This window comes from Dipodomys spectabilis, unplaced genomic scaffold (genome assembly GCF_019054845.1).
Source record: "Dipodomys spectabilis isolate Male_0828 unplaced genomic scaffold, ASM1905484v1 ptg000551l, whole genome shotgun sequence".
In the NCBI taxonomy this organism is placed as follows: Eukaryota; Metazoa; Chordata; class Mammalia; order Rodentia; family Heteromyidae; genus Dipodomys; species Dipodomys spectabilis.
In genome coordinates, this window is record NW_024871228.1 from 309,707 (window position 1) to 453,885 (window position 144,179).

Genomic DNA, 144,179 nt, shown 5'->3' on the forward strand with positions numbered 1-144,179 from the left:
CAGAATAGGGTCTGGGAAAGCAAATTCCCAGCCCTGAGTTGTGGTTTCCTTTTTCTCCATGGTTCTCTAGTAATTTACCTGCACATGGTCTCTCCAGGGTGACTTCACTCTTGTCCTGTGAGTCTTCTGTCCACAAGAATGCTTCTCACCTGAAGTGCTCTCTCTCTCCTAGTCCATGAATGTTAGCACACTGCTCCCTGTGTAAGAGGCACATTGAACAATACCCTCATAGGCCTGGGACTACCTGTGTAACATTCAGAACTGCAAGGTCCATATCCTTCTAATACAATAGACCTATTCCGGAATCAACTAAATATCTGAAAAAGATTTAATAGACAGGATCATCAGAATTTTGCAAGAATAAATGAAAACATCACATTGCATTAGTGTAATTGGTTGGTTGTGTCTGTCTCCAGTACAAATTTATGAGCAAGGACCTGGGTTTATACTGCCTATAGGGGTATAGCAGAATTCAATAATTACCATTTTATAAGGACAAATCAAAAGATGAGGCATAGGATGGCATGTGCTACTTCAGGAGAGGAAAAGAGAGAAAAGAATGATGAATAGAAGAGAGAATCACAAGAAGAGCCCAGGGTCAGTTTATCACCAGTCCCCAGTCAACTGAGGAATGATTATTTATTGGTACACCTGGGAGAGTTCTGCAAAAGCACTTCTTTTTTATTTTTAATAAAATTTTATTGTGGGGGCTGGGAAGGTGGCTCAGTGGTAGAGCACTTGCCTTGCATGCTCGAGGCCCTGGGTTCGATTCCTCAGCACCACATAAGCAAAAAGAAAAAAGCCGGAAGTGGCGCTGTGGCTCAAGTGGTAGAGCACTAGCCTTGAGCTGAAGAGCTGAGGGACAGCACCCAGGCCCAGAGTTCAGGCCCCACGACCGGACCCCCAAAAAAAAATTTATTGTGAAAATACTGTACAGAAGGGTTACAGTTACATGAGCAAGGTAATTATGTTTCTTATTAAGCATTGTTGGCTCCTCCTTTGTGTTTCCCATACCATCCCTTCCCTCCCACTTCCACAACTACACTCACTCACCCCACACCCCCACACCCCTATCTACCCCACTCCTCCCCTGCTCTGCCAAAATTATAAAGTTCGTTTCTCAACGTAGTGTCTTCTACATCTCATTGTTGCAATGGGTCAACCTGTATCCCTATTTAAACATTTTGTTTTTTCCCTTCCCATCCCAAAATTATATCAGCATTAAACACAGTGAAAACAGGGGTTATAGTGTGGGAGAGGGAAATACAAAGCAACAACAACAAAATCACATGGTACCTTATAAATATGTTACAAAAAAATAGAAAACATCACTTACATCGATGTCTTGGGGTTCATTTCGCTTAATGTCATCTTACCTAGTAATATGTATATAGCTTTCTAACTTTCCTACTTGTCCCAGAAATATACTAGATATTGCAAATAAGAGAAACTATGGGACCTATGTTTCTTTGGGCCTGGCTTACTTCACTTATTGTAATTTCTTCCAAGTCTTTCCATTTCCTAACAAATGGGGCGATGTCATTCTTTCTGATGGAGGCATAGAATGCCACTGTGTGTGTATGTGTGTGTGTGTGTGTGTGTGTGTGTGTGTGTGTGTGTGTGTGTGTGTGTGTATGTGTATCACATTTTCTTGATCCATTCATCTACTGAGGGGCATCTGGGTTGGTTCCATATCTTAGCTATGGAAATAATGCTGCAGTAAACATAATTGTGCTGGTAGCTTTAGTATGGTCTTGTTTGTGATCATTTGGGTAAATGCCCAAAAATGGGATTGCTGGGTCATAGGGGAGCTCTATGTGGAGTCTTTTGAGGAACCTCCATACTACTTTCCAAAGTGGTTGAACAAGTTTACACTCCCACCAACAATGGAGTAAGGTTCCCTTCTTTCCACATCCCTTCCAGCATCTGTTGTTATTAGAGTTCCTGATTATAACCATTCTAACTGGGGTGAGGTAGAATCTCAATGTTGTTTTGACTTGCATTTCTTTTATGGCTAGGGAGGTGGGACATTTCTTCATGTGTCTATTGGTCATCCTTCCTTCTTCTTCAGAGAAGTTTCTCTTTAAGTCTTTAGCCCACTTATTTATTGGGCAGTTGTTTCTTTCAGGATTTGTTGTTGGGGGATTTAATTTTTTGAGTTCCAAGTATATTTTAGATATGAGACCCTTGTCCATTGTATGGCTAGTGAAGATCTTCTCCCAATCCGTGGGCTTTCTATTGATCTTGCTAGCTATGCCCTTTGCCATGCAGATGCTCTGCATCTTCATCCAATCCCATTTGTTCAACCTTTCTTTGATGTGTTGTGTTTCTGGGTCTCTATTAAGAAAATTTCGGCCTGTGCCAAGGAGACGTAGGGTTTTTCCTATTCCTTCCTGTAATGTTTTCAGGGTGTCTGCTTTGACTTCCAGGTCTTTCTCCATTTGGAGTTGATTCTGGTGCAGGGTGATATATAAGGATCTAGCTTTAGTTTTCTACAGGTAATTAACCAATTTTGCCAGCACCCTTTACTGAAGTGGATGTCTTTCTTCCATTCTATTTTCTTTTCATGGTAAAGCTAGACTTTTTTATTTCACTTTTATTATTGAAGCCTGGACATCAAAATATCACCTGTTCAATACTTTAAAGATTTATTTTTTATTGTGAAAATACCATACAGAGGGGTTACAATTACATAGGCAAGGTAATGAGTACATTTCTTATCAAGCATTGTTGCCTCCTCCTTTGTTTCCTCTTCACATCCCTTCCCATCTCCCACCCTTCCCCACCCCAACCCCCAACCCCCACCCCCACCCACTCTGGCCAAAGTTGTAAAGTTCATTTTTCAACATAATGACTTGTACATCTCATTGTTGCAATGGGCCCACCTGTATCCCTATTTAAACGATTTGTTTTTGCCCTTCCCCTCCACAAATTATACCAACATCAAATACAGTGAAAGCAGGGGTTATGCCGGGGGGAGGGACACACAAACCAACAAAAAATCATCTTATTAATATGTTAGAAACAATTGCAAGAAAGAAAAAAACATTCGAATACTTATCTTGGGGTTCATTTCACCTAACATCAACTTATCTGACCTTTTCTGCTTGTCTCAGACATATACTAGTTATTGCAAATAAGGGAAACCATGGGACCTATGTTTCATTCTATTTCTTTTATCTCCCTGACTGAAAATTAGGTGGCTATAGGTCTGTGGGTTCATTTCTGGGTCTTCAGTCCTGTTCCATTGGTCCTCAGGTCTGTTCTTGTGCCAATACCAAGCTGTTTTGATTACTATGGCTTTTGTAGTAGAGTTTGAAATTTGGTATTGATATTCCTCCAGCACTGTTCTTTCTGTTAAGGATCGTTTTTACTATTGGGGTCTTTTGTTGTTCCATATGAATTTTTGGATTGCCTCTTCTATTTCCTTGAAGAATGAGATTGGGATTCTGATAGGTATCACTGAATTTAATATTACCATTTTCACAATGTTGATCCTTCCAATCGAGGAGCATGAGAGGTTTTTCCATTTCTAAGTTCTGCTTTAATTTTCTTTCTCGGGTTTTTATAGATTTTGTCACAGAGGTCCTTCACCTCTTTTGTTAAGTTCACTTTATTTTTTGTGGGACTATTACAAAAGGGGTTGCTTTCCTAATTTCAGCCGCACTCTTCTCATTATTGGCATACAGGAAAGCCATTGATTTCTGAGGGTTAATTTTATATCCTGCTACTTTGCTAAAGTTTCAAATCAGCTTGAGTATCTTGGGAGTAGAGTCCATGGGGTTCTTTAAATACAAGATCATGTCATATGAAGAGAAGGAGAGTTTTACCTCCTCTTTCACAATTTGGATCCCCTTTATGTCTGCATCTTGTCTTATTGCTGTATCTAGGCATTCTAATACTAGGTTGAAGAAGAGTAAAGAGAGTGGACATCCTTGTCTACTTCCTAAATTTAAAGGAAATGGCTTTAACTTTTCACCATTAAGTATAATGCTGGCTGTAGGCTTGTCATACACTGCCTTTATTATATTGAAGAGTGTTCTCATGTATTCCTAGTTTTTCCAGAGTTTTCGTCATAAAAGGGTGTTTGATCTTGTCAAATGATTCTGCATCTGTTGAGATAATCATGTGATTCTTATCCTTGCTCTTGTTGATGTGATAAATTATATTAATTGATTTGCATATATTGAACCAGCTTTGCATCCCTGAAATGAATCCTGTTTGGTCATGGTGTTACCCTCTTCTTTATGATCAACCTGTAGGCTTATCTCTGCTTCTTTCTGCAAGTCAATGGTCAAGTCAACTATTTGAGTCAACTTTTCTGAACAATCCTACATCTTCTGTTGAATTCTGCAGTCTCTTAACATTCAAGAGAAATAGGCAAGCATACGTAGCAGTAACTTAAGCATATTTCAATCTTGGTAACTCTGAGAGAATATGGCCATAGGTTTCTGTGACTGCTTTATAGTTCCTTTCTCTATAGGTGAATGGGAAAAAAAGAAATTTGCAAAATAAAATTTCCTAGACTTTAATAAAGTTCTATGGGGAAATTTATTTGTCAAACACATTTTCACTGCAGAGAGGTTATATAGATAATTTCAAAACATTTCTCAAACATAATACCCTTTGATCTTCCCTAAAGCAAATCAGCCCACCTCCTAAAAGCCATCCCAACCCCTGAGCCCTTGCCTGCTTGGCTGGCCTCCCTTATTCTCTGGTCTCACAAGGAAGCACCTGCCACCAGGCTTAGCAATGACTCTTCCTTCTGCGTGGAAATTTCATCCCTGGATATTTGCCATCTCACTCCTCACCTCCTTCATTTTCTCAAGGACATTTACCTTGACTAACCTTTTACTTCCTCCTTCTACATCCATGCTGCTGGGCAATTCACCTTATCTTGCTCTCCTTCACTTTGTCTTGTAACAACAATCAGTTGTCCTGGATCTGCCTCCATCACAAGATGTAAGTACCACAAAGCAAGATCTGTGCCTGTGCTATTCACAGAATCCAGAATACTACCTCACTGTCATAGAGGTTCAATGTCTTTTGGATGGATGCATGAAGAGCACCTAAGACAAACTAGGTTGTGTCTAGGACCACAGGGGAAGGCAGAGCTTGTGGCACAAGGGTGACAGAGGTAAGAGTGAGTACTAGCAACTTCTTTACCTACTTCTTACAGATTCAGGTTATTTCTCCAAGCAGAATAAAAATGCACAGAAAGAAAAGGGCTACAGAAAGAGAAAAGGAGGGAGTAAGAGAAGATGAAAAGGAGAAGAATGACCTTAAACTTCCTAGCTAAGCTGGGAGCAGACTTTTACATTCTCCTTTTCCCTTGCTGAAATTGAAACCAACTGAAAGACATTGTTAAGGCCCAATAAAGCTGCATGATTTAAACAGATACTACTTATTGTCAGCAAGTAACAAGGACTTTCTGGGGCACCATAACCTGTCTTCCAGTTGTTTGCATAGTAAAACCACTCCATCACCTCTGCTTCCAGTCCATTGGCAAAGACAGACTTGATTCTTTTTCCTCCTGCACCTTGCATAATTTTTCCTGGGGCTTGAACTCAATACCTGGGCACGGTCCCTGAGCTTCTTTTTTGCTCAAGGCTAGTGCTTTACCACTTGAACCACAGTATGACTTCCACCTTTTACTATTCATGTGGTATTAAGGAATTGAACCCAGGGCTTCATAATGCTAGGTGAGCACTCTACCACTAAGCCACTTGCCCAATGTAACAGTATCATTTAAAACTGATTAGGCATTTTTCCCAGAGAAAGCTTTTGTTCCCATAAACACCTGTACATAAGCTTTCTGAATAATTTTATTCCTGTGATAGCCATAAAATACATTTATACCATGGACAACTACTCAGAAATATTAAAATTCTTAATACAACAAAACTTGGTCTGGAAGGACTTAGGCTGTGTAAAATTTCTTAACAAGTAATCAATATGTAATTCCATCTATACTTCTTGAAGTGACAAACTTTCAGAGGAATATGAGTAGTTGCTTGCTAGGGGTTAGAAGAAGTGTGGGAAGTGGCTGGGCTAAAAGAAAGGATAGTGTAGAAATCTATGCGATTAAATTGTCTGGCATGTAGCTTGCAGTTATGATCATGATAATCTATGCCTTTGCTCCCTATAAATAGTTCCACTCTTTGCAGATTCAGCCACCTGCTAATTAGAAATACTTGGAAAAAATTTTATCTGTACTCAACTTGTACAGAAGTTGTGTGTGTGTGTGTGTGTTCCCCCAAATAATATGAACATATGCCTAACAATTAACACTGTATTATGCATTATAAATAGTATCAAGAAAACTAAACTATATGAAAGAACTCAACACTGGTTGCTTACATCTAAAATCTTAGCTACTCTGGAGACATAGTGGCAGTGTTGTTGTGTGAGGCTGACTAAGGCAAAAAAGACTTGAGACCTTATGTTTTCTTCCTTCTCTTTTTTCTTTTCTATTTTGGTCTAAGACCAGGACTTGTACTCAGTACCTATTGATTTCACTCATTGGCTGGCACTCTACCAACTGAGCCATGCCTCCAACCTCTTGAAAACCTATCTCAAAAAGAACTACCAGAGAGGACTGGAGTTGTAGTTCAAATGGTAGAGCACCAGCCCAGCAAGGATGAGGCCAGAGCTCAAAGCCCAGAACCACCCTCCTCCCACCAAAAAACCATATGAAAGGTTGTACATAGGTTATATGCAAATATGACTTATATCATCAGAGGGTCCTAGCTGTTTCCTGCAGATACCAAGGCATGACTGTATTTGGGATAAAATTTTATCTATCTAATTAATGTATACAGTAATGAGTTCATGTACAACTGTTGAAATCTGAAGACTGGTTGACTCTGCCACAATGAATTATGCTTCAGTTATGCAAGTTGTTAGTAGGAGAACCCGGGGAAAGATCTGTTGGATCTTGTCTGTATTAATTTACTAATGTTCCTGCCTGTGACTCTGTGAAAGTATCAAAAGTTTTAGACTAATAATTTATACCAGAAAAGCTGACATCAATCACTTTTTCCCCCTTGGGCTGTTCTTTGACCAGGTGATTTGCTAATCATGTCAGATAAAGTTGATCCTGAGACTCCGGTGATAACTGACAAGCAAGTCCTGTCCTTGAATATGGAAAATGTGAGTCAGTGGAGAATTCTGAGTCAGTGAAGAATGCTGAGTCTGTTGACCAACATGCCACCAAGAGAATCAGTAGGAACTTATAGTGTGCACTCAGAAAAGACTAGATGTTGAGTCTTTCAGGACCCTGAGACTTCAAAGTTCTCCCTGTTCAGGTATCACAGACTGCCACTGACTTGAATCTAAAATACTGGGATTTAAAAATATTGGTGTTAACCTGGTACCCCTAGCTCACACCTGTAATCCTAGCTACTGAGGGTGCTTAGGTCCAGAGTGACTGCAGATTCCATCTCCAACCAAATGCCAGCAAAATACCAGACTAGAGGTGTGGCTCAAGTGGTAAGTGCCAGCCATGAGCAAGCAAGCTAAACATGTGTGAGACCCTGGTACTGAAATAAAAGGTGGGGTTAAGAGACTGAAGCTCATTACTAATATAGGATTATACTTTTCTTGTTTTCACAACCATAAATATTTTCTCAGTTCTATAAATGCCTCCAGCAGTAATTACCTTTGCTGCATGGTGCTTATATAATGAAAACATGCAACTGTCAGTCAAGCAGTGTATTAAGCAAATCCTATTTGGTTCCCCATACTTTGGCTAGTAATTAGATAACTTATGTATATTATACTCTGGCTCTCTAATTTTTTCACACTTTGTTGTGTCTTCCTCTTCCTCTCCCCCCATTTACTGGGACAATAGTAAACTGTTTCCAAAGATGTACCCCAGATTAGATGGGGATATTGGGGCAGCTGGGGCAAGCCCTTGTTCTCCTCAGCCTCAGCTACAGTAGCCACCGTGGGTAAGGTCATCAGTCATTTCATTACTGTCTGTGTGCATTTTACAGATTTGTGTTACAAAGAACTTTGTTAATAATTCCCCCTTCCACATTTATTCAAGGGATTTTTTGTTTGATGACAAACATGGTGAGCTGATAGACACCACGACTAGAATTGTTAGCAATTTTTTACTAAAATGAAGTCTAGGAAATGTTATAAATGTCTGGGTTTTTGGTTTTGTTTTTGGGTTTTGTTTTTTTTTTGTCAGTCATGGGGCCTAAACTCTGAGCCTGGGAACTGTGCTTCAGCTCTTCAGCTCAAGGCTAGCACTCTATCAATTAAGCCACAGTGCCACTTTGGCTTTATCTGCTTATGTGGTGCTGAGGAATTGAATCCAGGGCTTCATGCATGCAAGGCAAACACACTACCACTGAGCCACCTTCCCAGCCAAAATGTCTGTTTTTTAGTGATGATATATCAGGTTTTTAAAAAAAAATAATGTTAAATTAAAAAAGTAGTCCCAAGAATTAATTGCCCTAATTGTAAAAATAACGTATCTTATAGCCATCATAATTTTAGACATACACACTTTGATGTTTCGTTTTTGAAATTTAATTTGTTTAGTTTGGGTAACAAAGAGCAATGAATTGTGATTTTTTTTCTTTAGGACAAGATATTTCAAATGTCATTGAAAAGGCAGAGACTTCCCTTGGCATCCCTAGTCCCAGTGAAATTTCAGCCAAAGTCAAGCATGCAGGAGGTCAGTATATGGAAATATTAAATCCTAGAATACTTTGGATTTAGTAGCTATCTATTGACCATATGATACTAAAGACATCCAGACATACTAGAGCTGTGGTGTAATACATTGAAAATCCAGCTTGCCAATTAGAGATCTGTGTCTTGTAACTTATGTCTCTACTCTGCATCTGATTTAATTTCAAAGGACCACTAGACATTGAAATTATATGGCCATATTTATCGAATATGAGATTTGCTTAGCACTTTCTTTGGTAACTAGTGATAGCTGATTTAAAATCTTCCAGGACAAAAATATTTTAGGGTAATTTATTTTATAAATGTATTTAGGGTAATTTTTTTGCCTTTTGTTTTGTTTTGATACTGGGCCTTGAACCTAGAATGTTGCACTTGCTAGGCACGTGCTTTCCCAAAGAGCTGAGCTACATTATTGCATTCTAGCGCTCTCTCTCTCTCTCTCTCTCTTTTGCATTTGGGTTTTTATGAAGGTGAAGGTATAGTCTTGGAAGTTTGTCTTGATCAAAAGGAAACCTGCACTTCCTTAAACCATATAGAAAAGTTTTGAAGACCATGTTTGTTTTCTTCAACTCTCAGGGACCTTATAGCCTCTCGTTTAATACTCTGTGTTCAGCTCTATCATTTTTCTCTGGAAGCAAACTGCTTGCTTCTTCTCTCTCTCCCTCCCTCTTGCTCATTCTCCCTCTCTCTCTTCCTCTTTTAATTTGAACTCCTGTGCAATGCCATCACTCTGATTAATCTCCACTATTTCCCCACTGAAAATACATCTAAGAACTAAGTGTTAATAGGGAAAAATCAGGCAAAATTGTAACCAAAAATCCCAAATGAACATCCCCCTAACTGCCAATCCTAGGAGGTACTCCTATGTATTCACTTTTTCCCTCAGATGTCACATTTTATCATTTATTTTATATTTTTAATTATTTTTAAAAAATAGTTGTGGGGCTTGAACTCTGGGCCTGGGCACTGTCCCTCAGCTCTTCAGCTCAAGGCTAGCACTCTACCACTTGAGCCACAGCACCACTTCTGGATTTTTCTGCTTATGTGGTGCTGAGGAATCAAACCCAGGGCCTTATGCATGCAAGAAAAACACTATACCATTGAGCCACTTCCCAGCCCTTAATTGTATTTTAAATGTATTTTTAGTATTTTTTTCTTGAAGTAGTTGTACAAGGGAGTTACACTCAACAAAGCTGTTTATGAATACAGTGCATTTTGATTCATTTTGTCCCTTTCAACATTTATTAAGATGACATTTTTTTCTCATATTGTTATCCTCACTTAATGACATTGTCTTAGAATTATTGAAAAGTATTAGATAAGACTGGCCTCTATCTGCTCATACATCCTCTCTCTTCTGTCCTTTTATGATGGAAAAATTGTTCGCAGTTCTTAACCAAGGATGCCCCTCAGCATCCCATTCGGTGTGCTTGTGTACCATTCCTGTGAGGCACGAGAGGAAGGTTTCTGTGCTTCCAATGACAGTATTTATCATGTGCCCCCATGTGTTGTGCCACAGGTAGGTTAGCTGTCTTTCTCTCCTTTGAAATTTCTGTCTTGGGTATCATGCATTTGACCTTTCCTCTGCTTGGAATAGTGTTATTGTAAGACAGTACAGATGTTACCCATCATCCCTTCAGAGAAGCTTTCTATAACCATTCTAACTCCAATAGGCTTTATTATTCTTCTAGAGGTGCTATAACAAAGTACAATCTACAGAATATCTGGACAACCAAAATAAATTATCTCATATACCTGGAAGCCAAAATAGTGTGTGGATGTACAGTGAGTTCCATTTTGAACTCAACTGCTCTCTTACCTAGTAATCCATGGGTATAAATTTCAGAAAGTGTTCTCTCAAATGCAGCATTAGTACCAGGAACATGTCAGAAGCGCTTTTCATGATGGGAGCCAGAGAAATAGAAAAATGAGAAAGAGTGACAATGTTTAGGACCAAAGTTAATCATACTCAATAAAGCAATAGGAAGCTCTGAGCTGCTGTGTGCTCTATAATCTAGGTACTTTGGAGGATCATGGTTTTCAGAGGGGGTGAATCTTACACTCTGAAGTGTGGTAAATATAAATTTGTTGTCAAGAGAGTCTCCATTAATGTTTCTTTTAGGTTGTAAATACCAAGTTGACAGCATTTCACCCATTATGGGCAAGGAAAAGAATCTATCAGGCAGGGAAGCAGGCAGTCTAAACAAACTGATCCACATCCATGTCCCCATCACCTCCATAAGCCAGTATGCCTTTACTATTCAGGCAGATCTGTGAGAGATGTGCATGGGGAGGAGGACACAGTATTTGTGGGAAGGTGACCATAGCCAATTTTAGAACAGAAGTGCTCTTAGCCACTTTGTTAGTGAGAAGTGGAAACTGGGGCTGCAAGGGGTGGGGGTGTTAGGCAGAGAGGTCCAGTGTCCCAGCCAAGGCCTCTTGGGGGAAAAAGCAACCCACCAACTTTAGCTTGAGGCAGCACTGGCCTCCAGACAGAGGCTAGAGAAACAACTGAGAGGATTCTGTTTCCTATGTGGTTTAGATCCAGGAAAGATAAAGGACTCCAAGAGACCCTTTGGGACTAGTTTGTGAACAAGCTTAGGGTACCTGGGAACAAGTACGACAAAAATGTAAGCAGTAAACTGTTAGGATGGATATCCAAGGGATGTCAAGGGGTAAAGTTCCAGGGCACAGGTCTGAGATGTTAGGGAGGTTAAAGCAGCAGCTAACACTGCCGATTAGAGAGGGCAAAACTCTGCCAAGGAAGACTTCTCTAAGCCAGTAAGCATCCTTCTAGTGTTGGCTAAGCAGAAAGATAACTTCAGGTTGCTTGTGTGGTACTACACTGCATAGCATGAGTCCAGGAGTCAGATGTGGCATTTTATTTTATTTATTTTATTTTTATCAGTCCTGGAACACATTTTTTGCTCAAAGCTAGCACTCTACCACTTGAGTAACAGAGCTCCTTCTGGCTTTTTGAGTTTATATGGTACTGAGGAATCAAACCCAGGGCTTCATGCATGCTAGGCAAGCATTCTACCATTAAGCCACATTCCCATCCAGATGAGGGTATTTTAAAATGCAGCACTTATCCAGAAGGAGGATGGTATTAAGCCACACCTGCTTTAGTGCAAATGAATTTGATCCACTTCACTTTGGTCACCTCCTAAGGTGAGGATGTAGAGATACAAATTGGAATGAGTAAAGGGATTTATAAAAAAAAACAAAAGGAGGTGGTGCAGCCAAGGCAGGATAAATGAGGGCCTGGGAAGCAAATGGACAGTGGAATTAAAAAAAAAAAAATACCAAGAGGAACGGGAGGTGGAGCAGGTGGCCCATCACCATCCACTGAGGCAAGGCTTGGTTAAACTAGGTTAAATTCATGTCGGAATAGCCAGGTTGGGAGTCCTTGAATGAGTCTGCTCCCTCACAAAATTTCTAGTCCCGAGGTAAACTATTACAAGTAAATGAAGGGTCTGGGAAGGTAGCTCGGTGCTAGAGTGCTTGCTTGGAATGCATGAAGCCCTGCATTCAATTCCTCAGAACCACATCAACAGAAAAAGCCAGAAGTGGCACTATGACTCAAGTGGTAGAGTGCTAGCCTTGAGTAAAATAAGCTCAGGGACAGTGCCCAGGCCCTGAGTTCAAGCTCCAGGGCTGGCAAAAAATAAAAAGTAGATGAAAATGGCTGACTTAACCCAAAGGCCTAGAGTAAAACCAAAGATCCCTGCAGAGTCCTTCGGCAAATTTGGGAAGTGAAGAAATCCTCTGGTTTAACATTGCTCAACCTGGATAACCATCTTCAGAGTCAAACAGACTCTGTTTTTATTCTGAGCTTAGCCACTGGGTCAACTTCCTTGGCAATCTTGGCGGAGGCCCTAAATTCCTCGAAAGACCTCAAGTTCCTCATCTACATATCATAAATCCTTCCTGAATAGGTTGTTGGGAAGTCTTAATAAGACAATAAAGGTGAATATTTTAACATAAAACAAATGCAAAAGATAACTTAGTTACATGCATCATCATCATCATGAACATTGTCTTCATCATCATCATCATTATCATCAAGGCCAGCATGATCACCTGACATGATTTTAGAACTCCTGGCAGTTTCATTAAAATAATGTGAATGAAATATTTTTTTTTGGATCCAGTCATGGGGCCTGAACTCTGGGCCTGGGCGGTGTCCCTCAGCTCTTCAGCTCAAGGCTAGCACTCTCTCACTTGAGCAACAGCACCACTTCCAGCTTTTTTTTCTGCTTATGGTGCTGAGGAATCTAACCCAGGGCCTCATGCATGCAAGGCAAGTGCTCTACTACTGAGCCACCTTCCCAGCCCCTGAAATAGATTTTAAAGTTAACCCATCCTGGTTTCAAGTATGAGTTCTAATGAAGACCAGGTGTTGGACCTGAGGCACATTGCTTATTTTGAGATTCAATTCCTTCATCTGTTAAAGGGAATCATAAAATAGACTACCTTGGAATGAATCAAGAAAATTACATATGTATATATATATATATATATATATATATATATATACACACACACACATATATACACACATATATGTATACACATATGAATATATACATATTTACATATTTACATTGTATATACAATGCAATTGTACTCATCCATTCATAAGAATAGTGGAATCCATTTATTAGAATGGTTTGCCAGCTGAGTGACAGCGGTTCATTGTAATCCTAGTTGCTCAGGAGGCTGAAATCTGAGAATCATTGTTCAATGCCAGCCAGGGAAGGGAAGTCCATGAGACTTTTATCTCCAGTTAATCACCAGAAAGCCACAAGTGATGCTGTGGCTCAAGTGGCAGAAAGCTAGCCTTGAGCAAAAAAGCTCAGGGACAGCACTTAAGCCCTGAGTTCAAGCCCCAAGACCAGTACACACACACACACACACACACACACACACACACACACACACACACACACACACCTCACATAAAATACAAAGAATGACTATCCATAAAGATAATATATTGTTTGTGAGGAAATGATGGATATCATGTTAAATGAAGTTAAGTCAGGCTCGGAGAGACAAAGAGCACATGTTCCCACATAAGTATATATTAACATATATGAAAACATATTATAGTGACATATGCATGTATGCAGAATCGTAAAATGGTATACACAGGGTTGGATTCCTATGGTATAATGCCTTTGAACAATTACCTGACAGTTTCACAAAATTAATACCAGAAAGCTGAAACACTTTTTTTTCCTGAGGAGAGTAAGGCTCAAGGAGATGGAGGGCAGATGAATGGTGGAGGAACTGAAATCATAACACACAGTGTACACATGTGAAAATAGAAACAGTAACTTGGGAGGGGTGGGCTTGGAGAGTTGGAGGAGAATGATGGAAGGGATGACATGGATCACGATGTACAGGGGCTGGGAATGTGGCTTAGAGGTATAGTGCTTGCCTAGCATGCATGAGGATCTAGGTTCAATTCCTCAGCACCACATAAACAAGAAATAATAATAATGATGATATAAATAGTACAGCTACTTAAAGATAATTTTTGTTTTAAAGGCAAATCTAAGTTTTTAATTGTGAAAATCAATTGAGCATCTGTTTATCATCTGTCTATATATTCTATCTATATCTATTATCTATAATCCATCCATCTGTCCATCATTCTCTCTCTTTCTCTCTCTCCTCTCTCTCTCTCTCTTTTACTTTATTGGTGGTACAGAGGCTTGAACTGAAGACCTTGTACTTGATAGACAGGTACTCTATGTTGAGCCATGTCCCCTGGTCCTGTGGCTTTTAGTTTGTTTTTTGGGGGAAGGGGGTGCTCACACTTCTGTCTCGGCTAACCTTGGATCTTGGACCGTCTTCTACCTCTACTTCTCAGTTGGCTGTGATTACAGGAGTGTACTATAACATGTTCTGCTGGTAGAGTCTCTTCTTGTAGGATGCATCCAATCCTTCCATGGCTCTGTCTGGACAGAGAGGCTTTTTCAGCATGGAAGAAACACAGAGAGATGAAGATGAGTCCTGTGGAAGGCAATTGAAGTGGAGGTGGGCAGGGGCGTGGTGGGGGCTCCAGGGGCTGGAAGGGAGCAGTGTGCTGTGGTCCTGAGTGAGCCGAGGCAAAGGATCAGAGCAGTGATGATGGATGAGCAGGTGGAACCAAGATCTTTGAGGAGAGAAAGAGAGGGGAGGATGGAAGGGTGGGGGAGGAGAAGGGGAAGGAGAGGGAGGGAAGGGAAAGGGAAGGAAGGGAAAGGAGGAGAGGGGAGGGGTGAAGATGGCTGGGGGGCAGACTGACTGACAGACCACGGGATCTGGCATTTCTCACACAGATCCTTGTTCCCATTTCTGGTGTAGACAACATTGCGAGATGACATTCTGTGATGCTTTGTATACAATAAAACTTCAATTAACCAATTGCTCAGAGGGGTGGTGTTGTTAATTGAATTATCTGATTAACTGAAAATTAATTAGCCAGAAACCCTTTGTCATTCCAAGGCATGCTGTGAACAGTCTAACCTCTCTCTCTTTCTCTCTTTCCCTCCCTTCCTCCCTTCTTCCCTCCCTCCTTCCTTCTCCCTCCCACATAAGCCACACTCCCAGCCCATTTTGCTGTAGTTATTTACTTTTCAGGAGGGATCTCCTGTTTTTTCCAGACTGGCCTCAGGTGGATGCTCCTTCCTTTGCACAGCTGGGTGTGCATGTGTGTCAGCTGCACCTGACTTGCTCATTAAGAGCAAGGTCTCCCTAACTTTTTTGCCTGGGAAGCCCTAGGGAACTTCATTCCTCCTGATCACTTTCTCTGGAGAAGCTGCGATTACAGGTGTAAGCCACCACATTTGACCAGCCTTTTTTCGTTACAGCTCACCTTCTTCATCTGAAAAATGTACCACCACTTACCCTGCAAAGGTGCTGGGGACCAGAAACGAGTCCTGCCTGAGCTGTGTAGCTTGATTACTAAATCAACATGGCCCACGGGCCTCTTAAAGGAACCAGGATGAAATATAATAAAGACAGAGCAGAGTGATTTCCAGTGTAAGGTAATATCTATGACATTTCCATAAATAAATAATCCATCATCTGCCCATCTGTCTGTCTGTCTTCTATCTGTTTTTGTGAGCCAGGGTCTTACTTTAGAGCCCAGGGCACTCTGTAACTTCAGTGGTGGGATTACAGGTGTGTACCACCAGACTCAGCTTTCAGTCTTGACATGCGTCTTATTTTCTTATTCTTTTGTTCACCTTTATAGATCATGTTTCTGCAAATGTGTATTTGCTAACTTTGCCTTCTTTCTCTCTCTCTCTCTCTAACATTTGAACATCTGGCAGAAGGAAGCACAGAGATCCAGAGAGCTTTTCTCTCTATTCTGACCCCCACCATCAAGCCTTGGTTTGGCCAAATGGCCAGTTGCAGTTGCCATTAGAAAGAGTAGTTCATTTTTTTGGGTCTATTCCTTCTACTTAGCAAGTGAATAATGGATGAGTTGGGTCAAATTCACTTGGAATGAGAGAGCCTGCTGGCCAGAGGCCTCCCTGGGAAGGAGGCCCGGATCTTGTACACTCAAGGAAGTCTAGCAACAAGGCAGAACCGAGTAGCACACACACTTAGATCCCACTGATACCTGGGACCAGCTGTGTGTGGAGGTGTAGGTCTCTGCGGTAGGCGTGTGACCAATGGGACTCTGGGGAGTGCCTTTCCTTCCAAACACGTTGGAAAGCCAGAGCCTTTTCCCTCCCTGCAAAGAGTTCATGGGAAACATCAGTCACGTTGATTGTCTCCGCTGTCAGAGCCATCTATTAAAAATCTAATCAGTGTTGCTTTTTTTAAAAAACCAATTAAATCTTTGACTGCAACCCTTGTCTGATTCCATGCTCAGAACTGTCAGAACAAGCCAAGGAATCTCCCTCAGCGCTAAACCCTGATGTGAGAGAACCTTCTAGTCCCTTCTCAGCCCTCCCTCATGCCGCAGCCGGCCTGGACACTGGATTTATCACAACGGTTTGTGAGGTGTCAAACGAGACCCTGGTGCCATTCCTCAGCTCCCGCATTGCCGGATCAGGGGGCCAGAGCCACATGACGGTTGGCTTCTGGAGTTCCTCCTGCGAGGCCTCCAGTCTGAGCCACCACAGCGGGACATTAAAAACCAAGCAGGACAAAGCTTCGAGTCTGAATCGCTCACTGAGCCAGGTGGCCTGTGATAAACTCACCAAAGTCCCCGGGGTGTGGTGTGGCATGGTGTAGTCTGTCTTCCCTGCCTAGGCTGGCCGTGTGCCCTGGGCCAGTGTGGAGCTGCCAGTAAGACACTTGGCCTCCTTCTCCTCATCTCTATCACCCCTGACATTCTTTTTCTCTGCCACCTTTAGTCCCAGCTACTCAAGAAACTGAGGTCTGAGGATTGAGGTCTAACACAAGCCAGGCCATAAAAGTTCATGAGACTCTCAGCTCCAATTAATCAGCAAAAAGCCAGAAAGGGAGGCAGTTGTGATTAAGAACCACCTTTCTTCTTTTTGGTTGATCCTGGAGCTTTGTGTTTTTTGGCTCAAGGCTGGTGCTCTACCATTTGAGGCACAGCTCCCTGGCCCTTCAACCATATGAGGAGAGCACTAGAAGGCTCCATTTATGAAGCAGGAAGCCTGTCCCTCACTTGACCTCCATCCTCCCCATCTGAGACCTCCAGCCTCCAGGCTCAGAATGGAGACTCCATCCAGACACAGCATCACAATCAGAGCACTGTCCTCTTGAGTTATTACTGAGTCACTCCACAGACCGACTGCATGCTTCCAGCCTTCCATTTGTTCCACTTCTTCACCTTGCTTGTCTTCATAACAGCCATGTGCTCAGTTGCCTCCTTCCTGCCAAGACAGACTCAAGGCCGCACGCCAGGGCACGATCCTCTCAGCCCCGTGCTCAGGCTCTGCGTTCTGAGAGGCCATTCTTTACCAGCCCCATGTCCTAGCCCCTTTGTCAGCTTTCTCCTCCATCCTCCTGCGTTTGCAGGTCATACGTTCAGGCCAGCAGTGAGGCCCTGGCCTGCAGTCTCTCTGCACTATGCTGTTGTCTGTGGCTGGGCTGTGTAGCTCTCCCCTTCTGCTTTCTTTCTGTGGCCATTTATCCAGCCCTCGGCCTCCCTGGTGAGAGCCGGACCATTCTGCATTCATCTGCAGCACGCTATGCCCTGTCCCTCCAAGCCAGGCCTCACATGGTACAGCGGCTGCCAGAGTCCAGCCCCTCCTACCCCCGAGACCTCTCCATCAGCTCAAGCCCTCCTTCTACTCTCGGGGTTCAGATCACGCAGACTTGGGTCTGGGTTTCCCGAGTGTCTGCACGGCCAAGCCCTGAGTACGAGACTGTTCTGGGGCTGTGAGCAGGTGGGCCCCAGGCCTCCACCTCTGTGAAGATTTGGAAAAGTCCACCAGGCATTTCCCAGCCTCCCATCTGGCTTGACTCCTGCTCCACAGAGCCCAGGCACCCCTGTCCTTCTATCCTGAGCCCCCGTCCCTCTGTCCTGAGTTCCTGTCCCTCTGTCTTGACCCTGTCCTGCTGTCCTGAGCCCCCGTCCCTCTGTCCTGTCCTCATTCTCCAAGCCCATGTACCACCATGGCCATGAGTGGATACAGCTTCGGATGCTGGCGAGGTTTGGTAAACATCCCGGTGTCTCCCTGCTGGCTGGAGGCAGTGGGAGGAGGCGTCCTTCAGAGGCAGAAAGTAGAAATGGATAAATGCCCCAGAGACTGGGCAAACTCTACAAATGGGGGACACCCCTCCAAGATGAACCCTGGGGGCTTGTGAGAGGTTTCTGTGCTGTGAGGGGCTCTCTCTGTGATCCAGGGGATAATGGGCTGGGGTCCACTCATAGGGAGAGAATGCCCAGTGAGAAAGAGGAACTTGCTTTGACTTGGTCGAACAGCCAAAACTTAATTGGGTTTTATTCTGTTTAGACTTAGATAAATAGTATTGGCTACGGAGAGTCCATTTTCCCTTTAGCTGTTCTTGCTAAAAAGAAAAATCATAAAAAAATGAGTTTCGAACATGGGTTGGATTTCCGTTTCCCAGGTCCCGACTAGCCAAAATTTGGCCACTGGGGGGGCAGCAGTGCACCACAGACCTTGGAGGACTACTCCCGCCGCCCCGGCCCCCCCATCCCCCATCCATTCATGGGGAACCTTCTCCAGGAATTTTCACTATGCTTCCATCTCTTCTGTCTCATCAGCAAGGAATATCACTTAAGACAAGGGTGGAAATAAAGATGGGTACCACACACAAAGTGCTGTATATATTATATTATAGTATATTACATTATTTTATTTTATTTTTTGCCACAGTCAGTGAATCTTTATCCTTTGAGCGCTGTCAGACTGGCTCACACGCCTTTCCTTTCAGCCTGGCTGGGCCAGAAGGTGCCTCCCATTAGCTTGAGGCTGTTGATGGGAATTCCGGGTCAGGATGGAAGTCTTTATGTTTCAGCTAATGGCTTTTGAATGAAATGCACTGGGCCTTGGAGCATGAGTTACCCCATCTGTGACGCAATTTAACATTCCAGAACATTCACAGTGGTATCCTTATAGGCCAGAAGAGTCAGGCTCAGAGGGATACAACCAGTGGTTGTCCAAAGTCAAGGACATAAAGACACCTTCACATCACCCCTTGTGGGCAGCCGGCCTCGCTCCTGTACATCTGGGGACACCCGGAGGTCAGAGCTGAGCCAGAAGGGGACAAGGGGACAGGGACACGGGATCTGTGGAGAAAGGGAATGGCTGTAGGCATGGACTGCAGGCCACGGTTAGGGAAAGGGAGATGAGGGAGGGAGAGAGACAGAGAGAGGGAGAGAAGGAAACAGAGAGAGGGAGGGAGAGGAGAGACAAACACAGACACAGAGACAAGGAGACACAGAGAAAGATGCGTTTGCATACACACACACACACACACACACACACACACACACACACACAGATCAGCACATCTTCAAGAGCAATTGCTTGCTGAACTAATTCACTAGGAGGAGGAAGGGAAAGAGGCCAGAGTTTGCACACATCAGGTCTCCAGGGTCTGCACACCCAGCGTGTGTCTCCCACCTTACCCTCAGCCTTCCCTCAGTCCCCAGGTTTGAGTCACGCTGCCTGGGCTCTGGGCTGCCCAGGTATTTGGTTAGTAATTATTCTGTAGATTGCTGGATGCAGGTGGCCCAGCATAGCATGGTCTGCGCCTGACACCCCTTCAACCAGGCTGCCTTGCTAGCTTCATCAGTCTCCTGGAAACTACCGTTTCCTACGTAGTTGCCATGTGTCACAAAATTACACATTGTCCTGTTTGTTTCCCTCTTCTCTTCCTTCTCTGCTGTAGTCCCATAGTGAAAGTCATGTTTGGTCTCTGCGTGTGTGTGTGTGTGTGTGTGTGTGTGTGTGTGTGCTTTTGTGCTCAATGCTGGCATTCTACCACTTGAGCCACAAGGGCACTTCTAGCTTTTTGGTAGTTAGTTGGAGATACGAATCTCATGAACTTTTCTATCTAGGCTGGCTTTGAACCACAATCCTCTGATCTCAGCTTCCTGAGTAGCTAGGATTCCAGAAGCAAGCTGTCTCCTCCTCCTCCTGGAGGCCCTCCCACACCCACACCAGGCCCCACACAGATGCTTCCTGTCCTATAAGATGACCTCCAGTGTTGGAAGCCTGCCCTGACCAGCTGAGCTGGACATCACCCGCTGGCTCCCAGACTCCTTACCTGGGCGGACCCGGGTCCAGTGTGTGTCTGTGTCCTCTGGGCATCTGACCCCCATGTCCTCTGGCCCGGCCCGTCACACCCAGCATCGCCATCCATGCAGCGATGGAACTCCGAGGCTTCTGTGCACGCACGTGTCCATCCAGATCCTCGAAATACCAGTCAGCAAGACAAGCGAGATCCTTTAATCCTCCAGATTTATCCAGATTATCTGACCTAATTTCTTTATACTGTACCATCAGATAATTCCATGAGAGCAGCCACAGTGGTCAGCAAGTACCCAGCCCACATCCACCCTGGTGCAATAGAGGGGTGGGATAGGTCGGGAGGTCGGTCAGAGAGTTGGTGTCATACAAGGTGAGGAGTGGTGGTGGAGTTGCTGGTCACTCCTGTGGAACTTTCTGGAACAATGGTGAGACTTGGATTTCCCAGCAGGCCTCGGGGAGGCCGGTGAGTTTCACAGGGGATGGATGTGGTTCCAGCTCTCTGACTGCTGACAATGCTTTGTCTAAAACACAGCCCCGAAGGACACAGGGCAGAAAATGAAGGTTTCCTCCAGAACTGGGGCCTGGCCTGGAGGTCTGACAGAAGAAGTGGGCAGAGTTCCTAATCAGCGTGTGTGTGTGTGTGTGTGTGTGTGTGTGTGTGTGTGTGTCTGTGTGTGTGTGTGTTTATCCCTTCCACACCTGGGGTGCACATCCCCCAGGCAGCCATTCCCACCCGACTGGGAGGAAGCTGACAGGGGCCTGGGCCATGCTGGGGACCTGGCTGTGCCCCGCAGCCTTTCTCCTGTTGGGGTGATCTGCTGTGGGGGTCCCCTGAGGGGGGAGGGGACCCACCTTGCCCCAGGATTGTCAATGAGTTCCTTGTGCTTTGGGGCCTTCTGAATTCTGCATTCTGGTTGTCCCATCATAGTGATGTCAGGCATGGCTGGAACCTGTCCCGTCCTGTGTCCTGTCCCATGGTCTGTCAAGCTGGGTCCCTTGCAAGAACCCGCAGGGACGGGTGGCTACGCCGGCTGGAGCCCGTCCCCTCCCCGTCCCTCTCCACCAGTGCCAGGCACCTTAGTCCGTGCTGAGTCCATGGGCTGGAGAAATGTCAACTGAGGGCAGTGCCAGGTGCCAGTGCCAGGCGGTGTCAGCCATGTGGCACCATGACTCAGTCCCTGCCCTCCCGTCTCCCTCCTCCTCTGGGGTTTGTGTAGGCAGCACGTGTTTATGCACCCCCACCCGGCTGTGCTGGGTTCGAGATGAAAGGCAGATGCAGGCCACACTCAGGGAGTAGGAGAGACCCAGCAATGGGAGCTAGAACCTGCAGCTCAGGCCTGTGGGGCAGAGTTCCAAGAGCAGGGCAGCAGAGGGGATGCTTGGGGCTTGGGGGGGGGTCCCCATAGCAAGCACGATTCTGAGGGCAGAGCGGGTGTCAGGTTAGGCTGCTGACATCTGGGGTGAGGACTGAGAAACCCCTAACAAGTCCCCTGCCTGTGTCTCAGGTCACAGCAGTGGGCGAGGGTGTGGTCATGGGGGGGGTGGTGGTGGTGGTGGAAGAGGCCTGGCCATGTCTGTGGAAGGTGACACTGTGGACAGGAAGGAGAGGACCACAGAGGCCACACTTCCCAGTGTGCTCACAACCCACTCCCCCAAGAATGCATTCTTAGGGCTGGAGCTGCAGGGCTCCTACTAGGCCAGGCCTCTTAAAGGGTCCCATCACCCCCACACAGCCACCCTGGGGTGAAGCCTCTGCCTCATGGATCTTCAGGGGCTGAGATGGCACAGAGGGACAGATGGGCTCCATGGGCACTCTTCCTAAAGATCAGGTGAAAGAGGTGCAGAGAGAGGGGGAGAGGGAGAGAGAGAGAGAGAGAGAGAAAGAGAAAGAGAGGGAGAGAGGGAGAGAGGGAGGGGGAGAGAGAAAAAACGCTGGTGAAGGACTCGCTGAAGCCAGTGGGGAGCCTCATGCCTGCCGTCCTAGCTTCTTCAGGAGGCTGAGAGCTGAGGATTGAGGTTCAAAGCCAGCTCATACAGACAAATCCTAGAGACTCTCACCTCCAACCAACCAGCAAGAAGCTGAAATGGAGGCATGGCTCAAATGGTAGAGCGCCAGCCAGCACCCAGGCAGGCCTTGAGTTCAATTCCCGAGTCTGGCATGCATGCGCATGCGCATGCCCAGGCACACACACACACACACACACACACACACACACACACACACACAATAGCAGGTCTTTCTGCTTCCTGAGCTCTGTGGACGTTGGTGGGAGGGGAAATTTGTCAGAATCTCGTGTTCCTCTATCTCTATTACTGGTGGGGCCCCAGAAAACTCCTCCATAATGACCACCATGCCCCATTCCTCAAGACTTCCCTTCTGCATCTGACAACTCTCCTCTCTATCATCAATGAAGTGCATGGGTGACACTTCTGCCTCTCTGCTCTCGTTGGCATCAGCATTCTAGATCAGACCCCTCAGCCCCCACGGGCTCCAGCATGTCTTTTCTCTGAGATCCAGCGGCTCAGCTCCCATGCAAATATTGATTCTTGGCATGATTAATACAGCTATTGATACTCACAATAAATTTGCTCAACCAGAAGAAATAATAATTAGCACCAGGAGCCTGTGTATTATTAAGGGCCTCATTAATTCAACTAGGTTTATTTGGATGACTGCAGGATGTCCAATCAATAATGACTAATTAATAAACACATCAGAATGCCTTAAGATGAGCTTTTATCACATCAAAATAGCCAGTGTTAGCTAGGTGCTAGTGGTTCATGCCTGTAATCCTAGCTACTCAAGGGGCTGAGATTGGAGGATCAAGGTTCAAAGCCAGCCTCGGTAGGAAAATCCATGAGACTCTTATCTCTAATAAACCACCAGAAAACCAGAAATGGTGCTATGGCTCAAGTGGTAGAGCACTTGCTTTGAACAAAAAGAGTTCAGGGATAACACAGGCCCTGAGTTCAAGCCCCTCAACTGACCAAAAAAAAAAAAAAGAAAAGAAATTTTTAGTGCAGCCCTTGGAGCAAAATCTTTTCTGATTCAATCATGGTCAGATGACCATCAGATTAAATGAGATGTCAGCAACTGGGGTTGTCTTAGCTATTACCAAGACCGTGTAATTTATAAAACATTGAACTCTGATTTTCTAGATTTTTCCTAGAGTTGTGGAATGCCAAGAACATAGCGCTGGTGTTTCCTGTGTCATCCAGGCATGGCACAGGTATCAAATGGAGAGACAGGGGTACTGTGCTAACTCAGAACTCTGCTTCTGATAGAGCCTCTGTTTGTCAAGTATGGTGGTACATACCTGTAGTTTCAGTCCTCAGGAGGCCATGGAAGGAGAATAGTAAATTTTTAAGTCAGCTTGAATACAATGGTGTCTCAGGACTGTAATCTTAGCTACTGAAGAGGCTGGGATGTGAGGATCACAGTTCAAAGCCATCCTGGTCAGGATAGTCAATAATATGCTTATCGCCAATTAACCCCCAAACTCCAGGAGCAAAGCTGTGGCTCAAGCAGTAGGGCACTAGCAAAAAAACAGCTCAGGGACAGTGATCAGACCCTGAATTCAAGATCCAGGACCAGTACACGTACACACACTCTCTCTCTCTCTCTCTCTCTCTCACACACACACACACACACACACACACACACCCCTACATTCTGCGGAGAAAGATAGTGATTTGAGGAAAACCTGGGGGGGGGGGGAAATGAACATGATCCTATCTTAGCCAACAAGTTGGGTGTAGTGTCTGTAATCCTAGCTATGTGGGAGGTGGAGGTAGGAAGATCAGGGTCCAAGGCTGGTCAAGCCTTAAAATGCAAGAACCTCTCTGAGAGATAATTAAAGGCACAAAGAGAGTTAGGGGTGTGGCTTGGGTGGCAGTAAGAGTGGGGGCCTGGGGTGCAGTCCAGGTCCCACCCCCAAATCAGTCTCTCACTGCCTCTCACCTCCCACAGCGCTCCTCTGGGGAGGTGAGCAGGACTTGGAAGGATACATTTCCAATGCAGAAGCTTCTAGAAGATGCAGTGAAACCACAGCTCCCACGTCGCCTCCCTGAGTGATGCCCCTTGCTCCGGCCTCCTGCTCCTTGTGGGTGAGGCACACTTTAGCCATGTCCTTTTCACCATGCTCTCTTGCTTGGGGGGGTGAGCAGAAGGGGGTCATCTCCTTCATTCTCCACATGCATCCTGTCTTTGTGCACAAGTTGCTCAGTCTTGGAGAAAGTCCCATTGGCTTGGAACCTCGATCCTCCAGATCTCAGTTGGGATGGTGGCAGGCAGGTGGGGGTGGGGGCTCAGCCTGTCCTCTTCTCAGAGACTCCCAACTGCCCACTGCCCAGCTCCCATGGACCAAGGGAGCTTGCCTCTGTGGCCCACGCTGATTTATCTCCTGCTTCTGAGCTCTCTTCTTTAATTAAGGGGGATCTGAAAACAGAACATTTTTTTTACAAAGAGATTGTGGGGGGAGGGTCTTTTATAACTGCGCAGAGAATGGAACTGTTTATTAAAAAGAATAATGCGCAATAATAGATGGAATGAAGTGGCTCAGAAAAAGAGAGCTCTCAGAGACAGGCAGGAAACACATGTTGAACTTTGCTTGTAATCAAAGGAACAAATGCTTCCGCCCCCTTTTTTCATGACTGATTTGGCAGATTTTAAAATATGCATGGTATTCCTACCTTGGCATGGTTCATGCTGCAGATGGGCTTGGTTGAACTGAGAGGAGCAAGGAGATGTGTGAGGCCCAGCCATGGGGCAGCAAAGGAGGATTTGGCTATGTGAGGGCACTGCCCCGAATGTGGGTGGATAAGTGGACAGCAACACAGCACGCTCCCTCCTTCCCTGTCTCCCTTCCTCCCTACAGCATTCTCCCTCCCTCCTCCTCCCTCCCCACAGCATTCTCCCTCCTTCTCTCCCTCCCTCCCCACAGCGTGCTCCCTTCCTCCCTCTCCCCTTCCTCCCTGGTGTGGGGGAGGCTCTGCTCCCCCATGTCCTCCCCACCACCAGGACTTAAACCTTGAGCAAGACAAGTGGTTTGTCCCTTACCTTACTGCCTCCTCTGGAGGTCTGCCTGCACAGCCCTGCAGCCCACAGGGCTAGATCAGCCCAGTGCAGTGCATGGCTTAGGATCTTCCTGGGCCTTGTGAGCACCTAGCAACATAGCCCTGAAAATGCACCTCCACAACTAGATCACCTGCTCGGACTCGACTGAGGAAATAATTAAAATCACATGCAAACCTTGACTTCTCAGAGCGCTTTCCAATACTCCTCACACGCTTGAGAAAAAGGAAGGTAAATGAATGTTTAGCAGTACAATGTGGATTCAGCAGGCTATAAAGATATTAAAGCAATCATTTGGGAAGCACTTATAAACAATGAAGATATTCAGAATATATGAATTGAGAATAAAAAATGATCAACCATTTATTTGCAATAGAAACAGGGAATAACAAAAAGTTATGCTGGGCTCTGGTGACTTACAGCTGTCACCAGCCAAGACCTTATTTCAAAAATAAGCAGCAAGCCAGGTACTAGTGGCTCACACCTGTAATCCCAGCTACTCAGGAGGCTGAGATCTGAGGACCACGGTTCAAAACCAGCCCCAGCAGGAAAGGCTGTGAGACTCATCTCCAATAAACCACCAGAAAAATGGAAGTGGCACTATAGCTCAAGTCATAGAGTGCTAGCCTTGCGCTGAAGAGCTGAGGGACAGCGCCCAGGCCCAGAGTTCAATCCCCACAACCAACAAAGAAAATAATAATAATAAACCGGGCGCCGCCAGTGGCTCACACCTGTAATCCTAGCTACTCAGGAGGCTGAGATTTGAGGATTGTGGTTCAAAGCCAACCCAGGCAGGAAAGTCCGTGAAACTCTTATCTCCAATAAACTACCAGAAAATTGGAAGTGGCTCTGTAGCTCAAGTGGTAGAGTGCTAGTCTTGAGCTGAAGAGCTGAGGGACAGTGCTCAGGCCCAGAGTTCAAGCCTCACAACCAACAAAAAAATTTTAAAAAATGAAAATAAGCAGCAAAAGACTGGCCTGGAGGTGTGGTCCAACTGGTAGAGTGCCAGCCTAGCAAGCCTGAAGCCCCAAGTTCAAATGCCAAAGTTTTCAGTACCTAGAAGAAAAATGATAGAAAATCTTTTATTCCCCCACCCCCAACACACATAAGCATGCTTTGGTTGTATGGCTGAGATGAGTGATTACTGTGAATGAGAGCAGGGTCCACACAGAAGAAGGCCAAGAGGAGTCTTTGATGTTTGATGGCAGGGCAGGCTGGGTAGACAGGGTGGGGTGTGGACAGTGTGGTGTATGGACAGGGTGGGCAGGGCAGGCAGGGAGGGCAGGGTGGCTAGTGTGCACAGGGTGGATAGTGTGGGCAGGGTGGACAGGGTAGGGTATGGACAGGGTGGGGTATGGACAGGGTGGGCAGGGCAGGCAGGCAGGGCAGGGTGGGCAGGGTGGACAGTGTGGACAGGGCAGGCAGTCTGGACAGGGTGGACAGTGCAGGCAGGGTAGGCAGTACAGACAGGTTGGGCATCACGGACAGGGTGGGCAGAGTGGACAGGGGGGACAATGTGGACAGGGTGGATATGGTGGACAGTGTGGACAGGGTGGACAGTGTGGACAAGGTGGATATGGTGGGCAGTGTGGACAGTGTGGACAGGGTGGACAGGTAGGGTGGGACAGATACTGTAGGCAGGGTGAACAGAGTGAACAGTATGGAGAGGGTAAAAAGGGCTCTGTGAGGCTGGCCCGGACAGGACTCTGTGAGCCCGGCCTGGGCCAGTCCAGGTGGTGCTGGCTTGGACAGGGCTCTGTGAGTCTGGTGCAGGCTGGTCCAGGTGGCGCTGGCTTGGACAGGGCTCTGTGAACCTGGCACAGGCCAGTCGAAGAAGAGTTGGCTTGGACAGGGCTCTGTTAGCCTGGCTCGGGCGGGACCAGGGGTTGCTGGCTTGGCCAGGGTTCTGTGAACCTGGTCGCGCCAATCCAGGCAGTGCTGGCTTGGACAGAACTCTGTGACGCTGGCCAGGTCCGGTCCAGGAGGAGCTGGCTTGGACAGGGCTCTCTGAGACTGGCCCAGGGCAGTCCAGGTGGCCCTGGCTTGTACAGGAATCTGTAAGCCTGGCCCAGGCCAGTCCAGATGGGGCTGCCTAGGACAGGGCTCTCTGAAGCTGGCCCGGGTCTGTCCAGATGGCGCTGGTTTGGACCAGACTCTCTGAGCCTGTCCTGGGCCGCTTCAGGCGGAGCTGACTTTGACAGGCCTGTAAGGCTGGGCCAGTCCGGTCCAGGTGGCGCTGGCTTGGACAGGACTTTGTGAGCCAGCAATGGGCCCTTCCAGGGTGCGCTGGCTTGAACAGGACTCTTAGTCTCGCCTGGGCCGGTCCAGGTCTTACTGGTTTAGACAAGGCTCTGTGAGGCTGGACCGGGCCAGTCTTGGAGGAGCTGGCTTGGACAGGGCTCTGTGAACCTGGCACAGGCCAGTCCACATGGCGCTGGCTTGCACAGGTCTCTGTGAGGCTGGACTGGGCCAGTCTAGGAGGAGCTAGCTTTGGCAGGGATCTGTGAGGCTGGCCCGGGCTGGTCCAGTTGGCACTGGCTTTGACAGGACTCTGTTAGCCTGGCCTGGTCCGGAACAGGCGGTGACGTCTTGAACAGGGTTCTGTGAACCTGGCCAGCGTTGGTCCAAGTGGTGCTGGCTTGGACAGGGCTCTGTGAGCCTGGCCTAGCCCAGTCGAGGAGGAGCTGGCTTGGACAGGGCTCTTTGAGGCTGGCCTGCATCGGTACAGGTGGCACTGGCTTGGACAGGGCTCAAGAGGCTGTCCCCGGGCTGTTTCAGGCAACACTGGCTTGGACAGGGCTCTGTGAGCCTGGACTGCACCTGTCCAGGCAGTGCTGGCTTGGGCAGGGCTCAGTGAGTCTGGCCCGGGCCAGTCAAGGCGGCGCTGGCTTGGAAAAGGCTTGGTGAGCCTGGACCGCACCAGTCCAGGAGCAGCTGGCTTGGACAAGACTCTGTGAGGTTGGCTCAGGCCAGTCTAGGAGGAGATGGCTTAGACAGGGCTCTGTGAGGCTGGCACAGGCATGTCAGGTGGTGCTGGCTTGGACAGGAGTTTGTGAGCCTGGCCCGGGACAGTCCAGGCGATGCTGGCTTGGACAGGATTTTGAGAGGCTGTCCTGCACTGGTACAGGCAGTACTGGCATGAACAGGGCTCTGTGAGGCTGGTGCAGTCTGGTCCAGTTGGCACTGGCTTGGACAGGGCTCTGTGAGGCTGGCCTGGTCCATTCCAGGTGGTGCTGGCTTTGACAGGACTTTGTGAGCCAGCCCTGGGCCGGTCCAGGCAGTGTTGGCTTGGACAGGACTTTGTGAGCCTGGCAGGAGCTGGTCCAGGCAGCGCTGGCCTGGACAGGGTTCTGTGAGCCTGGCCAGCACCGGTCCAGGAGGAACTGGCTTGGACATGGTTCTGTGAGGCTGGCTCGGTCCGGTCAAGGAGCAGCTGGCTTGGACAAGACGCTGTAAGGTTGGCCTGGGCCAGTCTGTGAGGAGCTGGCTTGGACAGGGCTCTGTGAGGCTGGTCCAGGCTGATCAAGGCGGTGCTGGCTTAGACAGGACTTTGTGAGCCTGGCCGGGGCCCATATAGGTGGTGCTAACTTGGACAGGACTTTGTGAGCCTGGCCCACACCAGACCAGGCAGTACTGGCTTGGACAGCGCTCTGTGAGCCTGGCCCCTGCTGGTCCAGGTAGTGCTGTCTTGGACATGGCTCTGTGAGGCTGGTGCAGGCCGGTCCTGGTGGCACTGGTTTGGACAGGGCTCTGTTAGGCTGCCCAGGTTTGGTCCAGGTGGCCCTGGCTTGGACCAGGCTCTTTGAGACTGGCCCGGTCAGGTCCAGGTGGTGCTGCCTTGGACAGGACTCTGTGAGGCTGGCCTGGGCAGGTCCAGGCAGCGCTGGACTGGACAGGATTTTGTGAGCCAGCAACGGGCCTGTCCACGTAGCACTGTCTTGGACAAGGCTCTGAGTCTGGTGCAGGCTGGTTCACGTGGCACTGGCTTGGACAAGGCTTCTGAGGCTGGCCTGGTCAGGTTGAGGAGCAGCTGGCTTGGACAAGACTCTATGAGGCTGGCCCAGCCCAGTCTAGGAGGAGCTGGCTTGGACAGGGCTCTTTGTGGTGGCCCTCATTGGTCCAGGCAGCGCTGAATTTTACAGGGCTCAGTGAGGCTGGTGCAGGCCGGTCCTGGTGACGCTGGCTTGGACAGGACTCTCTGAGGCTGGCCCAGGCCAGTCCAAGTGGCCCTGACTTGTACAGGACTCTGGGAGCCTGGCCCGGGCCAGTCCAGATGGGACTGGCTTGGACAGGACCCTGTTAGACTGGCCCAGTCCAGTCCAGGAGGAGCTATCTTAGACACGTCTCTGTGAGGCAGGTCCGTTCCAGTCTAGGAGGAGCTGGCTTGGACAGGACTCAGTGATGGTGGCCCGGCCGATCCAGGTGGTGCTGGCTTGGACAGGGCGCTGTGAGCCTGGTCTGTGCCAGTCCACGAGGAGCTGGCTTGGACAGGGCTCTGTGAGGCTGGCCTGGGTCAGTCTAGGAGGAGCTGGCATGGACAGGGCTCTGTGAGACTGACCCAGGCCGATCAAGGTGGTGATGGCTTGGACAGGACTTTGTGAGCCTGTCCCCTGCCGGTCCAGGCAGGAATGGCTTGGATAGTGCTCTGTGAGCCTGGCCTTGATCGGTCCAGGCGGTGTTGGCTTGGACAGGGCACTGTGAGCTGATCCAGGTTGATCCAGGCAATGCTGCCTTGGACAGGGCTCTGTGAGGCTGATGCAGGCTGGTCCTGGTGGCACTGGCTTGGACAGGGCTCTCTGAGGCTGGCCCAGGCCAGTCCAAGTGGCCCTGGCTTGTACAGGACTCTGGGAGCCTGGCCCGGGCCAGTCCAGATGGGACTGGCTTGGACAGGACCCTGTTAGACTGGCCCAGTCCAGTCCAGGAGGAGCTATCTTAGACACGTCTCTGTGAGGCAGGTCCGTTCCAGTCTAGGAGGAGCTGGCTTGGACAGGACTCAGTGATGGTGGCCCGGCCGATCCAGGTGGTGCTGGCTTGGACAGGGCGCTGTGAGCCTGGTCTGTGCCAGTCCACGAGGAGCTGGCTTGGACAGGGCTCTGTGAGGCTAGCCCAGGCATGTCCCGGTGGCCTTGGCTTGGACAGGACTCTGTGAGCCTGGCCAAGGCCAATCCAGATGGGGCTGCCTTGGACAGGGCCCTTTTAGGCTGGCCTGGTCCAGTCCAGGAGGAGATCGCTTAAACAAGTCTCTGTAAGGTTGGTCTGTTCCAGTCTGGGAGGAGCTATCTTGGATAGGGCTCTGTGAGTCTGGTGCAGGCTGATCCACGTGGCACTGGCTTGGACAAGGCTTGTGACACTGGTCTGGTGAGATTGAGGTGCAGCTGGCTTGAACAAGATTCTGTGAGGCTGGCCCGGCCCAGTCTAGGAGGAGCTGGCTTGGACAGGGATCTTTGAGTCTGGCCCTCATCGTTCCAGGCAGCGCTGGCTTGGACAGGGTTCAAAAAGCTGTCCCCAGGCTGGTCCAGGAGGAGCTGCCTTGGACAGAGTTCTGTGACGCTGGCCTGGTCTGGTCCAGGAGCAGCTGGTTTGGACAAGACTCTGTGAGGTTAGCCCAGGCCCGAGCTGGTTTGGACAGGGTTCTGTTAGGCTGCCCCGGTCCGGTACAGGAGGAGCTGACTTGGACAGGGCTCTGTGATGCTGGCCTGGGCCTGTCCAGGCAGTGTTGAATTAGACAGGAGTCTGACCCTGGCCTGGGCCACTTCAGGTGGAGCTGAGAGTCTGGTGCAGGCTGGTCCAGGTGGCACTGGCTTTGACAAGGCTTCTGAGGCTGGCCTGGTCAGGTCGAGGAGCAGCTGGCTTGGACAAGATTCTGTGAGGCTGGCCCGGCCCAGTTTAGGAGGAGCTGGCTTGTACAGGGCTCTTTGAGGCTGGCCCCCATCGGTCCAGGCGACGATGGCTTGGACAGGGCTGGAATGGCTGTCCCCAGGCTGGTCCAGGCGGCCCTGGCTTGGACAGGGCTAGGTGAGTCTGGCCCAGAATGGTTCTGTTGACGCTGGCTTAGACAGGGCTCTGTGAGCCTGGCCCGTGCCGGTCCAGGTAGCGCTGACTTGGACAGAGTTCTGTGAGGCTGATGCAGGCCGGTCTTGGTGGCGCTGGCTTGGACAGGGCTCTGTGAGGCTGGCACAGGCCTGTCCAGGTGGAGCTGGCTTGGACAGGACTCTCTGAGCCTGTCATGTGACGCTTCAGGCGGAGCTGACTTGGACAGGGCTCTTTGAAGCTGGCCTGGTCCGGTCCAGGTAGCACTGCCTTGGACAGGACTCTGTAAGGCTAGCCTGGGCCGGTCCAGGTGGCACTGGCTTGGACAGGATTTTGTGAGCCAGCAACGGGCCTGCCCAGGTCACACTGGCTTGGACAAGGCTCTGTGAGGCTTTACCGGGCCAGTCTAGGAGGAGCTGCCTTGGACAAGGCTCTGGGAGGCAGGACCAGGCCAGTCTTGGAGGAACTGGCTTGGACAGGGTTCTGTGAGCCTGGCACAGGCCAGTCCACGTGGCGCTGGCTTGGACGGGTCTCTGTGAGGCTGGTCTGATCCGGTCCAAGAGGAGCTGGCTAGGACAAGGCTCTGTAAGGCTGGACCCAGCCAGTCTAGGAGGAGCTGGCTTAGACAGGGCTCTTTGCGGCTGGTCCCAATTGGTCCAGGCGATGCTGACTTGGACAGGGCTCAAAAGTCTGTGCCCAGGCTGGTCCAGGCGGCCCTGGCTTGGATAGGGCTCAGTGAGCCTGGCCCGTGCTGGTCCAGGAAGAGTTAGCTTGGACAGTACTCTGTGAGGCTGGCCCAGTCTGGCCCAGGAGCAGCTGGCTTAGACAAGACTCAGTGAGGCTGGCCCGGCCCAGTATAGGAGGAGCTGGCTTAGACAGGGCTCTTTGTGGCTGGCCCTCATCGGTCCAGGCAGCGCTGACTTTTACAGGGCTCTGTTAGGCTGGCCCAGGCCAGTCCAGGTGGCCAGGGCTTGTACAGGACTCCGTGAGCCTGGCCCGAGCCAGTCCAGATGGGGCTGGCTTGGACAGGGCCCTGTTAGACTGGCCTGGTCAGGTCCAGGAGGAGCTGGCTTAGACAAGTCTCTTGTGAGGCAGGTTCGTTCCAGTCTAGGAGGAGCCCAATGATGGTGGCCTGGCCGATCCAGGTGGTACTGGCTTGGACAGGGCTCTGTGAGCCTGGTCCGTGAAAGTCCAGGAGGAGCTGGCTTGGACAGGGCTCTGTGAGGCTGGCCCAGGTCAGTCTAGGAGGAGCTGGCATGGACAGGGCTCTGTGAGACTGACCCAGGCCGATCAAGGTGGTGATGGCTTGGACAGGACTTTGTGAGCCTGTCCTCTGCCGGTCCAGGCAGGAACAGCTTGGACAGCCCTCTGTGAGCCTGGCCTGTATCGGTCCAGGCGGTGTTGGCTTGGACAGGGCACTGTGAGCTGATCCGGGTTGATTCAGGCAATGCTGCCTTGGTCAGGGCTCTGTGAGGCTGGTGCTGGCCGGTCCTGGTGGCACTGGCTTGGACAGGGCTCTGTTAGGCTGCCCAGGTCTGGTCCAGGCAGTGTTGGCTTGGACAGGGCTCTGTAAGGCTAGCCCGGAATGTCCAGGTGACCCTGGCTTGCACAGGAATCTCTGAGCCTGGCCTGGGCCACTTCAGGCAGAGCTGGCTTCGACAGGGCTCTCTGAGCCTGGTGCAGTCTGGTCCATTTGGCACGGGCTTGGACAGAGCTCTGTGAGGCTGGCCCGGTCCAGTCCAGGAGGAGCTAGCTTGGAAAAGGCCCTGTGACGCTGGCCCGGGCCGGTCCAGGTGGAACTGGCTTGGACAGGACTCTGTGAGCCTGGCCAAGGCCAATCCAGATGGGGCTGCCTTGGACAGGGCCCTGTTATGCTGGCCTGGTCCGGTCCAGGAGAAGATCACTTAAGCAAGTCTCTGTAAGGTTGGTCTCTTCCAGTCTGGGAGGAGCTATCTTGGACAGGGCTCTGTGAGTCTGGTGCAGGCTGGTCCAGGTGACACTGGCTTGGACAGGGCTTGTGACGCTGGCCTGGTCAGACCCAGGAGCAGCTGGCTTGAACAAAACTCTGTGAGGCTAGCCCGGCCCAGTCTAGGAGGAGCTGGCTTGGACAGGGATCTTTGAGTCTGGCCCTCATTGTTCTGGCGGCACTGGCTTGCACAGGGCGCAAAGAGCTGCCTCAAGCTGGTCCAGGAGGAGCTGGTTTGACAGGGCTCTGTGAGGCTGGCCTGGTCTGGTCCAGGAGCAGCTGCTTCGACAAGATTCTGTGAGGCTGGCCCGGCCCAATTTAGGAGGAGTTGGCTTGGACAGGGCTCTTTGAGGCTGGTCCCCATTGGTCCAGGAGACACTGACTTGGACAGGGCTGGAAAGGCTGTGCACAGGCTGGTCCAGGCGGCCCTGGCTTAGACAGGGCTCGATGAGTCTGGTCCAGTATGGTTCTGTTGACGCTGGCTTAGACAGGGCTCTGTGAGCCTGGCCCAGGCCAGTCCAGGCAGCACTGATTTGGACAGGGTTCTGTGAGGTGGGTGCAGGCCAGTCCTGGAGGAGCTGGATTGGACAGGGCTCTGTGAGGCTGGCCCGGTCAGGTCCAGGAGGAGCTGGCTTTGACAGGACTCAATGAGGCTGGCCTGGGCCGGTCCACCTGGACTTGTAAAGGAATCTGTGAGCCTGGCCCAGGCCAGTCATGATAGGGCTGGCTTCGACAGGGCCCCGTGAGACTGGCCCCGTCCGGTCCAGGAGGAGCTGGCTGAGACAAGCTTCTGTGAGGCAGGTCAATTCCAGTATAGGAGGAGCTGGCTTGGACAGGGCTCTGTGATGGTGGCCCTTCCGATCCAGTGGCACTGTCTTGGACAGGACACTGTTAGCGTGGCCCGGGCAGGACCAGGCGGTGCTGTCTTGGACAGGGTTCTGTGAACCTGGCCCGCGTCGGTCCAAGTGGCACTGGCTTGGACAGGGCTTGTGCAGCTGGCCCCGGGTTAGTCCAGGAGAAGCTGGCTTGGACAGGGCTCTGTGAGGCTGGCCCGGTCTGATCCAGGTGGCACTGGCTTAGACAGTGATCTGTGAGGCTGGCCACAGGCAGTCCAGGAGGAGTTGGCTTAGACAGTGCTCTGTGAGGTTGGCCTGGTCCGTTCCAGGCGGTGCTGGCTTGGACAGGACTCTGTGAGTCTGGTGCAGGCTGATCCAGTTGGCACTGGCTTGGACAGGGCTTGTGAGGCTGGCCTGGTCAGACTGAGGAGCAATTGGCTTGAACAAGACTCTTTGAGGCTGGCCCGGCCCAGTCTAGGAAGAGCTGGCTTAGACAGGGATCTTTGAGTCTGGCCCTCATCATTCCAGGTGTCGCTGGCTTGGACAGGGCTCATAAAGCTGTCCCTGGGCTGGTCCAGGTCGCCCTGGCTTGGACAGGGCTCTGTGAGGCTGGCCCAGGCAGGTCTAGGAGGAGCTGGCTTGGACAGGGCTCTGTGATGCTGGCCCGGGCCCATCAAGGCAGTGATGGCTTGGACAAGAGGTTGTGAGGAGCCTGTCCCCCGCTGGTCCAGGCAGTACTGGCTTGGACAGCACTCTGTGAGGCTGGCCTTCATCGGTCCAGGTGGTATTGGCTTGGACAGGGCTCTGTGAGGCTGGCCCGGGCCCATCAAGGCAGTGATGGCTTGGACAGGACTTTGTGAGGAGCCTGTCCCCCGTTGGTCCAGGCAGTACTGGCTTGGACAGCAATCTGTGAGCCTGGCCGGCATCGGTCCAGGTGGCATTGGCTTGGACAGGGCTCTGTGAGCCTCGTCAGGGCTGATCCAGGCAGCGCTGGCTTGACAGAGCTCTGTGAGGCTGGTGCAGGCTGGTCCTGGTGGCACTGGCTTAGACAGGGCTCTGTTAGACACTGAGGTCTGGTCTTCCAGGCGGCGCTGGCTTTGACAGGACTCTGTGAGGCTGGCCCAGGTCTGTCCAGATGACGCTGGCTTGTACCAGACTCTATGAGCCTGTCCTGGGCCGCTTCAGGCGGAGCTGACTTTGACAGGCCCCTGTGAGGCTGGGCAAGTCCGGTCCAGGTGGCGCTGGCTGGCACAGGACTTTGTGAGCCAGCAATGGGCCCTTCCAGGGTGTGCTGGCTTGAACAGGACTCTGTTAGTCTGGCCCGGGCCGGTCCAAATCTTACTGGATTAGACAAGGCTCTGTGAGGCTGGACCGGGCCAGTCTTGAAGGAGCTGTCTTGGACAGGGCTCTGTGAGCCTGGCATAGGCCAGTCCACATGACGCTGGCTTGCACAGGTCTCTGTGAGGCTGGCTACGTCCGGTCCAGGAGGAGATGGCTGGGACAAGGATCTGTGAGGCTGGCCCGGGCTGGTCCAGTTGGCACTGGCTTTGACAGGACTCTGTTAGCCTGGCCCGGTCCAGAACAGGCAGTGCTGTCTTGAACAGGGTTCTGTGAACCTGGCCCGTGCCAGTCCAAGCGTTGCTGGTTTAGACAGGGTTTGTGAGGCAGGCCTTGGGCTGGACTAGGAGGAGCTGGCTTGGACAGGGCTCTCTGAGACTGGTCTTGTCCGGTCCAGGAGGAGCTGGCTTAGACAGGGCTCTGTGATGTTGGCCTTGTACGGTCCAGGCAGCGCTGGCTTGGACAGGGCTCAAAAGGCTGTCCCGGGGCTGCTCCAGGTGGCCCTGGTTTGGACAGGGCTCTGTGACACTGGCCCGTGCCGGTCCAGGCAGTGCTGGCTTGGACAGGGCTCTGTGAGGCTGGTACAGTCTGGTCCAGTTGATGCTAGCTTGGACAGGGCCCTGTTAGACTGGCCCGGAACGGTCCAGGAGGAGCTGGCTTAAACAAGCCTCTGTGAGGTAGGTCCATTCCAGTCTAGGAGTACCTGGCTTGGACAGGGCTCCATGATGGTGGCCCGGCTGATCCAGGTGGCACTGTCTTGGACAGGACACTGTTAGCCTGGCCCGGGCAGGACCAGGCGGTGCTGTCTTGGACAGGGTTCTGTGAACCTGGCCCGCGTCGGTCCAAGTGGCACTGGCTTGGACAGGGCTTGTGCAGCTGGCCCCGGGTTAGTCCAGGAGAAGCTGGCTTGGACAGGGCTCTGTGAGGCTGGCCCAGTCTGATCCAGGTGGCACTGGCTTAGACAGTGATCTGTGAGGCTGGCCACAGGCAGTCCAGGAGGAGTTGGCTTAGACAGTGCTCTGTGAGGTTGGCCTGGTCCGTTCCAGGCGGTGCTGGCTTGGACAGGACTCTGTGAGTCTGGTGCAGGCTGATCCAGTTGGCACTGGCTTGGACAGGGCTTGTGAGGCTGGCCTGGTCAGACTGAGGAGCAATTGGCTTGAACAAGACTCTTTGAGGCTGGCCCGGCCCAGTCTAGGAAGAGCTGGCTTAGACAGGGATCTTTGAGTCTGGCCCTCATCATTCCAGGTGTCGCTGGCTTGGACAGGGCTCATAAAGCTGTCCCTGGGCTGGTCCAGGTCGCCCTGGCTTGGACAGGGCTCTGTGAGGCTGGCCCAGGCAGGTCTAGGAGGAGCTGGCTTGGACAGGGCTCTGTGATGCTGGCCCGGGCCCATCAAGGCAGTGATGGCTTGGACAAGAGGTTGTGAGGAGCCTGTCCCCCGCTGGTCCAGGCAGTACTGGCTTGGACAGCACTCTGTGAGGCTGGCCTTCATCGGTCCAGGTGGTATTGGCTTGGACAGGGCTCTGTGAGGCTGGCCCGGGCCCATCAAGGCAGTGATGGCTTGGACAGGACTTTGTGAGGAGCCTGTCCCCCGTTGGTCCAGGCAGTACTGGCTTGGACAGCAATCAGAGCCTGGCCAGCATCGGTGCAGGTGGCATTGGCTTGGACAGGGCTCTGTGAGCCTCGTCAGGGCTGATCCAGGCAGCGCTGGCTTGACAGAGCTCTGTGAGGCTGGTGCAGGCTGGTCCTGGTGGCACTGGCTTAGACAGGGCTCTGTTAGACACTGAGGTCTGGTCTTCCAGGCGGCGCTGGCTTTGACAGGACTCTGTGAGGCTGGCCCAGGTCTGTCCAGATGACGCTGGCTTGTACCAGACTCTATGAGCCTGTCCTGGGCCGCTTCAGGCGGAGCTGACTTTGACAGGCCCCTGTGAGGCTGGGCAAGTCCGGTCCAGGTGGCGCTGGCTGGCACAGGACTTTGTGAGCCAGCAATGGGCCCTTCCAGGGTGCGCTGGCTTGAACAGGACTCTGTTAGTCTGGCCCGGGCCGGTCCAAATCTTACTGGATTAGACAAGGCTCTGTGAGGCTGGACCGGGCCAGTCTTGAAGGAGCTGTCTTGGACAGGGCTCTGTGAGCCTGGCATAGGCCAGTCCACATGACGCTGGCTTGCACAGGTCTCTGTGAGGCTGGCTACGTCCGGTCCAGGAGGAGATGGCTGGGACAAGGATCTGTGAGGCTGGCCCGGGCTGGTCCAGTTGGCACTGGCTTTGACAGGACTCTGTTAGCCTGGCCCGGTCCAGAACAGGCAGTGCTGTCTTGAACAGGGTTCTGTGAACCTGACCCGTGCCAGTCCAAGCGTTGCTGGTTTAGACAGGGCTTGTGAGGCAGGCCTTGGGCTGGTCTAGGAGGAGCTGGCTTGGACAGGGCTCTCTGAGACTGGTCTTGTCCGGTCCAGGAGGAGCTGGCTTAGACAGGGCTCTGTGATGTTGGCCTTGTACGGTCCAGGCAGCGCTGGCTTGGACAGGGCTCAAAAGGCTGTCCCGGGGCTGCTCCAGGTGGCCCTGGTTTGGACAGGGCTCTGTGACACTGGCCCGTGCCGGTCCAGGCAGTGCTGGCTTGGACAGGGCTCTGTGAGGCTGGTACAGTCTGGTCCAGTTGATGCTAGCTTGGACAGGGCCCTGTTAGACTGGCCCGGAACGGTCCAGGAGGAGCTGGCTTAAACAAGCCTCTGTGAGGTAGGTCTATTCCAGTCTAGGAGTACCTGGCTTGGACAGGGCTCCATGATGGTGGCCCGGCTGATCCAGGTGGCACTGTCTTGGACAGGACACTGTTAGCCTGGCCCGGGCAGGACCAGGCGGTGCTGTCTTGGACAGGGTTCTGTGAACCTGGCCCGCGTCGGTCCAAGTGGCACTGGCTTGGACAGGGCTTGTGCAGCTGGCCCCGGGTTAGTCCAGGAGAAGCTGGCTTGGACAGGGCTCTGTGAGGCTGGCCCGGTCTGATCCAGGTGGCACTGGCTTAGACAGTGATCTGTGAGGCTGGCCACAGGCAGTCCAGGAGGAGTTGGCTTAGACAGTGCTCTGTGAGGTTGGCCTGGTCCGTTCCAGGCGGTGCTGGCTTGGACAGGACTCTGTGAGTCTGGTGCAGGCTGATCCAGTTGGCACTGGCTTGGACAGGGCTTGTGAGGCTGGCCTGGTCAGACTGAGGAGCAATTGGCTTGAACAAGACTCTTTGAGGCTGGCCCGGCCCAGTCTAGGAAGAGCTGGCTTAGACAGGGATCTTTGAGTCTGGCCCTCATCATTCCAGGTGTCGCTGGCTTGGACAGGGCTCATAAAGCTGTCCCTGGGCTGGTCCAGGTCGCCCTGGCTTGGACAGGGCTCTGTGAGGCTGGCCCAGGCAGGTCTAGGAGGAGCTGGCTTGGACAGGGCTCTGTGATGCTGGCCCGGGCCCATCAAGGCAGTGATGGCTTGGACAAGAGGTTGTGAGGAGCCTGTCCCCCGCTGGTCCAGGCAGTACTGGCTTGGACAGCACTCTGTGAGGCTGGCCTTCATCGGTCCAGGTGGTATTGGCTTGGACAGGGCTCTGTGAGGCTGGCCCGGGCCCATCAAGGCAGTGATGGCTTGGACAGGACTTTGTGAGGAGCCTGTCCCCCGTTGGTCCAGGCAGTACTGGCTTGGACAGCAATCTGAGCCTGGCCGGCATCGGTCCAGGTGGCATTGGCTTGGACAGGGCTCTGTGAGCCTCGTCAGGGCTGATCCAGGCAGCGCTGGCTTGACAGAGCTCTGTGAGGCTGGTGCAGGCTGGTCCTGGTGGCACTGGCTTAGACAGGGCTCTGTTAGACACTGAGGTCTGGTCTTCCAGGCGGCGCTGGCTTTGACAGGACTCTGTGAGGCTGGCCCAGGTCTGTCCAGATGACGCTGGCTTGTACCAGACTCTATGAGCCTGTCCTGGGCCGCTTCAGGCGGAGCTGACTTTGACAGGCCCCTGTGAGGCTGGGCAAGTCCGGTCCAGGTGGCGCTGGCTGGCACAGGACTTTGTGAGCCAGCAATGGGCCCTTCCAGGGTGCGCTGGCTTGAACAGGACTCTGTTAGTCTGGCCCGGGCCGGTCCAAATCTTACTGGCTTAGACAAGGCTCTGTGAGGCTGGACCGGGCCAGTCTTGAAGGAGCTGTCTTGGACAGGGCTCTGTGAGCCTGGCATAGGCCAGTCCACCTGACGCTGGCTTGCACAGGTCTCTGTGAGGCTGGCTACGTCCGGTCCAGGAGGAGATGGCTGGGACAAGGATCTGTGAGGCTGGCCCGGGCTGGTCCAGTTGGCACTGGCTTTGACAGGACTCTGTTAGCCTGGCCCGGTCCAGAACAGGCAGTGCTGTCTTGAACAGGGTTCTGTGAACCTGGCCCGTGCCAGTCCAAGCGTTGCTGGTTTAGACAGGGCTTGTGAGGCAGGCCTTGGGCTGGTCTAGGAGGAGCTGGCTTGGACAGGGCTCTCTGAGACTGGTCTTGTCCGGTCCAGGAGGAGCTGGCTTAGACAGGGCTCTGTGATGTTGGCCTTGTACGGTCCAGGCAGCGCTGGCTTGGACAGGGCTCAAAAGGCTGTCCCGGGGCTGCTCCAGGTGGCCCTGGTTTGGACAGGGCTCTGTGACACTGGCCCGTGCCGGTCCAGGCAGTGCTGGCTTGGACAGGGCTCTGTGAGGCTGGTACAGTCTGGTCCAGTTGATGCTAGCTTGGACAGGGCCCTGTTAGACTGGCCCGGACCGGTCCAAGAGGAGCTGGCTTAAACAAGCCTCTGTGAGGTAGGTCCATTCCAGTCTAGGAGTACCTGGCTTGGACAGGGCTCCATGATGGTGGCCCGGCTGATCCAGGTGGCACTGTCTTGGACAGGACACTGTTAGCCTGGCCTGGGCAGGACCAGGCGGTGCTGTCTTGGACAGGGTTCTGTGAACCTGGCCCGTGTCAGTCCAAGTGGCACTGGCTTGGACAGGGCTTGTGCAGCTGGCCCCAGGTTAGTCCAGGAGAAGCTGGCTTGGACAGGGCTCTGTGAGGCTGGCCCGGTCCGCTCCAGGAGGAGCTGGTTTGGACAGGGCTCTGTGAGGCTGGCCACAGGCAGTCCAGGAGGAGTTGGCTTGGACAGTGCTCTGTGAGGTTGGCCTGGTCCGGTCCAGGCGGTGCTGGCTTGGACAGGACTCTGTGAGTCTGGTGCAGGCTGATCCACGTGGCACTTTCTTGGACAGGGCTTGTGAGGCTGGCCTGGTCAGACTGAGGAGCAGTTGGCTTGAACAAGACTCTGTGAGGCTGGCGCAGCTCAGTCTAGGAAGAGATGGCTTAGACAGGGATCTTTGAATCTGGCCCTCATGGTTCCAGGCAGCGCTGTCGTGGACAGGGCTCAAAAAGCTGTCCTTAGGCTGGTCCAGGTCGCCCTGGCTTGGACAGGGCTCTGTGAGGCTGGTCCAGGCAGGTCTAGGAGGAGCTGGCTTGGACAGGGCTCTGTGAGGCTGGCCTGGGCCCATCAAGGAGGTGATGGCTTGGACAGGACGTTGTGAGGAGCCTGTTCCCGGCTGGTCCAGGCAGTACTGGCTTGGAAAGCGCTCTGTGACCCTGGCCTGCATCGGTCCAGGTGGCATTGGCTTGGACAGGGCTCTGTGAGCCTGGTCAGGGCTGATCCAGGCAGCCCTGGCTTAGACAGAGCTCTGTGAGGCTGGTGCTGGCCGGTCCTGGTGGCACTGGCTTAGACATGGCTCTGTTAGGCTGCCGAGGTCTGGTCTTCCAGGCGGCGCTGGCTTTGACGGGCTGTGAGGCTGGCCCGGGTCTGTCCAGATGCGCTGGCTTGGACAGGACTTTGTGAGCCAGCAATTGGCCCTTCCAGGGTGCGCTGGCTTGAACAGGACTCTGTTAGTCTCGCCTGGGCTGGTCCAGGTCTTACTGGCTTAGACAAGGCTCTATGAGGCTGGACCGGGCCAGTCTTGGAGGAGCTGTCTTGGACAGGGCTCTGTGAGCCTGGCACAGACCAGTCCACATGGCGCTGGCTTGCACAGGTCTCTGTGAGGCTGGCCACATCCGGTCCAGGAGCAGCTGGCTGGGACAAGGCTCTGTGAGGCTGGACTGGGCCAGTCTAGGAGGAGCTAGCTTCGGCAGGGATCTGTGAGGCTGGCCCGGGCTGGTCCAGTTGGCACTGGCTTTGACAGGACTCTGTTAGCCTAGCCTCGTCCAGAACAGGCGGTGATGTCTTGAACCTGGCTCGCATTGGTCCAAGTGGTGCTGGCTTGGTCAGGGCAAGGCTCTGTGATCCTGGTCTGGTCCAGTCCAGGAGGAGCTGGCTTGGACATGGCTGTGTGAGCCTGGCACAGGCCAGTCCAGATGGGGCTGATGTGGACAGGGCCCTGTTAGAATGGCCCGGTCCTGTCCAGGAGGAGCTGGCTGAGACAAGCTTCTGTGAGGCAGGTCCATTCCAGTCTAGGAGGAGCTGTCTTGGACAGGGCTCTGTGATGGTGGCCCGGCCGATCCAGGTGGCGCTGGCTTGGACAGGACTCTGTTAGCCTGTCCCGGGCAGGACCAGGCAGTGCTGTTTTGAACAGGGTTCTGTGAACCTGGCCAGCGTTGGTCCAAGTGGTGCTGGCTTGGACAGGGCTCTGTGAGCCTGGTCTTATCCCGACCAGGAGGAGCTGGCTTGGACAAGGCTCTGTGAGCCTAGTCAGGGGCCATTCCAGATGGGGCTGGCTTGGACAGGGCCATGTTAGACTGGCCCAGTCCGGTCCAGGAGGAGCTGGCTGAGACAAGCCTCTGTGATGCAGGTCCATTCCAGTCTAGGAGGAACAGGCTTGGACAGGGCTCTGTGATCGTGGCCCGGCCGATCCAGGTGGCGCTGGTTTAGACAGGACTCTGTTACCCTGGCCCTAGCCTGAACAGGCGGTTCTGTCTTGAACAGGGTTCTGTGAACCTGGCCCGTGTTAGTCCAAGTGGCACTGGCTTGGATAGGGCTTGTGCAGCTGGCCCCGGGTTAGTCCAGGAGGAGCTGGCTTGGACAGGGCTCTGTGAGACTGGCCACAGCCAGTCCAGGAGGCGTTGGCTTGGACAGGGCTCTGTGAGTTTGGCTTGGTCCAGTCCAGGTGGTGCTGGCCTGGATAGGACTCTGTGAGTCTGGTGCAGGCTGATCCAGGTGGCACTGGCTTGGACAGGGCTTGTGAGGATGCCCAGGTCCAGTCCAGGTGACGCTGTCTTGGACAGGGCTCTGTGAGGCTGTCCCGGGTCTGTCCAGATGGCGCTGGCTTGGACCGGACTCTCTGAGCCTGCCCTGGGCTTCTTCAGGCAGAGCTGACTTTGACAGGCCTCTGTGAGGATGGCCCGGTCCGGTCCAGGGGTCGCTGGCTTGTACAGGACTTTGTTAGCCAGCAATGGGCCCTTCCAGGGGACGCTGGCTTGGACAGGACTCTGTTAGGCTGGCCCGGGCCGGTCCACGTCTTGCTGGCTTGGACAAGGCTCTGTGCAACTAGACCAGGCCAGTCTTGGAGGAGCTGGCTTGGATAGGGCTCTGTGAGCCTGGCACAGGCCAGTCCACGTGGCGTTGGCTTGGACAGGTCTCTGTGAGGCTGGCCACGTCTGGTCCAGGAGGAGCTGGCTTGGACAGAGCTCTGTGAGGCTGGTGCAGGCTGGTCCATGTGGCCCTGTCTTGGACAGGGCTCTGTTAGGCTGCCCAGGTCCAGTCAAGTTGGCGCTGGTTTGGACAGGGCTCTGTGAGGCTGGCCCGGGTCTGTCCAGATGGCTCTGGCTTGGACAGGACTCTCTGAGCCTGTCCTGGGCCGCTTTAGGCGGAGCTGAATTTGACAGGCCTCTGTGAGGCTGGCCCGGTCCGGTCCAGTTGCGCTGGCTTGGACAGGACTTGTGAGCCAGGAATGGGCCCTTCCAGGGGGCGCTGGCTTGGACAACACTCTGTTAGCCTGGCCCGGGCCGGTCCAGGTCTTGCTGGCTTGGACAAGGCTCTGTGAGGCTGGACCTGGCCAGTCTTGGAGGAGCTGTCTTGGACAGGGCTCTGTGAGCCTAGCACAGGCCTGTACACGTGGCTCTGGCTTGGACAGGTCTCTGTGAGGGTGGCCAGGTCTGGTCCAGGAGGAGCTGTCTTGGACAGGGCTCTGTGAGGCTGGACCAGGCCAGTCTAGGAGGAGCTGGCTTGTACAGGGCTCTGTGAGGCTGGCCACAGACAGTCCAGGAGGAGCTGGCTTGGACAGTGCTCTGTGAGGTTGGCCTGGTCCGGTCCAGATGGTGCTGGCTTGGACAGGACTCTGTGAGTCTGGTGCAGGCTGATCCAGGCTAGGACAGGGCTTGTGAGGCTGGCCTGGTCAGACCAAGGAGCAGCTGGCTTGAACAAGACTCTGTGAGACTGGCCCGGCCCAGTCTAGGAAGAGCTGGCTTAGACAGGAATCTTTGAGTCTGGCCCTCAGCGCTTCCAGGAAGCGCTGGCTTGGACAGGGCTCAAAAAGCTGTCCCGGGGCTGGTCCAAGTCGCCCTGGCTTGGACAGAGCTCTGTGAGGCTGGCACAGGGAGGTCTAGGAGGAGTTGGCTTGGACAGGGCTCTGTGAGGCTGGCCTGGGACCATCAAGGCGGTGATGGCTTGGACAGGACTTTGTGAGCCTGTCCCTGGTTGGTCCAGGCAGTACTGGCTTGGACAGTGCTCTTTGAGCCTGGCCTGCCTTGGTCCAGGCGGCGTTGGCTTGGACAGGGCTTTGTGAGCCTTTTCCAAGCTGATCCAGGCAGCACTGTCTTGGGCACAGCTCTGTGAGGCTGGTGCAGGCCGGTCCTGGTGGCACTGGCTTGGACAGGGATCTGTTAGGCTGCCCAGGTCCAGTACAGGCGCGATGGCTTTTACAAAGCTCTGTGAGGCTGGCCCCTGTCTGTCGAGATGGCACTGGCTTGGACAGGACTCTCTGAGCCTTTCCTGGGTCGCTTCAGGCAGAGCTGACTTTAACAGGCCTCTGTAAGGCTGGCCCGTCCGGTCCAGGTGGCGCTGGCTTGGACAGAACTTTGTGAACCAGCAATGGACCCTTCCAGGGGGCGCTGGCTTGGACAGAACTATGTTAGCCTGGCCCGGGCCGGTCCAGGTCTTGCTGGCTTGGACAAGACTCTGTGAGGCTGGACCGGGCCATTCTAGGAGGAGCTAGCTTCGACAGGGATTGTGTGGCTGGCCCGGGCTGGTCCAGTTGGCACTGGCTTTGACAACACTCTGTTAGTCTGGCCCGGTCCGGAACAGCCAGTGCTGTCTTGAACAGGGTTCTATGAACCGGCCCCCGCCTGTCCAAGTGGTACTGGCTTGGACAAGGCTCCAAAAGCTGTCCCCAGGCTGGTACAAGTGGCCCTGTTTAGGACAGGGCTCCTTGAGCCTGGCCTGTGCCGGTCAAGGCAGTGCTTGGCTGGACCGGGCTCTGTGAGGCTGGTGCAGTCTGGTCCAGTTGACCCTAGCTTGGACAGGGCTCTGTGAGCCTGGCCCAGGCTAGTCCAGATGAGGCTGCCTTGGACCAGGCCCTGTTAGGCTTGCCCGTTCCGCTTCAGGAAGAGCTGGCTTACACAAGTCTCAGCGAGGTACTTCGATTCCAGTATAGAGGTGCTGGCTTGGACAGGGGTCTGTGAGTCTGGTGCAGGCTGGTCCAGGTGGCGCTGGCTTGGAAAGGGCTCTGTGAGCCTGGCCCAGCCCAGTCTAGGAGGAGCTGGCTTGGACAGGGCTCTTTGAGGCTTGCATGCATCGGTACAGGCGGCACTGGCTTAGACAGGGCTCAAGAGGCTGTCTCTGGGCTGATTCAGGCAACACTGGATTGGACAGGGCTCTGTGAGCCTGGACTCCATCTCTCCAGGCAGTGCTGGCTTGAACAGGGCTCGGTGAGTCTGGCCCGGGCCAGTCCAGGCGTCGCTGGTTTGGAAAGGGCTCTGTGAGCCTGTCTCCCGCCGGTCCAGGAGCAGCTGGCTTGGACAAGACTCTGTGAGGTTGGCTCAGGCCAGGCTAGGAGGAGCTGGCTTAGACAGGGCTCTGTGAGGCTGGCCTGGGCCGGTCCAGGCTGTGCTGCCCTGGACATGAGATTGTGAGCCGGGCCCGGGTCAGTCCAGGTGATGCTGGCTTGGACAGGATTTTGAGTGGCTGTACCGCATGGTACAGGCAGTACTGTCATGAACAGGGCTCTGTGAGGCTGGTGCACTCTGGTCCAGTTGACACTGGCTTGGACAGGGCTCTGTGAGGCTGGCCTGGTCCATTCCAGGTGGTGCTGGCTTGGACAGGACTCTGTGAGCCTGGCCTGGGCCAGTCCAGGTGGCGCTGGCTTGGACAGGACTTTGTGAGCCAGCCCTGGGCCGGTCCAGGCAGTGCTGGCTTGGACAGGACTTTGTGAGCCTTGCACGAGCTGGTCCAGGCAGCGCTGGTTTGGACATGGCTCTGTGAGCCAGGCAGGAGTCGGTCTAAGCAGCGCTGGCCTGGAGAGGGTTCTGTAAGCCTGGCAAGCGCCGGTCCAGGAGGAACTGGCTTGGACACAGCTCTGTGCGGCTGGCTTGGTCCAGTCAAGAAGCAGCTGGATTAGACAAGACGCTGTAAGTTTGGCGTGGGCCAGTCTACGAGGAGCTGGCTTGGACAGGGTTCTGTGAGGCTTGTCCAAGCTGATCAAGGTGGTGCTGGCTTAGACAGGACTTTGTGAGCCTGGCCAGGGCCCGTGCAGGCGGTGCTGGTTTGGACAGGACTTTCTGAGCCTGGCCCGCACCAGACCCGGCAATACTGTCTTGGACAGCACTCTGTGAGCCTGGCCCCTGCTGGTCCAGGTAGCACTGTCTTGGACATGGCTCTGTGAGGCTGGTTCAGCCCGGTCCTGGTGGCACTGGCTTGGACAGGGCTCTGTTAGGTTGCCCAGGACTGGTCCAGGTGGCACTGCCTTGGACAGGACTCTGTGAGGCTGGCCTGGGGCGGTCCAGGCATTGCTGGTATGGACAGGATTTTGTGAGCCAGCAACATTCCTGTCCAGTTAGCACTGGCTTGGACAAGGCTCTGTGAGGCTTTACCAGGGCAGTCTAGGAGAAGCTGCCTTGCATAAGGCTCTGGGAGGCAGAACCGGGCCAGTCTTGGAGGAGCTGGCTTTAACAAGGCTCTGTGAGCCTGCCAAAGGCCAGTCCACGTGGCACTGGCTTGGACAGTGCTCTGTGAGGCTGGTCTGGTCCGGTCCAGGAGGAGCTGGCTTGGACAGGACTTTGTGAGCCTTGCACGAGCTGGTCCAGGAAGCGCTGGTTTGGACATGGCTCTGTGAGCCAGGCAGGAGTCGGTCCAAGCAGCGCTGGCCTGGACAGGGTTCTGTGAGCCTGGCCAGTGCCGGTCCATGAGGAACTGGCTTGGACACAGCTCTGTGAGGCTGGCTTGGTGCGGTCAAGGAGCAGCTGGCTTGGACGAGACTCTAAGGTGAGCCTGGGCCAGTCTATGAGGAGCTGGCTTGGACATGGCTCTGTGAGGCTGGTCCAGGCTGATCAAGGCGGTGCTGGTTTAGACAGGACTTTGTGATCCTGGCCGGGGCCCATACAGGCGGTGCTGGCTTCAACAGGACTTTGTGAACCTGGCCCTCGCCATAACAGGCAGTACTGGCTTGGACAGCACTCTGTGAGCCTGGTCCCTGCTGGTCCAGGTAGCGCTGCTTTGGAAATGGCTCTGTGAGGCTGGTGCATGCCGGTCCTCGTGGCACTGGTTTGGACAGGGCTCTGTTAGGCTGCCCAGGTCCGGTTCAGGCGGCACTGACTTGGACAGGGATCTGTGAGACTGGCACGGACCTGTCCATGTGGCGCTTCCTTGGACAGAACTCTCTGAGCCTGTCCTGGGCCGCTTTACCTGGAGCTGACTTGGACAGGGCTTTTGAGCCTGGCCCGGTTCAGTCCAGGTGGCGCTGCCTTGGACAGGACTCTGTGAGGCTGGCCTGGCCCGGTCCAGGCGGTGCTGGCTTGGACAGGATTTTGTGAGCCAGCATCGGGCCTGTCCAGGTCACGCTGGCTTAGACAAGGCTCTGTGAGGCTTTACTGGGCCAGTCTAGGAGGAGCTGTCTTGGACAAGGCTCTGGGAGTCGGAACTGGGCCGGTCTAGGAGGAACTAGCTTCGACAGGGATCTGTGAGGCTGGCCCGGCCTGGTCCTGTTGGCAATGGTTTGACAGGACTCTGTTAGCCTGGCCCGGTCTTGAACAGGCAGTGCTGTCTTGAACAGGGTTCTGTGAACCTGTCCCACGGTGGTCCAAGTGGCACTGGCTTAGACAGGGCTTGTGCAGCTGGCCCCGGGTTAGTCCAGGAGAAGCTGGCTTAGACAGGGCTCTGTGATCTTGGCCTTGTACAGTCCAGGCAGCGCTGGCCTGGACAGGGCTCAAAAGGCTGTCCGCGGGCTGCTCCAGGTGGCCCTGGTTTGGATAGGGCTCTGTGACCCTGGCCCGTGCCAGTCCAGGCAGTGCTGGCCTGGACAGGACTCTGTGAGGCTGGTGCAGTCTGGTCCAGTTGACGCTAGCTTGGACAGGGCGCTGTTAGACTGGCCCGGACCGGTCCAGAAGGAGCTGGCTTAAACAAGCCTCTGTGAGGCAGGTCAATTCCAGTCTAGGAGGACCTGGCCTGGACAGGGCTCTGTGATAGTGGCCCTTCTGATCCAGGTGGCACTGGCTTGGACAGGACACTGTTAGCCTGGCCCAGGCAGGATCAGGCGGTGCTGTCTTGGACAGGGTTCTGTGAACCTGTCCCGCGTCGGTCCAAGTGGCACTGGCTTGGACAGGGCTTGTGCAGCTGGCCCCAGGTTAGTCCAGGAGGAGCTGGCTTGGACAGGGTTGTGTGAGGCTGGCCCAGTCCGGTCCAGGAGGAGCTGGTTTGGACAGGGCTCTGTGAGGCTGGCCACAGCCATTCCAGGAGGAGCTGGCTTGAACAGTGCTCTGTGATGTTGGCCTGGTCCGGTCCAGGCGGTGCTGGCTTGGAGAGGACTCTGTGAGTCTGGTGCAGGCTGATCCAGGTGGCACTGGCTTGGACAGGGCTTGTGAGGCTGGCCTGGTCAGACTGAAGAGCAGCTGGCTTGAACAAGACTCTGTGAGGCTGGCCCGGCCCAGTCTAGGAAGAGCTGGCTTAGACAGGGATCTTTGAGTCTGGCCCTCATCATTCCAGGGGTCGCTGGATGGACAGGGCTCAAAAAGCTGTCCCAGGGCTGGTCCAGGTCGATCTGGCTTGGACAAGGCTCTGTGAGGCTGGCCCAGGCAGGTCTAGGAGGAGCTGGCTTGGACAGGGCTCTGTGAGTCTGGCCCAGGCAGGTCTAGGAGGAGCTGGCTTGGACAGGGTTCTGAGAGGCTGGCCAGGGCCCATCAAGGCGGTGATGGCTTGGACAGGACGTTGTGAGGAGCTTGTCCGCCGCTGGTCCAGGCAGTACTGGCTTGGACAGCACTCTGTGAGCCTGGCCTGCATTGGTCCAGGTGGCATTGGCTTGGACAGGGCTCTGTGAGCCTCGTCAGGGCTGATCCAGGCAGCCCTGGCATAGACAGAGCTCTGTGAGGCTGGTGCAGGCCGGTCCTGGTGGCACTGGCTTAGACAGGGCTCTGTTAGGCACCGAGGTCTGGTCTTCCAGGCGGCGCTGGCTTTGACAGGGCTCTGTGAGGCTGGCCCGGGTCTGTCCAGATGGCGCTGGCTTGTACCAGACTCTATGAGCCTGTCCTGGGCCGCTTCAGGCGGAGCTGACTTTGACAGGCCCCTGTGAGGCTGGGCAAGTCCGGTCCAGGTGGCGCTGGCTGGCACAGGACTTTGTGAGCCAGCAATGGGCCCTTCCAAGGTGCGCTGTCTTGAACAGGACTCTGTTAGTCTGGCCCGGGCCGGTCCAGATCTTACTGGCTTAGAGAAGGCTCTGTGAGGCTGGACCGGGCCAGTTTTGGAGGAGCTGTCTTGGACAGGGCTCTGTGAGCCTGGCACAGGCAAGTCCACATGGCGCTGGCTTGCACAGGTCTCTGTAAGGCTGGCTACGTCTGGTCCAGGAGGAGATGGCTGGGACAAGGATCTGTGAGGCTGGCCCGGGCTGGTCCAGTTGGCACTGGCTTTGACAGGACTCTGTTAGCCTGGCCCGGTCCAGAACAGGCAGTGCTGTCTTGAACAGGGTTCTGTGAACCTGGCCCGTGCCAGTCCAAGAGGAGCTGGCTTAGACAGGGCTCTGTGATGTTGGCCTTGTATGGTCCAGGCAGCGCTGGCTTGGGCAGGGTTCAAAAGGCTGTCCGCGGGCTGCTCCAGGTGGCCCTGGTTTGGACAGGGCTCTGTGACCCTGGCCCGCGCTGGTCCAGGCAGTGCTGGCCTGGACAGGGCTCTGTGAGGCTGGTGCAGTCTGGTCCAGTTGATGCTAGCTTGGACAGGGCCCTGTTAGACTGGCCCGGAACAGTCCAGGAGGAGCTGGCTTAAACAAGCCTCTGTGAGCCAGGTCCATTCCAGTCTAGGAGTACCTGGCTTGGACAGGGCTCTGTGATGGTGGCCCAGCAGATCCAGGTGGCACTGTCTTGAACAGGACAGTTAGCCTGGCCCGGGCAGGACCAGGCAGTGCTGTCTTGGACAGCGTTCTGTGAACCTGGCCCATGTCAGTCCAAGTGGCACTGGCTTGGACAGGGCTTGTGCAGCTGGCCCCGAGTTAGTCCAAGAGGAGCTGGCTTGGACAGTGCTCTGTGAGGTTGGCCTGGTCCGGTCCAGGCGGGGCTGGCTTGGACAGGACTCTGAGTCTGGTGCAGGCTGATCCAGGTGGCACTGGCTTGGACAGGGCTTGTGAGGCTGGCCTGGTCAGACTGAGGAGCAGCTGGCTTGAGCAAGACTCTGTGAGGCTGGCCCGGCCCAGTCTAGGAAGAGCTGGCTTAGACAGGGATCTTTGAGTCTGGCCCTCATGGTTCCAGGCAGCGCTGTCTTGGACAGGGCTCAAAAAGCTGTCCTTGGGCTGGTCCAGGTAGCCCTTGCTTGGACAGGGCTCTGTGATGCTGGCCCAGGCAGGTCTGGGAGGAGCTGGCTTGGACAGGGCTCTGTGAGGCTGGCCTGGGCCCATCAAGGAGGTGATGGCTTGGACAGGACGTTGTGAGGAGCCTGTCCCCCGCTGGTCCAGGCAGTACTGGCTTGGACAGCACTCTGTGAGCCTGGCCTTCATCGGTCCAGGTGGTATTGGCTTGGACAGGGCTCTGTGAGGCTGGCCCGGGCCCATCAAGGCAGTGATGGCTTGGACAGGACTTTGTGAGGAGCCTGTCCCCCGTTGGTCCAGGCCGTACTGGCTTGGACAGCAATCTGTGAGCCTGGCCGGCATCGGTCCAGGTGGCATTGGCTTGGACAGGGCTCTGTGAGCCTCGTCAGGGCTGATCCAGGCAGCGCTGGCTTGACAGAGCTCTGTGAGGCTGGTGCAGGCTGGTCCTGGTGGCACTGGCTTAGACAGGGCTCTGTTAGGCTGCCGAGGTCTGGTCTTCCAGGCGGCGCTGGCTTTGACAGGGCTCTGTGAGGCTGGCCCAGGTCTGTCCAGATGGCGCTGGCTGTGGACCAGACTCTCTGAGCCTGTCCTGCACCGCTTCAGGCGGAGCTGACTTTGACAGGCCTCTGTGAGGCTGGGCCAGTTCTGTCCAGGTGGCGCTGGCTTGGACAGGACCTTGTGAGCCAGCAATGTGCCCATCCAGGGTATGCTGGCTTGAACAGGACTCTGTTAAGTCTGGCCCGGGCCGGTACATCTTACTGGCTTACACAATGCTCTGTGAGGCTGGACCGGGCCAGTCTTGGAGGAGCTGTCTTGGACAGGGCTCTGTGAGCCTGGCACAGGCCAGTCCACATGGCACTGGCTTGCACAGGTCTCTGTGAGGCTGGCCACATCCGGTCCAGGAGCAGCTGGCTGGGACAAGGCTCTGTGAGGCTGGACTGGGCCAGTCTAGGAGGAGCTAGCTTCGGCAGGGATCTGTGAGGCTGGCCCGGGCTGGTCCAGTTGGCACTGGCTTTGACAGGACTCTGTTAGCCTAGCCTGGTCCGGAACAGGCGGTGATGTCTTGAACCTGGCTCACGTTGGTCCAAGTGGTGCTGGCTTGGACAGGGCTCTGTGAGCCTGGTCTGGTCCAATCCAGGAGGAGCTGGCTTGGAAATGGCTCTGTGAGCCTGGTCCGGGCCAGTCCAGATGGGGCTGATGTGGACAGGGCCCTGTTAGAGTGGCCCGGTCCGGTCCAGGAGGAGCTGGCTGAGACAAGCTTCTGTAAGGCAGGTCCATTCCAGTCTAGGAGGAGCTGTCTTGGACAGGGCTCTGTGATGGTGGCCCTTCCGATCCAGGTGGCGCTGGCTTGGACAGGCAACTGTTAGCCTGGCCCAGGCAGGACCAGGCGATGCTGTCTTGAACAGGGTTCTGTGAACCTGGCCAGCGTTGGTCCAAGTGGTGCTGGCTTGGACAGGGCTCCGTGAGCCTGGTCTTGTCCGGACCAGGAGAAGCTGGCTTGGACAAGGCTCTGTGAGCCTGGCCTGGGCCTGTCCAGATGGGGCTGGCTTGGACAAGGCCATGTTAGACTGGCCCAGTCCGGTCCAGGTGGAGCTGGCTGAGACAAGCCACTGTGACGCAGGTCCATTCCAGTCTAGGAGGAACAGGCTTGGACAGGGCTCTGTGATCGTGGCCCGGCCGATCCAGGTGGCGCTGGCTTGGACAGGACTCTGTTAGCCTGGCCCTGGCCGGAACAGGTGGTTCTGTCTTGAACAGGGTTCTGTGAACCTGGCCCTCGTTAGTCCAAGTGGCACTGGCTTGGATAGGGCTTGTGCAGCTGGTCCCAGGTTAGTCCAGGAGGAGCTGGCTTGGACAGGGCTCTGTGAGACTGGCCACAGCCAGTCCAGGAGGAGTTGGCTTGGACAGTGCTCTGTGAGTTTGGCCTGGTCCCGTCCAGGTGGTGCTGGCTTGGACAGAGCTTTGTGAGGCTGGTGCAGGCCAGTCCATGTGGCACTGGCTTGGACAGGGCTCTGTTAGGCTGCCCAGGTCCAGTCCAGGTTGCGCGGGCTTGGACAGGGCTCTGTGAGGCTGGCCCGGGTCTGTCCAGATGGCGCTGGCTTGGACCGGACTCTCTGAGCCTGTCCTGGGCCGCGTTAGGCGGAGCTGACTTTGACAGGCCTCTGTGAGGCTGGCCCGGTCCGTTCCAGTTGCGCTGCCTTGGACAGGAATTTGTGAGCCAGCAATGGGCCCTTCCAGGGGGCGCTGGCTTGGACAAGACTCTGTTAGCCTGGCCCGGTCCGGTCTAGGTCTTGCTGGCTTGGACAAGGCTCTGTGAGGCTGGACCGGGCCAGCCTTTGAGGAGCTGTCTTGGACAGGGCTCTGTAGCCTAACACAGGCCTGTCCATGTGGCCCTGGCTTGGACAGGTCTCTGTGAGAGTGGCCAGGTCCGGTCCAGGAGGAGCTGTCTTGGACAGGGCTCTGTGAGGCTGGCCACAGCCAGTCCCAGAGGAGTTGGCTTGGACAGTGCTCTGTGAATTTGGCCTGCTCCGGTCCAGGTGGTGCTGGCATGGACCAGCTCTGTGATTCTGGTGCAGGCTGATCCAGGCTTGGACAGGGCTTCTGAGGCTGGCCTGGTCAGACCGAGGAGCAGCTGTCTTGAACAAGACTCTGTGAGGCTGGCCCGGCCCAGTCTAGGAAGAGCTGGCTTAGACAGGGATCTTTGAGTCTGGCCCTCATGGTTCCTGGCAGCACTGGCTTGGACAGGGCTCAAAAAGCTGTCCCGGGGCTGGTCCAAGTCGCCCTGGCTTGGACAGGGCTCTGTGAGGCTGGCCCTGGCCCATCAAGGCGGTGAGGGCTTGGACAGGACTTTGTGAGCCTGTCCCCGGTTGGTCCAGGCAGTACTAGCTTGGACAGTGCTCTGTGAGCCTGGCCTGCGTTGGTCCTGGTGGCGTTGGCTTGGACAGGGCTTTGTGAGCCTTTTCCAGGCTGATCCAGGCAGCACTGGCTTGGGCACAGCTCTGTGAGACTGGTGCAGGCCGGTCCTGGTGGCACTGGCTTGGACAGGGCTCTGTTAGGCTGCCAGGTCCAGTTCAGGCGCGATGGCTTTTACAGGGCTCTGTGAGACTGTCCCGGGTCTGTCCAGATGGCACTGGCTTGGACAGGACTCTCTGAGCCTGTCCTGGGTCACTTCAGGCAGAGCTGACTTTAACAGGCCTCTGTAAGGCTGGCCCGTTCCGGTCCAGGTGGCGCTGGCTTGGACAGAACTTTGTGAACCAGCAATGGACCCTTCCAGGGGGCGCTGGCTTGGACAGAACTATGTTAGCCTGGCCCGGGCTGGTCCAGGTCTTGCTGGCTTGTACAAGACTGTGAGGCTGGACTGTGCCATTCTAGGAGGAGCTAGCTTCGACAGGGATCTGTGAGGCTGGCCCAGGCTGGTCCAGTTGGCACTGGCTTTGACAGGACTCTGTTAGTCTGGCCCGGTCCGGAACAGCCAGTGCTGTCTTGAACAGGGTTCTGTGAACCGGCCCCCGCCTGTCCAAGTGGTACTGGCTTGGACAAGGCTCCAAAGGCTGTCCCCGGGCTGGTACAGGTGGCCCTGTTTTGGACAGGGCTCCATGAGCCTGGCCCGTGCCAGTCAAGGCAGTGCTGGGCTAGATTGGGTTCTGTGAGGCTGGTGCAGTCTAGTCCAGTTGATCCTAGCTTGGACAGGGCTCTGTGAGCCTGGACCGGGCAGGTCCAGGTGGCCCTGGCTTGTACAGGGCTCGGTGAGTCTGGCCCGGGCCAGTCCAGGCGTTGCTGGTTTGGAAAGGGCTCTGTGAGCCTGTCTCCCGCCGGTCCAGGAGCAGCTGGCTTGGACAAGACTCTGAGGTTGGCCCAGGCCAGGCTAGGAGGAGCTGGCTTAGACAGAGCTCTGTGAGGCTGGCCTGGGCCGGTCCAGGCTGCGCTGCCCTGGACATGAGTTTGTGAGCCGGGCCCGGGTCAGTCCAGGTAATGCTGGTTTGGACAGGATTTTGAGTGGCTGTCCCGCACTGGTACAGGCAGTACTGTCATGAACAGGGCTCTGTGAGGCTGGTGCAGTCTGGTCCAGTTGGCACTGGCTTGGACAGGGCTCTGTGAGGCTGGCCTAGTCCATTCCAGGTGGTGCTGACTTGGACAGGATTCTGTGAGCCTGGCCTGGGCCAGTCCAGGTGGCGCTGGCTTGGACAGGACTTTGTGAGCCAGCCCTAGGCCAGTACAGGCAGTGCTGGCTTGGACAGGACTTTGTGAGTCTTGCATGAGCTGGTCCAGGCAGCGCTGGTTTGGACATGGCTCTGTGAGCCAGGCAGAGTCGGTCTAAGCAGCGCTGGCCTGGACAGGGTTCTGTGAGCCTGGCCAGCGCCCATCCAGGAGGAACTGGATTGGACACAGCTCTGTGAGGCTGACTTGGTCCAGTCAATAAGCAGCTGGCTTGGACGAGACGCTGTAAGTTTGGCGTGGGCCAGTCTATGAGGAGCTGGCTTGACAGGGCTCTGTGAGGCTTGTCCAAGCTGATCAAGGCGGTGCTGGCTTAGACAGGACTTTGTGAGCCTGGCCAGGGCCCGTACAGGCGGTGCTGGTTTGGACAGGACTTTCTGAGCCTGGCCCGCACCAGACCAGGCAATACTGTCTTGGACAGCGCTCTGTGAGCCTGGCCCCTGCTGGTCCAGGTAGTGCTGCCTTGGACATGGCTCTGTGAGGCTGGTTCATGCCGGTCCTGGTGGCACTGGCTTGGACAGGGCTCTGTTAGGCTGCCCAAGTCTAGTCCAGGTGGCGCTGCCTTGGACCAAGCTCTTTGAGGCTGGCCCGGTCCAGTCCAGGTGGCTCTGCCTTGGACAGGACTCTGTGAGGGTGGCCTGTGCCGGTCCAGGCATAGCTGGTCTGGACAAGATTTTGTGAGCCAGCAACAGGCCTGTCGAGGTAGCGCTGGCTTGGACAAGACTCTGTGAGGCTTTACCGGGCCAGTCTAAGAGAAGCTGATTGGACAAGGCTCTGGGAGGCTGGACAAGGCGAGTCTTGGAGGAGGTGGCGTGGACAGGGCTCTGTGGGCCACACACAGGCCAGTCCACGTGGCGCTGGCTTCAACAGGGCTCTGTGAGGCTGGTCTGGTCCTGTCGTCCAGAAGGAGCTGGCTTGGACAGGACTTTGTGAGCCAGCCCTGGGCCGGTCCAGATGGTGCTGGTTTGGACAGGACTTTGTGAGCCTTGCACGAGCTGGTCCAGGCAGCGCTGGTTTGGACATGGTTCTGTGAGCCAGGCAGGAGTTGGTACAAGCAGCGCTGGCCTGGACAGGGTTCTGTGAGCCTGGCCAGTGCCAGTCCAGGAGGAACTGGCTTGGACACAGCTCTGTGAGGCTGGCTTGGTCCGGTCAAGGAGCAGCTGGCTTGGACGAGACGCTGTAAGTTTGGCGTGGGCCAGTCTACGAGGAGCTGGCTTGGACAGGGTTCTGTGAGGCTGGTCCTGGCTGATCAAGGCGGTGCTGGCTTAGACAGGATTTTGTGAGCCTGGCCAGGGCCCGTGCAGGCGGTGCTGGTTTGGACAGGACTTTCTGAGCCTGGCCCGCACCAGACCAGGCAATACTGTCTTGGACAGCGCTCTGTGAGCCTGGCCCCTGCTGGTCCAGGTAGCGCTGCCTTGGACATGGCTCTGTTAGGCTGCCCAGGTCTGGTCCAGGTGGCGCTGGCTTCGACAGGGCTCTTTGAGGCTGGCCTGGTCCGGTCCATGTGGCACTGCCTTGGACAGGACTCTGTGAGGCTGGCCTGGGGCGGTCCAGGCATTGCTGGCCTGGACAGGATTTTGTGAGCCAGCAACAGGCCTGTCCAGGTATCGCTGGCTTGGACAAGGCTCTGTGAGGCTTTACCGGGGCAGTCTAGGAGAAGCTGCCTTGCATAAGGCTCTGGGAGGCTGAACCGGGCCAGTCTTGGAGGAGCTGGCTTGGACAAGGCTCTGTGAGCCTGCCAAAGGCCAGTCCACATGGCACTGGCTTGGACAGTGCTCTATGAGGCTGGTCTGGTCCAGTCCAGGAGGAGCTGGCTTGGACAGGACTTTGTGAGCCAGCCCCGGGCCGGTCCAGGCAGTGCTGGCTTGGACAGGACTTTGTGAGCCTGGCAGGAGCTGGTCCAGGAAGCGCTGGTTTGGACATGGCTCTGTGAGCCAGGCAGGAGTCGGTCCAAGCAGCGCTGGCCTGGACAGGGTTCTGTGAGCCTGTCCAGCGCCCATCCAGGAGGAACTGGCTGGAACAGGGCTCTGTGAGGCTGGCTTGGTGCGGCCAAGGAGCAGCTGGCTTGGATGAGACTCCGTAAGGTAAGCCTGGGCCAGTCTATGAGGAGCTGGCTTGGACAGGGCTCTGTGAGGCTGGTCCAGGCTGATCAAGGCGGTGCTGGTTTAGACAGGACTTTGTGATCCTGGCCGGGGCCCATACAGGTGGTGCTGGCTTCGACAGGACTTTGTGAGCCTGGCCTGCACCATAACAGGCAGTACTGGCTTGGACAGCACTCTGTGAGCCTGGTCCCTGCTGGTCCAGGTAGCGCTGCTTTGGAAATGGCTCTGTGAGGCTGGTGCATGCCGGTCCTCGTGGCACTGGTTTGGACAGGGCTCTGTTAGGTTGCCCAGGTCCGGTCCAGGCGGCGCTGGCTTGGACAGAGATCTGTGAGACTGGCACGGACCTGTCCATGTGGCGCTTCCTTGGACAGGACTCTCTGAGCCTGTCCTGGGCCGCTTTACCTGGAGCTGACTTGGACAGGGCTTTTGAGCCTGGCTGGGTTCAGTCCAGGTAGCACTGCCTTGGACAGGACTCTGTGAGGCTGGCCTGGCCCGGTCCAGGCGGTGCTGGCTTGGACAGGATTTTGTGAGCCAGCAACAGGCCTGTCCAGGTTGCGCTGGCTTGGACAAGGCTCTGTGAGGCTTTACTGGGCCAGTCTAGGAGGAGCTGGCTGGGACAGGGATCTGTGAGGCTGGCACAGGCCAGTCCACGTGGCGCTGGCTTGGTCTGGGCTCTGTGAGCCTTTACTGAGCCGGTCCAGGAGGAGCTGGCTTGGACCAGGCTCTGTGAGCCAAGTACAGGCCAGTCCAGATGGGGATGGCTTGGACAGGGCCCTGTTAGTCTGGCCTGGTCCAGTCCAGGAGGAGCTGGCTTAGAGAAGCTTCTGTGAGGCAGGTCCATTCCAATCTAGCAGGAGCTGTCTTGGACAGGGCTCTGTGATGGTTGCCTGGCTGATCAAGGTGGCGCAGGCTTTAACAGGACTCTGTGAGGCTGGTCTGCTCTGGTCCAGGCAGCACTGGCTTGGACAGGGCTCTGTGAGGCTGGCCTGGGTCTGTCCAGATGGCGCTGGCTGGGACAGGACTCTCTGAGCCTGTCCTGGGCCGCTTCAGGTGGAGCTGACTTTGACAGGCCTCTGTGAGGCTGGCCCAGTCCAGTCCAAGTGGCGCTGGCTTGGACAGGACTTTGTGAGCCAGCAATGGGCCCTTCCCAGGGGGTGCTGGCTTGGACAGGACTCTGTTAGCCTGGCCCGGGCCGGTCCAGGTCTTGCTGGCTTGGACAAGGCTCTGTGAGGCTGGGACGGGCCAATCTTGGAGGAGCTGGCTTAGACAGGGCTCTGTGAGCCTGGCACAGGGCAGTCCACGTGGCGCTGGCTTGGACAGGGCTCTATGAGGCTGGTCTGGTCCAGTCCAGGAGGAGCTGGCTGGGACAAGGCTCTGTGAGGCTTGACCGGGCCAGTCTTAGAGGAACTAGCTTCGACAGGGATCTGTGAGGCTGGCCCGGGCTGGTCCAGTTGGCAATGGTTTGACAGGACTCTGTTAGCCTGGCCCGGTCTGGAACAGGCAGTGCTGTCTTGAACAGGTATCTGTGAACCTGGCCCGCGCTGGTCCAAGTGGTGCTGGCTTGGACAGGGCTTGTGAAGCAGGCCCCAGGCTGGTCCAGGAGGAGCTGCCTTGGACAGGACTCTTGGCCTGGTACGGTCCAGGCAGCGCTGTCTTTGATAGGGCTCGAACGGCTGTCCAGGAGCTGGTCCATGGGGCCCTGGTTTGGACAGGGCTCGAAAGGCTGTCCCCGGGCTGCTCCAGGTGTCCCTGGTTTGGACAGGGCTCTGTGACCCTGGCCTCCGCCGGTCCAGGCAGTGCTGGCCTGGACAGGGCTCTGTGGGGCTGGTGCAGTCTGGTCCAGTTGATGCTAGCTTGGACAGGGCTCTGTGAGCCTGGCCCGGGCCTGTCCAGGTGGCCCTGGCTTATACAGGACTCTGTAAATCTGGCCCAGGCCAGTTCAGATGGTGCTGCCTTGGACAGGGCCATGTTAGACTGGCCTGGTCCGGTCCAGGAGAAGCTGGCTTAGACAAGCATCTGTGAGGCAGGTCCATTCCAGTCTAGGAGGACCTGGCTTGGACAAGGCTCTGTGATGGTGGCCCGGCCAATCCAGGTCGCACTGGCTTGGACAGGACTCTGTTAGCCTGGCCATGGCCGGAACTGGCGGTCCTGTCATGAACAGGGTTCTGTGAACCTGGCCTGCGTCAGTCTAAGTGGCACTATCTTGGACAGGGCTTGTCCAGCTGGCCCCTGGTTAGTCCAGGAGGAGCTGGCTTGGACAGGGCTCTGTGAGGCTGGCCATGGCCAGTCCAGGAGGAGTAGGCTTGGACATTGCTCTTGTGAGGCTTGTGCAGTCTGGTCCAGTTGACACTAGCTTGGACAGGGCTCTGTGAGCCTGGCCCGGGAGACTATCTTGGGTAGAAAGGTCTGTGAGACTCTTATCTCCAATTAACCAATAAATAATAATAAATGAAGATGTGGCTCAAGTGCCAAATTTGAGTAAAACAACACAAGTGAAAGCTTACAACATTGAGTTCAACCTCACTATTGGCACCAAAAAAAAAAAATAGAAAAAAAAAAGATAATTTAGCTGTGATTCTCCACCTACAATGGGGCTCTTTCCACTCATTGAAGAAAGAGTAAGATGTACATAAGCTACCTCACAAATAAACTCTAAAGAGTAACAATAAGCTAATTACCTAAGTTTGTACACTGGTAACCAAATTAATCAACAGTTTTCCCCAGAAACTTCTGTAACTAAATATAGATCCAATCTCATATATTAATTTAACAATCATTCCATATTCTACCAGCCAATTAGAACAGTGTTTAAGGTGCCATAAGCGCCAGAAAGTGCACTGGAGCACAAAGCTACTTATATACAGGTGTGCAAACAATGAACATCTTGTTCATCGCCTACAAAATTGAATGCTAGATTCTACTCATTTCTTCCTCCAAAAATATGAGTAATTAGGAATAAAAATCTCAAAGGGAACGGAAGTCATATTGCTTTTTGTTTAAAGCTGAAAAAAATGACAAAGGGCTTTTTGCTCCATTTTTTGGGCATTCTTTTTTTTTCTCCTGTTTCCTACACACAAGGCCAGAAACATTTCCTCTACCAATGTCCTGATGTCCAACAACATCCTTATCTAAGTAGAAATCAAGAGCGTGGACTTACCAGGCACTGGTGGTTTCTCTACTCAGGAGATTGAGATATGCAGATCAAGGTTAGAAGTCAGCCCTGAAAGAGTTCATAAGACTCTTATCTCCAATTAACCACCAAAAAGCTGGAAGCTTTTGGCTCAAGGGTCGAATGTCAGCTTTGAGCAATAAAGCTAAGGGGACAGCACAGGCCCTGAGTTGAAGCACACACAAAAAAAGAAATTAGACTTTTAATTTGATGACCAGTCTTTCTGGAATTCTTGAGCATTGCCTTCCAAATCCACACTTGTATACAACAGTCTGAACAACCAACACAACACCCCAGAATTTTTCATGTTTTTATGCTATCTTTTCCAATCCAATCCCTCATTACTAAGAATTAAGTGATATTCATTTTCTTGCCATTTTGTCTTTTAGAAATCCTTTGGAAAATGATAGTAGTTTTAAGATGTTATAACATACATGACTATCCATTGCTCTCCATTCCATTTTCTAATAAAAAGACTTATTAAGTACTTACATGTCAGTTATTCTTGGATAATTGACCTCTGCTGTCTTATGCAGCAATAGCTCATTGAAACATTAATTCAACTCTGTAGAAAACTGGGGATCAGAAATATTAAGGAACTTGTTATTGATACACAGACAGTAGATGGTAAAATTAGGACTCCAATCTCATTTATTCATCTTATACTGCTGCTCCAAAACAAACAAACAAAAACAAAAGTATGGTTATAAATCTCAAGTCAATAGAGCCCAAAGCTATCATAAGCTTGAGACAAATATTAACCATAATAACTTCTATCTCTACTGAGAAAACATAGGGATTAAGTTAATAGATTCATAATATATGTTGCCGTTTATTTGAATTCATGCTTAAGTAGATAAAATTTTAAAATCTATCCATCATAATCACCTTGATGGATGGTAAAACCAATAAATCCAAGGTATTATTTTCAGAGTAAAAGGGATTGCTTTCTCTAGAATTGGAAAGAAGTAAAATTAATGGACTGTTAAGATATGAACCCCAAGGTAAAGACAGAATGGTAAGCTCCCATTCAGTTGGTGTGTTTATGTGTGGTTATATGTGTGTGCTTACATGTGAGTGTATACATATATGTATGTGGGTATATAAGAATTCATGTGTTCATTTGCTTTGGGAAGCAGTTGCCACCAATTGGGATAATACTTAGGCTGTTTTTAGAGAGTGCCTCTACATCTATCAGCCCTAGAAATGCAATGGCAGAAACTTTCCTGTAAGGGAAGAGTATGCTGATTAACAGACCTTCATGTAGAAGTCTAACAAAAAAATCAGGGATCATGACCTCCTGGACAAAAGGAAAACAGTCACAGCACTTACAGCTGGAGAAGACCGGGCCTTTCTCTTGAAACTAGCCATGATAGTTTGCTCCATCATGATGTACTTTCTATTGGGAATCACACTCCTAAGCTCATACAATGCAGAGGTAAGGTTGGTGGCTGGAACAGGAGGTGTCCCTATCCTCTCTCCACTTCCTTTGTTCCATCAACCCTAAGGTCATTTTTCTCACCTTCTTTCCTTTTTCCAAAAAGTTTCTGGTGTATGTGTACTTGATGTTGCCTAATAATAAAAGTAAGGATGATTTATGTTTAAATAGCCTACAATGTGCCCAGAGACTTTTCATCTATGATTTGTTTTATTCTCATAGGCACTCCATAAAATATTTAAGTATTAATATACTCATAAAATGGCAAAACCAAGGTTCAAAAGAGATGTTATTTGATGTAACACAGCTCTACATGTGGTAGACCTACCTAAGATTCAAACCCATATTCTACAAGTTCCAGAGTCACTATTCATGGCACATCATGCCTTTGTCTGCATTCCACCCTCATTCTTTTTCCACCCCACCCCAGCTCTCTCCTTCACCCTTCAGGTCAGAAGTTCTCAATTTTTCATTCTAACTTCCTTGGAAACTTTGAAAATACTAACACCTAGGTCCTCCATTACTCAAAATGGTCATGTGAAGTTTATTAAAATAGCAATCCAGTCAGACATAGCTTTCAAAGTTTTCCAAATGATTCTAATATATTCTCAAGGTTGAAAAGCACTGTTAGGCATTAGACTTTTAAAATACCAGATTTTGGAACCTTTTTGGGTATTTGCTCTACATTTGCTGAATATATAGGGATGTAAAGAATTAGGGATGTAAACAATTTCCTTCTGAATGAAATGTGTCAGTGCCAGCAGCATATCTGGCTCTCTAATGGTCATAAATTTAACCCTTAGAGCACAGATGTATATGGCATTTATTAAGTCTGACAGTTGTTCATCTTAAGGAAACAAGATCCTTTCACATAAAAAATTGAAGCTTCAATCAAAAAGAAAACCAGTTTTCCATGTCATTCATTTCACTATCAAATTAATACTTTCATTTGAGAAGCAAAATCTAGCTGAAATACAGTAATTTGCTAAAATTAAGGCCTCATCTTTTCACATTCCTGACTGCTCTGCTAATTTTCCACCAGCCTTCAGCTGTACACTTTCTCTATGAGAGCACTGATGCCTTTAGCTCATTTGAAACCTCTTTCAGAGTCAAACATCTGATTACAAACAAATAACACATTCTCATCTTTATATTAGTAAAATCGGATGAGATGACCCAGAAAAATACAATTTGCCACAACAAAGTGAGTTGGGTACAGGATGGCCTACTTGTGGCATAAAGCCTCACAAATACAATAGCCATCAATGCATGTTCATCAAAAAGAGAGGGTATTAATCTGCATAAAATCTTCTTGGTTTCCAGTGTCTATGGTAATTAGTGTATATCCAGAAGCAAAACATTGATTACCTGTGATACTTCCTAATTAGAACTTTTCATCCTATCAAAAAATTAAAGGTATCTTAAAATGTACTTTTACCAGTGAACAGCAGGAATCCTCCAGTTGTGAGGGCCTAGGAGAATAGTAGTTTATTAGTCTAATATGAGGCTTTATTTCCCATTGCATTCCTGCATCACTCAATAGTAGAATGATCCAAAGCGTTACAAAACTACTGTATTGGAAGAAATCACAGTATCCTTCAGTGACCAGAAATACATTTTTGTATATGTTACCCCAAATCTCTCTCTCTTTCTGAATCCACTCACCTTTGTAAAGAATGAATATCCAGCTTGTTAAGAAGACTACAGAAGATATGTTTGGTAAAACACCAATTAGAGTTAAAATAGACATAATTATTGCTATTATTACAAAGTTTGGAGGTATTGAATAGTGTAGAAATACAGTTTAAGGACAAAAAACATGCTTTGTGCTTTTCGGTGGATTTTATAAGTAAACAAAAGTAATCGAGCACGAGTAAATATCATAATCTAATGATGTCATTGAGAAAATTCTCAGAAGCCCAAGTTTGTCTATGGTATATTGAGTTTGCCTAAAACTGCTCTTCTCTAGGATCTAAACTTTATACAAAATTGGAAAGGATTTCTCTGGTCCTGGAAATGAACAATGTTTCCCACCTCCATTACTACTCCCTTCCTTGTATGTAGTCCTCAGATTTGTGCTTATTCTCCTTTTTCCTCTACAGTGTGTGAACTGAAGAGTCTCAATGCACCTTGCTAAATATGTCCATTACAGAAACCTTTAATTGCTCCTTCAACTGTGGTCCACACTGTTGGAAACTGTCTCAGTACCCTTGCCTCCAAGTATATATGAACCTGACTTCCTCTGGGGAAAAACTCCTCCTCGACCACACTGAAGAGACAATGAAAATGAATCAGAAGGTGGGAGTGCATTCTAGTCATCCCTATAAAGCTCTATGCCAACTCCCCTCTCCCTTCCACTACCCCACCAAGTTCCTTTTGTCAGCATTTCAAAGAAAATGCCACCAGGAAGCAGATTCATCCTGTTCTATTCATAAAACTTGTTCATTGCTTCTAGGAAATTTTTATTTCCTGTAAAAGCTGTAAGTCATTCCAGTATTTGTGGTAGACTAGATTTGGTTTTAACTTCCATTTGTGAAGATAACATTTACTTATACACAAAGAGACTGATTCTTCAAAGAAACACCTGAGCTTAAAGATGGATGTACATGCCCACACCTAATATTTCAGCAAAGCATAGAATAAATTTCTATTTTACTATTTACAGTTAGTTCTTAAACTTTGGGCATGTATCTTAACCTCTCTACAAAAAGATAAAAACAAGTGCCTCTTTGCAGGTCATTAATAAGAATTAGAGAAGAGTATGTAGTACTTGGCACAGAAGGGAACAGCAACCTATGGCCACAGTGTGTGTGTGCTTGTGTGTGTGTTTCTTAATGTATACTACATTCATAAATGCTGAATTCCCCAGCACTGATATATTTGTCAACATGGTTGAGGTTAACACATATATACTGGGCTAACACTATACCTAAAATTTACCAGACTTATTACCAGAGTTACCAGACTTATTATTTATTAACAGATTTACCATTTATAAATTTGAAAGCTTCTATTAAGTTTTAAATGAACAATAATAACAAAATGTATAAGGTTTAGGATAATCAGTAGTGTTTCATTCAACCTGCCATTATCAATTAATTATCAATTAAGTTAATCAAGTTTAAGTATATTGAGATTTGGATTTATAGTAGCAATTTATAAATCCATAATACTGTGTAAGATCCAGGCAATGTGATACCAATCTGTTATCCCTAGGAAATAATCTTTATAAACCCTAGTATTAAAAATCAGTGGTGGCTCAGTCTGTAATTGTAGCTTTTCATAAGGCTGACATCTGAGGATAACAGTTTGAAGCAAGCCAGGGCAGGAAAGTCCAAGAGACTCTTAAAACTACTGAAAAAGAAGTGCTGCTGTAGATCAAGTGTAGAGCCTTAGGCCATGAGCAAAAAGAAGCTCAGGGACAATGCCCAGGCCCTGGGTTCAAGTGCCAGAACTGGCAACAAACAAACCTTTCATTACAATTGCCAGCACTTAAAAGATGTAACTTACTGAAGGAAAATATGGTAGCTTAGCACTATACTAGAATATAGGGTGTGAGAATGTTTGTTTTGGATATACTGACACCAGGAACAAAACCCATCTTTCACATTCATTACAATAACTTGAAAGACTTATTGGAAATATCTCTGAAGACTCACCTTAATGAATATTTTAGAAAGTGTTATTTGAAATCATTTTGTTACAAATTTCTTTTATTTTTACTAGGCATAAACAACTGTCCTACTTCTGTGATGCATACTTATAAAGCATGGCTCCTTTACAAGGTGTTTGCTTTTCAAAAGTGCTTCCCTCAAGGCAGAGTTTTAAGTCAAAGCTTTCTGAACTATCCAAGGAACTGAAAAGTTGCTACAGTTGAGTAGGCCTTCAAAATATTTAATCACTACAGCCCTGTGAATGTATTATTTAAGCTATGAGTAGTTTATTTAACTTAACAGTTGAACAGTTATTTATTAACTGTTGTTAGCTATTAACACTTAACAGTTTACTTATTTAAGCTATATACCAAGTTAAAATGTTTAGGACAAGTGTCTTGTCCTAGGTCACCATATGGTTTTGTCCCACTATCTTCTCTGTAAATATAACATATAGCACACATATAGGAACATACACACAATGAAAAATTTTGGCTCAAGCATATATTATAAAGAAAATTTCCCATGTGGTCACTACAAAGTAAAACATTTCTTATAAGTAAAAGACATATCATGCCCACTTTTTAAAAATGTAGGCTATGCCCCTTGCCAAAGATGATTATTCACCTAACTATTATGACAACATTTTCTCATTTTCTTTTCTACTTTTGTCACTTATACACACATATTTGCATTTTTTGCCAATACTGGGACTTTAACACAGGTCCTAAGCACTATTCCTTACCTTTTTTTCATACAAGGCTGATGTTCTATCACTTGAGCCACAGATTACTTCTGAAATATTGGTTGTTAATTGAGGTAAGAGTCTCATCGACTTTCTTACACAGGCTAGCTTTGAACATCAATCCTAAAATCTCAGCTTCCTGAGTAGCTAGAATTACAGTCTCAAGCCACCAGCACTCAACCTCTTAAGCACACACTTTTAAGCACTGTATTTTAGTTTGTCTTATTAAAAATTACATAAATGGAAACACATAGGATGTTTTTGCTTATCTGGCTTATTCCATGCAACATGTTTATCTGACTTCATCCATTTGGTTGTAGTTCACTTGTGCACATTACTGTACCATATTCTATTGTATGGGCCTATTATTGACAAGCATTTTGTGCATTATCTTTACTTTGTAGAGATATTCTTGTGTATTTCTCTTGGTACATAAGCATACACATTTCTGTCAGGTATAAACCTGAAAATGAATTATCTGAATCATAGGATATGCCCATATTAATCTTTAAGGGATAATTCCAAAAGTTTTTCCAAGTGCCTATACCATTTTCTTTCCCACCAGCCCTGTGAGTTCTTACTGCTCTGAATCTTCAGCACTTGCATACGTTTATCATGAAACCAGTTGCTTATGTATGGCATACATATATGCTTTTATATATGATTATATAAATATATATACCTTTGAATTACATTTTTACTCTCTTGATCAAAATTTTAATGAAACCACATCTTGTCAGGAGGATTGTGAATTCAACACCAACTCAAGCTAAATACTAAAGCCATCTTTTAAAAAACAAAAAGATTTTCAAGTGTTACCAAACAAATGCAAGGTTTAGATTAATCTAGGTATTGACTAATACCAAGAAATCTTTACAGTTTCTATCTTGTTAGTGGATTACCCCCCTCCCAGTTCTTTAAACTTCTTTTCTGATAGAAATAGCACATATGTAAACAAATATAGAGACAGCAAACTCTTCCTTAAAAGAACTTCATCACAATACTGAGAGAAATGTTCATATATAGATTATAAATTGCTTTCCTTTTCACAATCACTTGTTTAAGACCTTGCTTACACAAATTAAGCAGACACCAATGCAAACTAAAGAAATCTGAATTAAATTTGAGAGTATTTACCATTTTTAAAGTGGTAAAAACATGAAAACTATGTCCCAATTTACTTTCGCAATTACACTGCCCATCATTAATTTAAAGAAAATTATAAATGTAATGTATACAAACTATTCACATTAACCCTAGGTATGCACTGTTTATCTCTACAGTCTTTGGGCATAGATACGTTTTATTTTCTAACACCAAACGTGAAGTCTGGCCTATTGTATATACTTAATATGTGATTATATACTCACTCTTCAAAATGCTAGAAAATGTTTTGTCTGCTTTTGGGACCAAGAATGTTTCATATGGGCAATTTTACTTGTTTGGCTCTTGGATATTGTAGATTAAGAGAGACTGTGTAATGGGGAGGTTTTAGAGTAATTGTAATTACTCAATGATCATACAGGCTTTGCTAAAATGCTTTGGAGACTTACTATGCCATCTTATTACTTTAACCCAAACTTGGTTTGTTTTTTTGTATGGCTCACTCTCTTGTATTGGTTACGTTTTAATTCAAAGACTTGTGCCTGCCAAGCAGGCGGTCTAACACTTAAGCCAGAACTCAGTGCTTTTTTCTTTAAACTTTCAGATAAGGTCTCATGCCTTCACCCACGTGACCTGAAATTGCAATTCTGAATGGCTGGGTTAAAAGGTGTACCATATTTGGCTTGTTCTTGGTGTACCATATTGTGTACCATATTTGGCTTGTTAATGAGAAAAAATCTCACTAACTTTTTATGGCCAGAATACCCCAAATCACAATTCTTCTATTTCCAACTCATAAGAACCTGGGATTGCAGGTCTGTACTTAGTTATGGTTTTTGACATCTCCATCCAGTATGCTAGCTGGCATAATGGCACAATATTTTTTGGCACACAGTAAATATTTGGCTTTTATTAAACTTCTAACCTCTTCCTGATGAGAAACTACCTTTTTTTTTTTTTTTTTTACAAAAGAATAAAATGAAGAACAAACTCCACCTTTGAAAGGGTCCTGAACAGCCAATAGCTCACTTCTCACTATCACAAGAAAGAAAGAGGCTGTCAGTAAGGTTCTTCAACCAGATCCTGCTCCCACTGCTACTTCCTCTCCCTACAGCTTTAATTTGTAGGCTGAAGGTTTGTCACTCTGCTTCACACATGACTAGTGGGTGAAGCATGTCTAAGAAAACCCCAACAGGTATTTTCTCAAAATTTTCTGTCCATCATGAAAGTAAAAATAACTCAATCTTACAGGTTTTGTAAGTAAAGCTAAAAGAAATATTAGTCACATTCCAGAGAATTGGAGAGAAAGTGTAATCAATGTATCTTCTTTGACCATGTTAAAAAAATATTCAAGAAATGCTAAGGAGCCACCTTTCTACAGATGGAATATAAAAGTCATGCAGTTTTAAATACTAAATAGAAGTTTCTTTCCTTCAACTGTTTAAAGGCTGGGAAAAGAGCAAAGTCTACTAACAAAACTGAAGATTTAGAAAGTTGTAACTTTTTACATTTTGGTACCATCATTGTTTCTAAGAAAGAGTATAGTGACTTTTTCATCATATATTCTTGATTAAAATTTCTCAATTCTTAATATTCCAAATGCAATTCTACTGTAAAAATTCCTTCAAGGGGGAGAATTCAGTCATAAAATTCAAAGCAGATACAAAATTAAGAAAACAGAGAAGGGATGGGATTGGGAAGGATGGGGAGAATGATGAAGGGGTAATACTGATCAAGATGCATTGTATTCAACATCTTTGTTGAATAGCAACTCCTTTGTACACTACTTAAAGATGATTTAAAAATGTTTCCATGCACTTGTGGCTTATGCTTATGACCCTACCTACTCAGAAGGCTAAGATCTTAGGATTTCAGTTCCAAGCAAGCCTGGGGGCAGGAAAGTTCATGAGACTCTTATCTCCAATAAACTAACCCCCCAAGAGCTGGAAATGGAGCTGTGGCTTATGTGGTAGAGCACTAGCCTTGAGCTAAAGAAGGTCAAGGACAGTGCCCAAGCCTTGAGTTTAAGCCCAACACTGGGGCTTAATGTTTCATGATGGAAAAAAAAGTTTTAAAAATGAAAAATAATTTATAGTGTTTTTAAAAATTTCTCCATCATGGATAGGAGAACAGAAATTTTGTCTAGATTTTGTAAAGTAAACAACTATCCTGAAATATGAGTGAGATCAGAGAGAGAGACAAAGAGAAGAGAGACAGAGCGAGAATGACAGAGAGTAGTTTAAATCTGCTGAACACCTATCTACATCAATAGTTTGGTTAACAGTAATCCAAAAATAATTCCTTGCAAGCATAACACCTATCAATTAAATTTGACTGGTACCTAAATATATTTTGTTTATAAAATAAAACTAATATATACCTTACAACACCAAATCTACAAATCTAAAACTTAAGTGTTAGCCAGGTATGGTAATCTCATCAATTGGGGTCTGATAAAGGAGGGAGATGAGTAAAAGGCCAGCCTGGGCTATGTAGAGAAACTCTACCTCAATAAATAAATAGATAAATAAATACTAAATCTAATACCATACCTCCCACTAAATTAAAATTTATCTAAGAGATGCTGTTATTTTTTAGCTCTCCAGCTACACTACATTTTTTCAACTAAGTATAGAGCAGGTCATATAATTTCATTTGTTGAAATTTGTGGTGGGGGGGGGATGTGGGTGTGCACGTGCGCGTGTACGCGCACTTGTGTATTGTGTGCTTGAACTTAGCAGCTAGTTCCTCTCCCCGAGTTTCTTTTGCTTAAGGCTAGGCTGGCTGCTAACTGCAATCCTCAGATCTCAGCATTCTGAGTATTTTATGTAGCTAGGATTACAGTCATGAGCCCCCAGCACCCAACTTGAAACATATCTCACATCTCTCTCTCTCTTTTCTTTTTGTTCATCTTGGAGCTTGAACTCAGGGCTTGGCTGCTGTCCCTAAGGTCTTTTGATTAAGGCTAGTGCTTTACCACTTTGAACCACTTTCAACTCTACTTCACGTTATCTGGTAGTTAATGAGATAAAGTCTCATACACTTTATTGCCCAGGCTAGGATTACAGGCATAACTCATTAGCACTCAGCTTGAAACACATTTTTGACATTCAAAACTAATCATAAAATTATTCATTAAACACATGATAAAATCTTCATTTTAAATTCACACTAGTCTCAGAAACACTTCCATAGCTACAATTTGAGCCAAAGAAAAAGCAGAATCCTAATGTGGAATTCAGCACTGAGTGCAAATCTAGATAAATAGATACAAGAGTGTAAGGATCAGAAACCTTTTATCAGGAAGCTGACAAATGATTTGGCTGTGGAGGAACAGGGAAGAAGTGTAAACAAATAGAGTCTTATATTCGATGTGAAGTAAGTAAAAGACTGAACTATGTCACCTGAGAGTATGGATGGGTAGGGAAACATAAGGGAGAAGAATGAAAGGGGTAGCATTGATCAATATGCATTATACTCATAATTTTATGTGAAGATGCCTTGCTGCCTTTTTTGTGGTTTTGAGCCAGTAACTTTCTGGTGATCTGTCACAGAAGCAACAGGAACTAACATTCTTATCCACATAATTGTGTATAAGAAATAATTACAAAAATATTTCATTGGAAAAGAACCATTGTTTTGTGTATCTAGTTTTCCATATGTGCAGCTTTAGTTCCGTACGGTTCTATAAGATTAGACACATTTAAAAATAGCTTAATTTCCTGACTTCTTTGAAAGGCATTTGGCTCAGAAAATGGATTGACCTCTGATACACTCCACTTTTTACCAGAAGTGAAAAGACACAAAGTTTACTTCTTTTTCTACTGAAAGTTTGGCAACTTTACGTTTAAGAAATTCCCTGCTTCATTCAAGAAGCTTATGTCTCTCAAACTTCATGCAAATTATAGTATGTGATGCAGTAGATATACCTTACGATATCTACCTGTACCTAGCTATCCATTCCTTGTCTTTGGCCAGTATTATTATTTAGCTCATTACCAGCCTGGACTTCATAGTTCAGCTCTGCTCTCCTGAAGTCCTCCTTCTTTTTTGTCACTTGTGGGGCTTGAACTCTGGGCCTGGGAGTTGTCCTTCAGCTTGTCAGCTCAAGCCAGGCACTCTACCACTTGAGCCTGACACACTTTCCTTGCCCAGGCTGGCTTTGAACAGCAATCCTCAGATCTCAGCCTCCTTAGTAGCTAGGACTACAGTCATGAACCACCAGTGCCTGGCTGGACCCCTTTTCTTTTCTTTTCTTTTTCTTTTTTTTTGGTCGGTCCTGGTCTTTATTAAGTTCTTAAATCATGTTTCGCTCCTCCAACATCTATATTAAATTAAAATTGGAATGTAATAAATACAGGCCTCCACTTCTGGTAACATACTTATTCTTATGATTCTTGTGGTTCAGGAACTATGCAAATACCTCCAATTTCAGCTTTTTAGGTTTTGCTTGTTAATCAGAGATGAGTGTTGCACATGCTTTTCAGCACAGGGTGTAATCTTATAGCCCAAGGCCCCTGCCACTTCCACCTCACTTCACCCAATCCCCACTCTCCTGGACCCTTCTTCAGTAGACCCTCACTCCTGATCTTTGTTGTTGGTCTCAACTCATGGAAGCCTCCTGCAGCCATATCTGTACGTTTTCTCTGACTAAGAAGCTTTATCAATGAGCATAGGAACCCTAAAATTAAACTGCTATCAGTCTGGACCACAACGTTTGCTATTTAACTGAATCTCTGCTCATAAACGAAGTTTCCATAACAGGTACATTCCTACAATTCCAATTCTTTCAGCACACAAATTTTCTTCTGTATTTTCACTTGAAACAATCATCAAGAAATCACTTCAACTTCCTTATGCTCTTCCTGAAAAAGCACACTGATGAACACCTGTTTCATCATTCGCCACTTTTTCTATTTTTGCAATCATGTTTCATTTTATGCCTACAATAATTAGTCTGTATCAACCTTTTCCTATTTTTCATTCATTCTTTTCCTCCACTAAAAATGTCATATTAAAATCAAAAAAGTAATACATATATCACCCCCAATTTATTTCCCCAATAATAATAATTGTTGCATTTTTATGTGCTTTGTGAAGGTCATTTTCTTCCTTTCTTATTATTTTCTTATTATTCTTTCCTTCTGTTCTCTCATCTCTTCTCTCTTCTACGTCTTCTCTTCTCTCTGCTCTTTCCTACATCTTCTATCTTCTCTCTCTTCCCTACTCCCATCTCTCTCTCTTATCACTTCCAAGGTATACTTGAAGATCCCAAATTCTCTTTTTGCTTTTTGAGCTAGAACTAAAAACACAAACTATACCACCAGTCAAGTTCCTTTTTTGTTCTTCCTTAGTTTTTAGATTATTGGAGATAGATTCTTACGTATTTTTCTGAACAGGCCTGCTTTGAGTTCTGTTCCTCCAGTCTCCATCTCAAGACCTCCTAGAATGACAGACATCATTTACCAGGGCCCAATTTGTGCTAATTATCTACCACAACCTCTTATGGGCTGATACAATTTTTCTGTTCTGTTCACACACTGAGCCTTGAAGGGTATTCATAAATGCTTCATTCCAAAATCTAGTAGATTTTGTGAGGTTCTCACTGGAATGGTCCTTTGGCCATTTTTGAATTCACAAATGTTGCCCTGAACAATTTCTACATTCTCTGACTTCTCTCATTTTTTCACCTTCACTTATAACCCTTCTGATTTTATCTGTTTTTAAGTTTTCCTTACAATGATTCTAGGAAGTATGAATGACAGAAGTTTCCAGTAGGGTATACTTTACTGTGCTTACTAAAAATAGAAAGAAGAAAGTTAAGACTATCTTGTGAAAATTTTAAAAACTCAAAATCTTATGTTGGCATAAAAGAAAATTCTTGACCTTCTGAAAAAGTTTAGCTTTCACCATAAGAAGAATGCTTCTAAAGAAAGACATCATGAAGCAAGGTGATGATGGCTCATGTCTGTAAACCTAGCTGGCATTCAAGAATCTTAGATCTGAAGATTATGGTTCACAGTCAGCCCAGAGGAGAAAGACCGTAACCATCAAAAACCTAGAAGTGCAATGTGGTTTCAAGTAATAGAAGTGGTAGGGCACTTGACTTGAGCAAAAAAGCTCATAGAGACAACAGTGAGTCAAGACTAGGCACGGGCTTAAAGCTACTTACAAACCCTAGAATAACTAAGAGAAGGCCCATCCTTTTCAAGTGGAAACAAGAAGAATCAAGGGAAGGATAATATAACAGGAACAGATACCTGAATATGGTCACACTGTAATTTTATCTCAATAGCAATCTATTATGCTTTAATTCTGTAAGTTTTTTAATTATACTTTTTTATTGTGAAAATACTGTACAGAAGGGTTATAATTACATGGGCAAGATAATGAGTACATTTTTTATCAAGCATTGTAGCCTCCTCCTTTGTTTCCCCTTCCCATCCTACCCCCGCCCCCCAATCCTCCCCGCCCCCCCCCCCCCGCACCAAAGTTGTAAAGTTTATTTTTTGACATAGCGACTTGTACATCTCATTGTTGCAAAGGGTCCACCTGTATCCCTATTTAAACAATTTGTTTTTCCCCTTCCCCTCCACAAATTGTACCGACATCAAATACAGTGAAAGCAGGGGTTATACTGTGGGGGAGGGACATACAAAGCAACAAAGAAATAATCTTATAAATATGTTAGAAACGATCACATGAAAGAAAAAAAAACATTTGAATACATATCTTAGGGTTCAATACTGTAAGTTTTAAGAAGATAATTTTCCCTTTTTTCTCTCCTCTCTTCTCTCTCCTTTCTTTCTCATACCTCCTCTTCCCCTACTCTAATCCTCCCCTTCACCTCACCTCCCACACAATGCTCCATGTGAACGATTTCAGGATTGTCTTTAAAACTACCAGAAAAAAAACCCTTATTTTACTGATCTTTGCATAAAAGAACATATGGCACAACAAGGAATTGAACTGTAGATAATAATGCCTGCCTGGCTTGTACATTACAAAATAAGGGTAACTCAGAGCAAGATGATTAACACATAAATGGTATGTTAAATTTTAATTTTTTGTGAAAACATTTAAAAATTACAAATTTGTTTCCATTATTAACAGACGCATTGAGCTCAGGGAAATAAATTTCTGGGTATCAAAGGTTGAAACATATGAGCCTGTGAGTTAACTATATTAACTGAAATGTGCTATCCTTGGTTCCCAATATCTCTTGGCCATTTCATATCACAAACTGTAGTTCATACACACTTCCAAATTTACCAAAATTTCATTCGTTTTATCATTGTTAAAATTAACACCAAAGCCTTTAACAGACTTTTGTAGTATCCAAATCTCCCTGGACTATGAATACAGTGGCCTCTAAGTGTTTGGACAGGTACAACCAGAAAAATATGGCTGAAGATAGTCTTCTAGAGCAATTTCCAATACAATCCTTCTTCCATCTGAAACGTGTACATATTTCTGTCTGTAGGCTGATTTCCTTCAATCCCAACAGATTTTCCCATTAATCTCTATTATTTTAGTGGATCTCTAGCCAACATCTCAAAACTATTCAAAATAATTTCTGTAAAACAATTCCAAAGACTTCTCAACTACATCATCAAGAATCACTACAACAACAATCATATTTTGGACACCAACTTCCATCATTAACTACTTCTCTATTCACTGTGACAAAATGCATCATAAAACCACTTAAGAAACAAATTATATTGGCTTCCAATTTTAGTTTAGCATCTATGGAAAGGAATGGTAAAGTAAAGCAATTCATACCACAGTGGCCAGGAATCAAAGAAAAGGGAATACAAAAATGGGTTAGGCATAGTACACCTTAAAAGATATTTCTTGGTGAACTACTTCTAGCTATGACCCACAAGCAACAATTTTGAGAGAGAAAAAAACCTGTTAGGTAAAAGTTGTTTTAAAAGTTGTGAATTAACATGGTAGCAGATAACATGTGTGCTCTCCCATGTTTCCTGATGACTACCTATGGCAGGCCCCTTGAAACAAAGATTTCCAGAGCATAAAATAAAAATCTTTTGTACTTAAGGTTGGCCACATATTCCCTGGAAGAAAAAAAACAAACTACTAGTGGGACTTTATTGCCTGAAAATAATATTGTGGTTGTCGTCCTCCTCACCCTCCTCTTCCCGGTCCTCTTCCCCCTTCTCCTCCTCCCTTCTCCTCTTCCTTCCTCCATCTTCTTCTGAAACAGAACACTGTTAATTTCATTGTTGGGGCAAAAGCTCAGACACCTTGAATGCAGTGGTTTAATGAACACATAAGTAACCAACATCCCCGTCTCCTTCAAAGACTCCTTTTTTAAAATGTTGTTAGCCAGGCGCCTGTAGCTTACTCCTGTAATCCTAGCTACTCGGGAGGCTGAGAGCTGAGGCTTGAGGTTCAAAGCCAGCCCGGGCAGAAAAGTTTGTGCGACTCTTATATCCAATAAGCCACTAGAAAACAGGAAATGGCGCTGTGACTCAAGCGGTAGCGCACTTGCTTTGAACTGAAGAGTACAGGGACTAATAAATAAGTAAATAAATAAATAAATCTTATTGTAAAGATGATGTACAGAAGAGTTACAGTTACTCAGGTAATGTGCACATTTCCTTTTGAATAATGTTATCCCCCTCCTTCACTCTCTTCTGAAAGACGAGGGCCTAAGCCAGAATATACTTCCCTTCCTACCCGAGAAAACAATGCCTGAATGAAGAAAAGAATCCTATTTCAGTGTACCACATACTCTCTGTCATTAAAAAATCAGAAAATGATCATAATCTTTCCCTAGAGATATTTTCTTCATGGTTAAATGTCCAGAGAGGCCATGGATCCGTCTTTCTGAGAAATTAATCATGTTCTATTGCTCTAACTCTGGACAGACTGTGGTTCCATGGATTGACAAAGGTTAAAGTACAGGCAAATCAGTCATATCTTGGGTATTCAACAAGCTAATTCTCCCTAATTCCAAAGAACCCTTTATCTAAAGAATAGTCCTTTATCTTCCATGCTCAGGCCTAAATTTATAAAAAATAGTAATCATCTTATGATGACTAAAAGGTCTATCTAGTAATATCCTCAATTAATATTTACATGTATTATTCTTGTACACTGGTCAATCAGGCAGTAACAGTGTGAAAAAGGCTTTCTTTGCCACCAGAATTATAGAAAGCAATTGACTAGTTGTTATGGACAGTTTCCAATTTGGAGCTCAACATTTATGCATGCTTAATGCAGTTAAACCCACACTTACTGTGCACACTTATATTTTAATATGAAATGGCCTTATCATAAAGGTCATTATCAATTTAAAGGTTGGACACCATGTCTCAATCAGATCTAATCAAAATACTGACCTTTAAAAATGAACTCTGGGCACTGGTTGCTCACGCCTATAATCCTAATTATTCAGGAGGCTGAGATCTGAAGATCACAGTTCGAAGCCAGCCTGGGCTAGAAAGTCCCCATAACTCTTATTTCCAATTAACCACCAGAAAACCAGAAGTGGTGCTGTGGCTCAAAGTGGTAGAGTGCTAGCCTTGAGCAAAAGAGCTCAGAGACAGCGCCCTGCCCCTGTATTCAAGCCAAACAACTCAAAACAAAAAACAAAACAAAACAAAAAAAACAACTCTGGCCCAAACCAAGGGGAAAATAGGGGATAATTTTAACTTCAAGTGTCAAATAAAGTTGTGAGATTTGGTTAGTGATAGTTTATGGATTTTGACAAATATGTTTACTAACTTTTACAATAAACATACCAGTAATATTGCTTTTCATTCTAGATATAGGGTTATATTATTTTCTCTAAAACTGTCATCTGAGCCAGGCGCCTGTGGCTCACGCCTGCAATCCTAGCTCAGGAGGCTGAGATCTGAGGATTGTAGTTCAAATCCATCCTGTGTACGAAAGTCTGTGAAACTCTTACCTCCAATAAACCACCAGAAAGCCGGAAGTGTCACTGTAGCTCAAGTGGTAGAGTGCTTGCTTTGAGCTGAAGAGCTGAGGGACAGCACTCAGGCCCAGAGTTCAAGCCCCACGACCGACAAAAAGTAAAAAAAACAAAAAACAAAAAAACTGTCATCTGAGTTCAAAAGTTTTTAAAATACAAGCTTTACAAAGTATAAAGTTTTAAGAATACAAACTAAAGAAAGAAAAAGATAGTGAAGAGGAGATGAAGACATATGATGGAGAACATTTTTGGAAAAGGTTTCATGATTTTGTATAAGAAAAAAATCCTGGGAAGTGGCGCTGTGGCTCAAGTGGTAGAGTGCGCCCCTGGAGCTGAAGAGCTGAGGGACAGTGCCCAGGCCCAGAGTTCAGGCCCCATGACTGACAAAAAGAAAAAAGAAAAAAATCCCAAAAGAGTAAGGTTACTAAAAGAATTAACACAAGCCTCAGAAAGTTCAAGGAGATAATAAAGGGTAGGAGAGTATGTTTTCAAATATAGGTAAATAGATAGAACTTACAAAATAATTACATGTGATTAGATTGGCTATAATTCAAATAATTGTCCATGGGTCTTACTTAGGTCATATTATTATGAAGCAAATGAGTTCTTACAAATATTCCAAAAGTGACTTAGAAAATATTAATTATCAAAGTAATTTCTTGTGTACTATTGAGTGATATCAATCTTTTGACTACTTGAAAAACTCTATCCTAAGTCAAAATTCAATCAAGTGACATCTATCTCAGGATCTTTCAATGACCATCATACAACTAAGAATGTAAAAACTGTTGTTATGCGGCTGGGAAGGCGGCTCAGTGGTAGAGCGCTTGCCTTGCATGCATGAGGCCCTGGGTTCGATTCCTTAGCACCACAAAAGGAAACAGAAAAAAAGCCAGAAGTGGCACTGTGGCTCAAGTGGTAGAGATCTAGCCTTGAGCTGAAGAGCTGAGGGACAGCGCCCAGGCCCAGAGTTCAGGCCCCATGACCGGACCAAAAAAAAAACAAAAAAAAAAACCTGTTGTTAATTGTTGCTGTCTTTATATTTCAGTTCCTCTATATGAACCCATTGTAGGATACCAAGCTGACAAAGATAGGATACCAAGCAGGTACCACATCAATCAAGCTTTTGTCCATGAGTCCCTATTGTAGTGATAGCTTTTCAAACTTAATGGGTTCAAGGTAATCCCTGCTTGGGAGTCATTTCTATTTATCTTACTGTTGCTGCAATTTGGCCAGTTTTATTGACAGACTCCCTCCTAGCTGGCCTGTTAGTATTCTGACTGAAATGTAGAATATTACATGAACTGAGATATCTCATCACAGCACTGAACAAAATCACTTTCTAGATACTTTCTCAGCAACAAGAAAGATCAAAGTTTATCATGGGACATAGTTTATCAAGAGAACAAAGTTTATCAAAGGACCACACAGAGCCACTTGAAAGAAATAACTCCTCAGGTAAGAAGTGATACTCCAAGTGAAGTCACTTGTGCTTGTAATTTCAAAATTAACTAAAGGTCGAGAAAAATATTTATAAGCATGGTAACTGATGCTTATGCCTGTCTACTCCCCAACAAGATGGGAATTTGTACCCTTGCCTTTCGTTTTTTTTTTTTTTTTGTATGTAATATATTTTTTTATTGTGAAAATACTGTACAGAGGGGTTACAATTACATGGGCAAGATAATGAGTACATTTCTTATCAAGCATTATAGCCTCCTCCTTTGTTTCCCCTTCCCATTCCTTCCCATCCTCCCCCCCCCCCCCACCCAATCTTCCCCGGTCCCCCCCCCCCCACCAAAGTTGTGAAGTTCGTTTTCGACATAATGACTTGTCCATCTCCTTGTTGCAATGGGTTTACCTGTATCCCTATTTAAACAATTTGTTTTTCCCCTTCCCCTCCACAAATTATACCGACATCAAATACAGTAAAAGCAGGGGTATACTGTGGGGGAGGGACATACAAAGCAACAAAGAAATAATCTTATAATGTGTTAGAAACAATCACATGAAAGAAAAAAAATCATCTGAATACATATCTTAGGGTTAATTTCCCTAACATCACCTTATCTGACCTTAACTCAGACATATATTAGATATTGCAAATAAGGGAAACCATGGGACCTATGTTTCTTTGGGCCTGGCTTACTTCACTTAATAAAATTTTTTCCATGTCTTTCCATTTCCTAACAAATGGGGCAATGTCATTCTTTCTGATGGAGGCATAGAATTCCTTGTCTTTCTGTCACCGGCTATTAATACAGCTCCAGAAAAACCTGAGATATTCCTTTCCGTATACGAGGCTACCAACTTGAAATACCATGAAGTCTAGATTAAGAAATAGAAGACATTTTTCATGTGATCTAGTCAACAATAATTTGTTGCTAGAATAATAGCCAATGACTTAGTCCAAATGTTTATAAATCTACAGTAACAAACTGACTTCCTAGCAGCTGTGATTTCATTTAAAAAAATTCTCAATACAGATAAGTGGATACAGGCAAAGGGCATGTCAAAGGGATGTCAGAACAAATCTAGTTCAAACTAACATCTAGAATAACCCACACAACACATATCAACTTAGATAGTAAGATACTCAAACCTGGGTCTCAGGAGAGATACCTGGTTCAGGTTGCCTTGACTATTACCTTCCTTGAGACCTCTATCTAATACAATAATTCTGGTATTTGGCCCCTCTAGTTTCAACCTGATTGTTAAGCTTGAGGTCTCATGGAGTCTATCAAGCTACAAATTGCCATAAAAAGAAACAATATAAACTGTCCTTTGCAGTTTTACTGTATTTCATAAGGACAACACACAAACTATATGTTATCTGCCTAAAAGACCCTTCCTTCCAGGAGAATGACAAACAAACTTGCTGCACTGTCCTCTCAGCAAAAGTGGCCTGGAGAAATCATTGCCAAGAGAGGCAGCATTACAGGGCAGGTCTCTAACAACCTGAATCTAATGGTTAACAAAAATAACAGCTTCCAAGATTTTTCCAAACTTCAGTTTGCCTGCACAAAAATAACAGCTGTACAAATTTCCCAAACTTCATTTTTATCCTGTGGAACTTTATCCACATGAACATCTTAGCAATAGAACATGGTTTCAAAAGAGCCACAACTCTTCCTCTCCACCAGAGGAAATACACTCATCCAAGCCCAACCATAGAACGAATCCTGTCACTGAAGTACAGATTATATAAAACAAAGAATTTAGCCAACCTACAGAAGCCCAAAGAAGACAGAGCACACCAAAAGATAAGAAAAAGGCACATCTTGTTGAAAAGAAATTCACTACATCACATATTACTTAACAAAGAAAAAAAAAATGCTACAGTTGCAGATTGAGAAAACACTATCCAAGGTCTGCAGGCTTGGGAATACCTGCCTGAGAGGAAAGACCAAAGGGCTGTGAATCTTTATCACTAGGACACTCTAGGAAATCTGTGCCTATGAGAAAAACAGCTCAAATAAATCCAACAAATGGAATCATTTGAATGAGAATGAAGCTGGTTTCTGCTAGCCAAACAGGCTTGGGACTCCCTGCTGAATCAAAGAATAGACACATAGCACCAGTCAGCAGCAAAATCTCAGAGGTTCTTTCCTCCACCTAAAGTTTCAATTAAAGGTTAGAATACACACAGAGGGCAATATTGCCCTCTGTGTTTTATGTATCGACTATTTGTTCAACTCTGGTTTTTCCAAATTGTAATTTATAATAAGGCCATTTAACTTCACCAATCATTTAATCCATTTAATATTTGATTTCTCTCTTCTTTAGTCTCTATTTTGTTTATTTTTAAACTGAAGCTATCATATCTGAATCACATCCTAACAATCCTTTCTTTGAAATATATTTCCATCCCTTCACTGCCACTTCTCCTCATCTATACTACCCATACCTCATCATCCAAGATATAAACAAATTCAGAGAGGATGGATGAAAAAAGACCTTACAAACAAACTCATCAGGAATTAAGGAGTAGCTATACTTATAACGAAATCAATTGCAGGTCAAAATCAGTAAGAAGAGACTAAAAAATTATCACCTCATATAAAAAAGGGAATGAATGTTCCATGAAGAAGAAATTATGGGGGTCAACATATATGCACTTAATAGAGGAACACCAATTCAACAAACAATCCTGGACTTAACAGTACTGACAAAACCCAAAATAAATAAAAATTAAATAATAAAACCCATTTTGTTTTATTATCATTCACATCTAAGGTGAATCTCTTCTTTAGTTAACTGGGTTTTTTTTTGGTGAGAGTGAAATATGGATATGAATCTAAGTAACTTGGATGCCATCTTGGCATCTTGCTATTAATTATAGATGGGGACTTTCCAAACTCTAGAGTTATAGAGGACACTCTTTGGACTGTAAAAATTGTCATGGGCTCCAGGAAACTACCACTTCATCTAGGTAATTGGGGTCCTGATTGTCCTTTATTGTCCCTATGAATCATCACTTTATTAGAGTTAAGTATCCCCACCTAATCATTTAACCTATATATTATCACTTTATTAGAGTTAACTATCCCCACTTTTTTTGCCTATGTATAACCATTTTATTAAGAATAAATATATTCACTTTGCCTTTGTATAACCACTATTATTAGGAATAATACCTCATTTAGCTTGTTTCGTTTTATGTATGACACTTTTGTTAGATTGTTAAGATTTGGGGTCTTCACCTCAAGTACGCGTCCTTGTCTTTAGAACCTATGTGCTAGCTCTGTTCTGGGCTGCTGGTCTTTCAGACAGGAGTCCACCATGCAGTCGCTGGCTTTTTAATAAATACTCCAAATTCGACCTTTTAACTTGTGGCATCTCTGAATCCCGGTAATTGAGAGTACCTTACAACAAGAGTACAGTGTTAAACTATTCCATTAACAAACACATTTTACAAATATATATACATATAGAGATACCTACATATCTATATGTATATATACTTATATATCTGTATGTATATATATTTCCTCTAAAATCAGGAACAAGATAGGATATTCATTTTCTCTACTAGTTTCCAATAAAGTGCTGAAATTCCTAACCACAGCAATAAAAGGAAATGATACAAAAGGAACCCAAAGAGGGAAAGTAGTAAGGAAACTATCCTCATAAACAGATAAAAACTTACTTCTGAAGTACCTAGATAAACCCCCTCATTCCCAGGTGCTGAAGCTAATGAATACTTACAGCAAATGAGCAGGAAAAGAAAGGAAAAGTAAAGGAAGGAAAGAGAAAATAAAAATCCATCCTTTCCCATATATGAAAAAAAATGAAGTTGAAGATTAAAATGGGAAAGAAATGCTGTTTGTAATAGTCTGAAAAAAGTAAATTAAAATACCAAGTAATCAATATATATATTAACAGCTGAAGGACCACTACAACTAAAACTATAAAATATTGAAGAAATAAACTGAAGAAAAGATTAGGAGTGAAAATACCTCCAAGTTCTCAGACTTGCAAAATTAATATTGTGAAAATGGACATACTGCCAAAGGAAATCTACAAATTCAGTACAACATACATAAAAATCCCAATGTCCTTGTTGACTGAGATAAAGACAATATAAAAATTCTAATGAAAGTCCTAGAACAACAGAAGCAACTTTGAGTAAATTAGCAATAATGAACGAAGGTATGAAATTCCAAAACTACAGTAGTAAGTAAGATTGGTACTGGCACAAAAATAGGTTTGAAGACCAGTAGTATAAACTAGAAGTCCCATTAATAAACCCATATACCTGCATGCATCTGGTATTTGATAAAGTAGTAAAAAGTACATACATGTTGGAAAAAAATGGCAATCTTTAACCAATGGTGTTAGGAAAATTGGATATCTGAAGTAATATGGCTGGCACCATATTGGCCACAAGGTTGGATGTCAGGGCCTAGCATCTTGTCTTCTTGCTGGGGGAAGGAAATGCCCCCACCCATCACCTGCTTCCCAAGTGATGGGCATGCCTGGAACCATGTAGCCAGCACTTGGCTGAGAGGTTACTGAATCTGTCAGTCCATTGCCTGGGACTGGGAATTTCCTGTGGCCCTGCCCTGGGCTTGGGTCCTATTTAGGCCCAGACCAGCCTAGCTGCCTCTACCACCGTGTCTCCATGATCCTGTCCTGTGTCCTGTCTTCTGGCTTGTCTCTGGTCATCATGGCATCCCAAATTTCGTTCTCCATCAGAGCTGAATTAGCTTGCTGGTATTATATTTGTTCTTTCCTTCTTCTCTCACATTTTTCCTGATTCTGATTTGTGTAGTTGAGTGCTGCAGGCCTTTGTAACAACGGTCTGCCTGTAGCCTCCTAATTGTATAATAAAGACTCCAATATTTTATATTCAAAAATGTGGCTTCTGGAATGATTCACCTTATAACACATCCATATGTAAAAAAAACAAAACTGGATCTCTTGACTGTCACACTGTCTACTCAAAATGGACCAAACACTTCAATTTAAGACCTAAAATCTTGAAACAAATACAAGACTGGCTAGGAGGAACACTAAAACTACTGGCATATTAGGAAGGAACTTTCTGAATACAGACCAGGGGTTCAGCTTATTGATAATTGAGAAATCATTTTGTAACAAGGCAAAAAGTGTCTGTACAGCAAAGTTTGTATTTAATCAAGAAAAAAAATCAATGTACTGATTCTGGACTTAGACTCCATTTTGAAGGCCTTTACTGAAAGTATCCATTGTGAAGGCCTTTACTGAAAGTATCCATTGTAAGGACTTTTACTGAAATTATGAACTCAGGTTCCTGGAAAAACTGCAAAATGTCCTAATAACATTCTGCCCTAGCTATAGCCTAGCAATAGCCATCAGTGGATGACAGGAAGGTACCTAAAGCTCCAGATGTTTCTTAAGATAACATAGTTAACATAGTTTGCTGGTTAACCACTTAGCTCATGCACGCTAGCCAATAAGATTGTTACAAGATTCACTCACTACATGTCAACCAATCATGTAACCCTTAAGTTGGAAACCCCCTACCCTTGCTGTAACCATAGTAAAAACCCTGCTAAACTGGAAGTCAGGGCTCTCAACTCTGACCCACTCCACAGGTGACGGTTGTGAGTCCAGGCTGGAGCTTGCAATAAACGACTCTCATGTGCTTGCATCAGAATCAGTTCCTTGGTGGTCTTTGGGGATCCTTATCTGGGCAGAAGATCTCAAAATGAAATGTCTTTATCAGCTATACATCTGACAAGGGCATAATATCCACAATAGACAAGGCACTCTGAAACTAAGCTGTCCTAATTCAGTAAACCAATGAATGCACAAAGAAACCACAGAATTTCTCGCAAAAAGAAGAAAGAATTACCAATAAAGACATGAGGAAATGCTCAAAATTCTCATTTTAATATGAATCAAAGTAATATTGAGATTTCATCTCACCCCTGTGAAATCATCCTATATCAAGTATACAAACAATAAGTGCTGGTTGTGAGTTGAGGAAAAAGGAGCTTTATTATATTGTTAGTGGGGATGAATGTAGTGTAATATTCAGGAAGACAGATTGAATATTCCTAAAAACTCAACATACAACTAGCTTGTGATCAAGCAATACCATTTTTGGTCATCTATCCTGAATATTACAAGTCAGTTTGCAGTAAAGACTCTTGAACATCTATGTTTGTTGCTTCACAGTTTACTATAACCAAGGAAATCAAAAAGCCCAATGCTCTATGAGCAGATAATGAAAATGGTGTGTGTGTGTGTGTGTGTGTGTGTGTGTGTGTGTGTGTGTGTGTGTGTGTATACAACACTTTTAATCAAATCAAACACTTTTAAATCAAATGTATAGCATAAATTATTACTCTTTTTAAATTCTTTAATAACTGATTAATAAGAAAGGTCAAAGGAATAAAATTGTTCTTTTGCTTTCCCTTATCTAGTTTTCCTGAATCAACTATGGACATGTCTCTCTACTTTGTGTGATCACCTCTAACCATAGGCTACATTGAGAATTACTAAACCTGGAAACTTGCTACTCTCTTCTTGAAAGGTTCTTCAATTGTTCCACTAAGTATGAGTATAGGATTATCATCTTCTGCCATCAAAATAAATATAACACAATGGCTACCACTCAGAGTTCTATTTATTCATTCATTAGTTAATAGATTTAGCTGAGAGTAAAGCACTGGGTAACTGTATTCATACACACAACTGTTCTCCTATGTCAGTTGAGGCCTCATTATCAACCAAAATAAAACCTTAAGTTCTATGACAAACAGCTGCTTGTCTCAAAACATGGCAATTGATTCTGAGAAAGCAAATATTTTTAAGAGGTCCACTTAAGAGGACTTCTTAGGGTAGCAAAACTAAACATGTTGCAATGTACACAGAAGACATTATAAAATCAACTAAGACTTCACAATTGCTGTATGAAAGACAGTAAGTCATTAACACTTTATTGGTTCAAATGTATTGGGTGGTCTATTTGTTCATTGCCAGCTAACAGACTTATCAATCACACCAATCAACCATCTATGTATTTCTTGACTTCCATATTGCACCCCCCCCTTTCTGTTTGTTTTCTTTCTCTTTTTCTTTTTAAAATGGAAACCATCACATCTGAACCATAGTTTCTACAACTTAATCCTCTTTCAAATTGGGCTGTAGATCCCAACTGTGTAAAATGTTAAGGGATCCCAGTAACCTAGAGAGGATAATGGGCAGCCATCTTACAACAGCCTGAAAAGACCATTCACAAGACTACTATACTCAAAAGTATTTTGGAGAACGACAGTACACCATCTCCCAGAGTCTGGTTTAACAAGGAAAGCTACAGCTAAAGAGTCTTAAAATTACTCTTTGTAAGCCTATTAGCTATTAATCTGTATAAGATTAACTCTGGTTTCTCTACGTTGTAAATCAGAAGGAGGTGATTCACCTTTCAATCTTACCACATTTTCCCCATTTTTTCTTCCTTGCTCTTCTTAAGGGAAATGATTGTATCTCAACTATAATTACCACCAATTGTTCCTTTCTTCCTTTCTTTTTCTTTTTTTGTGTGCAGTCACAGGGTTTGAACTCTGGGCCTAGACACTGTCTCTGACCTCTTTTTTTCATAGATGATGCTCTATTACTTCGAGCCACAGCTCCACTTCTGGTTTTCTGGTGGTTTCAGAGATAAGAATCTTACCAATCAACCTTCTCCATTTAATTCTTGAGCTTCATATCACCACACTTTCCCCCCTTTTTTTCTTTCTCACACTTCTTTAATGGAAACCATCTTATCAGAACCATAATTCCCAACAATTATTGCTATCACATATCTGAGTTTCAGTTCCTGTATACAGTAATACATATTACTCATGTATCTCCCACCTCCATTCCCTAATTTTTTTCAATAACAAACTACCTACTAATAATCTGCTCAAATAATGATCATTTGTTTTTCTGTTCTATTTCCTTTGTTGTGTTTTTTATTTCAGTCTTCTGTTTCCTGCTTCTGAATGTCCTAGTGGCTAATATACTTCTTTCTCTTCTTCTAATATCCTTTCTCTTTTTTCCTTGTCATTCTCTCAGACTCCCTATTTCTGAAGTTTGCACCTAAACATCTGTGTATGCACTTATTCTTTTCTCCACACTTTCACAATACAGGGTCAATACAACATTAGATACCTTTCCCCTCCCCTGAATAACTCACTTCATCTCCCCACTAACCTGTCCTGTAAATACCAACTCTCAATACTTCCCAACCTATATCGTAAAATACTTACAATTATTCCAACAGAACTTCCCCTTCATCTCTGAACTACTCCTACTATGGTGAATTATAACCTTCTAGAACAGAAAGTCTCCAGGAAAATTCATATATTATACTAATTACTTATTTTTTTCAAAAGTCAAGGGTACAGGATAGATTCTGTTAGTGCTACAGGGTACAGGAGAAGTCATGAACAAATTTCATGTACTTGAGTTAAAGTAAATTGAATATTGAGTGATGTAATGAGAATAAAAGTAAGAAGAGTTGTGCATATATTTAAGAGATGATCTATGACACGCACACAGAAAATGAATTCAAACAACACTGAAGTTCTAAAAAAGTCATATCCTGTATTTTAAAAAGTTCTTGATTCCAACACAATAGTATGATATGTACAAAAATCGGTAAATATCAGGTGGACCTGTTGTAACAATGAGAAGTACAAGTTGTCATGTCGAAAACGAGCTTTACAATGTTGGTGTGTGGGGGGAGGGGGGGGAGGGTTGGGTGGGGGGATGGGGGAAGCTGGGAAAGGATGTGAAGGGTAAACAAAGGAGGAGGCTACAATGCTTGATAAGAAATGTACGCATTATCCTGCCCATGTAATTGTAACCCCTCTGTACAGTATGTTCACAAAAATTAAATTAAATTAAATTTAAAGAAAGAAAAAAATTGGTAAATAAGTACACAAGAAGCCTGAAAATAAAAATAAGAAACCACTATGCATGGTGACAAATGCTTCTTATTTTCAACATGCTGGGGGCTAAGGCAGAACAATTGAGTGTTTATGGACAGCCTTGCTAAAATAATAAAATTCTGTGGGAAAACAAAACCAAACAAACTTAAAGAAAAAATAAAACTTAAAGAAAAAATAAAACAACAACAACAAAAAACAACTCAGGGACACATAACATAGCAACAGATTCTTAAGGGGAATAGGGGAAGATTAAATTTGGCATATAACCAAGAAACCACACAGAAGAAAGTCAAGGTGGAAAAGTGCACAGAGGAGGAAGAATGCTAACAGTTCTCTGGACCAGGAGAGGGAATAAGAAGTCAGCAAGTCTTTTGATTTTTATCAATTTTTATCAATGTATCCTACCTAGGGATCCCTAAATTCAGTGGTAGGAAAAATAAACTAAAATAAAGAGAAAATAAGTGAAATGAGGCAAAGCCCTCAATCAAATCTCCTGTTTTTAAAATATGTGGTTTCAACTAGAGAGAAAATAATGGCAATAACAATACCTAACTGCTAGCCAGCTACTGGAGGTTCACACATGCAATCCTAATAACTCAGGAGACAGAGCTATGAAGACTGCAGTTCAAAGACAGCCAGAAGGTCAAACAGACCCCTTTACTCCAATTGAACAGCAAAAAACTGATACTGTGATGCAAGTGATAGAACTCCAGATTTGAACAAAGAAGTTAACTGAGGAAATGAGATCCTGAATTGAGCTCCAGTTCTAACATAAAGCACACACCAACAAATAATTAGTATGTTGCTGGCAATAATAGGAAAGGTACTACATTTAAATCTGTATTTCATAGCTAAAATATAAATAAATTCATATATACTTTAAATGAAGTCATGAAAGTATTTGAAGAAAACAGACATCAAGTTTTCTAACTGTGGTGTCAAGGAGAAATCTAAAAGCAAAACACAAAAATAAAAAGTAAGAAAACACTAATAAAATATTTGAAAAAATCATTTTTATATGTGTGGGGCACATGGGCAGCAAAGATGGCCCTGAGAGAGATTGGGCAGAGCCCAAGTTGTTTACGTTAAAATCTGATTGAATATCACCATCAGGTTTAGTGACCTCAGTGTGTGAATAGCTCGTGGACAGCAGGGAAAGTATAGAAAGCTTAGGCGCATGATAGGGTGACCTCTACAGTGATTGGTTAGTTCCTTTTCCTCCCCTTTTATGCCATGCAGGTTTTTGCTTTAAAAATGCTTGCTGTGTGATAATAAGTTCCTGCTTGACTTGACTCCCTGCTACATCTGACTGTCTCTGAGGCTAAGGGAGGCTGGGGAATGGGCAAGTGATGCACTTACCTTTCCTCGGACCCCGTCCATCTTCCGTGGGATGGACGAAGACCCAACAGATATGTTTATGTTTTATAAAAATTAATTTACAATACATTTGATAGTTAATATCATAAACTTTTTAAAAGGTTTTAAAGCCTTTAGATACAAGTCTGCAGGCAACAAAATGAATACAACAATTTTTTTAGTAGTTTTTCAAAACTCACTAAAATGAAATCTTTCTATTCTACAGTGGTGGCTCATACTTTTAATCATAGCATCTCAGAAGGCTGAGGATCTTAGTTCAAAGACAGCCCAAGCAAGAATGTCCTTAAGACTCTCATTTCTAATTATACACCAAAAAGCTACAAGTAGAGGTATAGCTCAAGTTGTAGAGGACAATAAGCTACAAAGTACCAGTAAGGTCCTGAGTTTCCTCCCCAGTACTGGCACAAAAGACAAAATAAAACATATTTTCAATCAAATGAAATAAATTCATGTATTACTGAGAGTAATATAAATTGTCACAAATTTTCTAGAAGGCCCATTGAAAATATGTATAAAAAGCTCTAAATGCACAAATGTTCTTTAATCAGTTGGCCTTTTACTCAGTGTAGCAACCAATAAAATTAAGGCAGCTTGGTAAGATAAAGTAATATTTATCTCAACTGAAAAGTACTATCATAAGATATTAAAAGTTGCCACCAGTATTTCTCATTCTCAGTTCGTGCTTCCTACCTCAACATATAAGATAAATAAACTAATATTATTAAATAACCAATATTATGTACTGATTAGCAAGAACTTATCCAGAGACTGAGGGAAAATAAACTCCTCCAACAGCTCACTCAAAAAGTTCACTTCATCTTCTACCACACAGTACATCTATTCACTTTCAATTCACCTATCGCCTTTATAAATATAATCCCTTTCCTGCTTCTAGTGACTAAAAATCCAAATGGTCATCGTCTTCATAAACACCCTCACTAAAGACATAACACAATTACATCCTTGGACTCATATGACTTAACCAAAAGAAAACTTCAAGTGAAGAGGTAGCACATTCCATTTGTGAATGGAATGTACAATTAATCTATTCCATTACCATTTGCTCTTGCTGCATGAAAGCAGGGCACATTTTCTAGAGCTAGGTTTAGAACTCAGAAATCAAGACATAAGTTCAGGAATAAATATAACAAGCGCTTTGGAAAAACAAGGAGTGGAAGGGTATCAATTCGTTATCATGACAGTGATTGAGAATTGTATCCTCCCTTCCCTCCCTGAGTCTCACTGAAGATTATGTGAGCAGGGAATTTGTTCTTTGCAAAGAGCACAGAGTTCATTTTTGAGATTCCAGCCAGCAACATTTTCTGGATTATGATGGAGATAGGTAGCTTAGGTGCTACCTAACATCTGTACCTAGATACTGAACCCCCTTAGATAAAATCCTCTGTATTTATTCAACATTTTCAATGGCATGCTAATTTCTTTTATTTTTTCCTTTTTCCTTTTTTTTGTTTTTGATTGTAAAAATACTGAACAGAGGAGTTACAGTTACATGAATACTGTAATCAATACATTTCATATCAAGCATTATTAGCTGCTATTTTTTAATATCTTAAATTTCTCAATTATTTTATTCGCGCCTGAAGAGGACTAGTATGGAAAAAATAACATTTTTCCACCAAAATGGTGATGATGTTTCTGTGATTGATGAACAAACATGGAAAGCTCTACTATGGTCAGATCAGGGGTTTTATTTAGGACCAGTATTGAGAGAAGAGCGCAACACTGACGTAGCTCATTCCCACTCTCTCTAGCCCCACATATTTACTCTAAAAGATACCAAAACTGCTTATAATTGTTTATATTTCTCCAGACTCATTTTTCTGCTATGGCTCCAGGGATTGAATATCTTTATATGCCAATTAAATTTGGTATGCCAGACATGCAATAACTAACCTAGGGTATGAGGTTGACATATTTCTATTTCTCACTGTATATGTATAAACATGTGTATGTTTATACAGAAGCCAATTTCTTTTGGTTCTAATTTATATGAATTGGACTTTTGTCCAATTTCGTCCAAGTTTTCAGGTGTCAAGTAATTTTTTTCTACTTTGAACACAGTGTGAATCACATGTCACACACTCAAATTTTATGCAGAAAATTTTGCCAACTGTTATGTGGTATATGTACCAGATTCCATCCATGCGGGAACCATATGGCAAAGGTGCTTTCTATCTATGCTACATTTCGTTTTGTTAGTCACTGAAGAGTTAGTGACTGCATTTTATGTACAGGTTCAATAGTAACAGTGGGGCAATAATGATGCCTTAGAGGATAAGACTATTAACATGCAATAGTTATACTGGCACAAATTTGTGTACATATGACATCACAAGGCTGATAGCTCATCACAATTTTATCACAGCTTAGTGTTCAGACAAACATGAATGCTAGAGTTGTACCAAAAACTGCAAATACTAATTTTACTGAATTCTGTTCAGGATGTGACACTGCTACTTGCTATTATAGCTACAGTAATCCAGAAGGCAGTGGATTTCAGTATGGCCAAAGATTACTTCACTTGTGAACCTAGTCATTTGGGCTGAAATCATTGACTATTTTTTGTTTTAATGCGCATTTTGATAATGCTGCTCCATAGCTATTTTCACCTCTTGGACCACCAAGACTTACTGTGAGTTAATCTTTTTGTATTGATAAGCACCATATAAGGTACTATATTATTTTGTTTCTGATTATTTCTATTTACTCATTTATTTAAAAAGCTGCCAGAAAGAAAGTTTCCACTAAAGGAAAAGGGTGAAGACATATTTTAAAATTTAAAAAAATCCCATCAAAGCTCCTGAGACTGTTTCCACCATCATCACTGCAGAGTCAATGTTCTACAAGGGAATATATTACCAAAATGGTGATGATGTTTCTGTGATTGATGAACAACATGGAAGGCTCTACTATGCTCAGATCAGGGGTTTTATCTAGGACCAGTATTGAGAGAAGAGCGCAGCACTGACATAGCTCATTTCCACTCTCTCTAGCCCCACAGATCAGTTTGATCCTGTGTCTTATATCATATGGCCAGAGGAAGACCTTCCAGGGAAGATGGAATACTTGGAATTTGTCATGCACCTTCTATTTCAAGTCAAGGTCACCACCATTTCCCACTGTCTCCACCAGACCAGAAAAGGGCTATATATGGACTCATGTTGGACCTACTCCTGCAATAATGATTAGGAGACAGTTACCAACCACTTGTAGTACAACTAAAACCGAGGCTGGGAAACTCAGTAATATATCCCTTACCCAGCATGCCTAAGACCCTGGGTCAAAACTAACAAAAACACCCAAAAGTGGATTTTTCATTTTCTTGTATTTATACAACTCTGAAAAATACCAGATACTTCTTCCATGAATTGCTTTTTTTGGTCAGTCGTGGGGCTTGAACATGAGGCTTAGGTGCTGTCTCTGAGCTCTTTTTGCTCAAGGCTAGTGCTCTACCACTTGAGCCACAGCTCCACTTCCAGTTTTCTAGTGGTTAATTGGAGATAAGAATCTCATGGACTTTCTTCCCTGGCCTGGCTTTGAACCATGATCCTCAGCTGCTAAGTAGCTAGGATTACAGGGAGCCACCAGAGCTCAGCCCATAAAATTCTTATATGGGAAACTAAAAAGTGTGTTCCCAATGACCTAGTAATTGTTAACAAATTCTGGCAAGTCTCACTTGGGGCAGATTCAGCTCAACCAGTCATGATGGAGGTTCTTTGATCAGGCAGGACCCCATTTCCCTGTTTTGGGGTGGATATGTTCTGCCCTCAGAACAATTTCCAGCAAGTCTCTCTCCATCTTCCGTATCTTCTCTATGAGGAGCCCTGGTTGGCCCTTTCAAGCTAGCATCCTGTCTTTGTGTCTACTATTTCCAGGCAGACATTTCTTTGTCAGTACATGGGCTTGAACCTCACACTTGGCATTGTACCACTTGATTCATGCCTCAATAAGTCATGGCTTAGAGAAAACAAAATGTATTTGAAGGTAAATGTTAGCTTTCTGTTCGTGTATCTTCCCAGGCAAAGGTTACAATTTCTGAGAGACCATTAGGAGTAGGCACCATCTGTTTTTCTTCATAATTTACTTCCAGAAACTCAAAAAATGGATAATATTTTTATATAACTACAAAATATTCAGTTTTAGATTTCTGCTCAAAGGTTTAATCAAATAAAATGTTGCCTTGATCAACAATTAAAAAAAAGTAGTGTGGGCTTCCTTTAATGATTATTACTAATTCAGATTAAAATAGGCCTGAAGAAAGTTTATTTGTAATGCTGGAAATTCTGATAATTACTCTAATTCCCTTATAAATAAAATATTAAAGCTTTCTATATATGTTCCTAATAATTAAATGTACCTGACTTGTATGTAAAGTTCTTCTTTTGAAATTTCATTCTATACAATGTTTTCTATATATGAAATACATATTTTATGTCTATTATACTATTTTATTATTGAATTAGATGTGTACACCTATTATGTTTTTTATGACTTTATTCTATTTAAATTTAAATTTTATCAGTAAGGTTTTGTCTTCCTCATATCCTTACTACTGATCTTATGCCAGCTACTCTTCTTATTCTTACTAGCCTCCACAGGTGCTCATAGGTACTATGTATAGTTGAAATGTCCTATGATGTGATTTTACCTTATGGGCCTTATTCATTGTCCCTTTGCTTTCTTTCCTTTGTATTTTAATACTTGACAGCTTAGGAATTTTACTTGTGCCATCTTCCCCTTTTTGTGTGTTCTAGATGAAAGTGTACATCTGTGATTATTTGTGTCACTGTAGGGTTTAATATTTGGCTCTCTACCTTAATATTTTGTGTTAATATACCTAACTGGCTGCTGTAAATGGTTGTTTTCTGAATTATACATTTGTTAGGCCAATATGAATATGATCATTATGCTAAATATTGTGAGCTTCTTCTAATTCTAAATTCTTCTAATTCTAAAGATATTTGCCACTGATTTCATAAACATTATGTGTCCATTTGTGTGATCACAAGGCTTCACCATCTGTTGCTCAATTACAGACTGAGTGCGAGTACCATAGCAATGATTTCTGCATGTCGTGCAGACAGTGAGGTACCTTACTCCATGAGGCATGTGTCGTCCTGAGGTTTGGGGCATGCTGCTATCCTTGGGCCACGGGGGCTAACCCGTCTAAACCAGGTATTAGGGAGGTTATTTGACCAGGAAGGACCCCATTTCCCAGTTTAGGGGTGGATATGTTCTGCCCTCAGAATGAATTCTGGCAAGTCTCACTCCTGGCTGATTCAGCTCAATCAGCCATGATGGGGGATCTTTGACCAGGCAGGACCCCATTTCCCAGTTTTGGGGTGGATATGTTCTGCCCTCAGAACAATTTCCGGCAAGTCTCTCTCCATCTTGTGTATCTTCTCCTCTATGAGGAGCCCTGGCTGGCCCTTTCAAGCTAGCATCCCATCTTTGTGTCTACCATTTCCAGGCAGACACTTCTTTGTGAGTATATGAGCTTGAACTCACACTTGGCATTGTACCACTTGATTCATGCCTTTACTTTTGACATTTTGCTGGTAAATTGGAGATAAGAGTCTCTGGGATTTGTCTGCCCATGTTGACTTCAAACCAAGATTCTCAGATCTCAGCCTCCTCAGTAGCTAGGATTACAAGCATGAGCCACCAGTGCCCAGCTTTTGCCCAGGTTTTGATCAATCTGGATACCAGCGAACTCTTGAGGACACAGCTCTATGTACTGCAGCAAAGGTACCATACATCATATGGTAATAAGTATCTCGCTTGTTTTTATCTTGATCAGCCATGGGGTTTCTGTCCTTGAGCATTTTCCCTCAAGGCTAGGGCTCTACCACATTGAGCCACAGCTCCACTTCCAGTTTTCAGGCAATTAATTGCAGATACATGTCTAATGGTCTTTCCTGTCCTGGGCTGGCTTTGAACCTAGATCCTCAAATCTCATCAACTTGAGTTGCTAAGACTATAAGCATGAGGCATCAGCACTCAGCATCCATATTGTTTAATAACTCAAAAGCTAGCCAAATATATTTTTCAAAAATATGTACTTTTTGATGTATGTGGAAATTCTCTTCTGTGTAACCCTTCTGGAAGAAATTATTTTCTTGGTCCTTAATGACCTGGGGCCATAATCTTGTGCCATCATGATATCTAATTTCAATTGAGCCATAAGTGTTGCATAATGTAGAGTTGTTTGGAAGGAAAAGATATACTCAGTGTTCTTACTGCATATTGTTATATTGCTCCCCCTGTGAAGTACTGTGACTTCTTTGCAGTTTTATATGTAGTAGTTTGTCTGGCTTTTGTTTCCTGGTTAGATATAGTGCCTCTATTGCCATAGTTTTGTCAGTCATTGTCTTTGGTGTATCTCTGAAATATAATGACCATGTAACTACTAAAAATTTGCAAGTGATATCTTGTCTGATTTTCATTCCCTCAATAATTCACATTCACTTTCTAAATTCCTCAATTACTTGCCTTTTTATGCTGCTAATATTTCCCTGTCTTGCTCATTATTATATTATCTATATATGATAAGATGAATTAGTTTTGGAAGAATACTATTGAATACGCTATTGTGAAATAGCTAGTGGGAGTATATTAAGTAATATTGTTTACCATATGGAAATTTAATTCACTATAAGTATTACAAAGCATTTCCCAATTTTTTGACAATTGTTTAATTAAACTTATTGTACAATAAAATGGAATTCTAATTATACCAATCTATCCTGAGCAAACCATGTGAGAAGCATTGATGGATCTTCCTACAATGTCAGTGTTAAGTATTACTTTCTAGCATTTAAAAAAATTTATGAATGAATTATTCTATATGAAGAAAGGCACCTGAGAGTTTACTGCCTTGTTTAATTTCCTCCACTGTACTGTTAATCTCTATCATCTATTAGTTTGCAAAACTGTTTTTAATGTGCTACACTTCCAGGTATTTATTTTTTCAAGGGCTCCCATAATCTAAATACAAATAATTTCACAGGAGTAGGAAATGTGATAGGTACTATATTTTTGCTAATCTACATTAAACAATTTTACATATTTTATTGGCCATCTTTTTTAATGCTATTAGTACAACTTTAATGTTGAGAATATTTCTATACCTTAGATGATATTGGGTCACTATTACAACAAATTTTTTTTGCTCTGATTCTGGTGTCTGCAGTTATTTTGGCACCAAATTTTCCTATTTGTGTTGGACTATGGATTTTCTTAGTGATACTATGGCTTTTATCAGGGATACTGTACTCTAAAAATATGTGTGCTTATTTTTTCTTCTGAATTTCTATTGCTAATTATATGTCAGGCCTATTATTCACAGATATTATGAAGATATTTCTGATGTGTATCTCATTTAGCTTTTGAAATTTTTTTCATGTTTCTATAGCTCTCGTTTTGCATATTTCTTTGTTGGTTACTCTAAGAAAGGAACTTTTTCTCTGAAAATTATCTCTATTTTCCTGAATTTGATTTCACATGTAGTTGTTTAAAGTCCAGTTTGCCTTCATTTTAGGTTGTGCCGCTTAGTGTTTTTTCTCTGTTGAAACTTAGTAGTAAATATGAAAAGTATAGGACCCTGATTTGGGTGTAAATTTCTCCTAATTATGATCTTGTGTTGTGTAGAGAGTTGTGATAATAATTTAAAGGCTTGTAATATATTATGACTCATCTGGCATGTCCAATTGTTTTAAATTTTTTTGAACAGTTGAATTAATTCTACATGCATAGAATTCTGAGTTCACCAATCTATTCTGAGCAAATGATGTCAGAAACATCAATGGCTCTTTCCACAATACCAGAACCTATCAGGTAACAAACATATTCAAAAGCTGTATCAGGGGCTGGGAAGGTGGTTCAGTTGTAGAGTGCTTGTCTTGCATGCATGAGGCCATGGGTTTGACTCCTCAGTACCACAGAAAATGCTGGAAGTGGGGCTGGGAAGGTGGCTCAGTGGTAGAGCACTTGCCTTGCATGCCTGAGGCCCTGGGTTCAATTCCTCAGCACCACATAAGCAAAAAGAAAAAAGCCAGAAGTAGTGCTGTGGCTCAAGTGGTAGAGCACTAGCCTTGAGTTGAAGAGCTGAGGGACAGTGCTCAGGCCTGAGTTCAGGCCCCATGACTGACAAAAAAAAGCTACATCCATTAACTTTGGAATAACTTAAATTTCCAAGTATGACTGAGGTTACATGATAGCCAAGATATTGCCAATACAAAGCTCTTCTTTCCCCAACCTTAATTGCTAATATTAACTCTCAGATCATACAGTAAAATTCACCTATATGTGGTCACTGCTATAATTTTAGCAAACTGTTATATTGTTCTTACATAATTCTTAAGAATATAATTTTCCTCTTTATCTCCCTGTCCCATCCTTCATATGAAAGAATTCAAGATTGTCTTTAAAACTCCCATAAAACTCCTTATTTTACTGAACTTGGAAGTAAAAGAACATTTAGTACAACAAGGAATTAAACTGTAAAGATTGTTTGGCCTTCGTATCACAAAATAAGGTTACTCTGATCAAAATTACACATAAATAAACATTTTAATAATGAAGTTTGTTGTACAAATATGTGAGGATTGAAATTTATGTGAAATGATCAATAAAATTTTAAAACGTTCACAAAAGTAAAAAGGATATTCTTTTTTAAAAATGTCCTTTAACTCCCAACCCACTAGACTGTGCTTGGGGACAGCCCATGGGTCCACATTTTGCCTGGAAAAATTAGTAAACATTTATTTCTTTATTTATGAAACCCAGATCTCATTACTAGAACATTTTTGTTGAGTTATGGGGACTGAATTTCAGGGTTTCAAAACTCTTAACATATGAGTATGTGATTAACCATTTATATTCATTGTAATACACTACCCCAAAAGTTTTGCTCCCAAAATCTGTTGGCCATTTCACATCCCAAACTGTATATCATCCACACTTTCAAAGTTTCCCAGAATCTCATCAATTTGATTATTGTTAAAATTAACACCCAGGTCTTTAGCATAGTCTTATAGTGTCCAATATCAATCCACTATCAATACAGTAGGCTGTAAGTGTTTGGGCAGGTGGAACAAGGAAACTATTGTTTAAGATGATGTTAAAATACAATTTCTAATAGTGTCCTTTTTACATATGAAACAAACGAGTTTTTACTATCCACATTTCTATCTGTAGTCTGATTTGTTTAGATTCCAACAGATTTACCCACTAAGTTTGGCTGGCAGCATTATAAAGGACTCTAGCTAACCACTCAAAACTATTTAAAATACTTTCTGCAAAACAATTCCAAAGATTTCTGAAGCACATCATCAGTTAGACCTGCAGCAACAACCCCACTTTTGCTACCAATTTTCTACATTAACTACTTGTCTCTTCTCTGTGACCAAATGCATCATACAATCACTTAAGATGGAAAAATATTATATTGGTTCCTAATTTTGGAGATGTTAATTAATCAACCAGGGAAATAAATGGTAAATTAAAGGAGTTCACATCACAGTGGCCAGGAATCACAGAAAAGGGAACACAGGAATTGGGTCAGGCAAGATATACCTTAAGAAGATATCCCTTGGTCAATTGCTTCTTCTAATTATGACACAATACCAACATTTTTGAGAGAAGGAAAAAAAATTGCTAGGCAAATAAAGAAAAAAAAGAAGCAAATATAACATGAAACACTGGGAAAGTTAAGATTTCCAGAGCATAAAATAAAACCTTTTGCTGAGGATTGGCCATAATATCCCTTAAAGCCTGAAAAAAAATTAAAACAAGATCCCACAGAAGGAAGGTCCTGGCAGCACTGGCCTTCTTGCCTTGAAAAAGAATCCCTTCTTAAAGGCCATGGCCTAAGTTAGAATATACTTCCCTTCCAACCCTGCGGAAACAAAGTCTGAATGAGCACAAAAATCAGATTTGAGTATACCACATACTCCCTTTACAAGATCTTAGGCAGATGAAGGCTCACCTAGAGAATGCTCAAAGATCAATTTAATATGGTAATATAAAGCTCAGTTCTCTATCAAATTAGTCCTTTTAATAATATTCTATTCATGGTTAACAGCATTTGTTTAAAGTTCTATTTGTTTTTAGGATTTCTCTCATAGGTACATATCACCTTTTTCCAGATGATCTACAATGATGTCTAGCTCTTTTCTGATCCTTTATGGTGTCCTTTGTCCTTTTAGCACAGGACATGTGGTTTCTCTCATCCACCTTATGGTACTAGCCTGTCAATCAAAAATCAAAAAGTGACTTAAGATCTTTTCCTAGAGAGAGGTTTTTGATGGTTAAGTCTCCAGTGGATCCTCTTTTTTAAGAAATTAACCATGTTTTCTTGCTCTAACTCTGGACAAACTTTGTGGTTCAATGTTTCCAGAAAGGTATTCACTCCATCTTTGTGATACTAGTTAAAGCAGAAACAAATCTGTCTAATCTTGTTCCTCCAAAGGCATTTTCTCTCTAATTTTAGAGAGGCTCCTATCTTGATTCCATTCTCAGACCTTAATTTTTTAAATAGTAATTATTTTATGATTAAAAAGTTTTTCTAATAATACCCTAAACTAATATTTACACATATTTATTTTTGTGTATTCACCAATCAAGCAGTGTAAAGCCTTTGTCACTAGAATAGAAAACAAATATTTTGACCATTTTTCATTTTTGAGCCCAATATTTATGCATAACTCAAGTACACGTACACATGTATGTAAGCATTTTTAAATGGCTTATTTTTTAATACATTATGCTATTAGAAGAGTTGGACATCATATCTCAATCAGGTTTAATCAAAATACAGTCTTTCAGAAATTAATTCTGGGGAGATAGGGGATACAGGGTACAATTTTAAACTCAAGTGTCAAACAAGGTTTTGAGATTTGGTTTTTGACAGCGTATAGAGATTTTAACAATAACATTTGCATTAAAAATACCAGTATAAGATTGCTTTTCTTTCTAGATACAGAGCATTTTATTTTCTTTAAAAATATAGTATTTAATTCAAAGGTTGTTTCAAAGACATTTTAAACTACTAACATGACAATGACAGTGAAGAGTACATATAGAGGATATGCTTTTAAAAGGACTGCTAATTTTGTATAAGGAAAAAACTTTAAAAGAGACAAATTTATCTTAACTGGTTATCTAACAAAATCAAAAGATATATCCAAATGTTAATAATAATAGAAGGTCTGATAATAATAGATAATAATAGAAGGTCTGAGTATGTTTCCAAATAGAGATTAGATAGAACTTACAAAATTTTTGCATGTGATTAGATTGGTTGTAATTTAAATGATTATGTATAAATCAAGGTCAATATAATGAAGCTAAACTAGCCACCAATTCTTGTCTATAATGGTGGTATGTCTTAAGAATATTGTAAAACTGACAGAAAATATTACTTATCAAAGTAATTCCCTATGTACTATTAACTAGTGTGTCAAGCTATTGACCACCTGAAAACTGTCTTAGGTAAAATTCAATCAAGTGTCTGTCTATCTCGAGGTCTTTTAGTGGTCAGCTTACAACTAAGTATATAAAACTATAATGTTAATTGTTGCTGTCTGTATATTTCAGTTCTCCAAGTAGAAAGCTTTTGTAGGATACAAAACTGACAAAGACAGGATACCGAGCAGATACCCTTTAAATTATACCACACAAATCAAACTTTTGTGCAGCTATCCCTAATTGTACTCAAAAAATTTACTGGCAACTAAAATGATATCAATCGGAATGAATATTCTAAAATACTATATACAATGAAAATAATTAAACTGTGTATTCTGTTGTTCTTTTAAATTTTAGCCATAGCTACTCTTGTATCTTTTGCTATTGCAGATTAAGTCTTATTCTTATTTGCAGTCAGGACTACATAGGGATGTTTCTTACAAGGAATTATTTGTCAAAATTAGCTTTTCAAACTTAATGGGTTCAAGGTAATCTTGGCTTGGAAGTTAATTCTATTAACTCACTTTTACTGAAATTTGGCCAATTTTCTTGACACAGACTCCTTCACAATTGACCTGTGTGAATCCTTGCTCCAACAATGGATTATACCAACTGGAATATCTCATCAAAACAATGAACAAGAACACTAACTGGGACACTACCTCAGAAACAAAAGGGAACAGTTATAATAAAACTTGTCCTGGTATATACCGAGCACACAGAGTCAGCCGAAAACATAACTGTTCAGGTAAGAAGGGATGCTCTAAGATTTTACATGGAGTCACTTCTAATAGCCCTTTCAGAGTTAACAAATGTTGATTGGTCAAGAACAAGAATTCATAAGCACTGCCACCTGATCTTTATGCTTATCTATGCTCCCAGGAGAAGGAACTTGTGCCCTTGCCTTTCTGTTACTTACTATTTCTACAGCTCCAGGAAAAACCCAGATTCTCCTTGCCCTATATAGGCTTTCAACTTGAAATAACATCAAGCCTCTAGTAAAAAAAAAATATTTTTTTCCTTTGGCTCTAGCCTACAATGTGTTGCTAGGATAGCCAATGACTTATTCCAAACCATTATAAATCTACAGGAACAGATAGAAAGGGGGACACAGGGGAAAGGCTTGGGATGTCAGCACCGATGGAGTTCAAACCAATAAACACAATAATTCACAAGGCCTGTCAACTTAAATAAGCTACATAAGGATGGCTCTCAGTGGAGATTCCTGGTACAGGTTGTCTTGAATACTACCTTTCCTGACATCCTTGCTTTATTCAGTAATTCTGACAACATTTGGCACCTCTATGACCTATCTGATTGTTAAATTTGATTCTTCTAGATCAGAAGTCCATCAAGTGGCAAATTGTCATAAAAAAGTAGCTTCATAGAAACTGTCCTTCACAATTTTACTATAGTCCATAGGAACAGCACATATACTGCATGCTATATGCCTGAAAGGCCCTTCTTCCTGGAAGGTCCCAGACTGCCTTACTCCACTCTCCCCTCACAACAGAAAGTAGCCTGGAACAGTCATTGCCCCTATTCCTTAAGTGCAAGTTAAGTTTTCCATCAGAGAGGGAGGATTAGGGACAAAGGGAAACAGGAATTTAAGGATAAAAGGTGAAGAGTGTAACATAGTGGCAGGTAATGCATCCCGTTATGGTACTTCTTATTCCCATAGTATTTCTTCTTTCCATAATACTGTGAGCTCCTGCTTAAATGCTTCTCATAATGCCCTGGGTGAACAGTCAACCAATGACAAAGTAGGGACAAGCTATCTACAAGCCTTCAACAAATTTGTACAAAGCTAAGAAGAGGAAATAAAAGAGGAACCCCATAATATAAAAGCCGCTCTCCGAGAGGGCTCCACTGGACTCCTCTGAGTCCCCTCTTTGGATAAAAAGGCTATTTTCCATTCATACCTTTCCTTTAATTTTCAAATAAATTTACTCAGTTTATCTCAATTCTATAATATGTGGAGGGGAATAATCTGTTCCCTTAGACAACATCTCAAAATAATGCTACCAGATAGGAACCTGTCTCTGGTAGACATTTTGTAGTAAAACTATAACACTATGTTTAAAGCTAGTGAACTGAATCCACAGCTCCCAATTTGTTATTTTTATTGTCTTCTCTTGAATGCTTACTCCAATATAATAATTTATCTTCTATTGCATGATTAAATCTTGTTTCTTCATTCTAAATCTTCTAACCTTTCCAACAACGCATTCTACCTGTTTCTAAATCACAATGGCCTCTCATTTACCCTCATATTCTGATTTTTATAGGTATCTATGGAAGGATGTTGAACCTCAAGACATAGGCTATGTATGTGTATGAATCTTTTTGGTTTGCTATCTTTTGCGTTGCCTAGCATTTATTTCTATTTTTCTCCCCATGTGAAGTTATTTATTTGTAATTTTATATGTAGATGTTGATATATTAAAATAAAGAATGTGATCTGTCTGGTAAGTAATTCTATATTTTTGTTGACTAGTGTCAATCATTTGACCACTTAAAAAATTGAGGATTAATTAAATCAAGACTCATTTAAGTTTCTATTTCAAGGTCTTTTAAATGGTCATTATATAACTAAGTATGTAAAACTATAATGCTAATTGTGACTGTCCATATATTTCTGTTCTGCAAAAGCCTTCTAAGATACAATGCTGAAGAAGACAGTATACCAAGCTGGTACTCCCTAATTTAATGATACTACACCAAGCCAACATGTACCCATGCATTCCTAATTGTAATGACATAAGCTTAGCAGCACCTACAGTGATGTCAGTCTTAATATACTAAAATGCTGTGTGCAATAGAAATAACGTGATAGTTTAGTCTGTTGCTGCTTTCAAATTTTAACCATGGTTACTCAAGTTATTTCCCATGGAAGATTTAATCCTCTGATGCATTTTCAGTCAGTACCACAGAGGGATGGCTCTTCCTGTAGTAGCAAAAGAAGGACTACATAACAGGGAGCAACTCTCCATTTTTGCTACTTTTGTGCAAGCACAGTCCATAGAGGGCTTCACCTACAACCGTACTAACTATTCACTATGCTCCCACAATAATCAACATACCTGTTTCAACCCTAACTACCAACCTCAAGAACAATGATTAAATGTCCATAGTTTTTTTAGTGACCCAAACAAGCCTGGGTATAATATCTAAAAACATTGCTGTTTGGGACTTCTCACATGCCTAACCTGAAAAATTACCTATAAGCTAGAAGAAAATATATGTATGAAGAGCATACTAGTTCTTAGCTTGGCTGTGCATACTATGAAGGTATCTTCTGCCCATACTAAAATTATAGGAAATGGACAAATTAGCAGGGAAAACAAAACTACTGCCCTTCACCAGAAAAAAAGGAACTTCTGACTGCACACTAAGCACGTGAAAATTTCACCCAAGCAGGGGACAGGAAACTCAATTGACAATCAAACTGATTTTTTTAAGGGTGGGGGGTACAGCCTGCAGCTCAGGTCTGTAATCACAGCTACTCAAAAGGCTGAGATCCTCAGATCTCAGGTCAAAACCAATGTGGGCTTTGAGAGTCCTTGAGACTCATCTCCAATTAACCGCCCAAAAAAATGCTGGCAACAGAACTGTGGCTCAAGAGCTAGAGTGCTAGCCTTGAGAGCTCAGAGGTAGTGCCCAGTCCCTGATTCCAGCCTCAGGACCAGCATACACACATACATATAAGTAAAGATACAATGATCTTACTATATTTCAAACTTCTCACAATCACCCATGTGAATTTCTAATACAAAATCTTTCTGTCATTATATGAAAAATTGTGGTGTGAGTTTCTTATCTTTATAAAGGCTAAAGACCTGTTCTTCTAACTAGCTAAGTCTATAACCAGACTGAAGGTCACTATATGCTATTTTTGTGGGGATACCAACCTGGAAGACTATTGGCCATGGACAGAGAAAGAGCTGGATCATATCATAGCACTCCTTTAATAATCACTTGCCTCAACCAGGAAAAAGTGCCTGATTTTAAAACTTCTATTATCAGAAATTATTGTACCTCTTCTGCAAAAGGCCAGTTCACTAATTCAGTGGGAGGTTTAACTTGTGTAAGACAAAAGTTTTATAACACTGCCCAAAAGACTCAATTATGGAGAATTCCAAATCACACAGGAAACCCCAATCTCACCCTCTAGTGAATTTCCCCAACCTCCAGGTAGCACCCAGGTGAGCACCCAAGGAATGTACTCTTACATACTGTTACTCAGCAGCTGATTTCTTGCATACTATTCACAATCAAGCTGTCCTTCTACTTGATTCCCTCAGACAGTGTAAAAAGTTGGAAGTTCTCATATATAAACCAAGAGTAAAAGAACAAAAGTGGGGTTCCCATAAAATTAAAAACAAAATATAATGAGCAAGTCATTCAGTATTATGGTTCTGTCTCTTGGGCAAAACAGTCGTGGGACTATTACGCCCTGATTTGTATGCTGAACCACATTATTTGGCTTCACATGGAAACTGTGATTATAACTACAACCCATAACACATAGGCAAAAAAAATAGCAAAACAAAGCAGGCAAGGTGGTATACCAAAACCCCTTAGCATTATACTATTTACTTGCCTTTGAGGAGGTGTAGGTAAGAAATTCAACTGAAGTAACTATTATTTACAAATTAATAAGGTAAAGGTTATAAAAAAAAATCACAGACAGGATGATGAAGACTTCCCATGAATACATCCCAATTCAGAAAGTATGAAATCCAAATTATCTGCATGGAGGGTAGTTATCTACCTTGGGTAGATTAAATAACCTAATACAGGCAATGATCCTTGTCTTGGGAGCAGATATATTATTACCCTGCTCAGTTCTCTTGATAGTGTGATCTATCAAAAACCATTATGAAGGTCATTATAAAAAGACAATAACCAATGTAATGAAGCTACGAAAATACAAGCCTCTAAATCAGGATGATGATCTTTGATACTGGTTAGGTTGAAAAAAGAAATGTAATAGGGTAGAGAAAGTCTAAGGGACAGGGAACAAGTTTTGCCTTGTCAAGACTAGCCACTATTATAAATTGTCTTTTTTCCTGCTAGAGCTACCCACCACTTAACACCACCAACTCACTCTTTCAGGACTTATTTGCTGCATTTGTGAGTTAGAAACTTCCCATTGCTAGCCATTCTGTTCTTTGATAATCACAATAGATAATGCTGTCTTTCTTCAGTAACTAGCTTACAAAGGCATTTAATTAAGCCAAGTATCCTTTGTTCTAAGCCTCAGCATTTGGACACAAGTCAGCTTGGGCCTCTGGCACACCAATAAAACTTGCTTCTAGAAAAGCCCTGGTGTGGGTTTCCCACAACATCACAAGTACTTGTCAAAACTTAACTTTTTTAACTTAAAGTGTATTAGGGAAGATCTGCTTGGATGCTATTTCTATTGATATTTCCTTTGCTTAAATTTGATGAAAATAAATTTTTGGCAAACTCTCTCTCTCTCTCTCTCTCATTTGACCTGTCAGTCTCTCACATCCAACATGGGATCACATCAGCTGGGATATTTTATCTCAGCAATATAAAATACACTAACTGGAAAATTACACCAGCAAGAAGGACAGATCTACTAAGACAAAGTTTATCGTATTTTAGAAGGGACCATACAAAGACAGAATGGGAGAAAAATGCTCAAATAAGAATGGACGCTGTTAATTTCCAAATGGAGTCAAGCTTACTTGCGTCTTTGAAACTACTAAACTCAAGAGGTTAAAAAAAAGTTCCAGGCACTGGCTTGTCCTTGCTCTTTAATAAAATGCATGCTAGCTGAGAGCTTGTGGCTCACACCTGTAATCCTAGCTACTCAGGAGGCTGAGATCTGAGGATTGCAGTTCAAAGCCAGCCTGGGCGGGAATATCCATGAGACTCTCTCTCCAAGAAACCACCAGAAAACCGGAAGTGGCACTGTGGCTCACATGGTAGAATGCTTGCCTTGAGCTGAAGAGCTCAAGAGTTTCAAGCTCCATGACCAAAAAAAAAAAGTCACTAAGCATTATTACCTGATGCTAAAGCCTGTAAACCCCCAAACTGAATGGAAATACACACTTTTACATTTATGTCACCTCCTATTTCCTTTTTTTGTTGGTTGTGGGGCCTGAACTGTAGGCCTGGGCATTGTCCCTCAGCATTTCAGCTCAAGGCTAGTGCTCTACCACTTGAGCCACAGTGCCATTTCTGGCTTCATGCATGCAAGGCAAGCACTCTACCACAGAGCCACCTTCCCAACCCCTCATCTCCTATTTCTAAAGCTAGGTTTCAGTACAAACCTAGATATCTCTTCCCATGCATGGGCATGTGCACCATTTTAGAAGAAGGATATCTAATTGGAAATACATCGGGCCTAGTTCCAGAATCATAGCCCAAATGTTTGTAAACCTATAAGGACAGATTGACTCCCTAATAACTGTGACTTCACAAAATAGAATACCTTTAATATATTCAATGGGGAAAAGGATTATTCCATGCTAAAGGAACACTTTTGTTAAAGAGTAACAGATTGTTACAGGTCTAATCTAATATACTAATTCAAGAGGAATCTCAAATTAGAGAGAAAACTATTTTGGATGGCATTTTTGAGATCGTACCTGATTATGATTCTCTCCATTGCTGTCTTCCCTAGGATCCCTATTTAGTATAAAAATTCTGCTATGATTTGGTCCCTTTATTCTTTACCTACTTCTTGGGTTTGTTTCATCTAGATTGGAGTCCACCAACCTACAAGTGGCCATTAAAAATAGTTTAATATAAACTGGTCTAGCAGTTTTACTGTGGTCCATTTGAACAGCACACAAACCACATGCTGTCTGCCTAAAAGACACTTCCTGGAAGATCCCAGACTACCTTAACCCCTCTGACATCTCTCAGCAGAAAGTCATTGTCCCTGTTTCCTAATGACACTTATGGGTTCCCATCAAAGAAGGACTGAGAAAGGTAGGTAAGGATAGAAAGTAAGGGCCATACTATAGTTACAGATACCATGTGTCCCAGCATGGAGTTTTATCAGCTCCTGATAAAATACTTATTCCCATAAAAGCCGTGAGTTACTGCTCAAATGCTGTGTTCCCACTAAACTAGTGCAAAGACAAAAAGCACATGTATAAGCCATTAACCAATCTACCCAAATACAGAGAGTGGAGAAAAGGGAGGAGCTCAGTATTATAAAAACCACCCTCTGCCAAAAAAAAATCAATATACATCCTAAAAAATTAACAAAAGTGAGGAAGCGATGGGTTGAAAGAGGTGGCACTATATTCACAAACTGCTTTGCTGATTGACAACTTCTTTGTACAACTATTTAGGACACAACAAAAATATTTTTTAAAAAAGAATCCAATGTATATCTTACACAATTAAGAAAAGTGAAGGATGGGGTGGATAGGGGAGTAATGGATGTGAATGTTGAAAGGGATAGCTGAGGAAGATATATTATATCCATTAACTGCTTTGTTAAATGGCAAGTCCTTTGTACAATTACTTAAAGATAATAAAAGGAAAAAGTAGAAAAAAAGTCCTCTGAGAGGACTTTACTGCAATCTCCCCTCTACAGACAGATAATCTCCTTACTTTCACTTCATGCATTCATCATACTTTCATTTCCTTGCATTTTCAAATAAACTTACTCTGTTTACCTTAAATTATGTCTTGCCTTTTAATTCTTTAATAGGTGGAGAAAACAAATCAATTCCCCTATACAGCATCAGTTTTTGCATCTCCCAAAATACACTACCGGATGGGTACCTAAGGCTATATTAATGGTTTCATACTTACAACACATTGTTTATAGCCAGTAAACTGAATACACACCTCCTCCAAACTTGTGTATTCTCTTGATGTTCTTCAATTTATTTTACTCTTATATTACAATCTTTCATTATATGATAAAACATGTGTCTTTTCTCAGTCAATATCTTATCGAACCTCTACAATAACAATCCAGACTTTTATCTTTCTTTTAAATTTTCTTTCACTCTCATAGTCATATAGGTTTCAACTGAAGGAAAAGCTTCCTAAAGTCAGTCTATGTAACACTAATATTGAGGGTAAAATATGAAATATAAAAATTTTTGAAATAATCAATTAAGGAAGAAAATAGGAGTTTCCTTAAAACAAGAGGAGGTGCAGAAATTTAGCAGGAAGTTCTGTTTAAGCCAAGATTCCATAACAAAGGACAAACAGAGTCTAGTAGACATCACATATTGAATTTTATGCTTCCAAACAGTGGAGAATAAAACCATCCAAGTAAAAATCTTTACACAAACAGATACTGACAAGGTTAGAGTTCTGCTGCACCTGCATAAATCCAGGTATGTTGTGTTGTTGTTTTTTAGGGGGGTAGGTCTTGGGGCCTGAATTTTGGGCCTGGGCACTGTCCCTCAGCTGTTCAGCTCAAGGCCAGCACTCTACCACTTGAGCCACAGCACCATTTCCGGCATTTTTTCCCCAGCTTATGCGGTGCTGAGGAATCAAACCCAGGGCCTCATGCATGCAAGGAAGTGCTCTACCACTGAGCCACCTTCCCAGTCCAGGTGTGTTTTTTTTTCTTTTAAATCTCCTGGTGTGTCCATATCTTCCACAGTTGATAAAGCAAACAAAAATAGCAAAACAGCATTTGGAGGTATGAGAAAATCCATGGCACAGATAGTAACAGCCATTCACTGAGAACAACAGAAGAGCAGTACACAAAGGAACTCTATACTGTACCCAAGGAGAATCTCATGCTACAACAATAATTATACCACCAGATATATCCAAGAAAAAAAGCCATGCCAATAATCAAGGCAAGTGAATCACACTCCCCTACCCAACCTGCAGCATTCACCAAGATCTACAGAGCCAGAGACAGGGCTGTTAAAAATTCACAGAACACAAAACTGCACTGACTTAGTGGGTCCCAGAAGTATCACTGCCAAATAGTTATAACCCAGTTCCCCACATAACATATCACACATGCAGTGCAACTGGTCAAATCCAGAAGAGAGTATAAGATTTTGGTAGATGCCTATATGCACAGGCCTGCAGGGCAGAGGTGGCAAATTATTGGGTGAGCCTCTTTTTTGGGGGGTGGGAGGGGGTCCGGTTGTGGGCCTGAACTCTGGGCCTGGGCACTGTCCATCAGCTCTTCAGCTCAAGGCTAGTGCTCTACCACTTGAGCCACAGAACCACTTCTGGCTTTTTTTTTCTGCTTATGTGGTGTTGAGGAATAGAACCCAGGGCCTCATTCATGCAAGGCAAGTTCTCTACCACTGAGCCACCTTCCCAGCCCTAGGGTGAGCCTCTTATAGCCTAGGGCTGACTGGAAACAAAACAGCACCAGTAGTTTTTTCAGCACACAGACAGCAACTTTAGAGGTTTCTTGTAATTCACTTCATCCTAGAGCACTACAAAGTCATACATAAAATCCTGAGAGTGAAGTTTCATAAGCAACACAGCACTTCCTCCTTCACTGAAGGGATTGCATTAATTCAAGCTAGGTAACTGAGAGGATTTTGGGTTTGTTTTTTTTTTGGGGGGGGGGGGGTCCGGTCCTGGGGCCTGAACTGTGGGCCTGGGCGCTGTCCATCAGCTCTTCAGCTCAAGGCTAGCACTCTACAACTTGAGCCACAGCGCGACTTCCGGCTTTTTTTCTTTTTGCTTATGTGGTGCTGAGGAATGGAACCCAGGGCCTCATGCATTCAAGGTAAGCTCTCTACCACTGAGCTACCTTCCCAGCCCACTGAGAGGATTTTGTGACTGGGAGTGAAGATCATCTTAAAAAGAGAAGTTAGTGGACAACAAATTATACCCTAACCTGAACAAAGACAGAATATGAAAACTTTGGGCTTTTTTTTTTTTCTTCTTTGCACTGGTCATAGGGCTTGAACTCTCGGCCTGGATCCTGTTCTTGGGCTCCTTTTGCTCAAAGCTAGTGCTCTACCACTTGAGCCACAGTGCCACTTCCATTTTTTTCTGTAATTAATTAGAGATAGAGTCTCATGGATTTTTTTTCCCGGCACTGGCTTTGAACTGTGATCCTCAGATCTCAACCTCCTAAGTAGCTAGGATCATAGATATGACCCACTGGCACGCAATGGCACTTTTTGTCTTTAGTATATTGTGTCTATTAGGGTTTTGGATTGACATGGTTTGAGTTCTTCTTTTTAAAATTTTGTTCTTTTTAATATTCGGGTTGTTTGCAAGATATTTGTTATATTCCTGTTTCTTCTTATTCCTTTCTTTTATAATTGTTTTTCTGTTTTTGGATCCTGACTTCTTTTTTTGGAAACCAATCCCACTTCACAGTTACCTTATCCTAGAGCCCTCCTCTTTTACACATATATCTAATGCCTGATATCACCACTTCTCTCTCAAGTGAACTATATACCTACATGGAACTTATTCGGATCCATATGACACCATTATACTCATTCCATATTTCTTTCATCATATCTTTTACCTGAAATAGCTTAAATCTAACACCTTCATTATCATACAAAAACCCAGCTCCACTACCTACAATAAGACTGGGTGTACAGATAAAGCTATTAAAGGTCTTACTCTACCCTAAGTATTTAACTCAATTTTTATTTACCAATATATGAAAGCTAAGATATTCCCCATATGCAGTGGTGGGAAATAATGTACAAACCACTGAACACCTAGTTCACTTACAATACTGAGACTTCAGCCTCTAAAAGCCCTTAATATGACTGTATAAGATGATGTTAAGTGAAATAAACCCCAAGATAGGGGCAAAGTGGTCTTTTTTTCTTTCTTGCTATTGTTTTTAACATATTTATAATGTACTATATGGTTTCTTTTTGTTTCTTTGGTATGTTCTTCCCCCATGGTACAACCCCTGTTTTCACTGTATTTGTTTCTGGTGCCCGGCATCTTGTATATACATTTTTCTAATTGGGGGAGGGGAAGGAAATAATAAAATGCTGAAATAAAGACACAGGTCCATGCATTGTAAACAATGAGATGTACAAGGCATATGTTGAAAACAAACTTTACAACTTCGGTGGGGCAGGGGTTGGACAGGGAAGCAGGGAGGGAGGATTTAGGGAAGTGGGAGGGCAGGGATGGTAGGGGGAAAACAAAGGAGGAGGTAACAATGATCGATAGGAAATGTACTCATTACCTTAGTTATGTGACTGTAACCCCTCTGTACAATCTTTTTTTTTTTTTTTTTTTTGGGTCCGGTCGTGGGGCCTGAACTCTGGGCCTGGGCGCTGTCCCTCAGCTCTTCAGCTCAAGGCTAGCGCTCTACCACTTGAGCTACAGCGCCACTTCCGGCTTTTTTTCTGTTTGCTTATGTGGTGCTGAGGAATCGAACCCAGGGCCTCATGCATGCAAGGCAAGCGCTCTACCACTGAGCCACCTTCCCAGCCCATCTGTACAATCTTTTTACAATTAAAAAAAAACATTTTAAAAAGACCTAACAAAGAAATACAAGAAATATGAGAAAGCTGGAAATACAGAGATAAATGAAGAATTCCAGTGAGAAAGCTGATAAACTGCTAAAGGAAATCCAAGTGATTACAAAGAAGTGAGTTCAAAGGGAATGGGGCCATGCAGCTAAAATAAATTTTAAAAGCCACAGCTAAACTAAGTTAAGAAGTCATTACGGAATATTAAACATAATCCTGAAAAATGATCAAACTGAAGACAGACAGAGGAAAAAATGTAGAATATTTCACCAGCAGAACAGATGATATTAAAGACCAAACTTCTGCACTTGACTATAGAGTAGATATAAAAAAGAGAGATCGTAAGCGCACGCGTGTGCGCGTGCGCACACACACACACACACACACACACACACACACACACATCCAGGAATTGTGAAAGACTGCAAGAACTTTAGGACTCAATTCAAAGACCAAATTTACTAATCAATCTTAAGGAAAGAGAAGAATAGATAAATAAAGGCATAGTAAATATATTTAAGTTTCTTCTCAAACAATGAAAAATAGAAGCTCATGAAGTCTAAGAAAATTTTAAAACACCCAGAAGACAAATCAAAAAAATAATCTTTCCACTCCATATTATTAATCTTTAAGCACAGATAAAGAATACTCAAATACATACTAGTAACTAGAATATGAGAACAATATTTTTTGTTGTTTTATGCTGTTTGTAGGTGATATATTTTTTGTTCTTTATGCTGCTTGCCCTATTAGAGCGTTTACCTGTCTCTTTTTATGTTGCTATTTTTTTTTTTGCTTTTCACACCTTCTATTGCCTTGAACATTAGTACAGCATGGCCAGAATTTATCTGTGTGCACAATCATTACTTTCTTTCCACTGTTGATTATAATTAACATCTCACCATCCAAGATAAACACAAATTCAGAGTGAAAGGGCAAAGACCTTTGAAGCAAACTCATCCTGTAAAAAGGCAGGAGTAATCATACTTTTTATTTTGTCAGTCGTGGGAGCTGAACTCTGGGGCCTGGGCACTGTCCCTCAGCTCTTCAGCTCAAGGCTAGTGCTCTACCACGTGAATTGTAGCACCGCTTCTGGCTTTTTTCTGCTTATGTGGTGCTAAAGAATCAAACTCAGGGCCTCATACATTCGAGGCAAGCACTCTACCACTGAGCCAACTTCCCAGCTCCTTATATTTACTTTTGATTAAAAAAACCTGTTGCAGCACAATATCAGTAAGTTGCCTCATATTAGTAAAAGGAATGATCCATGAAATAATTTTAGTGGTCTACATATATGCATGTAACAGTGGCACACCCAAATGCATTAAGCACTCACTCATGGACTTACAACTGCTGATAGATACCACATAATAAAGAGAATTTCATGCTGCACTCTTTATAAAAGATGCATTAACCAAATAAAACTTAAGCAAGGAAATCTCAGAATTAAATGTTAGCATAACAAACATTTCTTTAACTCCCCAATACATATTGGAACTTTTTCCAAAATATATCATATCCTAGGACATTCAGCAAGCTAAAAAATGCTGACTGTTTGAAAAAATAAGATTAGCAACTTTAATCTAATATGACTATAAAAAATTAAGAGACCCAAACAAACAAAATGAGATATGAAAAAAGAATTTATGACAACAAATATCAAAGAAATACTAAAGACTATAAGGTATTAGAGTTTTCAAAAACCTATACTCAAATAAATTGGAAAAACTTATAAGAAATACATAAATTTCACAACAAATATCAAAGAAATACTAAAGACTATAAGGTATTAGAGTTTTCAAAAACCTATACTCAAATAAATTGGAAAAACTTATAAGAAATACATAAATACACGCTGAACTAGACAAGAATCACATGATTATCTCAATATTTGCCAAAAAAATCTTTAACAAAACCCAACGTATCTCTTTATGATAAAGGCTCTGTTGAAACTAGAAAAAGAAGGTACATACCTGAACATAAAAACGTCTGTCTGTGACAACCTACAGCCAACATTATACTAAATAGTGAAAATGTAAAACCATTTTTTCTAAAACTAAGAAAAAAAGGATGTCCACTTTATATGATCAAAGCACTGCAAAAGATATGAATAGGAGTAATAAACCTGAACACAGAGCAAGCTATCATGACAAAACTACCATGAACATTATACTAAATGGTACAAAACTAAAACCATTTTCTCTAAAATTGAGAATAAAACAAGAATGTTCATTCTCTCAACTCCTTTTCAGTACATGAATGGAATTCCTATCCAGAGGCATGGGTTCAATTCCTCAGCAAAAAAGAAAAAGACCGAAAGTGGCGCTGTGGCTCAAGTGGTAGAGCACTAGCCTTGACCTGAAGAGCTGAGGGACAGTGCCTAGGCCCAGAGTTCAGGCCCCACGACTGGACCCCCATAAAAAAAAACATTTGTATGTATAAAAATCTTCAATATATAATTAATTTTTAAAAAAGTTTTAAGTCCTCCTAAAAACTTCTAGACCCAATTTTTTTTAAATGAAGAATTCTGTCAGGTGATTTTGACACAGTGAATAATTTTACAATAAATGATGTCCTAGGAATTGGCACATATAGTTTTAAAAAGTGGCTTGGGAAAATTGGGAGGGAGCAGAAGAAGAGGTGACATTGTCCAAAAGAAATGGACTCATTAATTGCCTTATGAAATGGTAGCCATTCTATACATCAACTTTATAATTATAAAAATATTTTTAAATATGCCAAGTTTAAAAAAACCTCTAAGATCTAAACATAACTCACAAACTACAACACTTTAAACGAAAGCACATGAAACCTCATGTATTTGTGTTGCTTTGAAAATGACTTCTGTGTACACTTAGTGGGCTTTTTTGTTTGTTTGTGGTTTTAGTTTTGTCTTTGGATTGTTGTTGGTCTTTGTAGTTGATGTCATGAAGCTTGGACTCAGCCTGGGAGCTGTCACTGAGCTCTTTAGCTGGAGGATAGTGGTCTACCACTTTGAGCCACATCTCTACTTCCAGGTTTTGAGGACTTTTCATGAGTGCGCCACTAGGGCTCGTCTACACTTCAGATTTTATTTTTTTTGTCGGTCGTGGGGCTTGAACTCTTGGCTTGGGCATTGTCTCCTCAACACTCTACCACTTGAGCCACAGCGCCACTTCTGGTCTTCCGGAGAAGAGAGTCTCAGGGACTTTCCTGCTTGGGCTGGCTTTGAACCATGATCCTCAGATTTCAGCCTCCTGAGTAGCTAGGATTATAGGTGTGAGCCATCAGCACCCGGCCACTTCAGTTTTTTATTAGGATATAAGATACAAAATTTATTTTTCTAGTAAAGGTTTGCCAAACAGTCAGGAAACAGATGTATTTCAAGCAATGCAAGTTCATGTGTGAACTCTGTGAAGATGCAATAAATAACCTAAATAACCATCACTTCTGCTATATCTATTCCTTAGTGTCTTTGAGCAAATTTCTTTTGGGACATTATTTGGATCAGTTCTAACCTGGACTACAATGTCACTCATTAAGCTCTGCTCTCCTGGACCTCTCTTTTCTAGACCTTCATTCCTGAATCATCGTTATTGGACTCAATCCTCCTTGCAGCGATATCTGCAACTTTTTTCTGACCAAAGAGCTGTATCAATGAGCATCTGGACACACATCTATCCTGTACCAAACTGTTATCAGTCTGCCCCATGGAACTTGGCTGTTTATAATTGCCTTTCTGCTTAATGGAAATTCCAATTTCTAAAGACTCTTTCCATCCCAATTCCTTCAGCAAATAAGTACCTCTGAATATTTACTCTGAACAACAATCTAGAAAGTGCTGGAATACTCTTCTTGAAAAAGCAAACTGGTAAACACCCTCTTTCTTTCATCATTCACCACTCTTTCTCTTCTTGCAAACATATGGCCCTTTCTACTTACAATATTAATTATCTTATATCGAATATTTTCTTTTCTTCACCCACTTCTTTCTCTTCAAGACATTACACATACATACAGGGATATATGGATATATATTTATATATATCCATATATGTGTGTGTGTGTGTGTGTGTGTGTGTGTGTGTGTGTGTGTGTGTGTGTGTGTGTGTGTGTGTGTATACATGTAGATTAACCACCTCCAACTTCTTTTTAAACAGTAATGACTGTGTCAAAACACTGCTTTCTGGGTTTCTTCTTTCATTCTCTTTTCCTCTCCTTTCTTTTACCTTTCTCTCTTATCTTCTATCTCCTCTGTTTCTCTCTCCTTTCCTCTTGTTGTCACTACCAAAGCTTTAAGGGAAACTTTCAAGTTCTCACTTGGCTTTTGTTTTTTTCCTAAAAATAGCACTCAAACACATGAGCTACCCCCCTCCAAGCAAGCTTTTGTTTATCTACTTATTTTGCTTATTTCTTTTTTTCCTAGTTATTTCTAGTTAATTGGAGATAGATTCTCAACAAACTGTTCAGGCTGGTTTTGAGCTGTGAGCCTCAGAATGCATGTGTTCCTAGGATTGCAGACATGAGCTACCAGGGCCCAGTTTGTGCTGTCTATATACTTTATAACATTTACATCCTCCTGAAATGATAAATGTTATTAGTTCTTCTGTATATATAAGGAAAGTGTTGCAGATCTATTTTTCAGAACCAAAGTTAATAAATATTAAAATGTGGATTTAGGCACAGGTTATCTAACTAAAAATACTATACAATAGATAAAGCTGGACCTGTCCCTCCCAGAGTATCCCTCCCCTCCTCAAACTCTTATGGACTGACACCAGTCTGCTGTTTTACTTGCTCTGCTAAAACTGTTCCTTGAATTCAGGCCTTTGTAAATGCTTGATTCCAAAATTCAGTGATTTTTTCCAGGTCTTTAATTCTGAATTCAGATTTTTCTCACTTTCACCTCTTCTTAATCCCCTTCTTGATTATACCAGTTCTTGATTTTCTTATTTTTGATTCTTACACAGTAAGATAAAAATTAGCCATATATTTTGGACTTCTTTTAGTAACTCAGTAATCATTTTTGAGTCTCTCATCTTCTACACTTGGCTAAAACTGGCCAGCTATTCCCTGGTGGAATTTGTACACCAAATGCATTGGAGAAGCTTTAAAGATATTTAAGAAAGGGACACAAAACAACATCTCTAGAAAGATGGCTTATATTTATATTTTCATTCTAAGAAGGCACCCTCTAAAACTTCCTTCCTATTCATAAAGTCTAAGTAATGCCATCAAAAGATAGCAGCAGCACATAAATAGTCTGCAATATGATACAAAAACAGCAAAGTTGTAAGCCATGAAGTATTATGTAAAGAACTGAAAATATTCAAACAAGACCAAGAAAAATGATCCCATTTACACTATGTATCTCCTATAAGCTTACTTATAATACAGCATTATATGGACCAACCTTATCTATCTGCTTGTTTTCTTGATTTGTATAGAACGTAAATATGGTACACTAGTACAGGTGTCTACCAAGTTAAAGACTATTTCTGGGAAATGTTTACAATACATGATGTATAAAGCACAGCTGTAATGAGATGATGTTTGGTTATTAAATTGGTGAGCAGTTATGCTTTAAATTTTTAATTGAAAGGCTTAAACTCCAATTTGGTTTAGGAACACAGAAACATATTCTACTGTGGCATAGATGGGGAAAAATTCTTTGTCTTTAATCAACTTATCATGAAAAAATGTCCAGGCCTTTATTATCTAGAGAAATCTCTGGCTGTCATTAATGATTTCTCAAAGAGATAGTATTAGTATAGGCCAGCAAAAGGAAAATGAAGTGAAGTAGTACACACGTGCAAAAAACAAATTCCTTCCCTTCTATAAGTTAACCCTGTCTCCACTGCTAAGTTTACCTATTATCCTTCACTTTCTGTATTTAGTAACATAATTTTCCCAAAAAATGACTGACTTCAACTTTGTTACTGATTCTGTTTTTCTTACTTTCTTATACATTCTAAAGTTCAAAAAAAATTAAGACTTTCTCAGTAACAAGAATACTTCTAAAGAAAGACATCATGAAACAAGGCACTGTTAGTTCAAGCCTATAAATTTAGCTTTTCAGGAAACTGAGATGTGAGGACCACGGTTCAAACTCAACCTACGTGAGAAAGTCTGTGAAAGTCTTATTTCCATTTCACTACCAAAAACCTGGAATTGTAGCTGTGGCTCAAATGTTCATGCACTAGTCAAGCAAATAAAAGTTCAAAAACCTCAAGGATAGTGTACAGGCACTGAGTTCACACCTCAGAACTTGTTCTCTCCCTCAAACAAAAAGAAAAATGACCAGAAAAGATAAACATCAGAATCTAGCAGGAAACCACTGGCCCAGAATACCAATTTGGGGCATATAAATCCAGTACTAGCTCAGAACAGGAAAATTGCTAAAGCATAACATAACCATTACAATACTTGAGAGGAAGGTAGTAAAATGAATGATCATTTTTTGTTCTTTAGGTAATATCTGAGAAAATTATCAATTGCAATATGACTCCAACTGACAAATTCTCAAACAATTCATCTGCCTGCTTATCAAGAAAATTTTTCATTATTAATATTGTTTCCCAAATATATCAAACCCAAGAATGTATGTGCCCTTAATGGAGCCATAAAATCCTTACCATTTACAAAAATAAATGACCTTCATGGTATACTAATAAGTTACCATTTTGGTTCACTCATTAGTTTCCTACTACTGTGATTTTGTCTACGTTTGTGGAGGAATTGGTGAAAGCCCAGATTCTGAAGTTTAAAGATTCAAGCTTCACTGTGAAGCCACTTATTCTCTCCACTGTCCCCTCTCTAGTTCCCATGGCATGTTCTTTATACTTTCAAATATAAACCAAGATCCTTCCAATCATAACACACATTAACAAGCAAGTTGAGAAAATGAGTAATACTTAGTAAATGTTAAAAAAAAATCTATTGCTTTATTTATATTGAGGGTATGTAGGTAGCTATAAAATAAGGTAAAATTCTCTTTCTCTGTAGCAAAATGAAAAACATATGTGTGTGTGTGTATATATATATGTATATATATATATATATATATAAAACATACCCAAATGCTATAAAATATATTACTAACTAGAAGACCACATTCCTAATGAAAAGATGTGAAAGTAATTTTTTCTGTATAATGAAATTTCTATCAAACTTTTAAAAGTAGAAGAAAATTGACAAAAGTTTTTATCCTTTACTGAGATAGTAAATTTATCTGAGAGAGTTTTTAATTGAAGATTTAAAAAAAACCCGCCTTACCACATAAGGGGACAGAAATTAGTCAACCTAGTACTACTGCCAAAATAAGAGAAAACAAATGAAATAGTACAAAACTCAGAATCACATCTACTGTTTGACAAACATGGGCTTTTCAAGTAAAGGAAAAATAATGTTTATAATATGTAGCTGCTAGGCAGAAACTGGTGTCTCCCAACTTTAGTCCCAAGTACCCAGGAAGCTGTGGTCAGAGGATCTCAGAAAAGAAAAGAGGATCTCATGGCAGAAAAGTTTATGAGAACCTCATCGCCAATTAGGCAGAAAATAGCCACAAGTGAAGGTGTGATTCAAGAGGTAGACCTCAAGCCTTTAACAAAAGCCAAGTAAGAAAAGCAAGGTCCTGAGTTCCAACCCCAGTACTAGCACACAAAAAAATTATCTCAATGAAAATAATAGGAAAGGTAGTGCCATTACATCAGTATTTCAGAGCTTAAATATAAATAAATTGATGTTATTTACATAAAATTAGGAATGTATATGGAGGAAACAGAGATTGTTTTCTAACTGTGGAGTCAGGGAGGAACTTTAAAGCAAAATGTAATTATCAGAAACAAGAAAAAAAGATGGACTAATTTTGGCATGAAATAGTATCTTGGGATATATCACTAACAAAAACTAGGATAACTTATTTATAAAAAATAATCTACAACACATTTGATAGGTAATATAAGTTGTAAAGATATTTTTAAGCTGTCAGATGCAGAGTTGTAGCCCAACAAAATGAAGCTGGCAATTGAAATATAAGAGGGGAAAGTAAAGGGGAGGAATGTAAATGAATGAAGAGTGGATGGTAATGGCAGTATTCAGTCATAATATTCAATGCATATCCTATGAAACGAGGAAAGTTGAAGAAATGGCTTGGGTTGGTGGGAGGGAGGTAGTAAAATGATATGATTGATATTGAGCAAGATACTTTGTACTTATAAACTGGTACACTGACAGATAAACCCTTTGAACAACTACTTGAAGATAATAAAAATATAATAAAAAACAAAAAAAATTAGCTGGGTGCCAGTGGCTACAACTGTAACCCTGGCTACTTAGGAGGATTTGAGTACTGAAGCCAGCCTGGGCAGGAAAGTCCATGAGATTTTCATCTCTAATTAATCACCAAAATGTCAGAAATAAAGAGTTCTGGCTCAAGTGGTAGAGCACTAGTCCCAAGCAAAAAGAGCTCAAGAATAGTGCCCAGACCCCTTAGTTCAAGCCCTGGGACCAACACACGCGCACACACGTGCACACACACACACACACACACACAAACATCTTTCAAAACTCACTAAAAAGAAATCTTCCTAGGCCGGTAGTAGTGACTCACACCTCTAATCTGAGCTACTCAGCTTGATATCTGAGGCACTTGGTTCAAAGACAATCCAAGCAAGAAGATCCTTAAGCCTTATATGAAAATAAATAATAAAAAGCCAGAAGAGGATCTGTGGCAACACACAATACAGGCACAAAAGGCAAAACAAAACTTGTTTCAGTGAAATAACAACATATAGTATACTGAGAGTAATATAAATTGTCAAAAAGACCTTTTGAAAATATATACAAAAAGCACTAAAAGTACAAGTACCCTTTAACCCACTGGCTGTAACAAAACAATAAAAGAGAGGCAACTTGATAAGCTAAGCTGATGTTTAACATGCTAAATCATAACTTAACAGTGAAGAAACATATAAACTAGCTAGCAAGTGATTGAATAACACAATACCTTTTATTCTGACATTCAGACATCACAATGATAGTGTACATATATATTGATGTAGATAGATGATACATAGCTAGATAGGTAGATATATAAGTAGAAATATATTTGCTGCCAATTATTCAATATTAAAAGCCTTCATAAGCATTTATATATTCCTCTTCTAAGCTCTTGTCTCCTGCCTCAACATAAAAGGATAAACATTCATAACTAGCATTTTACTTTTACAGGAACTGAGCACAAGCTCCTCAAAAGCTCACTCCATCTTTCACCACACAGTCAAGCCCACTACTTTTTAAATTTACCTATCTCCTTTTTAAATTTGAGCCTAAAATTCTTACCTTTCTCTCTCTCTCCCCCCTCCCACCCTCCCTCTCCTGACAACTAAAAGTCTAAATGGTCATCATCTTTTTTAAATACTCTCATTGACACCAGGACCCAATCACCTTCTTAGTCTTACTTTATTTCCATTCTTTTTGTTGTTGTGGGGCTTGAACTCTGGTCCTGGATGCTATCCCTCAGCTCTTCAGCTCAAGGTTAACACTCTACCACTTGAGCCACAGTACCACTTCCAGTTTTCTGAGTGGTTTATTGGAGATAAGAGTCTCATGGCCTTTCCTGCCTGGGTTGGCTTTGAACCGTGATCCTCAGATCTCAGCCTCCTGAGTAACTAGGATTACAGGTGTGAGCCACCAGTGCCCAGCCTCACTTTATTTCCAAAAGAAAGCTTCCAGCTCTCAAAGCAGAGCATTATACTAAGCATGTACCAAATAAATTTATTCCATTAACATTTTCTATGTACCTACTGCATGACAGCAGAACAATATGATACTGAGTTTGGATCTCAAAGATCATGAAATATGTTCATGTATAAATATGACTAGTGCTTGGGAAAATTGGGAAGTGGAGTAGAAGTATCAATAGGTTATTGATATATTATTATCCTCACAATAGTATGTATATTAGCTCAAATTCCCAAAATAGCACACTGAACAATGTCTTATGCATGTTTTAAATATTTGATAACAATATGTATCTATATAAATATATAAAGTATCAATAGATATTTGGGAATAAGAGAAGTAAGATAGAGAAAAAAGGCTTTGATTAACCTAGACAAACAATAAACAAGCACTACTATTCTGAAGCTATTCTGAAGCTAAACAAGTACTACTATTCTGAGAAGGTGGAGATTACTACTGTCAAATTCAGATTCACCATACATTTTCCAAGTATACAATTCTCAAGGTATACAAGCAAAAGTTATGGTTATAGTTTGGAAAGAATCCAATTATAGATTTGAAGTTTGTCTCATGAAAGGGTAATTTGTCTTCCTTTCTTAGGGAAAGAGAAAAGTAAGAGTAAATATCAAAACATTCCCAACACAACAGTTGATTTTCTCCTGGTATCATTTAGTGCATTTTTAATCTAACTTGATTCATTTTCTAAATTGTTACAGTTCCTCAAACTATGGTGCAGAATGACAATATGAAAAGAATGCAATGCAGTGAGACAAAGGTAATCTCTATAAATGAGTTGACTTAAACTTGTTTGTCATTTTCTCATTCATAAATGCTACACTGATGCATTTTACTTACAGTGGACTTCACTCACAGTATTCTTTTGCTTGCTTGCATTTTGAGTTCTGCTGCCTAATTTGTTAGCATATGGGTTGAGTAAGGGCAGTTCATGCTGTAAAACAAGAAAAAAATTAATGTCTGTAATCTTAATGCAAAATGTTGCCATCTATTGTTTGAGGAAATGAGATGGAAATTTCCAAACCTAAATGAGTAAGATGAATCAGTAACTGAATAGAATTTGTCACATATTGTTTCCAATGGGAATAATAAAACAGTACAATCCATCAAGGCATTTTTAAAAAGAAAAGAAAAGGTAGGCATGGTGATTCACATCTGCAATCCCTACTCATTAGACTAAGAAAGATCATCGTTCAAGGTCAGTGTGAGACAGAACTTTACAAGACCCTATTCTCAACCAAAAAGTGTGTAAAGGTGCACACCTATCATCTCAGCTAGGGCACACAGACACACACAGACACACAGACACACACAGACACACACACACACACACACAGAACAGGAGGATTACAGTCTATACTGGCTCATACCAAAAGCAGAGATTATTAACTCAAAACTCACAAGCACTTCTGTGCTCATGAGAGAGTAACTGACTACCAAGTCAAAGACTTGAGTTCAAATCCTAGTATTTCCAGAAAAAAAGAGAAAAAATACTTTAAATGATGAAAATATAGCAACTTTCCTATGAAAAAGGGGATTTAAAGATAGATATTTGAGGCATCAGAACACTGGTTTTAAGGTGAAAGGTTTCAAGACTTGGCTGGGAAGGAATTCTGGACATGGGTGCTCTTGCAGTTTTTCAGTGCATGAAAATAGCATGGCAAGGGCACTGAAAACCAGTGAAATAGAAGTCTCCCTTGTATTTTACTGCAAATCTTCAGAAATACAAGAGAAGCCTCATTGGTCTAAAGACTAACAAGAATATTGTTTCATTAGGAGACAATTGTGTTTTTCAGCCACTGTCTTCTCCTAATACATGGAACAGATTTTTAGTAAATATTGTACAATTGATTCTGTACAACTTAAAATTTTGATGCAGGGAGTAAAACCAGATCTTTGGAATCAAGAATCAAAACTGGAGCAGTATAACTGGGCAGAGTTAAAGGGGGAATAAGAAACAAAGGAAGTAAGCAAGAAAGAATAAAGGAAGGGCTAATAAAAGATTATAAGTAAAAGAATCAACACATTAAAAAAACTGAAGCCAATCAAAATACATCACAGTATCCTACTGACTTGGTCAATCCTTCTAGCTTTAATTCTATCCTAGTTATTATGGCTACTCAGTCTCTGAAGACTCAGATCTACAATGTTTAGAATTAAGAAGTAAGTTGATACAATATCAAAAATAGGAAAGTAGCACATATTTTTTTTATTTGTAACATTTTCACATCCTTCAATTTTAAAATACATCATGGGAAAATACAGATAAATAATTACCTGGTAAAGCCAGTAACATCTGACTCAGTTTGGGGGAAAAGATTAAGGTGGTTATGTATTTAGAATTTCTTACAATGAGATGTACAAGGCATTATGTCGAAAAATGAAATTTACAACTTAAGCAGGGGTGGGGGGCATGGGATGGGAGGGCAGGGACGGTAAGGAGGAGGCAACAATGCTTAGTAAGAAATGTACTCATTACCTTGCTCATGTAATTGTAACCCCTCTGTACAGTATTTTCACAATAATAAAAACTTATCAATGGTAAGTTTTAGCAATGTTTATCTTACATCTCTAATTTTGATGATCATAAAAGAAGGCTGACTCTTTTTTTTATTGTGAAAATACTGTTAAGACTTCATACTTTGTAGGTCCTTGTTCTGGTGATAGGTCAACATGTGCCACTGTGTTAGGAGCCTCTCCTTTTATACAATTCAGTTGAGGGTGTTTTGTCAAGTTTGGAGTGGTATCTTTGATTAACTTATGTCTGGTATTTCTAATATGATTTATGTATTTGCTTATGTATTGTCTATTGACACAAATAAAATATTAGTTTGTGCCTCATGGTATACTGCCACAAACACTGCACAATTGTTCATGTTTTGACACTGATACTTACTTAAAAATATTTTACTGTGAAGTTACAACATTGCATACTCTCTAGATATAAGAGATATAAGTCTTCAAAAATAAATTTGAAATACCTCTGATTACATTGAACATATCTGAAAAGAATGCATATAACATTGGTTTCACCTGACTTTAATAAGTAGGCACCCAAATTCTTTAAGGAAAAAAAATAAAATCTCCCTTGAAGTTCAAATACATACATAAGAGTGCTTCAAGTTTATTAGAAAAAGACAATGGATCAAAAGATTAAGTTTGATTAGAAAGGCTTAGTGGTTCTGAAAGATAATGAAATTAAAATATTATTTAACTGAAATTGTTTCTGGAGCTACTCTTTTATTATTATTAGCACACTAAGCTTAGAAATGGCTTTATTTTCATAAGTTTTTTAAAAAGTGACTTGAAGGTAGTAGGTAGGCCAAAAGGAATAAAATTGCTGTCTTGCTTACCCTTCATTAGATCCTCCTTTGGTCATGTCACTCTTCTTGGTGTGATCACCTCAAGAACAAACTGCATTCAGAAATCAATGATCCCAGAAAATCTTGGGCTACCCACTTATCCTGATAGGTTCTCTTCAATTTTCCCAGAGTAGTCATATTTTACTGCTAAAATAGTAAAAACAAGCCTGTCATGCTTAGAGTGCTAGCCATTTATTCTTCATTGATCAAATAGACATTGATGAGTTTCCTAGTATATATCCTCTGTGTCAAAGGCTAGAGATATGATAAAATAAGAGGATTTTTCTATTGTAGGGAAAAGATACAGTAGATAATAGATAATTATCACACAAACCAAGTGATGAACAGTATTAATAATACAAAGAGGAAAAAAAGGTACTCACCTATTCAGGTCCATAATCGAAAGAAAAGTTGATGGAAAAGTGCCTCCAGGAGACTAAAAAGGCCAACAGGGATCCCAAGAAGCTTATTAACAGCAATGTCCTGTGGGTAGTAACAGTTAACACTAGCACCTTTTCCTGCTTCCTATGAAGGATGTTGTTGGCCTATTACAAAAAAGCTAACTACACTGAACTTTATCACTGAGATGTCAGTATGTCACAAAAGAAAGGTATAGCCATAGTTTCCACTGTGTTCCAGCAGTGACATCAAATAATGCTGAGTATTCCAACATGACATTATTTGGTAAGGAATGTGTTCTTCAGTGATCTTGGGAAGCTGGAAGGCAGTAGATACTATTCTCACAGATCTACACCAAATCCAAAACATTTCTCCTCACTTGCTGTTAGCAAGAAAACATTTCCTTGATATGCTTCATTTGTTGACCTCTCTAGGCTGGTCCCAACTTTGCCTATTCACAAGAAGATGAAGGGTTCAATCTTCTAAAATGAATTTATAATGCTTCTGTACTACTCATTTCAGTTTGACAGAAGCTCTAAAATCTGACGTTCTTATTTATCTAATGAAACTTTAATTTACAAATCAAACTAATAAACAGGGGTAAATTTGGGTCAAATTACACATTATTGACTAAAACTATGCAAAAATTCCAGGGTTGTTATACTGTTGAACATACCTGATAAGAATGTATTTGAAGTTATTTTACCTGACTTTAACTAGGCAACAGATCTTCATGAGGGAGAAATGTAATCTCTCTTGGGAGTTCAATGTGTATGTATAATATGTTTCAAGATTATTAGACAAAGACAAGAGGCCTAAAAATAAATTTTAGCTAAAAATCTTGCCCTGAAAAACAATTAGTAGTAGGAAAATATTGAGGGGAAAATACTAATAACTAAAACTGCCTCTGGAACTTTATAAAATTATTATCAAACACAAAAAGGAGTTGATTTTTTAAATCAAAGGTATATGATAAATGGTTATTATTTTTCATGAAGTTTTTTAAATGACTGGTAAACAGGACAAATTGCTGTCTTGCTTTCCCTTCATCTGGCTCACCTAATTCCATTTTGGACATTTTGAGGTGTGTTGTCACCTCAACCCAAGGCTACATTCAGAAATCACTAATCATGGAAGTTATTTTGCTACTCTTATTCTGAATGATTCATCAATTATTTTACTGAATATCAATATAAGTTATGATATGCCACTTTCAAAATAAAAAAAACATAAAACAATTATCACTCATACAATGCTATTCATTCATTAATCATTTAACAAATATATTTTGAACAGTTTTGTGGGTTGGGGGACATGGGTATATCTGCAGTCCTGGAGCTTGAATTTCAGGCCTGGGTGCTGTCCCTGAGCTATTTTGCTTAAAGCTAAAGCTCTACTATTTGAGCCACTTCTGATTTTTTACATAACTTAATTGGATATAAGGATCTCACAGGCTTTCCTGCCCAGTCTGGCTTTAAATTGCAATTCTCAGATCTGACTCCTGAGTGGCTAGGATTGCAGGAGTGAACTATTGTGCACAGCTGAGAGCTAGAGATATAGTGATGAGCAAAACACAGATTATATCTAGTCTTATAAACTGTAAGTCTTCTACGGAAAAGAGTCATTAGACAATTCCACACAAAACATGTGAAGAATAGCATTAATTCCACAAGGAGCAAAGCAATTGTACTCACCTATTCAAGTCCACAATCGAAGGGCAAGTTGATGAAAAAGTTTTCCCAACAGACAAGGAAGGCTGACAGGAACCCGGGAAGCCTGTGAATAGCAACTTCCTGTAGATAGGCACAGTTAAATATCAGCACTTTCCTGTTTCCTCTAAAGATGCTTTTGGTCTAAACCCTTTATCCCTGAGGAGTTAGGTGAGTCACAAAGGAATGGATTGGTCACAGAGAGCCCTGTTTCCTAGTAGTGATCAAGAACCCTGAGTATCCAATGTTATGACCTCAGGTGAGGGATGTCTTTTTTATACTGTCCTTGAGCAGCTGGAGGTTATAGACATAATGACATAAGACTATATTCAGTAGGCTAGAAGACATTTATCTGCACTTGCTGTTAGCAAAGAAGCGTCTCCCCAGTGTTTTCAAAGGTCTAGCCTCTCTAGAGTAGGTTCAGTTTTGGACAAGTGGGTGGAGGAGCCATGAGGCAAGAGAATCAGCAGGAATTCTGCCAAAAAGAAATTGCCCATTCATTTCAGGGTGAAAAATATGTTTTAGTACAGACTTAGAAGAGTGTGGCTTCTGATCAGTGGCACAAGGTCAGCAGCATCATGGGACAAGCCACTGATACATGCTGTACTGCAGGAACTCCAAAACATGACAAGAAATGTTACAAATGCTAACATACACCATATCCTTTTTGTAATGTGTACAGAAAAGTTATATGCATATATAGAACTGGTAAGTAGTCTCTCTTGGGGCCAAGTATCAGAATGGAGTTTGCCACAGTGAGCCCAAGATACTTAAAAAAGTGATGGATGTGTCATAATTGCATGGGGCATGGCATGGTAGGGTGTGTCTGTTTTCTAGGCTATTAAAAAATTAGAGGCAGAAAGAATTACTTGAACCCAGGAACATAAGCCTACCCAAGCATAATATAAGCTAGACAAACAGCAAACAAAAAAGCATTAGTAGCTCCCCAACTGGCAGGGTAAAGAGGCTTCATGGAGGCAGTACAGGTAGCAGTTCTTGTCTTTAATTGTTCCAGCCCAGGGACCACACATGAGAGTAGTCAAGCCTTTAGATCTGTGAAGATTTGGCCTGAGTTATCACAGAATGTAGCACCTAGCATCCATGACCAGTACTAAAACTGCACCATTATATACATCTAATCCAGATAAACTTTCAGAGAGCAAAAAATATTTTTAAAAATACAGAAAAGAAATTCAAATAAACAAATGTTTCACTTTTGTATTCTTATTTATTATCCCAGTAGCAAGTTCATAAATAGATGAAGGAGCCATCTGTGGTAGAAATGATAAAGGAATGAAATAGAAGAAAAAAGTTGTTTTTTCTGACTACATTGCCTTATATTTAGTCATGAAAGATCTGACCAGGCTATATACTCTCTTTCAGAAGTTCATATAGAGAATTTTCTATAGAGGAGAAAGAAGATCAACTGACTTGTCTGGATGGGATTGTTACAGATCACATTTTTCCTAAGCTGATGTCTCTTGCACTGCATATGGAAAAGTCAGATTCAAAAAATACAAACTTGGAAGTGGCGCTGTAGCTCAAGTGGTACAGCGCTCGCCTTGAGTTGAAGAGCTGAGGGACAACGCCCAGGCCCAGAGTTCAAGCCCCACGACCGACAAAAAACAAACAAAAAAAAAACTATATAGAAAAAATACAAACTTACTTCTATTTTTTTTTACAAAAACTCCTATACATTTATTGCTCAGCTCATTCTTAGGGCAAAGAAAAAGAAAAAGGGAAATCAGACTTTTAATTTAAACTACGAATCTTTCTAGGTAGTATTAAATTTTTCAGTGTGAATTAAATAGAGCATAAATATTTATGAATTATCTTGATTCTCCTCCAATGGAGGAGTTGTACATGATTTTGTTACGAGTTTTGTATTTTTTTCCCAAAACCATTGGAAAATGGGACACTTTTGCTTTTGTTTCTTGACTGACTAGACTCACTTTATCCTGAAAGTCTTGTAAAAAAGACCTGGTAAACAGCCCTTCTAAATACAGGCATCACGTTGAAGGCATAGAAAAACATATCTACTGAAAGTTAAAAATCTGTTGTTCTATGTTAAGCAAATCAAACAACTTTGCCACACAATACCCAGTCTTTTTATATTGGTTTTAAATTGATACCCTAAAAAAACATCTAGTGATTGTTTATATGGTGAGTTTGCGTAAGTTGTCAAATCCCTTTGATTTATTTTAATTTTATGTCCAAGACCGGAACTCTAACTCAGTATCCTTCTGCTTTCGCACATTGGCTCTACCAACTGAGCCAAGCTTCCAACCCTAATTAAATCCCCTTTAAAATAAGAATAACTGATTTAGGAGTAACTTTTTTTTGCTTACTTCTGTTTTTTTCTATACTGTTAAATATTTTTTGATGCAGTTAATCATATTTCCTTTGTTAAGATTGTTTTATGGTGTTTTTACATTACATAATCCTTGTACTTGGTTTTCTAGAATGATTTTTAAATCTCTAGTCATTTTAGTTGGACAGAAAGCTCTACAAACTGACATTTTTAACATATATCTAGTATGACTCTATAATCCACAAATCAAACTAATAGATTGGAAGCCAGTAAGAGTCAAATCGTAGGTTACTAAGAACTTTTAAAAATCACCAGGGTTGTTATGATGTTGAAAAGATTAGATGATAAAAATGTATTTCAAGTTGTTTAGCATGATTTGTCTAGGCACCAGAGTTCTGTGAGGGGGAAACAATGAAATCTCTGTTGAAGTTCACATAGATATATAAAAAGTGCTTCAAGTTTGTTAGGCATAAAGCCAAAGGCTCCAAAATAAAGTTTAATTATAAAGCCAAGCTGGATGTGAAAAACAATGAGGTAAAGTAGAAAGTTCTTCAAGGAAAATTAATATATAACTGAAATGGTTTCTGGAGCTTTTTAAAAATTATAACTAGCAGACTAAACTTAGAAATAAATCATCTTATAAATATGTTAGAAACAATAGCAAGAAAGAAAAATAATTTGAGTCCTTATCTTGAGGTAAATGCTTGATGAAAAATGTACTCATCACCTTGTTCATGTAATTGTAACCCCTCTGTATGGTATTTTCACAGTAAAAAAACTTATTAATAAAAAATCAATCAATTGCCTTTAAATCAAAGATTGGATGGTTATTCTTCATCAGAAGTTCTTAAAATATGACTGGTGCATATATTAGAAGGCATTAAATTATTGTTTTGCTGTTACTGGCCCTTCTGATACCATTAGGGATACTATATTACTCTTTGTGTAATCACCTCAAATCCAGACTTCTTTAGAATTACTCAACTTGGAAGTTCCTTTGCTATACTTATATCCTGACACACTCTTTAACTATTCTATACTTGAGTATTGATATAGTGAACAATATTCATGTCAAAATAATAAAACAAATAAGCTACCACTAATTGAGGGCTATTCATTCACAATTCAATTAACAAATTATTTTAGGCAGTTTTATGTACATAGCCTCTGCTAAGGGCTAAAGATACAATGATGAGCAAGACAAAGTTTATTTCTAGTCTTGTGAACTGTAAAGTTTTGTATGGAAAAGAGACACTATGCTGGTAGCTCATGCCTACGGTCCTAGCTACTCAAGAGCCTCATGTGGTAGAGAACTAGCCATCACATACACACACACAACCAACCTCAGGGACACCTTTCCAATCCTTAGTTCAAGCCCCCATAATGGTAATAAATAAAAGAATTAAGACAATTACCACACAAACCACATGACTGACAGTGTTACACAGCAAGGAAGGAAAAGAAGGTACTCACCTATTCAGATCCACAGTCTAAAAACAAGTTGGTGAAAAAGTGTTCCCAGAAGACCAAACAGGAGCATAGGGGACCTTAGAAACTTCCCAATAGCAACCTCTTATGGGTAGGCACAGTTAAGTATCACATCTTCCTTCTTGCTCTGAAGAATGCTATGACCAATTACAGAAAACCTAATGGGTTAGGTGACTCACAAAGGAATGGAATGTTCACAGATACCTTCTATAGTTTTCCAGTAGTGTTATCAAGTACGTTGAATAGGTCTGGGAAGTTGACTCAGTGGTAGAGTGCTTGCCTTGCATGCATGAGTCCCTGGGTTCAATTCATCAGCACCTCATAAGCAGAAAAAAGCTGGAAGTGGTGCTGTGGCTCAAGTCGCTAGCCATAAGCTGAAGAGCTGAGGGACAGCACCCAGGCCCAGAGTTCAGGCTCTACAACCAACAACAACAAAAAAGAAAGAAACTTGAGTAGTCCAATGTGATAGCTTAAGATCAGAAATATCTTTTTTTCAGTTATCCCCAACACTGAACAACTCTACACCCAGGGAATGTGTAGAGGCTGAGCAGGCAGTATTTGAAGGAGGAAGGACCATCCCTCCTCCATCTTTTACAGCAATCATATTCAAAACAATAAAACTTCAGCAACAAAAGAAGAAATACCTTTTCTCATGATCCTTGCATAGCTGTAGGACAGCTACACAAAGTCCAACACAAAACATTTCTTCTCAGTTATAGTAAGTAAGAAATCCTTTCCTCGGTGTGCTTCACTATCCAGGCTTCTCTAAGGTGAACTCAGTTTTGCCTATTCCCCAGAGGATAGAGAAGCCATGAGTCAGGAGCATGGGCACGACTTTTGCCAGAGAAAGAACTCCTTTAAGGAGAGAGGACAAAATAGATCAGGTGAAAAGTGTGTTAAGAAATAAGGTGAAGACTGTGGTTCCTCATCAGTGGAATGTGCTTACAGCCATGAAGGATAAGCCATGTATAAATGCTGTACTATGGAGGAACCAATAGACAGCTGTCTATTTGCCTATGTGCAAATGGGGATTGGCTACACTGAACATAAGATCACGTTACAGAATGATTAAAAAGAAATTTATTAATAAGGTATTTTAGTGAAAATACTGTACAGAGGGGTTACAATTACATGAGCAAGGTAAAGGTAATGAGTACATTTCTAATCAAGCATTGTTACCTCCTCCTTTGTTTCCCCTTACCATCCCTGTCCTCCCACTCCCCTGCCCCAACCCCACCCTGCCCCCCCTCCCACCAATCCCCTCATACACACGCCAAAGGGAACCAGGCACCAGTAGCTCAAACTTGTAATCTTAGCTACTTAGGAGACTGAAATCTAAGGATCAAGATTCTAAACCAGCCCAGTCTGTAAGAACCTTATCTCCAATTAACCACCAAATAGCTGGATGTAGAGCTGTGATTCAAGTGGTAGAGCACTAGTCTTGAGCAAAATAGTTGAGGACTGCCCAAGGCCTGAGATTACTCTCTAATACACACACACACACACACACACACACACACACACACACACACACACACACACACACACACACAACACACCACAAAACTGGATTGAGCCTAACATGGTAGGGATATGCCTATAGTCCCAGGTGCACAAAAAGCTGAGAAAGTAGAAATCAATTGAGACCTTATACTAAAAGGAACAGCAAACAAAAGGCATTAGTTGTTTCCTACCTAAGGTTGGAGGGCCCCTATGGCAATAGTTTAGATAAAAGCATGATCTCTATCTAGTTCAGCTCAGATACTACACTGTGAGTAAATAAGTATTTAGATGATTACACATAGGGCCTTCAGCCATCACAGTGTGTGTCAGGCCAGCATTAGTGACCCAGAACCTCAAACAGACCATTATGTACATCTACACTGAGGAAGCTTTCAGATGATGTAGCCTAGAAAATATCTGATAGCCATTGTCTAGAAACTCACTAAACTATCAAATCATACCTGTCTTGAATTTCTGATTCATAAAGTTATGAGCAAATAGTTGCTTTAAGCTGCTAGGATTTGGGTAATTTGTACATAGCAGAAACCAGGTGAAGGGAAGTGATTGGGTAGAGAGGAAGGTTAGCCAAGAATTAAGTCCTAAAAAAAAAAAAGAGTTAAGCCCTCATGTTAGCTGAGAGATGAGGTTCATTATACTACTTCACTACTTCTGTGAATACCTCAATTTTGGCTTTGTAAAACCCACTGACATAACCATATTATATACAGCATATTATAATATAGTAAAAAAATTATAATCACCCTATTTTGATTATAATCAAAAATATAATCAGCCTATTTTAGGATGTAGCAATTTCTACCAACATTTCACAGATTTCTTCAACAAGTAAAGCTTTAAAAAGGGGGGATTGTCCCCCAACAACAAATCTTCAAGAAACAACTGACCATATTCATGATTTCAATAATACATGTACAGTCCCCTACACACACACACACACACACACACACACACACACACACACACACGAATGTATGCAACAGTTCAACCTACTAACAAACATCCACTCAACATGAATCAAGGACCTTCCTGTAATATTTGAACTTTTAAATTTTTCAAGTGTTGTAAATAATTGATAACAGATACATAGCAATTATTTTCTGAACAGCACTGTGCTATGGAAATGAGAGTTCATTATTATTATAACTACTTAAAATATCTCTGAATCTCAAAAGAATTAAATAAGAGACAATCTGAATTTGGGGGCTGTATTTCTACCAGCTATTCTACAAAGGCTTAATGACATGATACTTATAAGATCCAAAAATTAAGTACTAAATGAATACAATGAAATGTATACATGAGTAAGTGAAGTGAAAGCCACTGATCAGAGAGACCTATGCTGCCTCGATCTCTCAGCCGGCAGCACACTGTGGCAATTTTGATGCCTCCTGGGCCATGGAGTTGTCTTCACCAGAGCAGTGGCCATGCTGGCATTGGAGCTGGGGGTGGTGGGGAGGGGAGAGAAGGCCACTGGGGTGGCCACCCTGGGGATGGGGATGGGGCAGTAGGGAGGGAGGGGAGGCCCTGGCAGAGGCTAGGGAGGGGAGGAAGTAGTCCAGTGGCACAGGCAGCAGCAGCCCAGCTGCTAGTTCTGGTGGCTAGGCTCTGAGGAACTTCTGTGACATGGGATGGTGGGGATGGATCCTCTGGGGCCTGGCAGCCTCCTAAGGAGTGGACAATGAGAAATGAGATGAATAAGCAGGCTAAAGACTTAAAGAGAAACTTCTCTAAAGAGGAAAGAAGGATGGCCAATACACACATGAAGAAATGTTCAACCTCCCTAGCCATAAAAGAAATGCAAATCGAAACAACATTGAGATACCACCTCACCCCAGTTAGAATGGCTATAATCAAGAACTCTAATAACAAAAGATGCTGGGGAGATGTGGAACCCTACTGCATTGTTGGAGTGTAAACTTGTTCAACCACTTTGGAAAGCAGTATGGAGGTTCCTCAAAAGACTCCACATAGAGTTCCCCAATGACCCAGCAATCCCATTTTTGGGTATTTACCCAAATGATCACAAACAAGACCACACTAAAGCTACCAGCATGAGTATGTTTATTGCAGCATTATTTACCATACCTAAGCTATGGAACCAACCCAGATGCCCCTCAATAGATGAATGGATCAAGAAAATGTGGTATATACACAAATGGTATTCTATGCCTCCATCAGAAAGAATGACATTGCCCCATTTGTTAGGAAATGGAAAGACTTGGAAACAATTATATGAAGTGAAGTAAGCCAGGCCCAAAGAAACATAGGTCCCATGGTTTCCCTTATTTGCAATAACTAGTATATGTCTGAGTCAAGCAGAAAAGGTCAGATAAGTTGATGTTAGGGAAATGAACCCTAAGATATGAATTCAAATGTTTTTTTTTCTTTCAGGTGATTGTTTCTAGCACATTTATAAGATTATTTCTTTGTTTCTTTGTATGTCCCTCCCCCATGGTATAACCCCTGCTTTCACTGTACTTGATGTCGGTATAATTTGTGGAGGGGAAGGGCAAAAACAAATCATTTAAATAGGGATACACGTGGATTCATTGCAACAATGTGATATACATGTTATGTCGAAAACAAACTTTACAACTTTGGTGGGGGGTAGGATTAGATGAGGGGCAGGGGGGTTTGGGGGTGAGAATGGTAAGGGATGGGAAGGGGAAACAAAGGAGGAGGCTACAATTCTTGATAAGAGATGTACTCATTATCTTGCCCATGTAATTTTAACCCCTCTGTACAGTATTTTCACAATAAAAAAGGGGGGATTGTTATGAGGAATCTGGGCTAACCAGGATTCAAATGTACTTGTAGACCTGGGATAGTTAATCTTGAAGAATAAAGTTAGATAATAATAAAAATAAAAATGATTAATAATAATAATGAGTTGATGTTAAGGTGGAGCCATAGCACAGTGGTAGTCATTGCCTAACACACAAGACTCTGCAGTACCACAGTATGTTTGTTTGTGTGTGTGTGTGTGTGTGTATTTCATAACTGGTGGAAACTTGTTCAAACTAGGTGAAAGCTTTAGACCACTTTGGATTACATTTTCATTTCCTTATATTTACATTATTCATAAATGTATAAAGATACTAAAAATAAAACATTTTAAATTATAAAAAGAAAAATAGTAGACAATTTTCTATTGTGCTATATGCTCTAAAAAATACAAGATTACTTGAGACATGTGTAACAGAGATTCCTTCACTTTCAAGGATCCAAAGATTCCCAGAAAGAAGTAATATTCAGCAAAATGTTAATCTGTAAACTAGGAAGTAAAAAGGAGGTAACTAAATGATGATGGGAAGGAAGATTAAGAGAAGAAACAGGAACTAAGTGATATAGGATTGACTATATTGGCTTATAGAAAATGCAAAGTGAGAACTTGATAAGAACAGAGGAAAGTGTTTCCATCAAGATATATCTTTGTTAGCTGGAGATTTGACAGGTTAAGATAAACTTCATGGACCAATATCTCTTCATCCGAATTGAAACTAAAAAAAAATCACAGTAATAAGAAGACCAATTATATATTTACCTATCTACCAGGTCAGCACAGAATACACACAGGAACTCAGAGTAGCCAATATTATAAGACAGTGAAAAAGCTATTTACTAGAGTTTGGGGAGGTACCTGTATCTCTTTTATGTTATTCTAGTAATGACTTAATCTTTTAGCTTTGTATAAAAGATTTAAAACTGCCTTTTGAATGACCATCTATTTCACAAGGATTCCAGAGTTTAAACCTTTCATCTCTGGCTGCACAGAATGAATCAGCAGTACCTGAAATTTACTAACCACTTAAAAACTAGGTATGTGGAATAAAAGGATACAGAATATAATGTGACACAGGCAGGTTTTAACAGCTCAGGGTGACATTTAGCCAGTGATGCAAACGAAACAGCTAGGTGACATGGAAAGACCTAAACTAATCTAGCAAGGTGCTTATTCTTAAACAAAAGAGAAGGAAGTTTAACAGGTGAATGAACACTGAAGGACTGTTATTTCAGAGGTCACATGACTTGCTGTCAAAGCACCAGCTATGCCTGTACTTTCTAACATGCTTAATGCATGATACACACCACTATTTGCACAAGTACACACACATACACACACACACTTTGAACAACCAGTTGTTTTCATTCTAGATGTTCTCTCACACTTATTCAGAGTCTTCTGAACTGTAAGAGACCTGAAAGCTATTATATAACAGAAGGAAGAAGAAAACTAAATTCCCATATCTTGATTCTATATTCTCAGAAGGGGATTGCGATATATATATATATATATATATATAAAATATATATATAATGTATATACATGTTATATATACATGTATACATATACATGTGTGTAAATACACACATAAATGTATACATGCACATGCATGTGTATGTATATATACATACATATATACATAAATACATATATATATATATATGTATATATATATATCCTCTTCTCCTGAAGATTTTTATTCAAAACAAAAATTTTTAGACTTCAAAGATTGCAGAGGAGCAGCTGGGAGCTAACTGAGATCTCACAAAGAAACCAGTTTTAGTGTTCCAGTGAAAAATCCAAGGCTGAAGAGTCACCCAAGTGAGCCATCATAGTACAGAGAGTTTGGCCAGAGAGGAAAAATTCAGGCAGCCTGTTTAACGAGACAGATTTGAGCATATACCAGTGACCAAGGTGGCAGTGGCTGTGGCTGCCAACATGGCAGTAGACCGAGCCTGAGAAAAAGGTGCCAGAAACAAGAGTGCAAGCAGCTTCTACTCACCACCAGTGTGAACTGACAAGGAGCAAAAAATCTTCATCCTGCTGACCACAGATGGACGCAGATCACAGACAGCCTGAAAAACCAAGGGAAGGTGTGAGTACCCAAAAAGACATTCCCACTCCTTCTCACAGAACAGCATTTGGAAGGTAACTCTTCCCCTATCATCCCAGAAGAATGTCATCTTTCATACTGGCAAAGACCAGGCCAGGGCAGCCAGTAGATACCTCAGGCCTTAGAATTAGACACTGCTAGCCGGGCGCTAGTGGCTCACACCTGTAATCCTAGCTACTCAGGAGGCTGAGATCTGAGGATCACGGTTCAAAGCCAGCCCGGGCAGGAAAGACTGTGAGACTCCTATCTCCAATAAACCACCAGAAAACCGGAAGTGGCGCTGTAGCTCAAGTGGTAGAGCGCTCGCCTTGAGCTGAAGAGCTGATGGACAGCGCCCAGGCCCAGAGTTCAAGCCCCACGACCGACGAAAAAAAAAAAAAAGAATTAGACACTGTTGAGCCATTCTTCAACAGGGCAAAGCAACCCGACCAGTGGGAATCAGCTCCATCCTGAGGAAAGTTGACCTTTCCAGATGGGGGAAGGATCACTCAAGGCAGGGCAACTTTCTTCACAGAGTAAACAGAGCCAGAGGAGGCCCCACCCCTCTGCAGCATGGCAGCAGCAGCTCTCCATGCTGCAGGAGGTTAAAAATAAATAAATTCAAAACTGAAGAGTAAGAGAAAAGCCCAAGACCAGATGCATTCACAGCTGAATTCTACAAGGCCTTTGAAGCAGAACTCAACTGATACTCCTCCAACTCTTCAATGAAAATGAAAGTTCACTACCAATCTCATTCTAGGAAGCCTGCAAAACCCTCATCCTCAAAACAGACTGGGAATCATCAAAGAAACAGAACTCTAGACCCATTTCTCAGATGACCATCAATGCAAAACTACAAAATCCTGTCCAATCAACTTCAACAATTCATTAAAAAAATCATACACTACGATCAAACAGGATTCATTCCATGGATGCAAAGCTGGTTCAATATACACAAATCAAATGTAATACATCACATCAACAGGAGCAAGGACAAGAATCACATGGTAATCTCAATAGATGCATGTGGAGAGTTGCGGGAGCCGACCAAAGATGGCGGGGCCGCATGGCACGGCCACGACCTAAGATGGCACTGGCTTCCGCCTTCCCGACAGCGAGTGCTCTCTGTGAAAAACAACTCCTTATATGGCTATGGCTTGGCTACTGGCTTGCTTCCATGTTTGTGACCCTATTGGTATTTGCCACGTGGCACTTCGGGATTGGCCATCCAGGAGGCTTATAACCGGAGTGCGGGTGCTGCGAGAGAGAAGCAGGAGAAGCTAGCAAACAAGGTTCCTGAATAAACTGCTTTGAGAAGAATCCCGGGTCGTGTCTTCCTTGCTGGTCGAGGTGGATGCGGCAGCTACACTTCTAGGGCTAGATGTCTCTCTGAATGGATTCCAAACATTCAGTAAGTCAACAGCATTTCCTGTGCCACACTTCTGAACATTAACATAAGAGCCAGCTTGCATTTCTGGCTTCTATTTCCCCCACTCTACTATAAAATAAGATCTTCCCTGACATTTAGAAAACAGGTGACTATTAAATTCCTCTTTCCCTTTATGTAATACTTTTTTTTTCCTCTATAAGATCAGCAAAATATTTCATACTACCTAAAGTTTTTGTCCTTAAATAAAAGAAAAATATATGCAAAATTACTACAAGACACTGCTCAACAGGTGCATACTGTCTCAGACTTTTGAGATTGCAGAAAAAAGATTTGACAAGATCTAACACCACTTTATGATGAAAGCTCTGCAGAAACTAGGAATCCATAGAATGAACATTCCTCGATATAAGAAAAGCTATGTATGACAAACTTACATTACAACTTATATTATAACTAGCATTATACTTAATGGCAAAAAGCTAAAGCCATTTCCTCTAATTTCAGGAACAAGACAGACTGTCCATCTCTCCACTCCTCTTCAGTATAGTATTAGATTGCCTAGCTACAGCAATAAAACAAGATGCAAACTTTAAAGGGATCCAAATGGGGAAAGATGAAGTAAAACTCTCCCTCTTAGTAGATGACATGATCTTGTATTTAAAGAATCCCCTAGACACCACCCCCAAGTTATTCGAGCTGATCTGAAACTCTGGCAAAGTAGCAAGGTATATAAAATTAACCCTCAAAAGTCAGTGGCATTTCTGTATGCCAACAATGACAGTAACCCTATCTCCTCAAATAGTTATACTTTCTTTCTGTTAATGCATTCAAACTCCTCTCATTGCTCTTTTGTAAACATGCAGTATATATTTTCATAGTCTCTCTGCCATGAACACTACAAGTTACTTCTACTGAATTATAACTCTGTACATACTAACTAATCTTTTTCCATCTCTCCATTCCCATTCCTAATTTCTATCTCTTATAAAATCACTGTTCTATTCTCAATTTCTGAGAATTTAAGTCCTAGCACGAGTGAAATTATGCAGTATTTGCTTTTTTGTGCTTGCCTTACCTCACTTAACATGATCTCCAAAGGTCACAGTAATGTCAGCATCAAAGGCCAACACTGTTCCAACCACAATAGAAACCAGTTCTATTCAAAGTTCTAAGTAGGTGAGTGACTACTATCTCTCCATAGAAAACAGTCACAGCTTCCCTCTGTTTCTAAACCCTTTGAAAGGCAACTGTACATTAGCCAGAGAATAGGTATGAATTAAGTGGTTAATAAATTTTAAAATCCCAACCTAAGTACTAAGTATCATATTAACCTCAGATTCCTAATTAGAAAATGCATAGCTTGCTATTAATGAATGTAAATTAATGCAACCAGTTTAGTAATGTTTAACTATTGAATCTAATATTGAAGCATTTGTTTGGCCTCTTTCTTCACAAGTTAATAAAAAAACAAGTAAATTAGAGCACTGTGACATATCTCAATCGAAGAAAGAAAATCCTTCCTTTTAGAATGACTGATTAATGAAACTTGAATTAAAAATCAACCTCAAAGATATTATGAGTGAAGGGGCTGGGAAGATGTCTCCATGGTAGAGCGCTTGCCTTGCATACATGAGACCCTGGGTTCAATTCCTCAGCACCACATAAGCAAAAAGAAAAAAGCCGGAAGTGGCGCTGTGGCTCAAGTGGTAGAGTGCTAGCCTTGAGCTGAAGACCTGAGGGACAGCACCCAGGCCCAGAATTAAGGCCCACAACCAGACCCCCCCCCCAAAAAAAAAGAACTTGTGAGTGAAAACTATTGTCTACACTATCTAGAAGACACAGCCAATTTCAGTGTAGAACTTTTCTGGCATACAACAAATGCTTACAGTCTCATTGAATTATTTCACTACTATAATATCCTAGGTATTATATATAGAAGGCACATAGGATGCCTATACAAATGAGAGATGGTGTTAACAGTCCTGTAGTTAAGACTTTTCTTCATGTATCCCATTTCAAACACATCTATCCTCAAAACCTTACCCATGGCTGCACATTGGTGGATATCCATAAAGTAGGCAAATAGCTCTCAAGAAAATTCCACAGCAAAGTCAGACCATGCTCAAGAAAACTCTTAAAACTCGTCTTAATGATATTTTTGTTTCATTTCTCCTCACTACTATTTCCAAGTTCCTTCCAAAATTTTCCCTTGTCCTTTGATTGTCACATAATTAAAACTATTAGTTAATGCACCTAATTCTAGGCTTAAGAGCCTATAATCATAAATTTAGAAGAGATGTTATAGATGTTCAATACATTTTCCTAAAATCAAACTAAACACTATGGAAGCAATAATATCAGGGAAGTCTCCAATCTTTTGCCAACCTAATTACTTCCTAAATTTTCTTGTGTCAGACTATTTTGAAAGAGCTATATAATCTATTCCCTGAGAGCTTCTACCTACCGATTGAATCTTACCATTTGAAGCAATATACCTAAAAGCAGATATTGTGTTCTATAACTTTGTTTTCCTAAAGTTTCAGAAAACATAAAATTTTAGTTTCTTTTCCTATAGCACAATTGGAAATTCCTTCCTATCTTGGTTTCATTCCTCTGAATATTCTGAGACAACCTTATACTTCTTCACTAAAAGTTATCGTTGGGTTGAACCTGATGCCATGCCTTTCACCTATTAGATTCATTTTTGTAACTTGAGTACACATTTACTCAATGGATAAGCCCAGGATATTTTTGATACTCGGTGCTAAGTAAAATTATTCTGCTCCACAGTGAGTGAGATAGTTAACAGTTCTAAGTGGAGACTACAACATTTACCTCTACAAAATTTAGTCATTTCAGCCTGTTCAAATTTCTCGAAATTCAAATTCCGTAATCCAGCATTAAAAATAAAAGTAAGTCACTGTTGAAACTTACTGAGTTGGATTTGCATAAATAGGTAAAACGTCCGTCCGTCCGTCCGTCCGCCCGCCCGCGTGTGTGTGTGTGTGTGTGTGTGTGTGTGTGTGTGTGTGTCTTAATAAGACTCTATTAGCCACTGAAATTCTAAATTAAAGCATAAAGTTGCAGAGCTTCTGCAGGGCAAAGGACATAGCTAGCAAGATCAATAGAAAGCCCACGGATTGGGAGAAGATCTTTACTAGCCATACAACGGACAAGGGTCTCATATCTAAAATATACTTGGAACTCAAAAAATTAAACCCCCCAACAACAAATCCTCAAAGAAACAACTGTCCAATAAATAAGTGGGCGAAAGACTTAAAGAGAAACTTCTCTGAAGAAGAAAGAAGGATGGCCAATAGACACATGAAGAAATGTTCAACATCCCTAGCCATAAAAGAAATGCAAATCAAAACAACATTGAGATATCACCTCACTCCAGTTAGAATGGCAAAAATCAAGAACTCTAACAACAACAGATGCTGGAGGGGATGTGGACAGAAAGGAACCTTACTTCATTGTTGGTGGGAATGTAAACTTGTTCAACCACTTTGGAAAGCAGTGTGGAGGTTCCTCAAAAGACTTCACATAGAACTAACTCCCCTATGACCCAGCAATCCCACTTTTGGGCATTTACCCAAATGTTTACAAACAAGACCACACTAAAGCTACCAGCACAACTATGTTTATTGCAGCATTATTTACCATAGCTAAGATATGGAACCAACCCAGATGCCCCTCAGTAGATGAATGGATCAAGAAAATGTGGTATATATACACAATGGAATTCTATGCCTCCATCAGAAAGAATGACATTGCCCCATTTGTTAGGAAATGGAAAAACTTGGAAAAAATTATATTAAGTGAAGTAAGCCAGGCCCAAAGAAACATAGGTCCCATGGTTTCCCTTATTTGTAATATCTAGTATATGTATGAGTCAAGCGGAAAAGGTCAGATAATGTGATGTCAGGAAAATGAACCCTTAGATGTGTATTTTAATGTTTTTTTCTTTCATGCATGTGTTTCTAACGCATTTATAAGATTATTTCTTTGTTGCTTTGTATGTCCCTCCCCCACAGTATAACCCCTGCTTTCACTATATTTGATGTCAGTGTAACTTGTGGAGGAGATGGGGAAAAACCAGTTGTTTAAGGATACAGGTGGACCTGTTGCAACAATGAGAAGTACAAGTTGTCATGTCCAAAACGAGCTTTACAATGTCGGTGGGGGTGGGGGAATGGGGGGGGAAGGAGAAGGATTGGGATTGGGATTGGGGATGAGGGGGGAGGCTGGGAAGGGATGTGAAGGGTAAACAAAGGAGGAGGCTGCAATGCTTGGTAAGAAATGTACGCATTATCCTGCCCATGTAATTGTAACTCCTCTGTACAGTATGTTCACAAATAAAATAAAATTAAATGTAAAAAAAAAAAGAAATTCTAAATTAAAATTTGTCACATTTTGTTAATCTAACAAAACAATGTACACTTTCTTTTGAATTAATCAATGAATTAACAGAGTAAGTCAACATATATAGCAATAAAATTAGTTCTATCATTAACTTCATCATGTAAATAATATTAATGATTACAATGTCATGTGCAACTTCAGAAGACACATATAATTTTTGGTAAGGTTCTAGAAGTCCTTGATAAATACTCAACAACCAGCATGAAGTCTTCATGCTCTGTGCCAAGCAAGTAAGGTCTAGTTTAAGTGTGATGGGAAGAGTCAGAGTACAATATATCCTGAAGCCACCCACAGCAATTCAGAGCCAGTAAGTCCTCCAAGAATACTCATTTTGGGGGGGGGGTCCAGTCGTGGGGCCTGAACTCAGGGCCTGGACACTGTCCCTCAGCTCTTCAGCTGAAGGCTAGCGCTCTACCACATGAGCCACAGTGCCACTTCTGGCTTTTTTCTTTTTGCTTATGTGGTGCTGGGGAATTGAACCCAGGGCCTCATGCATGCAAGGCGAGCCCTCTACCACTAAGCCACCTTCCCAGCCCCAAGATGGTAAAATTCTTTAAATGACTCTATGTGTGAAAGAAGGATCCATTTGAGAACAATAATCATAGGTTAGCTGAAGAGGGAGGGAAGGAACAAACATCCAGAGTTCTTCTGGACTTTACCCTGAAGCAAACCAAGTAAAACTAAATGTTTAATGAAATCTGTCTAAATCCAACGAACACATGCAGATAAATGCCAAGAGGTCACTCACCCAGGGATACTACTAATGGTGGGACAAGTAAAGCAAAGGATGGACTTAATTCTGGGGTGATTTGAATCATAGCCACAATTAAAGATTCAGTACCATGTCAAATACATTTCAACACTTTAAAATCCTTTGCTTGCATAAAGGTTTTCAAGTGACTAATGACTAATGACTATATGGAACAAAAGCAATGTATGAAAATTGCAATTATCACCACACCAAAGGAAAAGAAGCATAGTTGATATTAATGGCCCACTGTTTAGAACTCACATTAATTTCTCTCCATGAGTAAATGAAATAACTTCTTAAATGTGACTCCCTGCCAACATTCAAGCTCAATGCAATCGATCATTCACACTATAACCAGAGGAACCTTACAAACCTGATCATAGTCATTTCCCTAAATAATGTCACTAGCATCCTGCTTCCCCAGAACTAAACTACAAATCACTGGTTTAGCCTGAAAGTCCTTCCCAGTTTCCCTTTGTCCCACCCTCTTCAGCTACATCATTTG

The 144,179-nt window shown here is 43.7% G+C and overlaps 1 pseudogene; it reads left to right on the forward strand.

The window, feature by feature from the left end:
- The first annotated feature begins 27,013 nt into the window (after window positions 1-27,013).
- LOC122099970 lies at window positions 27,014-91,997 on the forward strand (annotated as a pseudogene).
- The last annotated feature ends 52,182 nt before the right edge of the window (window positions 91,998-144,179 follow it).